Below are 129064 nucleotides of genomic sequence, written 5' to 3' on the forward strand. Positions count from 1 at the left end.
TTTGCCCAAACATAAAATGGCGCCCTCATGCAAATAAAGCAAAAACACTGTACGTCGTGCATATCTATGCATTGGAACCTTCACAGAAACAAACAGAGTAGTCCAATATAAGCAGCATAGTGCTGAATGTTTTCCACTGGGACACCATATGCTATATTTTCTATGTAATCTTACCAATTTTTAAAAATGGCGGGAAATCAAAATAACTGTTAAAATTTTAATTTACTTGTCCAATTTTTCAGTAGTAAAAGACTATATCCTTTAAATTTGTAGAATTTAAAGAAAACCAGAGAAAATAGAAAGCCTTTTTCAGGTCAACAAATTTCAAGAATTACAGCTACTGGGGCTTTAATTATGTGAAGGAGTTGTTTAGCTCTATTTTGATTACCATCTGCACATTTGCATTTCCCATTTTGCCATGGTTATGTGTGGAAACTGAGAATATGTAACACTCAATTCTCAGATTTACTTTTGAAATCTCTTTTGAAATCTCTAACCTGACAACAGTTTTGAAATCAACAATCTGTGTCTGATATTTAACCCAACACAGCATATATTGCTCAAAATCACTTTGTCTGCAAAGATTTTGTTATTTTCATTATTTTGATAACCGTGACTAAAGGGAAACTGTCATCGGAACTGCGCCTGTGTCAATGTATTTCGTGAACAATATCTAGATGCATCTCATTGTCATAGCTGCAACATTTAAATTATACGATATAGATTATGACAGACATGTTTTAACTTTCATCAATCACCATCTACCTTACAAAGAGAGTTTACATTGGTCATGTGGGCCCCATACAACCTTTGAGCGCACTTCCGACGACTGTATCCCTTTCAAACATTGGTTTGGTTCACCTTTTAGCATGACAAGCTGTTGTAAGGTGACGCAGACGTGTAAATTTATGGAAGTTACCCAAGTTCCTGGCTATTTATAAAATGTTACTTCACTCCAGCCGGATCAAATTTCGTGGAATTTTCACATTATGTTCTTTAGATACTATATGTATATAAAAAAACAGAACTTTTTGGGCAATAAAGTTCTGACACTTTGAATCAGAGTCATTTCAATCTATTTTATCGTGATTTCAATCACTTTTTAGGATGTCAGACTTTCATGCCCTGCCATTTCCGAATGAGAAGAGAAAATGCTAATCAAAATTGTAGTTTTTTAATCTACATATTCTCCAGTTTCAAATGAGATATTACATTAAGTGGTATCAAGTTTTTATCATACCAAAACATGTTTTATACTGCTAATATGTACCCTCTTAATCCTTCAATTAAACTATTGAACTATAGAGTCTCTGCTTTTTTAAAATATATAGTATGAGGGGCTTTTCATGTCATCTTTGATACAACAAAATATATTGCTTTGAATAAACGTGTGCTGGTTAAAGGGGCAATCCTCAATCTCTGGTTCTCGCACTACTTATAGTTAATATTGACTGTTATCCGATTTTAGTCCTTTGTTGTCCTTTGAAAGTTATGCACAGTACAGTTTGTTCAGACGAACAGCTGATAGAAACCTTTTATTGCAACGAAACCATAAGTTATAATACTTTTTTGTGGCGGAGTTTGAGGGTAAAAGCAATGTTTAATCAACTACCTTCATGATTTACTTACAGGATGAACATGGCCAACCAATACAAAGACTACAAACAAGATTATGTACTTAAAAAGCCAAAACAATTTTTATTTCAGTTTTAACTTTGACGTGATTCTACTTGATAAGAACGAAGTCAGAAAAAAAACAAAAAACAAAACTGAAATTCTGAGTGCGATTAACATGCTGCATGCACTCACAATGAACAGAATGAATACATTTAGTGTCTATTTACAATAGGAAAAAAAAATGTTGGGATATACAAGAAAACAATAGATTAAAATAAAACAAGGTCTTACATCTATAAGAAAGGGTCATCACAGGAGAAAAGTTTCTCACTGGAGCAATGATAGAATCTCCTGACAGACCTTGTTAATAGCGACAACATGAAGAGATTCGCTGTAAATTTGGGGAATTTTGAATGAAAACAGCAATGCGTGTGTGATTTTGTCCAAGTCTGAATATTGTGGAACACCAAATCTCTGCTGTGGCTTGTTTTTCAGTTTTTACCGCAAAGGCAAAAAAAAAAGTTTTTCAAAATGACAACTGCAAAAGAAGAGGACTTTAAAATTGAATCTTCCATTATAGAGCAGTCTTTAAAGGTATACAGTCACCTGTAATCTAAATATGCCCATATATGGTCAAAGGGGCGTTCCTTGGTATTCAAAATGCCCATGTGAGGGCACTGTTTTTAAACAGCGGCCACCGGCTTAAAATCTGTGATTTGTTAGATTTTCTCTTTCGATGGTAACTGTGGCAAAATTAGAACAGGTGACAGTATACCTTTAATAGCGACGTGTGTCCATGGATAGATAAAGCAAATCTGTGTCTACACCATTATATCATTGATATCTGATGAAATACTGAAAGAAAGGCCAGAATGGATTTTACATAACAAACGAGCTTGACCGCTGGCTCTTACAAACACCTTATTATCATCTATCAGCACATGTCACTGTCTAAAAACAAACTAAATGCAGGGGAAAACTTCTCATAGCTTGTTCTTCTGAAAATACATGATTGCACTGGTACCAAACTTTACAACTATGGCAAGAGAGTAATTTTCTGTGATGACACTGTACAAAGATGATCCCACATGTGGCTGCAATGATATGATTTTTTTCAGGAAAACATAAGTGATAAGGAGAGTTTGTTACAATCCACTCTTAAGGTAGAATGTGCCTCAGCAAAGATATTTGAGCTCTCAAATTTTCACAATTCTTTTCTGATCAACCACTTGTTGGGGCGCATTTTAACCCTTTCACCACCATGTTTGTCCCAAATCCATTGTTTTCTATGGTAAAGTTGGACCTGTATACAGGGAACTGGGGGTGAACGGGTTAATGCTCTTGGTGTACAAAACGTTTTCACTGTCTTAGTAAATCCAAAATCGAAAAAGTTATTTTCTCCACAGAGTTAACACAGGGATAGCGGCCATTTTGAATTTCAAATCTGGGCAAATCTTGGGTAATTTGTTTCTCTACTACCAAAATTTTAACGTTGATCCCTGATTTTTATCCTTAATTTTGGAAAAGAATGGCTGAAAGATTCCTTGAGGAAAATTTGAGCAAAAATTCAAGGCTTTCACTTTCTAGGCCCATACCGCCTTAAATAGATTTGCCTCCCTTTCTCATGACATGTTATTTGCAGCTACGAACAGCGATGACGGTAACATGGTTATTTGCAAACGACCGCTGGCCTGGAGTGCGTACATACTATCGTGATGATATTTTTATGTAACCAGACAATAATGATTTACAAGTAACAAGTGGATACTATCAAATTTGACCCAGAATTATTGCTGTCTAATTATGAGTGTGAACTCGATCAATCAGTTAAAACAAATGTGACCATCAGACAGGAGGTCTGCATAATAACAGTGATAGGACATTATTTTTAGTTTGATCGACCAATTTTAGTCTTGGTATGATACATGTATGATATGATGTGTGTGAAGGGAGACGGGGAATGCGACACCTGCTCAAGATGTGAAAGTTGGTGCAATTGGTTATTGCTGGGTTTGCGTGACAGTCAACCTAATGATCACCACCTTGCTGACTTGTTTTTGTGATGTTTGGGTCCCTGCATCAACATGGGAACTACTTCCAAACGCATAACTGACGCATTCTGTGTTCAACAATACACAAAGTATTAGACCCCATGATGTTCTGGAAAGGATATACCATAGCCAGGCCATAAAGATATTTTCTGTGAGCTTTCACTATGTTAAGTTGGGCAGTAAATGCATGCCATGTAATGGGACTTTTGTCAAAGACTGTTCTAATGTAAAGGTATAAGACAGCCTTCCTTTAAGCCTGCATCATGTGAGAGAAATAATTGAACAAAATTTCATTCAAGGGTTTTTGCTCAGCCAATTAACTCTCGTGTGCAGGATATCTTTCATGAGATTTCTTGTTTGAGCAATTGCGAAAAATAGCCAGTATTTCTGATCTTTTTCTTTGCGAGCAAAAAATCCTCACTGTGTGCGCCAGAGACAGAAATATTCCTGATGTCTTTTTCACTAAAGTGCATTCCTAGAAATCACAGACTAGTACGAATTGAAGCCCCATATATTGAAAACAACAATTCCTCAACAAGTTGTACACTGGCTGAGTAAAAGTATTTGAAGTTAATGAAGGGAGGGTGTTCTTTCTTGTGCTGTGTTACAATGGGGCAGATAGAAGGTATAAAACAACTTACTTTTAATAACTGAATTTTTTTTTCAAAATGATAATTAGGCCCTCTGTATTTGTCTCCATCTCACTTGTTACAGCAAGCATAAAAAAAAACTTCATCGCTTACCCCTAATTGGCTGAACGACACCATTTTACAAAATATCGGTACTTTACAATTGCGTCCACAGTACAACGATCCGTACTGCTGTGCTGATGCGAACAACATAGCGAAATGAATGTGTCAAAAATAACCAACAGAATTTAGTGATAAATGTTATAATACAAAACGTTCAGCATTGTGACTCTATTTCAACGATGATAACATGTTAAATAAGTCCCTGCCTGCATCTTTATCAAAGTTATCCCTATCCCTATATAATCAAGTTCTCCGTAAGTATTGAATTGTTCCCCACAATCCCATCATACAGGATGTCTGCCACTGCTACGATGTAGACGGCTTTCCATTTGGGTTGTACACACCACTCTGAAGAACCACCTCCATGACCTCGGCGTATCTCTCCCCGAGGTCGTGCGACTTCCGCAATCGGGACATTGTCGGCGTCTTCAGAGTGCAGGCGTCGGCCGAGACGTCGATGAGTTTGGGTAAGAAGTCCTGGAACTTCTCCTGGAGGGATGCTGTGATCAAGAAATAAACAGAATTTGTCTTATAGGATGGAGACATTTCTTTCTTATCAATACCGACAACTGGGTAGATGAGTGAGGACTGCTGATGATTGGTTGGACTCAGTGATGTCACAATAATATGACAAACATGTTGTCTTCTGATATTTAACATTGACATAACTTCACGATCAAAAGTTTCTTGTGATATCAGAAAATGGGAATGTTTGTCGTTGAGAAGCAAAACCTTTGCCTAAACCCTACACATCGCTTACGGCCTCCGACCCAACAGAGGGGTCGGAGGCATGGAGGCCGTTAGCGATGTATAGGGGCTAGGCAAGCAAAACCTATGATCAGCTTCTTCATCACGGGTATGATCAAACTGCTGAACAAATGTAAGTATAATAATAGTGTTAATAAGTTATTCATGACACAAGTCCATCTGTCAGTCATTAAAATACAACCAAATACATTTTAGTGTATCGAAAAACTGATAAAAACAACAGTAAAATCGATGTGGTCAATTGCACCGTCAGGTACAATTATCGGCTAGGTAGTTATAGACGAATCAACTTTGTCTGCAAAAGTTGAAACATTGTCTGGCAGGAGGTCAGGCGCTGGTGCCAGTGTTTGTGGATTTGGTGATATCGTTTGGACTACGTCTGACCTCCTGCTTGACAATGTTTCAACTTTTGCAGACTGAGTTGATTTTCCTACTACCGCCTAGCGGATAATAACACCTGACAGTGTGATAAAGTCTTTCCTCATAAAATAAAATTAAAAAATTGTTGACCACAACGATTTTAGTGTTGTGCGACATCAATTTTACTGTTGCTCTTATCAGTTTTTCTACACACAAAAATGCATATGGTTGTACATCTGTATATCTTACCATTGATTTCTTGTCCTAGAAAGCTATACCATCTATCTCTAATGTCTTCAGCAGCACTATTGTCTTCAGCGTACTTAGAGCTAGACAAGATCCCTAAACACGGCACTACGTATTCTTCTACAGTCTTCAATGCTTCATCGGCTTCTCTTTCATCATCCGATTCAAACGATGACGCACACTGATCATTCAGTTGCTGCGGAATAAACAGTTGTACACTGTACTGTACACTGTGACAAACTTTGCAAATAAATGATAAGTGATCTTTACTAGCCATATGTAGCATGCCAAGAGATGCAGTTATATATTTTGTATGGAGAACCTGCAGTGAAGAGGTTCATTAGTTGAAACCTATTATTATCTTGGTTGAGGTCTGCCCTCCCCCCCCCCCCCCCCCCCCCCCATACAAAAAGAAAAGAGAAAAGAAAACCACACACACAAACAAGACGAATCCCCTACTCCCCACATAAACAAAAATCAATAACAGTTTACCCTCAGAGAAGATCAGAAATCTAATGAAAGCTTTTCTCTGGGCTCTTTGAAAACTTTAAAACAAAGTCACCACCACTTGTCAAATATTTGATATCACCATGACAAATTTGAGTGCATAGAGAGATGTAACTACCTACAATGTTTAACATGTCATCCACAAATTATTAGTCACATATCCATCATGCTGACAGAAGATGTGTATGGGGAACGCATCAAGTGGGAGAGACGTAATCAATATTGTATACTTACCAGTAGACACTCTCTCCTGTACACTGATATGAGTCTGTCATCTACTGAATAATACTTCTCCTCCAGTCTGAGACTTGCATTAAATTTATGTGCATAAACAAAGTACGGCAGTGCTTCCAGGTAACTGTAAGACACAAATTAAGTAGAAAGATTGTTTTTGAGGAAATATGAAGAGTTGAAAAATCCTCACTGAAGTGATATTCCATAAACAAAAGCTCTTCTGCTTCTTGTCACATATCTATCACTAAAAGGGGATATTTACCTTGAAAATTAATTTGCAATATTAAAATGATATGATCATTGAAAGGCTTTCGAGTCGATTTCATTCACTTTCACTCACTGGCTGATAAACAGCCGGAGACCAAAATACTGGAAGTGACGTAGCAAACTTGGTCATTGAAGCAGTCGACGCATGCAAGCTTTTTCACTGGCTGAAAACGGCTACAGAACATAGGAGCCAAGCACTTAGTCTCGCATGCCAGACCTCGAACCTGCACGCGGCGCGAACGGTGAAGCCGCGAGCTGCGAGTAACCGCAGGTTACGAGGTCTGGCTAGAACCAACTGCTCAGGAATGTAAAGACGTCAAAAGTGGGCTGTTTTTCCTATGCTAATAAATATAACTTTGGACCACCGCATACATACTGCCATTACGCAGACACTGTATTTTCACTGTATTTGTCCACTATGTTTCACATATCTGCGCCGAAAAAACACTTCAGCAAAAATTTACGGCGAGAATTTATTTGTGAGGCCATTTAAGCTTACCACCATCTTATCGGCAGTCGAATGGGGCCCAAAGTCTGAGCTTAGTTTGAACGGAGCAAAATGAAAAAGCAAACTCCATAGAGGTAGAGGATGTCGACGATCAACAATCATATGCATTGAAGCTACGCCTGGAGCAATCTTAAAATTAGAGATTGGCCATATCTTGTCGGCAAATTCACGGAAACGTCGTCTCCTTCCAAATAACCTGTCATGGCTACCTCCTGCTTCGGTTTCAGGCTGTCCATCACAACTGTCTTCAACGGCATAGATCATTTTAACAGATTTTTTTCATCATGGATACTGGGAACTGCGTAACCGTGATTTCATGAAGCAGTACTTCTGTCTGAGGTCAATGTAAGGCGGTTTACTTTCAATGTTCCAATGAAAAATTACTATTCCGGATGAATGACACAATCATTCAGTCGAGTTCAAAAGGCTATTTTAGACGCTCCACCTACATTATAGAATAAACAATAGATGTACTCTTTCATCCAGCCGATTTTCGAAGCATTCTATTGGACAGTATATATAGCACGTCGGTTCTAGCCAGACCTCGTAACCTACGGTTACTCGCTGCCCGCGGCTTCGCCGCTCGTGCATGCAGGTTTCGAGGTCTGGCATGCGAGACTACCAAGCATTTGGCGTCGATGTTCAAGTTTAGCTGAAATAAAGTTGTCTGCGAAGACCACTTTGAGAAGGGCAACTTTGAGCGAAATTTACAAGCCGAAATACTGAACCACAGACCTAAAAGAAACTGTCTGGGGCATAGCCAGCCCCAGAGCGTCGCTTGTATATGCATATGGAACTGTACGTGTGTATGTATGCTCATGCACTAGAAACAGAACGCTGAAGATTGGACAGCCAATTCGAGACAAATCATCCCTACATCAGGATGTTCTGTAAGGCATTCTTATCGGCAGTCGAATGGGGCCCAAAGTCTGAGCTTAGTTTGAACGGAGCAAAATGAAAAAGCAAACTCCATAGAGGTAGAGGATGTCGACGATCAACAATCATATGCATTGAAGCTACGCCCGGAGCAATCTTAAAATTAGAGATTGGCCATATCTTGTCGGCAAATTCACGGAAACGTCGTCTCCTTCCAAATAACCTGTCATGGCTACCTCCTGCTTCGGTTTCAGGCTGTCCATCACAACTGTCTTCAACGGCATAGATCATTTTAACAGATTTTTTCATCATGGATACTGGGAACTGCGTAACCGTGATTTCATGAAGCAGTACTTCTGTCTGAGGTCAATGTAAGGCGGTTTACTTTCAATGTTCCAATGAAAAATTACTATTCGGATGAATGACACAATCATTCAGTCGAGTTCAAAAGGCTATTTTAGACGCTCCACCTACATCATAAATAAACAATAGATGTACTCTTTCATCCAGCCGATTTTCGAAGCATTCTATTGGACAGTATATATAGCACGTCGGTTCTAGCCAGACCTCGTAACCTGCGGTTACTCGCTGCCCGCGGCTTTGCCGCTCGTGCATGCAGGTTTCGAGGTCTGGCATGCGAGACTACCAAGCATTTGGCGTCGATGTTCAAGTTTAGCTGAAATAAAGTTGTCTGCGAAGACCACTTTGAGAAGGGCAACTTTGAGCGAAATTTACAAGCCGAAATACTGAACCACAGGCCTAAAAGAAACTGTCTGTGGCATAGCCAGCCCCAGAGCGTCGCTTGTATATGCATATGGAACTGTACGTGTGTATGTATGCTCATGCACTAGAAACAGAACGCTGAAGATTGGACAGCCAATTCGAGACAAATCATCCCTACATCAGGATGTTCTGTAAGGCATTCTTATCGGCAGTCGAATGGGGCCCAAAGTCTGAGCTTAGTTTGAACGGAGCAAAATGAAAAAGCAAACTCCATAGAGGTAGAGGATGTCGACGATCAACAATCATATGCATTGAAGCTACGCCCGGAGCAATCTTAAAATTAGAGATTGGCCATATCTTGTCGGCAAATTCACGGAAACGTCGTCTCCTTCCAAATAACCTGTCATGGCTACCTCCTGCTTCGGTTTCAGGCTGTCCATCACAACTGTCTTCAACGGCATAGATCATTTTAACAGATTTTTTTCATCATGGATACTGGGAACTGCGTAACCGTGATTTCATGAAGCAGTACTTCTGTCTGAGGTCAATGTAAGGCGGTTTACTTTCAATGTTCCAATGAAAAATTACTATTCCGGATGAATGACACAATCATTCAGTCGAGTTCAAAAGGCTATTTTTAGACGCTCCACCTACATTCATGAATAAACAATAGATGTACTCTTTCATCCAGCCGATTTTCGAAGCATTCTATTGGACAGTATATATAGCACGTCGGTTCTAGCCAGACCTCGTAACCTGCGGTTACTCGCTGCCCGCGGCTTCGCCGCTCGTGCATGCAGGTTTCGAGGTCTGGCATGCGAGACTACCAAGCATTTGGCGTCGATGTTCAAGTTTAGCTGAAATAAAGTTGTCTGCGAAGACCACTTTAAGAAGGGCAACTTTGAGCGAAATTTACAAGCCGAAATACTGACCCACAGGCCTAAAAGAAACTGTCTGTGGCATAGCCAGCCCCAGAGCGTCGCTTGTATATGCATATGGAACTGTACGTGTGTATGTATGCTCATGCACTAGAAACAGAACGCTGAAGATTGGACAGCCAATTCGAGACAAATCATCCCTACATCAGGATGTTCTGTAAGGCATTCAATATGCTTGCACTTTTCGGAAATAATATCAATCTCTTTACAACAGTGGCATTACCTCCGCGTTGGCATGATTTCACCATGACTGCAGACGCACCATGCAAATGCATGGGTTGACGGGCATGATCGCTTGAATTTGAACTTCGTCATCAGAGCTAGAATAGTCACTTTCCAAACTCGAGTCACTGTCACTTTCTGACGATGTCAGCCTGGATCGTCGATTGCTCCTTTGGGTTCTAAGTTATTGCCAATATTGTTCACCATTAGGATTTTCAGTCAAGCACTGAGGCTTGCGTACCGCGCCCTTGACATAGCAGGGCTTGAAGTAACTTCGCTTTGAACTCGCTGTGTACAAGACGACTAGCAAGTCTGACACGTCACTTCCGGTTCCCATGCATTCTACTTGTGGCCACTGGGCTAATATGTGCCAGTGAGAGTGAATGAAACCAACGCTATTTTGTTTATTTTTCACTAAATAACGACTCGATTTCCCTTTAACCATGGAAAAACTTCACGTTTAGATGGTACATAAAGATCACAGTCACCCACTTGGAAACTTTCATACAAGGTGACAAAAGACAAAGAAGATGAGCACTTTATTCCTCTTTAGGCTATCTGCTGTCTCCTATGATGAGTGGATTGAAATGATGAGAACATAAAAAATTTTTATGTTGTTTATCTCTACGGAAAGATTTATGAGATCGGAGAAAATCTCAATGTATCCCAGTAATAATGTTGCAGTTATTGTGATTGTTTTAGACTTAACAAGTCATCGTTGATGACACAGTCCCCACTCGTTAATGGGTACTTTGATTACAGGTCCTCAGAGAGGATAGAGTCCTCTTCATTAACTTAGTCTGTGATAAAAATACTTTGATACAGATGGCGCTCAATGGCTAAGAATGAGTTCCATGGTGATGAAAACATAAAACCAATGAAAAATCGGTTGAGATACGCCTCGAGTTATAGCTCTGTACATGAAAAAATCATAACAAAATGGCCGCATAGCAGCCATATTGGATCGTATCACAAAACAAATTGACGTGCATATCTATAACATTGGTCAATCTCCTTGTACCAACTTTGAATACAATTGGTTGAAACATGTCTGAGTTATGGCTCTGTACATGCAAAAATGGTAATAAAATGGCCGCCTGGCGGCAATATTGGATCGTATCACAAAACAAATCGACGTGCATATGTATGACATAGGTCAATGTCCTTGTACCAACTTTGAATAAAATTGGTTGAGATATGCCTGAGTTATGGCTCTGTACATGAAAAAATTGTAACAAAATGGCCGCCTGGCAACCATATTGGATCGTATCACAAAACAAATCGACGTGTATCTGTATGACATAAGAAGTAATCCTTGTACCAAGTTTGAATGAAATTGCTCCAGGCATCTCTGAGATATCTGCGTGAACGAACGGACCCAAGCACGCACCGACACGACCAAACCTATAAGTCCCCCCAGACGGTGTCCGTGGGGACTAAATATGCATTCAGTGTATAAATTAGGACTTACTTTTCTTTGTTATGATAGGATTCTAACCCTAAAACAAGTAATGATACGGCTTTCCTAAATGACAAATAGTCTTCGTGCCATCTCTTATATTTCTCCATGTCTTCAGGTGATAACACCATGGAGTCCATCTTCTTCATGGCTGCCTTCTTGATCGACTTGCAGCTGAAAGTGAATGTTCCAGTACGTGTCAAAGTGGTTTGAAGGTATGACAGATGTGTCTGTGAATGGTAATTTCATTTGTGATGTCAATGGCAGTTGATAATATAATGAGAGTCGTTATGGTGAATGACTGTCAAGTCACTTTATTGACCTCACCGAGGGTTTTAAACCAGTTCGTGCCTCAAAAATGAAAGACTAAAATTACTGCTCAAACTTCCTCAAGCTAAATTTCCACCATTCTCTTTCAAAATCAAGAATAAAGATAGGGCTAATGTCCCTGAAGCTACTATAGACATGGATACAAAACTAAGTATAAACAAAGATTTTGACCAAAAAATGGCAAAAATTGACCCAAAAATACAAAAATTGAAGATTTAATCAAATTTAAATATATCACAGTAAGACAACCCCTAGGAATCTGTATACAAAATATAAAAGTATCAGACAAGTAGTTTTTGAGAAACAAATTTTTTTACCAAAAATGGGCAAAAATTGTGCCAAAAATACAAAATTGCAGATTTCATCATAATTTCAATGTATCACATTTAGTTTATCTGTAGGAACCTGTATACCAAATATCAAAGCCTTCAGACAAGCACTTTTTGAGAAATAATCTTTTTGACCATAAATGGCCAAAATTGCCCCTAAATACAAAATTGTAGATTTCATCATAATTTGAATATATCACATTTTGATCATCCCTATGAACCTGTATATCAAATATCAAAGCTGTCAGACAAGCGGTTTTGATGAAATAAATTTTTGACAAAACTTGACAAAACATTACCTTAAAAATACGAATTTGCATATTTCATCACAATTTGAATAAATTTAAGTTAGGTCATCCCTAGGGACCTGAATACTAAATATCGAAGCTGCCTGACCAGCTGTTATGAAGAAGAGGATTTTTTACCAAAAACTCCTTTTTTGCACTAATTTGCATATTTTTGACAATATCAAACAATAAAAACAATTCTCAAAATCATATTTTGCATCTACACAACAAATATCAAATCTGTAAGTACTGCGGTTCTCAAGATATTAGAGTTGGCGGACATACGGTACATACATACATACATACCGGTACATACATACATACAGACTGACGACGGACGCATACCAATCCCAATAGCTTCTATAGACTGTAGTCTATAGTAGCTAAAAACTGGGGTCTTCATGTAGAATTTAGTACTGGGAAAAACAAAAAACCAGATGTTTCCCAATACGTGTATCTGAAATTCAAAATGGCTGCCATCCCTGTGTTATCTCTATGGGGTGAAATGAAATTCCTAGTTTTCACAAACCTAAGCTGATAAAAGCCTTATTTTTTCAATAAGCTTTAAAATGAGCCCCAACAAGTGGCTAGACCAAGAGAATGAAAATGAAATTCATGAGTACATATCAATAAATGATAAGCATACTATTGATGGTCGGTGATAGTGAATTACAAAGCAACTACTGATTGAATTCTATTGTAATAACTGAACATCAATTGCTGAATAATGAAGACAGCCCAATAGAAATGCCAGCATGTCGTAATATAGACCAACTCTCTCACCTGTTGTCAAACGTCAATCCTTTGAAAGCAAACTGTTCATATATTGTCCGTTCTATAACAAACGATGGGGCATTGTTTTTGAGGAAAAAGATGACCCCACTCTTGAGGCGGAAGTCCTGCTTAGGGTAGGACTGGTCAAACTGCCCGGCTATGGACTGCAGTCTTCTCAACTCATCTTGGTATGCCTGGAAATTTGACAGAGAAGCATTTCAATGGAAGGAAGGTGGTACCTTTGGGCGTCTATGAAACTGCCTGGCAGTCAGTGATCTCTGAAGATCATTATAAAACTTAACCTTGTGGTCCTGTAATAAATATTTATCAACAGAGTCCATATACTCTAAATGACTTGAATTCAAAGACTTTCAAGGCTTTAAATTTTCAAGGACTTTTAAAGTTTCAAAATACCATTTTCCAGAGCAGATATCATTTTTACGAATATCACGTTTTTTCCACATTTTACTTATCATTTTTACGATACGACTGATCAATCTTGTCATTTTTGAAAATTGCGGGTGGATTATCAGATTTTCCAAAACTTCTCAAGACCAAATTTTCATTGTCAAAGACATTCAAGGACTTTCCCATGAGAGCACAGACCCCGTAATCCACCACTAGCTGTATCTTTGTGTCATTCAATTTGAGGAAAATGCTTCATCTGTGGTTCTGAACAAACAACAACATGCTCAGAATCCTTAAAATCACTGGATTTCCACAGAACATTGTTTTTATTGCATCAAGATCAAATAACACTGAGAGGCCTGAGCTGGTTGCTACAGAAGGGAAAGTAAGTTAATCATTATCACACATGCACATGTTGAGGTCCTGTGTCTATCACACTTATCCATTCTGCTCAGTAAGTAAATTTCACTCTATTTGCTATTTGGATCATTCTCATTGATTTGTGAAGTGTAATTCTCGCTGCTTTAAATAGCTTTTGTCTTGTGCTGTGGGGCAAACTACATGATACTGCAATGCATTGTGGTTAAAAAGTTGACTTCTCACCACATAAAGAGTTTGAGATTGTGATCTACTTTTAACACTGGTGTAATATCTGTAATGGCAAAAAGTTCTATTTATTCAAGTGAAACTAGCTAAACTCATGCATCTTTTCATCATTTTACGCATTTCTGGTATGAAATTCCTGTGTAACCTGAAATTTCACTTTGGCTTGTGTAAGTTTTATGTGCTTTTCCAGTAGAAATCTGCTGTATTGAAAATATGGTAGACTGCCCTAGACTTTTATGACTCACTTAGGTGGTAAAATCATAATTCAGGTATTGAGAATTGGAGAGGAATGCATGGAAGAGGGTGAAACCATTACAGCATGGGAAGGTAAGAGGCAAGAAATTACTCTAAAAGTGCTGTCAGCATTACATTTACCTCTGTGAGAGCCTCATCAGCACCAGACTTGAGGTACACCGACTTGACTCGTTCTATCGCCAGCGTGCTTCTCTCGTAAGTGATTCTGTTGTGTTCGGTTTCCAGGCCTACGCACGATGCAGGCGGGCTTGCAGGCGGCGCCTCAGATGCTGCTGCTGGTGATGATGGTGAGCTGGGAACTATCTGGGCTTGTCCGGCTGATGTAGCAGTGTGTGCTGGAAAAAAAGACAGCGAGATATGAAAATAAGTATTGCAATCATCTTCAAGATTTGGTTGGTTGATATTGCTACAATCAGTGAGGATTGAACAATTTAAGAAGTCAGAAATTTATACACTGCCTTGTTTATCATGAAGATTTCATTTTCTCAGAAGAGACATTGAAACTATTCCTCTTGTCCATGGAAAATGAAATCACAAAAAACAATAGCAGATTTCTCTTCAAGATTGATAACAATGGGTATCAGGCATATAAGTACTTGAGAAATTTATTTTTGCTAGAAATACCTGATATACTTTTTAAATGTGATTCAGCTTTTATGACAATTATAAATGGAGTTTTGGATGGTAAACTTGCCTGATAGAAAGTATGCATGTATTGAAGATTTAAACAGGCATTGGTAAAAAAATCTCAAAACTCATTACATATGGTTCATTTATGAATTACAATTGTTATTCATGTACATGCATTGGTTTGGGAGAGGCATTGAGATCTTACAAGTAAACATAAGAAAAGATCTCCAATATTTGTGAGACAATATCAGTGGTATGAGCACTTCAAAGCATGAACACTGCAAGGGAAATTTGGGTTAGTTCATGGCTAGCTGGGACATGCAGAAGTGAAACTTGACAAACATGTCCATGCATAGAAGCAGCACAACTATAAATTACAACACAACAATACAGCAGGAAGTTTGAGTTTCACTTCTAGCTGGCATTGTGTGAAAACGGACCTTGAGCAGGATTACACTTGATGACCCCCTCCCCTTCTTTGTACCTCTTGACACAATGGCTCAGTGTTTCATCCAGAGAAGGGGGATGTGGGATTCTCCCTCTATTGACATGTTGGCACCCCCCAGTAATTTATCAAGGGGGGACCAGCCCCCTCCCTCCCCCATGAAATGTTGCCAGTCACACCCTAGAGATACAAGTACCGGTAGAACACATGAACTGGTGAAATTCCCCCTAAATTTTCTGGTAAAGGGGGGAATCCCCCCTGTTGATGCCATCCTGGATGAAACACTGATGGCTAAACTACAGGCATCTTGTGACAGGCATTTACGTGACAGATTTTCTTCAGCAATACACAAAATATTTCACAGTTACAATCCGTTTTGGTTTACTTTCTTCATCTAACCTGAACGTGATACTATGATTACATATGATTCTCAGAGCATCCTGTATCCTATGACAACATACAACATACACGGCTCTACCAGCCACTGTGAACTGCAGAAAATTCACACGACATGCATCATCATCACAGAGTGAACATCGCTGACAGCCATAAATGTATGTTCTACCAAATGGCTATTTCACCTCTATATCAACATGCCTGCCATACACTATCAATTACTGGCCATGCTGCGTGTCCTGTGAATGACTAATGCCTTACTTGTCTGACGTACAACTTGTACTCGGGGTAAACTATTGTGAGAGAAAAAGGATTGTTTGATGTTTCTATGATTAATACAGACATGCGTAGTGTCTATGGACACATTCAGACTCTATCTACCCAAGCTGAATGTACCTCTATAGTTTGCAGGGTATTTCAGAGGATCTCTGTCTCTCTCCCTTTGTCTCACTCTCACTGACAGCCTGTCTGGCACAGGGTCTCTCTCTCTGTCTCTGTCTCGTCTATCAATGATATAATCTCTCTCCCTTTCCCTCCTGATGGGCACAAACTCTCTGTCTCTGTCTCTGTCTCTCTCCGACTCCAGATCTTTCTCCAGACCCTGGCTCTGTCTCGGCTGTTTCAGGGAAACTGAAGGAGCAATGCAATAGGTATTACAGCCATTGGAGTTGTTGTCCCGCTTTCCTGCAACAAAACTTGCTGGTCTTCACGAAAGACGCTGGATAGATGGTTGAATTCTAATCAGACAAAATTTTTGTGTTTTTCCCATAACTTTGGGATAGCATATGACATTGACCCTTTATATTTCAGTACAATGCTCATATCAACTTTCGAGCGCACTGATCACTCTTGAAAACTGTTCAATGGCATGCACCCGAACAGCTGGATGAAACACCCTCCTTCATGATTGAAACTTTCTCACTTACACTGCACATCGAGAACCAGCTATAACACTTAGTTCCTGCATTTCACTTTACTAAAAGCATTTGATAGGATGGGGATGACACAAATAACATGAGAACTCACGTACAATTTCTGTTATCTTCCCATAAATTTGCCTTGATATCCCTTTGGGAACCGTGGGAAAATTTACCGAGGTAATGGCCTTAACAACAAGCAACCAAGCAGCTGATCTGGCTGCACTGTGGTATTATTTTTTAACCCCCCCAAAAAGCCAAATTTGGAAATTTCACCACAATATGAACAAACTACAATGAGATTAATCCCAGGAACCTCTATACCAAGTTTCAGGTCAATTAGACACATGGTTTCAGAGAGTAAAAGACTGGCTAAAAAGAGTCAAAATTGCCCCAAAAATACACATACAAACAAATCTGACTATGATCACACTAATGAACCTGTATACCAAATTTACAAGCAATCGGACAAGCAGTTTCAGAGAAGATTCATGACCAAAAAATGGAAAAATTACCCCAATAATACAAATATGCAAATTTTGACACAATTTTAATAAATATCACAAAAGTCAACCTATGGAGCCTGCCTATTAAATTGCAACGCAGTTACATCATCTGTTTTGGAGAACAAGCTTGGAATGTGAAAAGTTGACGTGTGCTGCTGCTGCTTCAATGACGATGGACACCCATCTACATGTATATGACAAGCTCTGCCTCACTGACAGCAGAGCTAAAAACACTGATACTGATTACATCAACCTTCAAGACCTAGCATTCACATTTGCGCGATGAAGCAGAAATTGCTGAGACTCTTTAAAAATTATTGAATGGAATAAAGTCTGCAATGTTTCTCAATTTGGTGTATCTAATTTAATTAAATTGAATATCATAAAGCTGTGATGTTGCTCAACAGGATTAAAAACCAGACGTTTGGAAACTGAAGTGACAACTTTAACTAGAATTCTTTCGTCATGAAGAGGGGTAGTGTAACAACTCTGTTGATTTAAAACCTTATTTTCCCCCAACTCAAAAATACATGCATTATCAAAACACAAAGCAACTTCAGAAATATTTGAATCCCATAAACAAAACCAAATCACCACCTATCATAGATACAGAAGTAGGACAGTCAGTAAAGCAGGGTTTATCAAAGCCTAGCAATTCAACAATTTCGTGTCTTACTTGATGTTGTTGATGATCTCTGCTCGCTGACAATGGTGACTTCATCCATGGTTGCCGCTTTCCTAATCTGTTCGGCATCCCAGTCTGCCATCTCTTTCTCAAACCTTGTGTTGTCTTCTATCACCAGCTGTCTGAGGTCCTCGGCCAGTGAGTCCAGGCTGAGTTTCATGTGGCCTGTTTCACCATCCATGTGTTCTGTTGGAAGAACGTGAATGTTAACACACCTTGTACAAGTAAACTTGTGACATATACTTTGGAGCGAGTGTTTGTGAGTTAGCGTGTATTTGACAACAGATATTTGGAGGAATTTTTTTTTTCATTTCAGAGCGTTGGTTTTCATGGAAATCAAAAAACTTAGCTTGAAGAAAAAATCGAGGCATGAAATCTTTCTTTCGAAATTTCTGATTACAGTATTTGGCTAATGCATGGTAAATTTTCAATCATCCAAAAACCATCACAATTATCGTCATTCTAGTGCTGACTTACTAGTCTAAACAAATGTACTTAAGTTTCCCTTACCTGCAAATAGCTCACTTTTATTCTCATCAACGTACATGAGGCAGTATGCGCTAGCGTTTCCGGAACCGCCAACCGACTCCCTCTGCAGTTCCTCCCAGGACACTTCCATGACTGAGATGTCGTTGAACTTCAACCATTTGTTATGCCTGTGATCACGGATGTACGCCCAGTAATGACCGGCTGAAGCCTGGCCTTCGTGAACCAAAACTGCGTGCAGCAAATAAGGAAACTGCAAGAAAAAATTTGGACACAAAATCGGCATTATGAAGATTCTACTCAAGCAAACAATGGGTTAAGATACAAACTGAGGTACCTAAGATATTTTTGTGTATTTCTTGACTTCATTCTACCAGTAGAACAGTGGATAGTGAATTCTCAAAAGTTATGTAACAGACATTATTGATTTGTCACTTCTCAGAGAAATATAGCTATTCACCCAAAAATTAACAATTCACTCGTGAAAATGGTGGTATTTCTTTGTAAATACACACCGTAATAATAATCCTTTCAATATGTTAGCTATAGAGGACAAAACTTGTTAATGAACAGGACCACAACATCAGTCTTTGGACTGAGGAACCAAAGTGTTATAAGATTAACATATAATTATGAAGTATCATATCTACCTTTTTCAGCTCATCTTCATCATACATGACATCTATTTGTTGATTTAGCTGACGTATATTATCCTGCAGATCTGTTGAACAGGAAAAGATGGCATATTAATCTAATAAATAAGAGATTCATTGTCAAGAAGAGATTGCCTTGTGTCAAGGCAACCTGTCAAAGTTACTTGTAGACTGTTGAAAAATTGACAATGGTATGTTTTCATAGAGAAAATCTTAAGACCAACGGCAGGAATAAATTATTAAGTCACGGTAGACCTGTTGGAAATGGTTTCAGCTGTAACTACAAGTTATGAATAGAACAGCTTCTGATTCAAAGGTTCAAGTTTTTAGTACGAGGATTAAAAGGGCGTTATAAAGTAGTGTTTGCCACTGAAACTGAAATTTCTTGTGCAAATTTGCAAGCAGATAATGCTATCTCGCTTTTCCCTGTGATTTGTTAACATTTCCCATGTCCAGAGCACCCATTCCCTGTTTTTCTTTCCCTTAGTCTTCTCTCCCAGCTCTCTTCCCGCCTCCCCCTTCCGCCCCCAACCAGCTAACTCAGAAACACACCTCGAACATCACTTTCCACTTCTGTCCTCCATCGTCTAAGACACCCCTGTAGGACTTTCAGCTCGCCGTCCGTTACATGTTTTGGGGATGGAGTACCCTCCCCTGTTCTTCCGTCGCCTCCAGCGGGTGACATTGGCACGGTTGGCAAAGCTATGTCAGGGAGCGGTATTTTGCTTGGTGATGAACCGGGTGAAATGCTGCAACACAGAGGAAAAGAAAACAACGATGAATTCATCGAATGAATCTGTTTCATGACTGCGGGGGAAATGTCAGACAAAATTAGTATACATGTAATTTCACTCACAGTCACTGATTTAATAAATTTAATTTGGGAAATTCCGTACACTCTAAATTTCAAAGCTACTGGAAAAGTTATGGTCAGGAAGAATGTTTGACACAAAATGTAGAAATCGGCAGCTAAAACTGGTGTAAACAAATTTCATGCTTACTTCAACAAATCTGAATGAAGTGTAATCGGAAAACAATGGCAGCAAGTGGAAAAAGCTGAAGAAAACCTTTGACTAAATCACAGCAATATGACATCCAGACAAACTCAATAATTCAAATGATACAAGGTAATAAAAGTATGAGGTCGCATAAACAAAAGTATTTACTATTTCAGGAAAGACCTTGCATAAACTACGAAATGCAATTTTTTCATCCTCTGATCTGTCAAAGAAATAACGGTTAATTCAAATTTACCTGTTCATTGACACATCCAATGATGCCCTTGGTGGCGTACTCATTTCTACATCTTCTGTGTTGCCGGGTGAAGCTTTGATGGGAGTTGATGGGTTGCTATGGCACTGAGACTCAGGCGAGAGGACTGGGGAACGACTGCTGGCAAATTCTAGGGCATACTGTAACACATCCATCAGTGGGAATCTCTTGGCACCTGACCCATAGTTGAGGAACCTGTCAACCAAAACACAGTCATGTGATCATGGTAGCGGAGTAGGCATATTAGTAGGTCAAAGACTAGATGTGAAATAGTCGGATATTTGATTATACAAACTAAAAAAATTGATTCTCTTTTTCCAAAATTGTATTTATTTCTATGGTTTGTCTATGGAGCCTGGTAGAAAGAGGATTAATTCACAAACCACTGTTCAACACGACTGTAATTTTCTTGACTCACCTTTCTAGTCTTCCGCGGAGTCCTTGAAGTTGTTCTCTTAATTTTTTAATCTGCTCTCTTCTCATCCTTGTTATGTTTTTATTGCACTCCATATACCTACACAAGTCCATATATTCAATAATTACACAAAGTCAATAAAACTCTACAAAATTCACCAGGAGAATGTACCATTGGAACAGATATTTGGACCCTCAAAGATTTCACAATACTTATTGGAATGATTCTTGTATCAACTCATTTTGAAGCTTCTGAAGCGCAAAAGTTTTTCACAATATCAATTTTGCAACCATCAAATACTTACAAAAGAGGATTTCCTCTGGCAATTAGACCAAAATTTTGTTTTGTGGCATATTAGCTTTAAAGACAATGAATATTGTTCTCATAAGTTGACAGACAAAATGGTGCTGAGCACGATGTGGTGTTGTTTTTATAACAAAGATAAAATTTTTCCACAGACTGATTTTTTTCCCCACACCCTGTAAGTGGTGGCGCCCTCAGGTGGTGACAAATTGAATTTAATTGTAAGCAGTGATCAGGTCTAACAACACAGAATCAAGTCAATATGTCATGGCTCCATCGTACGTCAAGTTCAATTCAGTGAAACACAGGCATTAATCTGATTTAAGTTACATATTTGTTGTAAGTGACAAATTCTTAAGACAGACAAATCAATTTTTGCTGTAAGCAGTCTTTCCAAGATGTTAGCTTCTGTGCTGAAAGTACAGCATGTATGCACAGCCTTTTTAAACAAGCTGTGCATCATCAGTTCATGTGAGTTTATTTTCATGATTTTCTTAAATCTTACTGAATCAAAAGAGTAGTTATGTGGTTCAAATGATATTCTGGATGTCTATTGTACACAAAACACAATTTGAGAATGTTGATTTTCAGCTCACCAGGCCCTAAAGGGTAATAAATTTGTATCTCCTTCCTACAAGCGCATGCCGAATAGAGTTACAAACAATAAATAACAGACATTTAGGAGGCAGCTTTATATTTAAGCCAAAAATAATATCATTCCGATAATGTAGTGAGAACAAGACTGAATTTTTCACTTACCTATCCATATAGATCATTTGTGGAAACGTCAGTTTGTTGTGAATTTTTTCGGGCCGTCCAATTTGTTGGTTGAACTGAAACCTGGACAGCTCAAAAGTAAGGACCGGAGGCAGGCGTGTAAACCAATGCTGAACAATAAAATACGAATATTTAGTATGCTTAAAATCTCATCTACCTTGCTCTGGTAGACTTTGTCACCATTTGAATGGGCCTAGAAGCTGTCAAAAGTCTAGCTGTGTGCTTCAAAGTTCCATGACACAGATAAATTCTTACTTACGTGCTACATGAAGATGTTCTTTAACACCTTATTTTCATTGAAAAAGACAGAAATATATGTAATACAAACACATAAAACCATGCAGATGCCACATGATTTACATAAAACTCATGTTGACATGGATAAGTACATCAAATTGAAGATCAGCCCTGCAAAATTGTGAGATATTGGGTTTGTATATTCAAACCGAAGATCATGTATTTCTTGCAATAGTATGCCAAGTTCATGAACATTATACAAATCTTTATCCTACATGCAAATAGGGAATCTGATTCACTCATGTACAAGTACATAGCATTCTCATTGGTCAATTCAAACTCACCCCTTGCCGTGATTGGCCCAGGTGACATGACTGAAACTCACCTCTTGTCCTGATTGGGTGGCAGAGTCTGAGTTGACAGTTTCTATCTCTACTTTAGCTGTGGCAGCCTCTAAACTTTCATGTAAATCATTGAAACCATTGACCTGGAGTGGGTACTGACCGAATGTCTCCTGGTTTGAAAAAACTTTACCTGCATCGGAGAAAGGAGATACAGTTAGCATGAAGGTACCTTGACGGGAAACAAAACTAGATGGAAAACGGAGGATACTTAGCATTATTTTACAACCTAGGTATTCTGTTCTCATGGGATCTTTCCCTCTGATGTAAATGGCTCATATAAAAATATAAACTGAAATACAGCTAACATCCCTCACAGAAAGCTATAACATACACAAACAGATGTGAACTGAAAATACTCCTGTTTCAGTATATATTGCTGTTCTACGTTAATTGAAACTTTTGCTGCAACTTTTGAACTTCATTGAAATTGTTATGACCAACATCATGACAGATATTCAGCATTGATTATATACAAAAATCATAAAGTACACAAATATGTAATTAGCTAAAATGAAAATGCAATTACCATGTTTCAAATGTATCTGGCCGGTGGTGAAAGAACTTATGCAATTTGTAGGATATCACCTTTTTAAATCTCATTTGCATATTTTTGACACGAACACATTCACTTGAACAAATTTGTACCTCTATCCATAGGTGCACCTATACATCAAATACTAGGATGGTAGGTGTTGCGGTTTTTCGAGTTTTTGATGTGGCTGGACATACACACACATATATGCAGACGCCACCAACCTATCTTGTAAGCTCTCTTTGACATACACCAAATGCGAGCTAAAAATGAATATTTGCTGTAATTCTTACCTTCATTAATTCCCTCTGCTCTGAACTGACCATAGAACAATTCTAACATGGGATTACTCTGCTCTGTATCACTATCTGAACTACATCCATTACTGAAAATAAACACATCAAGATTTGTAGCATATTACATCACTTGCCCACCACTATAGAGATATATATTTATTGGCCTAGATTTCTTGCCTTAAGTGTACTACAGCTGTAACTTTTGGTGACCTTTTTACAGTTTAATTTTTAATGTCAACCATAGTATCTGCATAATGGTTCAAAACGAACAATAAACTAACTATTCACAATGACATCACTTCTAAATTGAAATACCTATCACTTGCATGAGTCGTCAGAGATTTTACAGATATCAGGTCCATATTTCAAACGCTGTGATACTGAATTGCATGTACAACTTAGTATCAATGGAATTCCAGGACACAACTCACCTTGTCTTGTTGTGTCGCGAGGTGTCTAACTTGAAAGCATCTTCTAACCATTCTAATAACTTATGTGTGAATTCACTCACGTCCTAGAGGAACAGACCACAGGCAGAAGGGTAAAGTGCCATTAAAACAGAACATCACCTGAGTAACAATAACTTACACTGTCAAAATGCTTGATATACTGGTACAACAAAATATACACTCTGTACATGTGTCAAATACATTAAGTATACACGTATGTATACTAGTAAAATGCATAAGTAGTGTACACTTAATTCGCAAAGATCTGCGTTACATATACTCTTGTCTTGCATAAATACACATTACATGATCTGTTTCATATACAAAGATATGCGATACGTATAGCACTAATGTGGTGTTTCATACATGTAAATATACTGAACCTATATCAAGCATTTTCCAAAGTGAATTAAATTGTCACTTTCCAAAAGAGCATAGCTTCCAAGAACTTCCTCCTTTAACAATGAATAATGGAAAATCTTACTACTGGTAACATTTCACAGAAAAAGGGTGATATTGCCTTATCGGTTACTTATCAAATCCTTTTAAGATGTACAAACTCTTACCGAGTGCAAAAAATTAAACTTTTTACAAATCATCTGTACTCAAAATCACTGTTGTTAACCCTTTGCACCCTGACCCCCTGGTACTCTATGATGTCATGTTCAAAGGGTTAAAGGACCTTGCAAATGTACGGTGGATAGAATGACATTGCTTTTAAACATATTAATGTTCCTTTGCTATATCAAATAGCTCAGTGCACACTTTGTGTAAATGTGAACACTATCTCTAATTTTTCATCATTAAAGTGTTATGGTACACTCAATAATTCAAGGCAGCCAATCAAATTGAGTGATCCTTGACCTGTCTGCACCTTTGTTAGCTTGATTTTAATTGGATGCCGTGTCCGATGACAAATTTATATCCCTATAGGGAATGACTGTTGCATACCACTGGGGTAGCATTACCTACAGTATGATGCCGAATGTCTGTGAGTTCCAGAACGAAAAAGTGCAAATGTATTGTCATAAATTCTTTTTGTTTGCTCATTTGGCTATCAACATTGCTTAAGTAATGTCTTCAAGAGCCAATGGTACAAACATTTATGGTATGTACATTTGTAACCAACATAACATTTTGTTGTATCAGTGACGTTGCTATCAAATCATTTGAATATACTCTAAGGTCATAGGTCACTCTGACCCACACACAAATATCTTGGATTTTTACTCAATTTGTCCCTTGCTTTTCATTGAAAACATCTACCCTTGCAAAACGCCCATTGTGAATGAATACGGAATTAATTATTTTCTACTATATCCCACTTCAGTATCTTGATCTGATGAATACATTTCTTCACTAAAGTGTTTCTAGGCTGCTAGAGAAGATACCTTTTGGCTTTTTTCGTTAAATTCTGATGAAACCTGAACAACCTACCTGCTGCTCACTGGAATTTGAACTGAAAGCTGCTTTCAGTATCTCCACCGAGCGTATCGGATCTACGTATTTCCGCTTTGTGCCCACCATCAGAGCAAACAGGGCCCTCAACTCGTTCATGAAAATCAAGTTGCGAGATTCCTGAAGAACAAACAAAATACAAAACAAAATAAAAATGATTCCATTAGGTTAAAGGGATAGCCAATCTTCATATCGATTATACATTTAGCTATTGTTTCAAACTAAGTTTAAATGAGGACCAAAATTCAGCAGATCACAATAGCTAACAAAAGACGTCACACACTTACATGCGATGTTGACCAGCTAAAATCTTGTTGTTTCTACATGACTTGGGGAGTACAACGAGCAATTGCATTTCAACAGCACAACAAAACTACTGGAAACTTGAAGGCAAACAGTCTGTTTCTCTTGATATTGTGCATACTGGCAGTATTACTGCAATACCCTCATATAAATGCAACCTGGCTGACCCCCCACCCCCTCCAGTGACAGATGATCCTCACAGGAAAAAGCTTACTCTAGCATCTCATGATTTGCAAGATTAGACTAGACAGAGTATGAGCAAAAGGCCGAAAGACAACATCGAGATCACTGACTAGAAAAAGGTAGAAAAACAGATTGTACAGTACATGGCATTCCTCTGTCCCACTGAATTTTATGTCTTTACGAATAACAAATTTCTGAAGTAAAACAATACAATAAGACACCGATGGGTCCTTTAAATGTTTAATGCTGCTACTCACAATGGTGTTTTCTGCTGTGCTGGCATTCTTCACATCGGGCTGAGGTGCTCTGAACATCAACACCAGCTGACGAAACACAGGTAAATGAAACAACGACTGAAAAATAATCAAGGTTGTCACATATTTAAAGTGCTGAAAAGGTGACACCGGCCTTATCATCTAACTAAATCAGGAAAATGACAAAATCTTTGGTTCCTTAAAATCCTTGATAAATTCAAACTATGAAAAATCTGTAAAACAACATTGAAGAAAACTTGGATGTAAAGTACTAAAAGCTAACGAATCTGAGAAGAAAATTGCATCACATGCTAGCATTCTGTTCAGATCACATTTAAATAGTATTGGCAGAGGACACGGCGGAATAGATGAACCAGGTATCAACTTTAATCTAAACCTCAAAGTCTAACACAGCATCATGTATAGTGAACATTCATTTTTCACAGTCTCTTATCTGTGTCTTTAACTTTAGCGCCCTCTACAGTAGAGCCAGGGGAAGCCTGCAGGCATTTGCATGGGGAAGAAAGGTCAGCTACTTTATGCAGTACGCCATCTGCGCCTATTTGGCATGCCATGACTCATGAATATTCTCTGTGACTTAAGAAAATTTCATAATTTTTTCAACTGTTAGAGGGCACACTGACTGTATGTAAGTTCGATGAGCTTAGTAACACCAAGCTGAAATCGTCAGAGGATAGGACAGTAGCACAATCATAGGGTACAGAATCTCCTGTAACCTTCTTGCCAACCTTCGTAAATGATCTTACCTGAATCACGGCACTAAACCAGCATGTGTTACCCACATTCTTAAGCCCCACAGGCCAGCCATTGTCTCGTCTCCTCTCATGTGGATTCAGCGGGTCGGTGAACCAGCCTTCTCCACGTTTCCTCTTGGCCCCATGCTTTGTCTCTGCTAAACTCTCTTCTAAAGCTCTGGTTGCAACAGAATGGACAGAGAGCAACACGTCACATTGCTTGTTAATGAATATCAATCATTAATGAATATCAATCATCAATCTTATTCAAAAATTGAAAATTTTATTTTTTTCCCCATAAAGTTATCGCAGAGATGGCAGCCATTTTGAATTTCATATATTGGTAAATGTTTGGTCATTTTTTCCCCTCTGTTACCAAACTTTGCATAGCGCCCCCTGGTTCTCATTCTTAATTTGGTCAGAGAATGGTTGATGGTTTCATCAATGGAAAAGTTGGAGCGAAAGTCTGTCTTTCACTTTCACGGCACATACCACCTTAACGGTAACTCACCTGCTGATGTCCTGCTCTTCCGCTGAAACACCAATGTGGCTGGGTCCACTCTCTTGCAGACTGAGTGCGATGGCTCTCTGCAAGTCTGACTTGTCATCACCTTCATTTGTCAAGTCTATCACACCGGTGGCTATAAAGTGAAGATTGACAGGGTTGAGTTGGTTAAACTTCTTTATTTCAAAACAAGGCACCCTTGCAACTGAAATAATTATGAAGAATTGGGCCAGTATTTTAACCTTTTTGCCTCGTTATCATTGGAGATGACACTACATTTTTATAAACATGTGTCAATAATATGTACAATTGTCCCGAAATCATTTTTCATAATAATTTTAATGTTTGTCAGAGAATTACAAGAATTCGCACTGTTGTCTCACTCACAATGTTTTTAAGTACTCAACTCTTCAAATGTATGGCTACTTTAGATGAATTGTGCATTTCCAACCTCTTCATTGATATCATCACTTCATCTTATGGAAGTTTCAGATGCCTGGTAAGAATGTGCTGTAATTTTTTTCCCATCAAAATTGTAGTACAACATTTTACCAATTTTTATAAAGTTTTCTGTACTTATTATATTGATAATTTTGGACTGAATGGACATTACGTTTCACTGGCTACAGTTTCTTATCAAAATTGTGGCAAAAATCTGAAAAAAATTTGACAGGGATAAATTTTATAAAGGTGACAAAAATTTACTTTTGCCTTCAAAGGATTGAATTTGTACAGATTTTTAGTGGTTTAATATAGTTTGTTGACTGTGTGTTGCTTGTTGTTTTATCAAATGTTCTGCATTTACATTTATCACATATTTTATGGATTCTATAAATATTTGTTCTTGTTGGTCTTCTTTGAAATAAAAAATAGATAAATACATAAATAATGAATCTCAGTAACTATTAGTGTCTGTTTAATGTCCAACATTCAGAACTACAGACAGTTTTTATGCTTTGTATGGTGGCATTGCATTATACTCATGATCTTTGACAATTTTACTCTTTTGCAAATATTGATGTGTCTATAAGTAACCTACTAAATGGTGGCAAACATGAGATGATGAAAAGTGCTTGCTCATCAGAGTATCTTTATTATCGATCAAGATGGCTGCCACTAGACGTGAGCTACCTGAAGTAGCAAAGTGCCAGTGAAGCGCTGAGAAAAAGAAGCAAAGACCATGATCAACAGACGACAGAGGAGCTGAATCCACGACTGATATCAGATGGCCAGTCCGATTCAAACGAGCCATCACTTGAATGCAACACTGTACCTTGACTTTTAGTCTTTGGCCCATAGGGCTCTGCAGTGGTTGGAGTTGCTGTTGCCACCGTGGTGGTTGTGCTGGGTTGACTGGTTGGCACCACCTGGGGATTGGCGCCCTCTGCAGACCCGGCATCCTGCGTCAGCATGGAGACGGCTTCGTTGACATCCCCCTGGCTGGCAGTCACCGCATTCTGCAGGGCCTGTACATCACTGATGCCAGTGATCTCTTTCAGTTGGTTGATTATTTGTTCTTGATTCTGAAATTATCAAAATATTGGTAATCGCTGAGTGAACTATTCAAATTCATAAAGTACAGGGTTCTCCATGAGGGGATTACCAATTTACATAACATATATAGTTTGCATATTATTGTATTGTGAAAATATATTTTATATATTTATTAATATATGAATGGATCTCTCCAAAGATAGAGGGTTGCCCATTGCTAAGAATCCCTTGGTGGAGAACTCTGACCATCATTAGCACTTTTTCCTTTTTGTATTACTGTATCTCGGGTCACAACTCCATGAGATGGTTCTATGGTGATGACCTATGACCTGAGTGTGATCGATACACCACAGCGCCGCTGTGTTTCACGGCTAACACTTCCCATAATAGTACCCATTCATAATGCAATTCATAATAATCAGATTTAAGCATGAATCAAGTACATATCACTGTACGTTGACATTCCCATCACCTTTGGATTGAAAAAAGTGACAGCTTAACCCTTTTCCTGCCAAGTCGGTGAAAATCCGCTTGAAATTCGGTGTAGCCAGAATCTAAGCACTGGTGACCGTTATTCTCCCAACCCGGTGGAAATCGGGCCCTTTTTGGGTACCCCCTTTCCTGCCAAGTCGACGGCACTACGTTTTGCTATCCCCTGTGCGTTTAGGGGTCATCCGAGGAGAGGTTTTCTGACAAGGAACACCTTTTCCCCTCGAAATGGGTTCGCAGGGAGTCGATAGACAGGGAAAAGTGCAGAAACCTGTCCGCCAGTCCTCCACACCCGAGGGGGGCTGGTTTTTTTTTACCGCTTTTTAGCAGACTTGGCAGGATAGCATGGTGACGTTTTCTGGCGGAGTTGGACGTACTTGGCTGCCTGGCACTATAGAGATTGCTGCCGAACTTGACCAACTCGGCAATGCTAATCTAGAAGGCTACCTCTTGCAAACGACTTGGCAGATATGCCGATGGTGCGAGACGAAAGTCACTTCTTCAGTTGTGCGTGACTGAAAATGAGAACGTATTTTTGACGGGACGGCTCGACTTGTTCCTCCGATGGAACGGATATGAACGACTCGGAAATACCATTACAAACTGGTGTCCGACGTACTAAGCTGGGCTTCAGCTCTGCAAGTTCAAGCCAGGTAACGTCCTTCACTGCCATGGCCGTGCCATTCAATGGACGTAGCTTTGGATTTTTTATTTATTCCATCGTCCGAAGTATTGGCTCTGGTTTGCAGGCAAACGTATCCTCTTGCCGACGCATTGGTAACTACGTACGCTGTTTGCGTTCAGAGAATTCAAAAGGTGACATAAGGTCAATATGCTACGGGGATACCGTCTGCATTTAGCAGGGACTGCTTTTGTTATGCAAACCAGCTAGCAGTACAATATGGCTGCCAGGCATGTGGACACGTCGATGGCTAGAACAATGGAAGCATATTGCGTTGTACCCATGCATCGCAAAAGTGAGACTGACGACTTGGGTGTAGTGACTGGTTATCACTGGTTAGCCGCAGCCCAAGCCATGTCGGTACAAACCCGTACCTGACTGAGGACCACTCGATTAAGTCAGTAATGAACGGTAACACTCGTAAACCAACTCCAAACTGAGCTGGCTAAACTAAGTGGAGCTGTGCTTCAATGGCTCAGCCATGTCGTTAATACAACGGCAAAAACGTAGTTTTTGTGCTACACAGCCAAGTCGTTGAAGGTACGTATTCAATTGACCCTACCCTGGGGAAACAGGACAGGTTTGCCGGTGCTGCTGCACCCCTAGCACGACCCTCAGGGTCTCTGACTAACAGACGAGTGAGGTGATGTTTGTGCCTAGCGGACGTGCGTAATACTGAAGGAGTTTATTTCCGAAAAAATAAACATGAAACGGCAATAAAATGACGCACTCCCAGGGGCAAACAAAGCCTGTGACCTCAATTTTTTTCTGCAGTAACCCTTGAGCTCCTTCCCCTGTCTACGGGCATGTAGAAATTATCGAAGTCTAACACGTATAAGTACGGCTAAAACAACCCTGAAAATGGGCGATTTCTGCCAAAATGCCTGGCAGGATAACATGCAGGAGAGCCAATCTTTTGCAGGCACATATTATGGGGCGTTTTTCTACTGACTTGGCAGGAAAACGGACAAGGGCGCTTGGCAGGAAAAGGGTTAACCCTTTTCCTGCCGAGCGCCCTTGTCCGTTATTCTCCCAAGTCAGTAGAAAACCGCCCCATAATATGTGCCTGCAAAAGATTGGCTCTCCTGCATGTTATCCTGCCAGCCATTTTGGCAGAAATCGCCCATTTTCAGGGTAGTTTTAGCCGTACTTATACGTGTTAGACTTCGATAATTTCTACATGCCCGTAGACAGGGGAAGGAGCTCAAGGGTTGCTGCAGAAAAAAATTGAGGTCACCGGCTTTGTTTGCCCCTGGGAGTGCGTCATTTTATTGCCGTTTCATGTTTATTTTTTCGGAAATAAACTCCTTCAGTATTACGTACGTCCGCTAGCACAAACATCACCTCACTCGTCTGTTAGTCAGAGACCCTGAGGGTCGTGCTAGGGGTGCAGCAGCACCGTCAAACCTGTCCTGTTTCCCCAGGGTAGGGTCAATTGAATACGTACCTCCAACGACTTGGCAGTGTAGCACAAAAACTACGTTTTTGCCGTTGTATTAACGACATGGCTGAGCCATTGAAGCACAGCTTTACGTAGTTTTGCCAGCTCAGTTGGGAGTTGGCTTACGAGTGTTACCGTTCATTACTGACTTAACCCTTTTCCTGCCAAGTCAGTGAAAATCCGCTTGAAATTCGGTGTAGCTAGAATCTGAGCAGCCACGGCCGTTATCCTGCCAAGGCGGTGGAAATCGGGCTACTTTTTGGTACCCCCTTTCCTGCCTAGTCGACGGAACTACGTGTAGCAAACCCTTGCTCGCGCTAGGGGTCGTTCGAGGACAGGTTTTGGGCGAGGAACGGCGTTTGCTCTCGAAATGGGTTCACAGAGAGTCCAACGACAGGGAAAGGTGCGGAAGCTACCCAGCCAGTCCCCCACCCCGGTGGGGGACTGGTTTTTTTGGGGGGACGAGTAGCGTACTTGGCAGGTTAGCACGTTGACGTATTCTAGCGGAGTTTGGGTTAACTTGGCTCTGAGGCACTACATAGATTGCGGCCGAAATTGACCGTCTCGGCAACGCTAATCTGTAAGGCAACCGCCTAAGACCGCCTCAGCTGGCGGTGCAATTTTTTGCCAATGGTGCGAGACGAAAATCACGGACTTGGTCCTGATTGACGGGAAGTGCGGACGGATTTGACGGACTCGGCTTTCTCTAAGGCAACCGCCTAAGACCGCCTCAGCTGGCGGTGCAATTTTTTGCCAATGGTGCGAGACGAAAATCACGGACTTGGTCCTGATTGACGGGAAGTGCGGACGGATTTGACGGACTCGGCTTGATTAGTCCCTGACATGGAACTGATCCGAACGGACTTGAGCGACATTTGTGAAGGGTAACCACCGCTTTTAACCGACTTGTTACCTTCTCGAAAAGACTACCCACTCAGATGTCGGACGTTGTTGGCTGCACTTGGCTCTAGACGTTCAAGCCGTGCAACGAAACACACCGCCTCAGCCTTGCCATTCAGGAACATGGCCTCAAAATTTGATACCATTGTTCACCGACTTGGCGGCTGCGGTTAGGTGCATGAACCGTTGTTCACCGACTTGTTACGCCTATGTTGTCCCTGTGAAGTTCGGCTAACGGCCGAGTCTAACGGGAGTTGGCAGACCTGTGTTTGGTTTATACCGTAGTATGACCGACTCAGGTAGAGGTACCTGTCGGTATATTCCGAGTTTTACGCACTCGGGCGTCAATGACGGGTCGTCATCACCGCTGATGACGTAGACGTGCTGGCCACGTTATTTGAAGGAGCCATGTTTGCCCAACGGACGAGGCCGAGACAGCCGTTGACAATTTGGCATCCTTCATCTTTGACCGCCTTAGTTGGGTAAGCCGCCTCGGCAGGCGACGGTTATGACCTAAACAAGCCGCTGAAGCACTGTTCGTTGCCGTACAAGAACGAGATGGCCAGTCCATTATTGCTTAATGGGCGATCTGTCGGGTTGGCTTGTCACCGACTTGGATGACAATACGCCCTGCGCAGGCGTACTTAGAAGGGACATGAGGTTAAAGATACGGGTTTCCCACCCGTACTAAACATGGGCTTGGGCCAACGTCCTTGGGTGGCAGGTGCGCATGCCACGTACCCAGCTGGACGGAATGTCAAGTTGAGATGCTAATGACATTGACTATGTTATGCTAAGTGCTCGAGGGATTTGCATCGCAAATGAGTATTATTAGCATATCAAATGGTGCGGACAGGCAATTTACATGACGGGTAGGAATGTCAGCGCCGGTTGGTGGACTGATTGCCGTAGGTCCATTATAATAACAGGTGGCTGCATATATTAACACCCCTGCGTCCAATCATGTCAAGGGCTTTGTTTCCCGTGGCTTTAAAAGGGAGGGACCTGCTAGTCTGTCGACACTGTTCCAGACATGAGCTTGACGGACCGCAAAAGTTTTCTGAAGGCGAGCAGACGACTGAAGCTCAAAGATGCAGTCTCCGGGCGGTAGTGGTAGCGATCGTTGTGATGTCCCTAGTAAACGTTCTAAGAAGTCGGGCAAGAAACGCTCCCGTAAGGCGAAGCCATCTCCGGCTGAAAAACCCAGTGGTAAGCGTAAACGTAAGACCGATCGTTCTGCCGATGAGGATGATGACGGGTCACCGGTTGCCAGTGGTTCTCACCCGGCTGCTCCGGGAGAGACTACTTCACCTGCAGAGACTACATCTGCTCTTGTGGGAGATACTTCACCTGCACAGACTACGTCTGCTGCTGCTAGTGAGACAGTGAGTAGGTATACCACACGAACATGCTACGGCTTCTGAAAACGCTCAGTGTGTAAACGTGTGGGAATTTTCGAAGCATTTTTTCTCGTTTAATTTGGCAAATTATCAGCAAATACTTCAATACTTCAAGTTACCCCTTTCTTCTCAATCATTTCCTGGAGTGTCAAAGTCATACGAACGAAAATGAGTGAAAAATTTTGATGCAAAAATCGTGCATCGGCGAGAGCGGCAGCCATGTTTTCAACGCGCTATTTTTAGACCACTGAGCCTGTGTATACACAGCGTACTATCGCATTTGAGCCCAAGCGTAAAGAGACTGAAAGTATTCATAGATAGATAGCCCATGATTCGACCTTTATTTTCATGTTTTCGTTTGAATTTGGCCAAATAGTCGCTTTTTTAGCGAGTTTTGAATTTTTTTAAAGCCTCTAAAAACATTAAAATGACTTTTAATTAACAAACGAAATAAAAAAATAAGAAATTTAATTAATTATCCACAAAATAAAAATATTTTTGACAAGCTGAATCATGCAGCTCAAAAGCGAACAATCATCATTTTGGAGGAGTGTGAGCGATTTTCGCGGGGATTCCCCAGATCTGCCATTCATAGCTGCGGTGCTCGAAAACGCAGTCAGTTTCTGTGAAACGGGATGAAATTTTCTCTCAGCTAGGCGTTTCTAGTTACTCTTTAGAAACGTTACTTATTTATCAGTTGTTGTCTTACCGTTTCCTGACATTTTTTTTTTATTCAATCACTTGTTGACCTGAAAAACAACGATATTTAGTACTCTTTTTCCACAGACTTTACAGTAGCTGCCGGTACGGCTGTCAAAATACAATCGTTTTCAAAGAACATTTTGAGTGAACTTTGTAAATGAACATTCTGAACCATAGTGTAATGTTATGCTTGGAATTTTGTTGCTTTTGAGATTAATTCGTAAATATTTTTATAATGATTGTTTAAGTTATAGTTATTTTTTGTGTTCCTTTCCATTATCAAACATCGACAAGAATGAAACTACATGTAGCCCCAATCACTTAAATGAGAATTATGAGTTACTTTCCGGTTTTGTAATAGGTAAAGAAAAAAATAAGTTGATTTCTTTTGATCCTTTCTACATATTGGTATTTTTTCCTGGTTGAAAGTTACTAATATCCTCGATCCTTAGTCTCTACAATCTTAGGAAAAAATGAAACGATTGATTTAATAAAAGAAACTTTATTGTGACACAGTTCAGTCATTTTCATTACTCTGAAGTTTAAAATTCAGTGTGCTATACTCCTATCTTGGCAGTGCTGAACTCTATTGTTGTAGTATCTGCAATTGAAGATTACTTCACAACAGTTTCAAATTCCATTTACTTTCAATTTGATTTTTTCCAACAACCAAAAAATATTGTGGATCATGGTAAGATTAAAACCTCACATATTCAAATGGTACAGTAATATCAAATTATATAATTGAGGCATTAATAAAAAAACAAAAAATGCATGTTTAGGAAATTATGAAAATGTAAATCAGAGCTGTTGAAGATCATTTAATTTTCAGGGTGTTGCAAAATCATTTGTGTATATAAGTAGGTCCAGTGGCAGTTCTGAGATGAGCTGTCTTGGCACACAAAAGGAATTTGTTGATAACTGATTAATTAAAAGAATGGTTGCCATGGCAACATTTGGTGTAGGTTATTTTTGCGAAAGTAGATATTCCTTCATCAAAATTTTGATATGAACTTCATAAACATTTCAAAACTTTAAATTTTCATAGCCAGTGATTAACTAAACATGCCATGGCGTGCAGGTTCTCAGCATATATACATATGTATACGCCACCAGCACTCATTCAAAGGAAGAAATTTGCATAAATGGATTTTTCTGTCACATTTTTTCATCATTTAGAGTAGTTTTGTTGCTGAATGTTCATTGGTACTCATAACAAAGGGTTTTCTACAGATAAAAACCCAGAAAAGATGGTCTGACACTATGAAATATTCGCTCAGACTTTGCGTATATACATACATTTGTACATGGTATCTTTTCATATTTTATCACCCAATGTGAATGTCATTTTTTGTACAAAAGTGACATTTTTGGTCAAAATTACAATGATCTGGGAAGAAAGTTTACCATATATCTATTTGAAACTTGTTGAAAAATTGTTTTTCTTTGGTGATAGGCTTTGTTTGTACTTTTTAAATGTCAGTGTTATTGACTAGATTTTGACAAACATGGCTAATTTTCATATTTTACCCTATTTTTGGTTGTCCGGCAAAGGCACATTTTGCAGTTAAGTCAAACTTCATTCTACATTTCTGACTATCTAATTACATTTCCTGCATGAACTTTCCTTTTTTTTAATTACACTACAGTAGTAGTGCATAAAGATTAACAATGCTTTGTAAGTTCACCAATAATTTTGCATCAGAATGACTGTAAATCTGCCAAAATTTGTATTTTTCAGTCATTTTGTAATTTTTCCGCGATGCAGAATCAGACAAACTGTCATATTTGGATGCGTTTACGTCAAAGAGTAAATTTCCTTTGGTCAAAGATTTAATTATTTTGTAAAAAGAAGTTACTTTTAAATACTTTTAGCAACATATTTGTTACAGAGTCATGTATTTCAGGGAAAACAAGCCTATTAAAATCTATAATTTTAGCAATTTTAACTTTTTTTCAATACTGTGACCTTCGGCCGCGAGGTTTTACATACACAAAAATCTTCATAACTTTTGAATGACTGAACCGATTTTGACCAGATAAAAAGCATTTTTCATCATTTTCCAAGCACTCTTTGGAAATTGCATTAAAAAAGCAATTTAGTGATTTTAAAATTTTCACTTGGAATACCTACAGTGAGTAATGAGACGGCTGATGCCATTGGTTCTCCCCCGGCTGCTCCGGGAGAGACACCACCTGTTGCTACTATGAGCCCTCATCCTGCGTCAGGAGAGGTTCCTGTGCCCAGTGCGAAAGAGCTTGAGTCCTCGTCATCAGCAGAGGCTGCCGAGCCCGCTCCTGCCATAGTTTCGTGTGCTGCGATGTCCCCGCCGAAAAAGATAGTGCGGAGGGTTCGTTATCAGGATAGCCCACCTTATTTTGAGCCAGATATGATCCTTGATGCCGCTACGGGCGAGTTCAGGCCCAGACGCCCAGACGACGGTGATATCACCGCTGAGTCCGACTCGGAGGTTGACGATGACTTTTATGACAGGCAGTATGTAGGTGAGGCAAGCTCTGACGACGATGATGACGTTGCTGCTGTGTTGGCGGAGGACGACACCCCTCCTGTCTGGCGTATGTCGGAGACTACCGATGCTAATATATTTGAGGAGACCGATTTTGACCATGAGAGAGGACCGACTTTCACCTTGCCCAGCCACGCCCGTGAGCTCGATTACTTTTTTAAGTTTATTCCAGCTACACTGATCAGATTGGCCAAGGACGAGACTAATAAATACGCCAAATTCCACCAGCGACATATCGCTAGGAAAATAGATAAATACTGGCGTAACGCTGACTACCGAGAGGTGCAGGCGTTCATTGGCGTCTTAGTCTGTATGGGTATCGACCGTAAATCATCAGTGGAGGATTATTGGTCTAGCGATCCCTTTCTGAGAAACCAGGGTATTTCTACTGTGATTACCCGCAGTCGCTTTCAGCAGCTTATGCGATACTTTCATCTGGCAGACCCAGAGAACGATCCACGTCGTGATCCTGATGAGGCACGCCGCCGACGTCGGTGTCAGGAGGATCCCCTGTATAAAATCAATCCATGGATGGAGCCCATAGTTGACCGGTGCGTAAATAATTATAAGATGGGTAGAGAGATCTCCATCGACGAGGGCATGGTGCGATTTAAGGGCCGTTCTAAATTTAAGCAGAGATTACCGCATAAGCCTGATCGAGACGGTTTCAAGATATGGCAGCTGTGCGACTCCACCACTGCATACATAGCTAACTTTGCACCGTACCTAGGTGTGAAATATCGGGATCGGACTGATGGGAGACGGCAGGAGCGAGGTGTGGTGAAAAGAATTACGATGGAGCTGGTCCAGCATTCTGTGGATATAATCACAGCCTATTCTGTGATAGCCTGTTTAGCACGGTCGTTACTGCTAGAGAGCTGATGGAGACCGGGATCTACATGGTCGGGAGTTTTAACCGCCGTAATCGTCGCACCATGCCCCCTCAATTAATTCCGCCGGGTAAGAGGAAGCGCCTTCCTCTGTCTGTTGGGGATATGAAAGCCACGACCAGAACGGACTCTCGTCTTAACATCACTGCTTATCAGGATAGTAACGCTCAGGTGCTGATCTTGAATACGGTCTATCCACCCTTGGAGTGCGTGCCAGTGGGGGAGGGAGACGAGCGGCGACAAGTGCCTCTGTCGCTGTATAATTATCGCCGGTACATGGGAGGCGTCGACCGAGCCAACCAGAAGCGCAAGTACTTTCACACTGGGCGCAAGAACCACAGATGGTGGACATATCTGGCATGTTACCTGATTGATGTTGCCCTGGTAAATGCATATATATGCTTCAAGCATGTACACCCTGATAGTAAGCTGACCCATAAGATGTTTCATCTGCGTGTCGGGAAACAACTCATTGGCGGTTATTGTGGGCGATCGCAGCCCAGTGTGAGAGAGGTCGAGGCCACTGTTTCTCTTGCCTCGTACATCAATCCACAAAATCAGCCGATGCATGTTGTCAGCCGTTTGGAGGGGCGGCAGAAATGCTGTAAAGTATGTAGCAGAGAGGGTAAGACCACTGCGAGGCGGACGACTGTCTGAGACGTCCAAAGGATGTAGTCTGTGCGGGGTTCATCTTCACGAGGGCGAGTGTTTTGCGGCTTTTCATCATCGCATGATGCTACGAGGTAAGAGGAGCATTGGCGTGCAGACCTCTACTCACACAGCCCCGACGACACCCATCAACAAGAGAACCCGACGTAAATAACGGACAGGGGACAGCTTCGCCTAACAGTGGCTTGACTGTATTCTTAACACGGACCATGATCACATTTTGAGCACGGTTGTGCCGTTTGTTTGTGCTTTACGATCCCGCTGATTGTAAATTGAAACACGGATTATTTTGTACAATCCCCCGATTGTAATCTTTGTAACACGGACCATGCACTCGGACGTCGAGACAGACTCTGAGATTTATTATTCGGCATAATGTAAATTATTCCCGAATAAAATACTATCTATGGATCGCATATTTTCGTTTGTTTTGTTTAGACGGATTATTTTGTACAATTCCCCCTATTATAATTTTTGAAACACGGATCTGCCACCCCGATTGTAATTTTTGAAACACGGACCATGCACTCGGACGTCGAGACAGACTCCAAGATTTATTGTTCGGCATCATGTAAATTATTCCCGAATAAAATACTATCTATGATCGCATATTTTCGTTTGTTTTGTTTTTACCCCCACTTTAGTTTTTGGCAGATCCGTAAGGACGCTATAGTAATGGATGAACGTGCGTTGTATCACGTGGGAGGGGCACAGCCCAACGGAGGCTGTGCTCGTGCGACGTAGACGTTGTACCAACCATCTGTCGTTGGGGTTAGTGCATAGAGCAGTTGCACTGTCCAGAGCTAAGGTGGTACAAAACTGCACCTTAGTAACAACTGCACAACTAACGTGTTAGGAAACGGTAACACTAACGAGCTAAGTGTTCACTGAACTGGCCAAACTACGTACACGCCTTCCTTCAATGGCGGAACTATGTCGTTGACACTACGTCAAAGCAGACTGCAATGTGCGACTCTTCCAAGTCGTTCAAAGTACGTGGCCAAGTGACACAACCCTGGGGAAACAGGACAGGTTTGAGGGTGCCCCGCACCCATAGCACTAACCCCTGGGTCTTCTACTAACCCACGAGAGAGGTGACGTTTCCCCGGTGTGGCCGTGCGTGCCGGCGAACGAGCTTTACTTCCGCGAAAGTAAGCTAGAAAAGGGCATAAAAGTGCACGTCCCCCGGGGCAAACAACGCCCGTGACCTCGTCATTTTCTGGACACAACCTCATCAGCGGTTGCCCCTCTATACGGGCATGCAAAAATTTTTGAAGTCTAACACGTATATGGTCGGTAATCGTACCCCGAAAATGCGGTATTTTCCCGCCAAATGCCTGGCAGGAAAGCGTGCAGGAGAGCCTATCTTCTGTAGACACGGAAAAGGGGGCCGGTTTTGACCGACTTGGCAGGATAACGGACAGGGGCGCTCGGCAGGAAAAGGGTTAATCGAGTGGTCCTCAGTCAGGTACGGGTTTGTACCGACATGGCTTGGGCTGCAGCTAACCAGTGATAACCAGTCACTACCCCAAGTCTTCAGTTCACTTTTGCGATGCACGGGTGCAACGCAATATGCTTCCATTGTTCTAGCCATCGACGTGTCCACATGCTGGCAGCCATATTGTACTGCTAGCTGGTTTGCATAACAAAAGCAGTCCCTGCTAAATGCAGACGGTATCCCCGTACATGTAGCATATTGACCTCATGTGCCCTTTTGAATTCTCTGTACGCAAACAGCGTACGTAGTTACCAATGCATCGGCAAGAGGATACGTTTGCCTGCAAACCAGAGCCAGTACTTCGGACGGTGGAATAAATAAAAAATCCAAAGCTACGTCCATTGAATGGCACGGCCAAGGCAGTGAAGGACGTTGCCTGGCTTGAACTTGCAGAGCTGAAGCCCAGCTTAGTACGTCGGACACCAGTTTGTAATGGTATTTCCGAGTCGTTCATATCCGTTCCATGGGAGGAACAAGTCGAGCCGTCCCTCAAAAATACGTTCTCATTTTTAGTCACGCACAACTGAATAAGTGACTTTTCTCGCACCATCGGCATATCTGCCAAGTCGTTTGCAAGAGGTAGCCTTCTAGATTAGCATTGCCGAGTTGGTCAAGTTCGGCAGCAATCTCTATAGTGCCAGGCAGCCAAGTACGTCCAACTCCGCCAGAAAACGTCACCATGCTATCCTGCCAAGTCCGCTAAAAAGCGGTAAAAAAAAACCAGCCCCCTCGGGTGTGGGGGACTGGCGGACAGGTTTCTGCATCTTTCCCTGTCCTTGGACTCCCTGTGAACCCATTTCGAGAGCAAACGCCGTTCCTCGCCCAAAACCTGTCCTCGAACGACCCCTAGCGTGAGCAAGGGTTTGCTACACGTAGTTCCGTCGACTAGGCAGGAAAGGGGGTACCAAAAAGGAGCCCGATTTCCACCGCCTTAGGAGGATAACGGCCGTGGCTGCTCAGCTTCTAGCTACACCGAATTTCAAGCGGATTTTCACCGACTTGGCAGGAAAAGGGTTAAAGGGACAAAGTCGGTCATTTTTCATGAATTTTGTTTGATGCAAGATACTACTATATTGTTTGATATGTTGAAAGATACTGATTTGGGGTGACAATGCATATATTCAATCCCGGTTTTAGACAAATTAAATGCAACCATCTCGAAAATGAATTAATTCATTTTCGTGATGGTTTCATGTATCATGTTTAAAACCAGGGTAGAATATATGCATGGTCACCCATTCATTCAGTATCTTTCAAGATCTCAAACAATATAGTAGTATCTTGCATCGAACAAAATTCATGAAAAATGGCCGACTTTGCACTATGGGTTTTTTGCCAGCCAATTTGTTTCACGCGTAGTCGTCCTACTGAATTATTCATGAGCCCACAACGGCAGCGACACGCTGTCTCATTGACAATGACGCCCGTCAGAAATATATAACGCTATTGCCGCCGTTTCACGCTAGCATTGTCCTAAAGATTCTCTAAATATATAGTATACATTATACATATACATGAAAACGTATATGTAAGTATTTTACTTACACATAAAATAAATTACGAAAATTCTGCCAAAATTATGCTGACACAGACAAGCGGTTATGTCCGAATCGCGTACAGCACCACTGCTAATTAAGCCCTGAAACCAATTCGTACCAGAAAAGTAGGGCGTAATTTTAAAATCGAAAACGATACGATTTTTGTTACGATGAACATCCGAACGACTGTGTCTTTTCTTCCATTTCGTGCGAAAAATGAAAAAATTGAACCGGCGAGTTTTAGGTATTGCAAGTGTGGATGAATGATATGAAAAATTCCCATAGTAAACAATGGTTTTTGCGCAGTCGTCGGTACCTTGTAGATCGCTTGCTTCAATTTTTTTAGTGTTTCATTCATAAATACAAAAATTCACACCTTAGACCTTGAGATGCCGTACTACAATCGTATCGTTTTCGATTTTTAAATATATGCTTATATTCTTGTGATTTTACACTTGAACCGCCGTCTGTAGTTTGACAAAAAACACATTGCCCGCGCCCCATAGGAAAACAATGACTACAAATTCATGGCCGCTATCGTGCCGATCACTTGCTTCAATATATTTATTTCATCGGCTATGAATGTAAAAATCTAAATCCGTAATCTTTAGATGTCGTTCTACAATCGTATCGTTTTCGATTTTTAAATATTGGCTCAAATTATTGTATTTTTACATTTTTACAGCCTTCTGTTTTTCGGCAACACACATACTCGCGCCCCATAGAAAACAATGGGCGCTGATGATCTACCAGCTTCGCCGCTATCGTACGCGTGCCGATTGCTTGTTTCAAAATATTTATTTCACCCACTTTGAATGTAAAAATCGAAATCTATAATCTTGAGATACTGTACTACAAGGGTGTTATTTTCGATGTTTGGATATTCCGTTAGTTTCGTGTAAATTTACATTTTACTCTCGTGATTTGGCGACGAACGCGTATACGTTACTCCCTCCCGCACCCAGTATATTACCGGCTGTAAATTCTTCGCCGCTACCGTGCCGATCGCTTGCCTCAAGATACTTATTTCTTCAGCTATGAATGTAAAAATCTAAATCTATAATCTTAAGATACTGTCCTACAAGGGTATTATTTTTGATGTTTTGCTGTTGCGTTGGTTTTATTTAAATTTACATTTTACTGTCGTGATTCGGCGACGTAATTTACTACTCCCAAGCCCATACAAATACAATGGCATATTTACCGGCTGTGATTATTCACCTGTCCCGAATCAATCGCTCGCTTGGAGATTATTATTCCTTCAGCTATTGACTTTAAAAAAATACACAAATAATCTTGATGTTGTGCACTTCAATTGTATGGTTTAAGATTTTTGAAGTTTTGTTTTAATTTTTTAAAGTTTACATTGTTACAGACGCAAGTAATGCAGCGCCTTACATGCAGAATACCCTATAGATAACAACGGCGTTTTCACCGGCTGCAATGCTTTACCGACCCCATTTACATCGCTCGCCTCTTTATGCTTATTGCTGCCACTATGTAAATAAAAAATTACACATATTATCTGGAGAAAATATGCTTCCATTGTGTGGTTTTCGATTTTTGAATGCATACATAATTTGTTCATTTTTTTGCATTTGTATTGCTGGTGTTCGGCGACATCAACATGCGTTGCGCGATATTGTAAACATTGACTGTATAATCAGTCTGCAGGTGTATTTCAATAATCCGACATATCTTGGGAAGTATATCTGGCAAAAAGAAATACAGCAGTATCATTTTCTATTTTTCGTCTCCTGTATTTACTGCTGTTTTTAGATATATAAGTACTATAACTCGATAATTGCAGCTTCTCTTTCTGGGCGCCGCCATCTTGAAAAATCTGTTGCTATTGACAATAGCAATGGCAGAGCTTAAACGATGGCGGCGCTGCACTGAACAATTAGAAGGCCTTTTTCCCCGTAGTGTTGTCCTTTTCATTCTAAGGGACAAGGTAAGTTTTGCATGAGTGAGCCAAAAGGGAAGTCTTGCCTGTACAGTTACCAGTAGTAAATTATAGTTTCAAAGATGTGGTGACAGATATCACTGCAACTATCAGGGGTTTCGTTAAAAGCCGGCCACCGGCCATATGGCCGGCTGTAAGGCGATCACGGCCGCCTGTTATTACCTGAAAATCATGTAATTGTTGTGCCGCTTACAGGAATGAATAGCTGGTAACAAATACAGCATATCGGTAAAAGTTTACAATGATCTGTATCCTTCATGCTGAATTACTTGTTTTCAACGCTTTTGCGAGGTTTTCAGTGAAAAGTTTGTGGTCGTTGGTTCGCATTCGTGTATCGTGCTATACTGGTACAGCTATACAGCACGGAACCCATCTGTACAACGTACACAGGGTGGTTGGAGGTTAGGGGTCATTGAGCATGTGCAGTAACGCAACATAATGTCGGCCATACGTAGTTGAAGTTACTCAGTTCGGTCGAAATGGAAACAGTTAGACGGGTTGGTTGATTAAGAAGGGTACAGTCGATGGCAATTTCTCAGATCATTTTGATACTTATGCGGCGTTTTATGAATATCTCTCAGGAAAAGTTTCTTCTGAATGCATCAGCAATCGCCCACAGCTATCCGTGGCCGCAGATTGTGTAAACAACGGCTTGCTTGTCAATGTAGTCAACGTTCGCGTTCGTTCTTGGATTTTAATGACTGAGAGCCAAACGTTTGACTTGCTTCAACTCTGTGGGCATATAAATATCAAAACAGAATAAATTGAAGGTGTAAACTTTAGCAGACTGTGACGTTGAGTGGTAGGCTGTAGCCACGGTCCGGAGAGACCGTGCTGTAGCACAGTTGTTTGTGATTTCATACACCGTACACGGCAATGCAGGAAGTAGGGAAATTGATACCAGCCACTGTACACATGTATCGCCAAGTTCAAGACGGATTTGGCGCACCAAAAGCCACAATAATTCTTCCAAAAAACCAACATCGATGGCTCCAAATACATCTCTGAATTCATATTTTCTATGCTCTTTGCGTCAAAGATGATCTCCAATGCATTTTGAGTGTGGTTTCCGAAGGGACCCATGCTTTCAACATAAAATGAACACTTTTTTACAACAGTCATTCATGATTTGAAAGTAGCGGCACCTTGATTCAGGCTATCTATACTGTTGTCTCTGATCGTTTGAAAAATGCAAATACTTTTTTTACTAAAGTTATCATGTGTGATTGATGTACCGTTTTGTCGAGTTATTACAGCTAATTTGGAACCGTGTCGGGGGGGGGGGGGGGGGGGGGGGCTGCCATATCCAAACATCCTCATGCTTGGACGTTGGTATGGCTTGGCCCCCTGTAATTTTCATTTGGCCCCCTGTTTCAAAACTTAGTGAAACCCCTGAACTATAGGGCTGTTCACATTCACGTCACTGTTCTCTCATTAATATGCAAAAATAAATATCTGTCCGCATTTTTAGATTAAGCTTTTGAAAATTTCCATGCAAGAACGACGAAAATACATCTCAGTGGGCGACTGCTCGTGTAACAATGGATACTAAAAATCATATTCACAACTCAGAGTACAAGCTGCAAAAATAGCCATGCACACAATATTTATAAAATTTGTCCGCATTTCAAGCTGGGTGTCCGATGTCGCGCGCGTACAGCTATATTTAGTAACAAACCTGTAACTGTGAACAGCGCTATTGTCAGGCCTTTCATTAAGTTTGAAGGAAGTGGTTTGGAATAAAGTGACCCTGAACCCTAGTCAATGGTCATTACATATGTTACATGACTTACAAGTTCAACTTATTTATTATCTATTTGATCAACAAAATCACAGCTGAAATTTGAATACAGGCTTAATCAAAACATCTTGACCTCAAACTCAAAGGGATAATTGTTGCAATCACGATGACACACTTCCTTCCTTTTTGTAAATGAATCATGCAAGTAGGTTAGTCAGAACGCATATCGAATTTGTATTTCTTTTACAGTAGATTCCAACAGTTACATTTCATAATAATATACACACTTACTACACAAAGTGGAAGAGATACTTATTTTGTATGCAAGTTATCAGTGCACCTGAGTGCACTGCTCTGGTAAAGCAAAGATGAGTTCCGACATGACGAAGGGGGACCTCTACGGTCACATTGGTGTAATATTATTATATAGACAGGCGACGCATCGGTGCCTTCGAGTGGATAATAGAAATTCGAAACTAGGAACACTGTTAGAAGTAGTTCGTCCTTGAGATACCCGCTAACCACGCTGCGACTGAACTGAGATTTGCGGCGATGCACTGCGAACGTGATTATGACTGCGAGCCGGAGTCTAAGAATAGACTAGTGGCTGCCGCATCTTTCACGATGGCGTGTTCCAGACGACACGAACACGTTGAAAACAACGCGGTTGAAGTCTGTTGTGTGCAACATGGACATGAAAGTGGAAGGGTTTTCCATTTTCATGCCTTTTCCGCGCCATGAAGTCTCAACAAAACGAATAATTTGTGCGACACCCACATGGAATGCTAGCACAACATGGCCGAAGTTCCCCTACTAGACGGCAGTCAGAATCGGCCATTTTCTCCTAATTTTAATACTGTAAATTACAATGGACAGTACCTAAGATTGTCACTTGGTTTTAAAAAGATGGCTGTCTACAATTATTTCCGAAATAATCATATGCTCATTATTTTCTTACCTGTATCGCATGTTGTTGTAGTATGTTCTGCTCCACAGTCATGGCCGACATTTGAAAGGGTCTGCTGTTCCGGGCTAGAAACACACCCTTAATTGAAAACAATCCTTGCCTTTACAACTGAAATGTGGGATCAAGCGAGATAAAAATTCACGTGAGTAATTTTGACATTAAGCTATCACTCTTAGATTGGTGAGAAATGTCTAAATGTGGTCGGCAACTCCACAAAGTTAGGGAATTCCCGGGCATTCCTGTGAGCATCGATAGTAAAAAGAACAGCGGGGATTCCTGGAATGGGAATAAGAAAGCTCGACTCTGGTTGGCTATTTCACATGACTGAAATGTTTTTGCTGAAATGATGTTTTCAACATTCACGGGTTTCCTATGAACTTAAGGGCAATTGCGTCTACAGTTACAATTGAAAATAACACTGCAATACTTTTTACTGAAAAACATTCTCTATACGTTAGTGCTGGTTCTCTGCTTCACTGTATAATGAATGATTTTCTAGCCAATCAAAAACCGTTTTAAGAACTCTATGTATACTTATAATATGTATTTCAACATGGCGGCGCCCTAGAGGTGGTGTGGTAGTTTCGTCCGAAAACAAGCAGCCACGCTTCCAAATTTGGAATTGTTGAACTTACCTCGCTATTGCCAAAGGTTACGGCGACTGAACCCATCAGTGAACTCCAAGATGTCGTTCTTCTTGGATGCCGTGGTCATGTTTTCTTCTCAGGTCGGTATAAATGTATTCGCCCCCGTGTTATTGTCGTTTGACATCGGACCGAGACTTTACACGACAGCGCTGCTGGAGACAGCTGCTCTCCGCTCGGGAGTATTGACCGAACCCGACTGGGATACAGTTGCCTACGTCAGCATACCATGCGTGTTTTTAGTGTGTGTCAGTGTCCAATGTCAGACGCGTCATAGTACTCAATAATCAACGCAATGGCCATCCGATGCTTTTCGCCGGAGATGCTAGCGCATTTGCGAAGATCCGCTTGACCCGGGTCCTTTCTGCGATTCGTTGTCCCTCCAATGGGTAGTGGAGGGAGAGTGGTTGTTTCACACCGCAGACGCTCTAGCTAGTACCTCTCCGCCGATGCTAATCATTTGACAGCTACTACGTGTACACTGTACACATGAACGGACTTCCCTGTGCAACTACGGGGCCTTCGCATACATTGAACCGAGGTCTCGTTGATTGCTCCACGGTCAATGGCGTGCTCGATGCCCTTGCCGATTTGGCAACACTGATGAATAGTGGGCCCACCCCGAATAATATTACAAATGGAAACAATGCTAGGGAGTCTCTGAGTCAGCTGAACATTATACTCTGGAGTCAGATTTATCTCAAGCTATGGGGAGACCCCCTCCTTACCCCCATGAAAAGCCAATTGTTTTTTTTTTTGCATAGAAGATATGACCTACCAGTGTTCTGCAAGTGTACTCTTCCTCTAGAATATTTTTTTTTCTTCACCAATGTTTGTGAATTCACGCCATTTTGCCGATTTGCATGAATGATGGAGGTAGAAGCAAGACTTTCACCCCATAATCAATTACAAATTTCAATCTCTTATAGACTTTGATTTATTGCCAGTTCATTACTGGGCATGTCCTATATACATGATGCCGATATTCACGCGCGCACACAGTGACATACACATGTATATACACTAGCTGCAAAATTGTAGCGCTACGGTTAGGCGGTCAGTGAATATTGGTTTTTGCGACTTCGCTCACCACTAGCGCTACAATGCAGATGGCCCTGTAGAGGTGAAAATAAGCGCAGAAACATTTCTGGGAGCCGTCATTACCAACTTCCGGTAATGGCGGCTCCCACAAACACCGACGCCCCACGCTCGATGTTTTCAGAATGCGATCGTCGTGTTTGAACAAATTCCAAACCCCATAAACGACAAAGTTAGTGCAGTATACTGTTTAGTCTTCAGTAGTGATAAATCGGTACGACCAAATGCAGTAAATATGTAGCATTTCACATCAACGCGCCTGGTTCAGTGGGGTGCATTATTTTCACCTCTACAGGGCTATCGGCATTGTAGCGCTACTGGTGAGTGCAGTCGCAAAAACCACAAATCACCGACCGCCTCACCGTAACGCTACAATTTTGCAGCTAGTATATACACCACAAATGACCATACTTGTCCAAGAATACCCCCCTAGTTTGACAAAACAAAACTGGCTGTTCGAGTAGGGGAAGGGGTCATACTAACAGCAACCTAATGTTTTCTGCAATATGCCCAATTTCAATGATTTGTGTAGGATTATTGAATACTGGTACCATTTGAACTTTCAATCAATTTCAAAAATCTATTTCATCCAAAGAAATTGTTAAAGAGGAAAAACATACCGACAAGATTTGATGGAGTATTATCAACAATCTGATGAACTGGCATGCCACGATCACATTGATACTGATAGACATCCATAGGCAAAAGACAGCAATACTCAGCAACAATGTCCCAGCTTGACTGACACAGTATTTTACAACGCTGTCATGGGTGACCGTGTTTACAATACATGTATATCGCTGTTTCAAATCAACCTGATTACACTATCCTTGGATAAAGTGACAATTTGGTGTACCCTGCTAACTTATCATTGGTTATCTCATGACAGTAGAAAAAGGTGAAACCAACAAAATGAAATTCAAAGTCACAAGAAAATGTAGTGTAAAAGCTCACACTATAACCAGTATCCAGCCATATTGTATTGTTTACTTTGAATGGTTATCATGACATGGTTTTCACTAAGATATCTGACAGGGCAGAATTTGAAAGTACGGGGGGAGAAAACGTGGGAGGCTGAGGGGGGAAGTGTCAGAGGAGGTTATACCCTCTCGTGTGGAAAAATTTGAGAAATTGATGTGTGTAATGTACAGTCTGATACATTATGAGAGGTGTTTCCAATTAAAGTAAAACTCTTAGAACACCCCAACACGAAAGGGGGTGTCCCCCCTCTTGCATCGACAATTTTGAGAAATTGACATGTGAAATGGTCTAATCTGAGAGGTTGAATTCATTTTGCACCGAAAATTGAGTAACCCCCCTCTTCTTTCTCTCCATATTGTGAGCAACCCCATTGTAGCTTTCAATTTTTGAGTGAACCCCCCCACCCCCCTGCAGGCTGTAAATAATGAGGGCTCCTATGGGCTTATTATGCATGGATGTATGTAACATTTTCAAAAACCCTCTAAAAGCAGAGGATGGGTGTGTACACAAGCATGTGGTTATACTCAGATGTGTACTGTGACGTCCCAGCACTCGCTAATTGCCCATTTTGAAAAATACTCAAAAAGTTGAGATGGGGCTTTTATATAAGCAGTGGGTATACTTGGTCGACAATGTTGAGTTTGTTGATTCTCACTTTCCCTGATTCTGTATAAAGTTATATTCTCATATAACTAAACTAGTAAAATTGAACTCTGCTTTGATCACTAATTGTAGAGCAGGTGTTGGCATTCAAATGCCCTTGATAACGTTTGCTTGTAGCGATTAAAAGGAACATCACTATTATATGACGTGATTGTAAAGAGCAAAGGAAATATAGTGTGTATTTGAAATGAATAAAATAATTCTTTGATAACTGCATTTGATAACTGTTTGTTTTATCACAGATTCTCTTCTTCATGGGTGGATGGATTTTCTTCATCAGAAAGTTGTACAAAGACTATGAGGTAAGAAATACGCCTGCATGTTAAAGAAATACAGATATTTTTTGTTTTGACACTTGACATTTCAGTTTTTTCCTGTATTGAATATTTCATGATGTTGAAAAAGAAAAATGATACATCAGAAATGTCAAACACACCCACACCGATTATTTCATTCACTTGATATCACAGGGGACAAGGTAAAAATAGCCAGGAATTATTCTTCATTTGATTCTGTGATATTCTCAACCCTTTGAGCACCAAAGTCTATTTTTGTCTCCTTTATAAAATAAACCCCAGTCAATTTTTCTCGGATTTTTGCCAAAATTTTGAGAAAAAACTGTAGCTAATGAAATGTGAGGTCCAGTTGGTCCAAAATTATCAAAAAATTACAGAAAAATTCATGAAAATTGGTAAAATTTTGCTCTAAAATTTTGGCGGGAGAAAATTACAGCGCTCAAATGGTTAATAAAAACTACACTTGCTGCCATGGTGGAAGGACAGTTACTACCCATGGTTTTCATGCTGTCCACTATTGCAACCACTTTCACATTGCTATTATCTGCTTTTCGATAAAACCACTTTCATATTGCTATAATCTGCCGGCCAACACTGCCTAAAACTTATCCAAGGATGACGTCAATCTGTCAGCATCACGTGAGATGCCAACACATTAAAGAGTGAAGAAAAAATCACATCCCATTTCCCACGGTACATCATCCTGTCCCCTGTGCTTATATCAGCAAAATGTTAGCGTACCGGTACAGTAATGATAGCATGCGTCTGTGTGTTCACTAGTGCTAATGTATTTAAAAAACCTACGCAACAAACAGAGTTCAACAGAATAACAAAGTATTTGTGTCTTCGAGTATGGCATTAGTGGCTTGTACATGTAGTAATTTGGATCTTATCTTATTAGATTTTTCTGGACTGGTTGGTAAAGGCAGAGAAGTTTCTTTGTTCAACTCCATAGCAATCTCCATATAAAATTCATCGTCTTGAGTTCATATTCACCGATGAGAGCACATGTACTGGCTGCAGACTTGTCTAGCATGAATGACAGCAGTTTGTCTTAGTGTATGTCTGTATCATGTGTGTATAAATGTGTGTGGAGGGGGCTCTTTGCAATAATTTTCTGGCATCAGCCAGGATCCCATGGAAACAGTCAGTTCTTTTGAAGAACTTGCTCATGACTTCAAGTAACCATAGCAATGTGACGATGAACCTGTCAGTCAAAATCATGTCAAAGCCGACCTAGGGGACCCTACAGCATGACAATAATGAATTTGGTTTTGAATGTTAATATCGGACTCTCATTGATTGCAGCTGATATTTGTAAAACTCTCTATGCTGTCACTTTGTGATCACACAAATAAGAATTACAAACACAGGTGTTTCCAAATCATGAAATTCCTTGGTGGGAAAAACTTTATTGTCTAATGAATCAAAAATTATATGTAAAAATTACAAATAAATGATTATTTAAATAATAAATGATAAATAGAAATATAAATAATTTTGGTTTGTAAGCTGAGTTGCCATAATGAAGGAATACATTGTACCGGTACATGATGTATGCCCGCTCCAGAAAAATGATTCAAATCAAATTCCTTCCTGTATTTTTACATGGGAAAGAGCTCATCAAGCTCATCTTATTATGGCAATCTATCCATTTATCGATTGATTGATTGATTTACTGATTTGGTTTACCACATTATTGTTCTGCAGGTACATCATACAATAGTACAGCTGATTTTTTCTCTGACCTTTGCCCTGTCCTGTACAATGTTTGAACTCATCATCTTTGAAATCTTAGGAATCCTGAATTCAAAGTAAGTACAAGGATATGTATGTATAGATATGTACATTTGATATATGAAAAGAAATATAATATTGAACATGAACAGTATAGTACAGCAGTATATTTGAAAATGCACAGAAATATGTATAAAATGTGTATACATGTAAAGGAAATTTCATTTTCCAGGTCCAGACATTGTACTTGTATATTAGGTGAATGTCTTTTGCGTGACGACAAAGTTATCATAACCTACCTTTTTTCCTCTGGGAAGCATTGTTTTAAAATTGATTTCATTGCAATAGTCACGGTTACAAGTCATTACTGTCAGTGGATGTGGTTCATGCTATTCCACAGGGCATGGCAAGAATTATTAGTGTAGAAGTTATGAATATGATCAATAAATGTCTTGTATTAGACTTCTTTTCATTATACACTAGACACAGGTAAGGCTTGTATAATGAAAAGAAGTTTAATACAAGACATTTATTGATCATATTCATAACTTCTACACGAATAATTCTTGCCACGCCCTGTGGCTATACCTTTGATTTGCATTTTCTTGTACAAGAGGCTGGCTTTACTTCCCTTAAAAAAAGAATGATTGAGTCAGGCTGTACCATTTTGACAAATGAATTTGGATGTAGGAGAGTGCCTGAGAACTTGAACTTTTTCAAAAAAAACAAACAAGCGGTGATAGGTTTCAAACTGGTCTGCCCCACCCCATATAACCCGTGAAACTCCATCTATCATACTGTTACTGTAAAAAAAAACGTTGTAGTCCCAAAGTGCCACATCACAATTTTGCGGAGTGTTAATTGTAAATTATGGCTGTTAGCGTTGAATTATCATGGCAACATAGTGGTCACACCTCGTCTATTTAATCACATTACATTGAGCTGTGAAAAAGAGAGAAATACAAACATTGGATTCCACAGCACAGGTTGGGTAGTCCAACACAGGTACATGTAGACATGCAGCAATTTATGTTCTCGTGTATACAGTGTTACAAGTATATTGTGTGTATTTTATTGATTGAGTGAATGTAGAAAATCTTCACATCATCTGTGGCAGTGTGTCATAAATGTACATGGGGATTAGTGGAGTGGAATTTTCATGACAAACTACATGGTGCGGTCACAGCTGGGGTAGGTATTGTTCGACTTCAATATGTTTGAGCCAATCTACATGTAGCTACATATGCTAAGGTCATCCGAGGACGCTAATATGATAAACCCTGTAACAATATACAGCCTTGTCAACCTGCATATCAATCAAGAAGGCCTGCCTCACTCCCTCACCATATCCATGCAACTTTTCTGTCATTTTCAGACCTGCATCAAGTTTTTCTCCGCTTCGTAACTATCAAAGTCCCTTGTTCTCCTCCAACAACTAATTTTGACGTTGCAATTTTTGTTTGTAACACACACTGAAAAATGGTGGCTCATGTAGCGCCAGTGTTATGAAAAAAAGTTGATGCTGAAAATAATTGTTATGTCTGTCATCATTAGAATAAACCCTGTTTCATCATAAGTAATAGAAGCTTGGAAAAAAAACCACATAATCTTGCACTAATGTACAGCAGCACAGGCAAACGAATGAACAAATACAGAAATAGTAACACAAACAATTTTAATGAAGTTTATCCCTCAAGTCAGTGTTAGAGAAAATTTCAACACAGAAATTGTCAAATAGAAATGGATAATATTATTAATAGCGTTTGTGTTATTGATAGTTGAGCAGCCTTTGTGTTGAAATTCATCTGAGTTTAATGAGTTTGTAGTTGTCGCTGACAAAAGAGATACTGTGAAATCATGAATTTTCACTAGAATTAACCCTTTTCCTGCCAAGTCTATTTTTCACCACCAGGTCAAGATGGTTAAAATTAATGAAACACAACATATTCCATATGGTGTATTTTAACATAATACTGTACATTTGAAAGCTGTGGAAAACATAAATACTGTAAACTTGATTTATTTTGGACTAAAGATGCTATGACAGACCAAGCCAAGTGGGTGAAAATACGTCATGTTTTTGGCTCAATACCGCTTTTTACTGACTTGGCTGATGGGGAAGTGATACTGTCTGGCAGGAAAAGGGTTAAATTTAAACATGTTGACGTATTCATTGGGATTTAAATTCACTGGACTTTTTTCAAGTAAAACAATAGATTCTAAATTTATTTAACAATTTAACTTGTATTTACTTTACTATTATTTGCTTTTGCGGTTTTATGTTTCCACAAAAAATATTGAAATGAAGTCCCAGTGGATTTAATGCTTCTGCAATAGCAGACAGAGAATGTAGATGCAGCATTGGAATGATTGAATACATCCTCTCTTGTATATCGAGTGTCAGAAAAACAGTGTCCCTCAGATCTGGCACATTACTCAACATTGTCTGTGTGTACCAACGTTCTTCTCTTTGTTTTCTTTTCAGTTCCAGATACTTTCACTGGAGGCTAGACTTAGTCGCTATTCTATTCACTGTCATATTTGTTTTGCCATTCTACATCGCATACTTTACCCTCAGCAATATCAGATTTGGTAAGTGTTTTTACGGTATATTGGCAAGCGAGTTCTCCAGCAGCTTCAAATTCATTTTCAATCACAGATAAGATCATTAAAAGCAGCACCATTTTCTTTTAGTATCGTGTGGTTTAAGACCACCCCTGTTTCTCTGTGCTCTGGTCCACAGTCACTAGTGTTAACATTATTCTCACAGGCCAAACCATGCCAGTAAAGGGCTGGAACAGCCATATGACAAAGTACATCTTTCTGTAAGGGGACAGCATGTGCGCATATCTGCTGTGGTCCGTATAAAACGATAAGTAATACACTTAATCGTCTCACAACAGTCTGCCGGACAACATGGCGTTCTATTTAATGTTTGTGTGGCAGCGATTTTATGCCGTTAACTCACCAACATTAAAATGAACTGTTTCCATGGCTACCACCAGCTGTGGTCATGAGAGAGCAACCAGAGATTACACTGCTGTTACATGTAAGGGTAAACATGACAGTTCTCATCCAAATCCTGTAGTTTGTAAAGGAGTTCGTACAATTAGTTTCATATACTGTCTTTTCTAAATCGACAGTAATCTTCTGCTGTTGTGCTTCTACTTCTGATAAAATAGCTTGAGCATCCCAAATGACTTCCAGCCGATCAGAAAGCATCTCACAAAAGTTAATTCCTCTATTAGTACTGTTTCAAACCTAAAATGTTATTGGCAGCCATGAAGTGCGATATTTGGGTTGAGTTTATGACAGTTTGTTAGATGTAGAGAGATTACAATGGCAGTGCAAGCAGCCAAGAACAAGCCTTGCTGAAGATGAAACCAGTTCTCTCATGTCACTGTAGTCAGAATTGTCTTTGACCTTCATGTGTGTTGGTACAATGCTGATACCATCATGATATGCTGTGACAACGGTAGCCTTTTCACAGCAAAAGCTTTGAAAACACTGACTTGACATGTCGAATTTTGCAATGAAGTAAAGTCTGACAAGTTTACGCAGGTCTGTGCTACTGAAAATACTAAAAGTATTTTGTCATATGCTGATGGGATTTTTCTATCACAGAAAGCGAGGATGTGAATTAAAAAATACTTGTACTCTAATGTGTTAGTTCTCTGTTGAAAACTGTAAAGTGCAATGTTCAAGTGGCAAACCATGGGCACAGTGTAAACCTTTCACTGCCATGGTATAGTCCAATCCAATATAATTGAATAGTTTTTTTTTAATGGTTCAGTCCAATGGTATAGCTCTGAATGGTTCAGTCCAATCATGTAGCATTGAATGGTTCAATCCATTCCTATAGCATTGAATAGTTCAGTCCAATCCCATAACTTTGAATGGTTCAGTCCAATCCTATGTGGTGTTGAATTAATTGAAAAGAAAATAGGGCTGGAAGTTCGAAGATATTAGACGGCAGTCCTGACTCTTTTTTTTTTACAGAATCATTTGAAACTTTTCATATGAAACAAAACTCCAAGGATGAGATCTTCGCTTAATTTTCTACTCCAGTATGCCAAATAGTGATTATATCCAGCTTCTGCACTATATGTTGCATCTTAATCTCAAGACTTTTTTTAAAGCTTACATTTTTCTTTCTTTATCTTTACAGTACAAAAGAACCATATGGTAACTGTGTTAACCATAGTAGCCTGGTTGATATTCATGTATTTTTTCTGGAAACTCGGCGACCCATTTCCTATACTTAGCCCAAAGCATGGTGAGTACGACAAGGGTATTTTGCTTCAGGTATTTCTTCCTGTTTTGGTTTCACATGCATTGAAATTAAAGCACTTCTGAAAAAGATGAACAAACCAGTTTCTGTGTATGGCAGCTATGCATCCTTCTGAATATGTAGCGCCACCAACTGTTGAAAATATAGATTCTCTTGTTTGCATGATTTGTTTGTTTGTTTTTTCTTTCACCACTAGGCATCTTCACTATAGAACAGGGTATTAGTCGTGTAGGTGTGATTGGAGTGACACTGATGGCACTACTGTCTGGCTTTGGTGCTGTCAACTGTCCCTATACTTACATGTCATATTTTATGAGGTAAGGACTTAAACAAGTTGATGTTTCCAATTCCACAACTAATCGTGTGACCTATCATGATACTTTTCAGTGACAAAGCATTATTTCTACAATGGGCAGTGGGATGATAAGATAAATGTCAAACTTCCTTGTGGAAAAATTGTTTTAATTCTTTATCAGGATTTCAGTATACTGCAAGTTCAACCAGTATTGAAGTGTTTACGCTGAAAACTAGAAAGGTACTTACAGATATAGCTTGCTTGAAATGCTGCTTTGGAGATTGAACCTATAAGAATGTCTGACCCATTGGCTTAAAACATCTCAATGCCAATGTCACATGAGTGAAAACCTGTGGGAAGGAATGGTGTTCTCTAACTGTTACATCGATAAAGCAAGTATGCACATTTGCTCTGTGTTTACTGTCTGCATGTAATAATGTTTTGTAAAGCTGAAATTTACTGAATTATACAAAGACTCACTGATAACAATGAACACATGTGACTTACCTGCTTGATCACACTGGTTTTTCTCAGGCACGTCAATGATTCTGACATCCAGGCACATGAAAGGAAGTTCATGCAAATCATGGACATGATCTTGACCAAGAAGAAGAGGTAAGAATAATGTCTACCGTATAACCATGGTGTGTGAATTGTGTGTGAATGTGATTGGTATAATTCATGCTTCCATATATTAACCCTTTTCCTGCCAGACAGTATCACTTCCCCATCTGCCGAGTCAGTAAAAAGTGGTATTGACCCAAAACCATATGCATTTTCACCCACTTGGCTGGGTATGTTATAGCAGCTTTCGTCTGTAAAAATCATGTGTACAGTATCTCTGTCTTCAGGGACCTTCAAATCTTCAAGTCTTTGTTAATATGTACCATATGGAACATGTTTTGCTTTACTAGTTTTAACCAGCTTGACCTGATGGTGAAATAATAACTTGGCAGGAAAAGGGTTAACAAAGTGAATTGTCATATGCTATTCTTTTTACCAGACTGTTTAAATCGGTTTGAAAAAGTTTTGGAGATAATGATGTTCAAATTCAAGAATACAACTACACTGTGTATCATCATTATGCGTTTCAGGATTGCATTGGCGGAGAGGGAGAGTTTACAGCGAGCTGCCAGTGGTGCTCCAAAACAGACTGGTATCTGGGGAATGCTGAAAAATGTCACCGGATCCAGTGGTAAAGAAAGTATCCCATTGAATTGAATCCTGCAAATCCTGTTTCCCTAGTAACTTCACTGTACAATATTTCTATGAATTGTTTAAAATTGAGAATGAAAATTAAAATACACTTTGGCAACATTGTGCTCCATCGGCTGAGATGATCAGCGAGAGAAAGTCGAAATTTTAATAAATCAGACTTTTGCACAACATTCGTGCAATACTTTTCAAATAATATCAAACTTCAACATGGCATTTCTACCATATTTTATAGGAAATTAAGAAAGTTTACGAATTTACAGTGAAACCTACTGCTCATGGTAATATGCATACACACAAGTGTGAACAAGTTTGCCAGAGCATGGCCAATAGTAAGTTTCTTATCAATGGCAGAATACACCCTGAGGATGAATATTCAAACTCTCAAATATTTACACTAGCTTGTTTGTATTCTGTGTTATGGACTCTTTAAGAAGCCTGTGTAGGAGCTGAAGTTTTATCTGTCTATCTTTTGTGAAAATGGAAACTTTAATTTGTACAATTTGTGCTATAGTGTTAATACAGCTGCAATGGCCAGTTTAAAACGAATATTGGAACATTTTAGGTTATTTGTTATCTTGCACCAAAATTGTGCTTGGCAACCCCTGATATTTATTGTTGAGTTTGAAAGAGAATGGTTTTAGAGCGCCATGGAGGAAAGTCTGAGAAAAAGTTCAGATTTACCGGTTTCTTTGGCACATATACCTTAACTACGTTTGTCAGATATAAGTCAGTTACAGCAAGAAGTCAATGCGTATGAAGAGTTGAGTAGACAGCTGTTTCTCGAAGTCGTTGACCTTCACAACACCAAGGTAAAGATGTCACATATCTGCATTCTAGAATTAAACTGTCAGTACACATTGTTTTATCAAGTATTACATTCAGACTACATTACCTGTAAAAGTCCTTGTTATTTTGATATTGTTGAAGCAAATTCTATTTGTAGCTGTTGTTGTGGTTAGACTGGGTATACTGGTAGCTATAAATCGGGAATGCCCTATGTTACAATGTTGATAAACATTGAGAATTTTCCTAAAGCTGAGGGTATTTTAGTGTTCATCAGAAGAGATATTCATTGCTGTAGTTCCTGACAATCTTCAATCTTCAGTCTTGCTGACTATAATAAATTGTGCACATTATGCAAGTGAAGTTTTTTCTTAGTACATGCACATGTATAAGAAAATTAAGGAGTTAGCATTAGTCAAATACCAAATAAAAGACACTGTTCCTTTCTTTTGTTCATCGAGTAAATGTTGTATAAAAAATGTGAAATTTTTTTTTAAAGTCGAACTGAAGAAAAGTTGACATGCTGTGCGTTACCGCATGCATGAATAGGTTAAAACTAAAAAGTCGGTAGTTAGAAGTATAGCGCCCTCTATGGTCGTATGTCTTTCTTGATTCCTGATACTCTAGCATGACTCAGTGAGAAGACAGTGAAAACAACAATGGCTGCCTCCTTGCCCATCAATCGATCGTTGGCAAAATAAGTTTACTGTCTGCACGTAGCATCAATGCGGAGACTTACAGATATGACGTTTTCGTTTTTTTTTTAACCCAAAACTACAGGAAAACATGTTATCTGTGTAAATTATGAATGTGCTAAACATTTCTAGTCATTGGCAGGCTTTTTACAGCTGCAACAGTGACCTGTCAGATTACTTGTAATTTTGATAGCGTGAGTCAGGTTTGCCCTGCGTCATGAAACATCAAATTGGCTTAGAGGGCACACTGTGAATAAATTTAAGTGCACACACATCATTTACACTTCATTTCAGTTCAAACACAATTTTATGATCTGGAGGCAAACTCTAGTTGATATGCTTTCAGCTATACTACATCCTACAGACAAGAAGCTTGTATCACTTTGCTGTGGCTGCTGATCGTGGAATACATCAACTGTATGATGTGACATGTTACATTATAGATAGTAATCATGAAGTGGAATGCCACTATAAATACTCTGCGTAAATCTTCATCTTAAACCTCAATGGAGAAAGGTGACATGTGGTAGCTTTGTGATTATTTAAATGGGGATTTGATTAGATAGAGGGGATTAACGCTATCAGATATCCTGGAGAAATGCTGTCAAGGTAACTTAATGATTTACTGGGTCCAAGTCACAAATAGGAAAAGACACCAAAGGTTGTATTAATCTATTCGGTCATATTGGTCAAAAGACTTACTTAGAGCACAGTTTTCAATTGCAGTATTGGCAGTGTCATCAATAGCAGTGCCTCAACGACTACATGTACGTTCTCCATGTTTCATCTAACGGCAAATTTATGTGTTCTTGTCTTCCAATGCAGGAGAGGATAATCTACTCTAGGACCCTTCAAGGCAAATACTTCAATTTCATGGGATACATATTTTCCATGTATTGCATGTGGAAGATCTTCATATCAACTGTGAATATTGTGTTTGATAGAGTCGGCAAGACAGATCCTGTCACCAAAGGTGTAGAGATTGCCGTCAATTATTTTGGAATTCAATTTGATGTGAGTCTAAAGCTTTTGAAGTTTTTATGCCACTTCCCACAGGTGCTGATGTGACTAGACCTGTTCACCCCCAGTGCCATGTGAATAGGTCCAGACTCACCATTAATAACAATGGGTTTGGGCTAAGCCATGGTAGTGAAAGGGTTAATAAAAAGAAATGAATCAAATTAGTGACTCAGTTACTTTTCATATGTACAATCCTATTTGCGAAGGTAAACTGTGCCATTATGACAGATATTCATACTCAAAACTTTTGCAAAACTAGTATGTTGCTTGTACAGCCTGTGGAGTAAAGGTAGTTTTGCCCCTCTTTTTTTTTTAAATCAATGTTTTTCTACTGTTGAGAGAACATTTGGGTAGCAGCCATTTTTAATGTCAAATATCAAATATTGATAACTTCAGGTAACTTCAGGCCCTCAAGTAACAAAGTTTTCATGATGTAAAAAGCCAAATTCAGCTTTTAAAACACCACAAGCAAACACAAACAGTAAGCATGGTCGTGATTAATGGTATTCATGTTTTCCCTTTCCTCACCACAGGTAAAGTTCTGGTCACAACAGATATCTTTTCTTTTAGTCGGTATTATTATTGTAACTTCAATCAGGGGGCTGCTAATTAACTTGACAAAGGTAAGCTTAACTATTGTGTATGCACTGTATCATCAACCATATCAATGTTATGTAGGTCATTTTCCCCCACACTCATCATGACCTGAGTTCAATTAGTCTAGAACATTCTCAAGGTCACTGCCCTTGATGACCTCACAACCTTGAATTCAATTAGTCATGTTTGGAATGTTCTGGAAAGTTGATTAGTTGTGTAAGGGAGATAATTTTAGAACAGTAATTAGCATGTCAATAAAAGTTCTAGATTGTTCTTATATGCCTTTATAAAAGGGACGTGCTCAGCTTCCAGTCAGACTTTTGGGATCGTGTCTCTTGTGTGTTACTAAACTCCAGCAGTAGTCATTCTCAAGACTTTTCAAGACCTTCACTGTCAACGCTGGATTTATACTGTGGACTTTGTGCAGCTTCAAGCCTGCAAGCCAAAGGACTGTTCATTCATCCGACTGACTGTTACAACTCTGAGACTGGAGCTTTGCCGTCCCAGCTGAGATAAGTAGTCTGTACACTTTTAAAGCTTGTACTCTATCCCTGACTTAGCAATTAGTTTTTTTTCGTAATAAATTTTGTTTAAAACGTTAACTGCTGAGTTCACCTTTTGTTCGTTTCTCTGCACGTAACAAATTGGGGGCTTGTCCGGGAGTACGAATATTTTGAGCCGTTTGACAACATTTTGACAGCTTTTCAAAACTACTGTATACTGTGAACTCAGCGAAATTTAATCATGGCGGAATTTAAACCAGAGGAAATGGATGACCTTGATCAGGACACATTTGATTCCCTCAGAAAAGACGACCTCATAACACTGGCCATTTCCTTAAAGTAGAAGTCAAAGATCTATGCGCAAGAGGGAAATACAGTACCGTATTGCCAAACATCTAGTTGATTTAGGCCAATTTGAGGAATCCACCCTGAAAGATTATGAGCCCGAGTCTACCTCTGAACTCAGAAAATTAGAATTAGAAATGCAGACAAATTTGGAGATCAAGAAACTAGAATTACAAATAGAAAAAGAAAAAATACAAATGCAGTTAGAAATGGAAGAAAGACAGAGAGAGAAAGATAGGCAGGAAAGATTAGAAATGAAACGTTTAGAGCTTGGACAGTCAGGAAAATCCTTCCCTTCACACGGTTTGACATCACTAAGCATTTCAGGTTAGTCCCCCTTTCCAAGAAAAGGATGTTGATAAATATTTCCTCATTTTGAGAAAATTGCTCAGAGTCTGAATTGGCCTAAGGAGTCCTGGTCTATGCTTTTGCAGAGTGCTTTGGTGGGTAAAGCCAGAGAAATTTACATTCAGTTGTCAGTAGAGCAGGCTTCAAATTATGATTCTGTGAAGGAATTAATTCTCAAGGGCTATGAGTTGGTGCCTGAAGCTTACCGTCAGAAATTTAGGGATTGTGAGAAGGTGAAAGATCAAACTTATGTTGAATTTGCTCGAACAAAAGAACAACTGTTTGATCGTTGGTGTTCTTCGGAAAGGTCAGTCAGAATTATGACAAATTACGACAGCTTGTTTTGATTGAGGAATTTAAAAGGTGCATCCGGAGTGACATCAAGACATTTATCAATGAACAAAAGGCAGATACATTAGAGGTGGCTGCACGTTTGGCCGATGATTACTCATTGACTCACAAATCTTCATTTCTCAGCAAACCATCCCAGTCCTTTTCCTACAGAAACAATGCAGGCAAATTTAACTCCTCCTTTCATCCAAGAATTTTTCAAAGGAGAGTAGGAAATCAAATGACAACAGTTCACAGAGTTCAAGTAACACTCCCACATCATCAGATCCCAAGTCTCAATCTCCTCTGACAAACAGTTCGGTACACTTTCTTGTAATTATTGTAAGAAAGACGGCCATTTAATGTCAGATTGTTTCAAATTGAAAAGAAAACGTGAAGGTCAAAGTGGTCAAAGTGGATCTAAGCCAACCGGCTTTATTTCTTCTCATCAACTCAATTAGAGTCTAATAATGTGTGCAACACATTTTCTGAGGTTAAACCCCTCTCATCCCCAATTAATGAGGTCAAGGTCAATTCTTCTCAAGATAGCATTATGGGTATTTTCGAACCATTTATTCACGATGGTTTTATATCACTTTCTAGTGATTTTTCTTCCGCTACCCCTGTCAAAATTTTAAGAGATACCGGGGCTTCCCAGTCTCTTTTGTTGGCAGATACCCTGCCGTTTTCTGAAAAGTCATTTTCAGGTTCTAAAGTTCTTATTAAGGGGGTAGATTGTAATGACTACATTCCTGTTCCTCTCCATAATGTCTATTTGTCTTCGGACTTGTTTCTGGACCTGTGACTTTAGGTATTAGGCCTTTTTTGCCTTTTGAAGGGATTCACCTTCTTCTTGGAAACGACCTTGCTGGGGACAAGGTCATTACTAATCCACTTGTGACTGATAATCCTAGTTTAGATCAGGATCCAGAGCCAATTGAACAAGAGATACCCGATTTATTTCCCTCATGTGCCATTACTCGAGCCATGTCAAAGAAAACTTCCGAGAATCAAAATACTCTCAAAAATAATGTCACAGATGTTGACTTAAATGACACCTTTCTCAGTCAGGTGTTTGACACGGATCATTCCGTTATCCCTCGTGGATTTGAAACTTCCAGTAAAACTTCTGCGGACCAAAGTCAGACATTTTCTAGATCAAATCTCATTGCAGAACAACACAAAGACCCAGATATTTTGTCTTTGTTTGACAGGGTAGATGATGAAGGTAAAACTTCAGATAGCTCTGTTTCTATTATACAAAGTCTGGTATTCTCATGCGTAAATGGAGACCTCCAGATGTTTTGGTTGATGACGATTGGGCTATAAAACATCAAATTGTGGTTCCAAAGCCCTACCGTGCTGAAATATTGCGCCTGGCCCATGAAACGCCCTGGGCTGGTCACTTAGGAGTCAGGAAAACTTATCATAAAATTCTCAGTCACTTTATTGGCCTAATCTCAGGCAGGATGTAGCACATTTCTGTAAAACTTGTCACACATGTCAAATGGTAGGAAAGCCAAATCAGACTATTCCAAAGGCCCCTTACAGCCAATTCCTGCATTTCAAGAACCATTTAGTAGGATACTAATAGACTGTGTTGGGCCCCTACCAAAAACAAGATCAGGAAAGAGTACATGCTGACAATAATGTGTACATCAACTCGGTTCCCCGAAGCCATACCACTGAGAAATATAAGACAAAGACTATAGTGAGAGCTTTAGTCAAATTTTTCACTTTATTTGGCCTCCCTAAATGTGTCCAGTCCGATCAAGGCTCCAACTTTATGTCTGGTATTTTCAACAAGTAATGGATCAGCTAGGCATTAAAAGTATAGGTCATCCGCCTATCATCCAGAAAGTCAGGGTGCTCTTGAGCGATTTCATCAAACTTTGAAAAACATGATTAGGACCTACTGTTTTGACACAGAGAAGCAGTGGGATGAAGGAATTCATTTTCTGCTCTTGCTGTTAGAGAGTCAATTCAAGAGTCTCTTGGTTTTAGCCCATTTGAGCTTGTATTTGGACATACAGTCCGTGGCCCACTTAAGCTCGTTAAAGAGAAATTCCTGTCTGACGACGATGATTGTCTGAATATTTTGCAATATGTGTCAGATTTTCGTACAAAACTCTCTAAAGCATGTGAATTAGCCAGAGAAAATCTTGAGTCATCTCAGCAGTCAATGAAAACCAGATATGATAAAAGCACCTCAAAACGGAAGTTTGAACCAGGTCAAAAAGTTCTTGTTCTACTTCCAATTCCTGGCAAACCACTCCATGCTCGTTACTTTGGGCCATACCTAATTGATAAGAAATTGAGTGATTTAAATTACATCATAATAACACCTGACAGGCGAAAACAAAAACAGCTATGTCACATAAATATGCTTAAGCCATATTTGGATAGGGATAATCCTACTAAAACAAAGCCTGTCAGTGCAGTCAGTTCAAACCATTATGAAGATAGTGATACTGAAACTGACTTGAGTGAAAATACTCTAAACTCAAAGCTGGGCTCGGTCAAGCTTCAGAACTCAGAAATCCTGGAGAAGCTGGAGTCTACAAAGTTGGCACACCTCCAGCCAGAACAACAACAACAGGTGAAAGAACTGCTCCATGAATATAAACACCTGTTTCAAGATGTTCCAACGAGGACAAACATCATCCACCACAACGAAGATGTCTGCGACAGTAATCCAGTGGAACAACATCCAGACGGACTGAATCCTGCGAAAGCGGAATATCTCCAGGAGGAAGCCAAGAATTTGCCGAACAATGACTTTATAGAACTCAATACAAATAACCGGACTTTGCCATGCATACTTTATGCCAAATTCAGTGCCATTTCAAGTTTTCCAACAACAAATTGCAGGAAGATAGTCATGGGACATCCTGTTTGCTACTTTTCACACAAATTTAACAAATCCCAGAGAAACTACTCTACAATTGAAAAAGAGTGTTTATCTTTGATATTAGCTTTACAGCATTTTGAAGTTTATGTTACTTCTTCAAATCAGCCAATAGTGGTTTATATTGATCACAACCCTCTTGTTTTTCTGCAGAAATTTAAAGACAAAATCAGAGATTGCTAAGATGGAGTTTAATGTTACAGGAGTTTAATCTTGATATTAGACATATCAAAGGCAGAGACAATTTAATTGCAGACTGTCTCTCTCGTATTTAGAGTTTATTGTTGTTCACTTTCAAGAAATTTTACTTTAGAGTAAAACAAAATTTGAGTACTTAAATCCTTTTCAAGATTACATTTGCAAAAGAAAGATTTTTCTTTGAAAAATTTTCTTTTTTGAAGAGGGGGTGTGTTATGTAGGTCATTTTCCCCCACACTCATCATGACCTGAGTTCAATTAGTCTAGAACATTCTCAAGGTCACTGCCCTTGATGACCTCACAACCTTGAATTCAATTAGTCATGTTTGGAATGTTCTGGAAAGTCGATTAGTTGTGTAAGGGAGATAATTTTAGAACAGTAATTAGCATGTCAATAAAGTTCTAGATTGTTCTTATATGCCTTTATAAAAGGGACGTGCTCAGCTTCCAGTCAGACTTTTGGGATCGTGTCTCTTGTGTGTTACTAAACTCCAGCAGTAGTCATTCTCAAGACTTTTCAAGACCTTCACTGTCAACGCTGGATTTATACTGTGGACTTTGTGCAGCTTCAAGCCTGCAAGCCAAAGGACTGTTCATTCATCCGACTGACTGTTACAACTCTGAGACTGGAGCTTTGCCGTCCCAGCTGAGATAAGTAGTCTGTACACTTTTAAAGCTTGTACTCTATCCCTGACTTAGCAATTAGTTTTTTTTCGTAATAAATTTTGTTTAAACGTTAACTGCTGAGTTCACCCTTTTGTTCGTTTTCTCTGCACGTATCATCAACAATATCAATGAAACGGACCGTTCATGCTGCGACAAAATCAAATAAATGTCCAGTTTGTGGCTCCCTCAAGACGTGCAAGGAACATCAACATTTTTAGTTGGAAATGGTGAATTTTAGAAATTTGCATCATCAGCTGATAATAGAATCTAAAAGTCATTTAATTGATAGTTTATTAGAAGCAGTGACTTACAAAAGAATAAAGTAAGTATTGAGGTTGAAGGCAACTCCCTGATTTCTATATCTTTAAGTTGTATCGTTTGACTTGTGCATCTGTATAAAACATCCACATATTACACTTGTTTAAGTCAGAGTGCACCTCGTGGATAGATATTCAAACTCTTAAACTTTAACAATTCTTTCCTGATCTACCACTTTTAGGGGCTCAATTTAAAGGTCTTAGAGTACAACAAATTTTCAGTCTCAGTTTTCCAAAAACTGACAATTGTATTATTCTCATAGACTTAACACAGGGATGGCGGCCATTTTGATTTTTAGATATCAGTAAATGCTAGGTAATTTGTTCCTTAGTAACAAACTGTGCATGGCGACCCCTGATTTTGATGCTTGATTTTGTAAGAGAATGTTTGAAAGTTTCATTGAGTAAAGTTTGAACAAAAGTTTTAGTCTTTCACTTTTGAGGTGCATATTACCCTAAAAAACCAGGTTAAAATATTTCTGAATTGTTGGTTTTGTGTTTTATTTGTTTTATAGTTTTTTTATGCTATCTCAAGCAGTAAGTCTTCCAGTGTTATTGTGCTGGCATTAGCACAGATTATGGTGAGTACCCAGCATCTGTCAATCCAAGACAGTTTTCTGTTGTGATTCCAGAATATTTTATACAGAGTCTTGTACAGAAAGCGGTATGAGAGTACAATTTCCTTCAAATTTTCATCAGATGTTAAAGGTGTGTGTGTTCTCAGAACATGTGCAAAATTCAAATATGAAAGTCAGTGATTGTTTTTATTGCTATAATTATTTTTTTATTGAAGTTTATTTTCAAACTGTGTCTATAGTAGTATTACAAAAAAAATATTCAAAAGTAATACTAAGATTATCACAAAAGGGAAATTAAGATAATTAAGTTTGTAAATTGATGTATTTTTCAGTATTTTTGTTATGTCTGTACAATACCTTTTACTTGTTTTCTACTGCAATATATCAAAATGTCTAATGCTCATCATAGTAATGTTCAATGTCCATTGTTATTCTTAACATTGAAATTTAGTCCTGTCAAGAATTTGTTTGTCAACAATGACATTGGAGAGTGTGCAAATGAGCAAAGTTGTCAAGGGTGATACTTTACCTTGTATATCAACATTCTTCAGGGAAAACAACAACTAAATGTACTTGTTGCAGAATAAGAACATCGTATAGAGCAGCAAACATTGTGGCAGTTCGCCATTTTTATGACAAAGTCAAGTATAAGTCTGGCTGTGCATAAAATTGTGGTCGATTCTCTACACGGCTTGATCAATATCTTTACTTATATAAGTATTGTCTTCTCAACACTTCATCTCAGGAATGTACAATAATTACTGCGGCGGTTGTCTATCGTTTGAGCGCTGCCATTAATCTCCAATGAGTAATCACATGCAGGGGCATGGTATTCGTAAATCTGTAGAGTATTATTTTTGACAGTTACTTTCAAAAAATAATTATAATCATTTAGATGTCCACTTCCCGACTTTACGATGTATCTGTTGTTTGCATATCTCACAATGACAGCTTTTCTATTCCTTTCTTCACAACAGGGTATGTACTTCGTGTCGTCAGTACTTCTCATCCGGATGAACATGCCGCTTGAGTACCGCAGGATAATAACGGAAGTCCTCGGTGATCTGCAATTCAACTTTTACCATCGTTGGTTCGATGTGATCTTTCTCGTCAGTGCTCTGTCCAGTATAGGATTCCTCTATCTTGCCCATCAGCAGACGCCTGAGAAACATATGACTCCCTGACAGCCAATGAGCAGTCATTCAGTGGATCACATGACTATGCTTTAATTGCTACATAAAATGGGCAGAACCAGAGACACATTAATTAGCCATTTGGTGTCGGAGAAGATGAATCGCATTGCAAAGATTGAGATTTGATAGAGGGGTGCTAATGTTTGGAGTCTTTAGCAGCTAGAATTCTTGTGGTACATCAGATCAATGCAAAGAACGATAACAAATATGTGGTATACTTCTTAAGGAATGTAAGAAAGTATGTGCGGATAGAATTGTCACAATGACTTTATCAGGATATCAAACAATTCAAAGCTTCTGATAATGATATCTTACATAAATCAGATGTAATCAAATTGGAAAAAATCTTAGATATACTCACATTTGAAGCAGTCTTAGAAAGAAAAGGATACACTTAAGGTAGGTCATGCCTCAAATATGAAAGAGGTCAACTTTTGCTGAAACTTTCCTCAAGCAAACTGTCAACCATTCTCTTTAAAATTCAATAATTAAAATCGGGGGTCACTGTGCTAATTTTGATGCCAGAGAAACAAATTACTAAATATTGAGAATTCCCTTTCTTCACAAAACTAAACCAATGAAAACTTTATTCACTTGTAAAGCTTCAAAATGAGCCCCTACAAGTGGTGTGCTGAAATAATGTGATAGAAGTTTGAGAGTCCAAATATCTGTCCCAAGACGTATGTTACCTCATTCAGAAACTGCTTAGTACTGTCTGCTCTTATCTCGGTGCATAAGGTAACCAGTAAGTGTTACATAATACCCATAGAGAACTCATCTCATCTACTAGACACTACTGTAGCCAGTGGGAAACCTTGCCATGCTTTTGGCTGATAATCATCAGGGTTCTCCACAAGCGTATTCCAGGGAATTGGCCATCCCACAGTTTTTGAGCAGTCTGTTCACAAAAGAATAGGTTGTCACAACAAAAGAATAAGTTAATTATGTATTTCTATGTAAATCTGTACGCCCTCTGTTTTTCCAAGCTATGGAGAACACTAACAATTGTGTCTTGCCATTGAGCAACCGATCTATCATTTCAGTGTCTTGTAGAAAACAGAAATGGTAAAGCCATGGGAATAGCAGCATATATATAGCTGATTGAATAATAACAGTAATGGTTGATTAGAGAATAATTATTTATTATCCTTTCTCAAATCAATTCTGTCAGGCCACAGCAAAATCCAATGTCATTGTATGTATATGATTATCCAAATTAGTTAAAATTATGTAAAGGCACAAAAAGCCCCTCCCCATAAGGTACCTCATCAAATTGTAAGACTTTAAGGGACAACTCATCGGTAGGCATTGTGCCCTCTGGCCGAGGCGATTTTTGAACTCTCAGAGTCCATTTTGGGAATTGTGCCAAGTGTAATTGCATCAGTGGCACACTAGTTCATGAAGAGTGAAATTTAATTTCATCAAAGAGACTCCTAGAGTCAATGGCATGTCAAGTTAGCTTTGAGGGCATGCATGGTTTAGGCAAGGTAAATCTACTGTGACTTTAATTTCCAAACGTTTTAAAATTTAATGATGACAATGCTATTTAACTGCACAGGCAAGATGAAACCACAAACAAACAAAATGCGGCTCTATAATGTCAACAGCAAATAATGAACTTTCTGGTCTGATGACCTTCACTCATAACCTAAGTTGATTCTCAAGGGACTTTCAACTTTCCTGCCACTTTGTACTTTCTCAATTCTCTTTTATTTCTTCGAAGCATGGAAACAGTTCAATTGGCAAATAAATGTCAAGGTGGTCGCATGTGAATTATTTGGCTATTGTCTTTTGTCTTTCCATTTCAACAAAGCAGCTTTAGGTATTTTTTCATAGCCAAGAGTGTATTCTCTTCATGCTTATACACAGAGTGCACAGTCACATTCATTTACACTTGGGATATTATGTAGCTAACTGTTTACTATTTCAGGTAGAATGTACATAAAAAGTGAAAACCTGAAACTTTTGTCTAAACTCTCCCAAATTTCAACATTCTCTCACCAAATCAAGAATAAAAACCAGGTGTCATTTGGCAAATTTTGTACCACAGAAACAAATTAGCTAACATTTACCAATATTCGAAATTCAAAATGCCCACTCCCCGTGTTAGCTCTAATGGGAAAAATGAAATTTTCGATTTTGTAAAAAATAAGACGATGACAATTGTTACACAAGTGGTAGATCAGAAAAGAATTGTAAAAGTTTCAAAGACAAAGGAACGTGAGAATTTCAGATGAAGGGTTTGCAACGTGTAACAGTGACTTATTTCTAAAGCTGTATTGATGTTTATGATTGGATGTATTGTTTTGTCCTCAATTCATATCTCTCGTATGATCGAAACCGCGCCTTTTGATAATATCAGGGGGAGCGGGAAGAGGAGCACGAGCACTAACATGGGGTTTGGGGAGAGAGACTGGGCTCCACTACTTCCACGATGACGACATTTAACTTCTACAAGTTTGAAATAAACGAGTGTTAACTTTGAAGATTATTCATGTATCCCAAAGACCTCTCGCATGGCAATATCCCGATAGAAGACAATTATATGAACTGCAATATATGGGGGAGAATCCGGGCATAAATAGCAAGCTGTCAGTTGGAAAAGGCAACATAGCGGTAGAACATGCCGAAAGAATTAATCCAGTCAGTGAACGAAAGGTCAACAACGACTGTTTTGGACCGGGCAGAGTTTGTGAGAATCTGACAGAAAAAAAGCACACTGCACGAAGATGAAAAGCCGGTATTTAACCGACGACGGTGATGACAAGAAGTACTGACTACGAAGAAACGACCCAAGGAATTCGACTGAGAGAGTAACATTGCAATACACCGAACAAAGAAGACCAATGCTGCGAGGCGCGCAATTCATCGACCTGTTCAGGGAAGCAGAGTGTGAGTATCGTAATGAAGTTTGAAGCATTAATGACTTTGCGATCTCTAATTACCAGTGAATTCTCTGATGAACTAGTAAATATGATCTCTCTTCTGAGGTTAATATGGCATAGAGATTAATGACATGTAAGTTAAGAATTATCATATTGGATGTTTATATCGGAATAGTTAGAATTCGATGAAGAATTGTCTTTTTCTTCTTATAAAATTTTCGCATAAACTTACATCAATCAATGGAGTGATTGTTTGACAGTTCATAATTTAAACAGTCATTTGTTTATTGGAAACATTGACAAGAAGGTGATAATTACAGTCCTCGACAAACATCATTTGATGGCGCCAAAAATGCAAAGTCGATAAATAAGTGGTCATGGACCTTATCTTATGCACATCAGCGGCTGAATGCGACTAGATCTGTAAGACTGCAGTATGCGTAGCCTTGCGCAGCAGGGCTATATGTTAATGGAAGTGTAACACACAACCCAACCATGCAGAGCTACACTTGGCGAAACCCTTCAGTGGCACCATCATAATAAATGCATGACGTTTTGCATTGGCCATTATCATAGATATTGGACTGGACGACTTTGTGTCCTCCACTGAAAACTATTAGGGTCTAATCCATTCCCAAAAGGGCAATCAATCACACTCAGCGACGGTATACTACGACATTTTGACCAGTTCACGATATATGTGCAATAGCGAGTGCATATGTGGAGTGAACTGGTCAAAATCGAGTGGTTTATTCCTATTATATGATAAAGTTAAATTGACATTCTTGCGTGAAACATCAAATAGAGAATTTTCCCTCTAGCTGAGAGCTCGCGCATGTTCCAACCGTCAAGCTCAGACGCAGATGTTCGTTTGTGTTAGGATAAGCAGACACATGTCATGTACATAGCAATCCTGAATAGTTTTTACCTCCCATCGGAAATTTGCAAGTACTCAACATTCGTGTATCATAATTATTACTACCTGCATAGATGATTTTACTCAGGAAGTGAAGTGAAAAATTAGTTCTCTTAGACTAACTGAACGGCAAAGGTATATATCTGTTTCGCGCTGTTAATAGGATCATAGCCTATGGCGGGGATAGGGTGGGGTGGGGAGGGCATTTTCCACACTGTTAATCTGTATATTCACGTACATTTACCAGATGCAGCTAAGCAAGGTTCTGTCCCCCTCCCTGGCAGTTTCGTTAAGCTACAGCCCTGGTCCCGGGTGTGTCGTGACAAGTTACAGATTATGTTTCGTTTCTCTTTAGCTGTCGACGTCAGACAGTCGCTAAGGTTAGTAGCGCGTAGCATTTCATGAATTTGCAGGTAACTATATCCTCTTGAACTTGACTATTAGGTACAGACGTATTTACAAAAAAGAGACCACTTTCTTCGACATCTCTTTCCTATTATTTGAAAACAGAGTAATTTAAATTATTACTTTCGTTTTGTCGACAGGCACAGCGTCGTCTGTACAGGTTACCAGCGACAAGGCTATTTTGTGGAGCCCATTAATGACTCGAAACGTTGAACTATCTTCACCGACTGACCTTCCTTGATATAAGTCGTAAAGTTTTGTTTTGTCACCGGTTGACGACTTTGACATTGAACAAATCGGTACGTATGCTCGAATTTTGTTCGATAAATATATCAACCACAAACATCAGCCATGGCTGACAGGCTAATTGGCAATACTTCTCTTCCCTAGCAACCCTGCAATGAAGGATACTTGTTGTTTACGTTGCTATAGATAGCTAGTATGATTTTGAAAATCGTAATTTCAGGTCATTTGACTACTGTGCGACAATTTTTCACTCGTTGTGTTGCATTAGGCCAAAGTAATTAAATTCTTTGTTTTGCGTCCCCACCCGCTTAGGTTTTTAAGGTTTTCATGAAGAACACACACAGTGTATCTGAGTAGGAAATTTTAGGACATGACCGCTTAGCTTTTCTGAACCAAAATTTTTGTTACCATTTTCTATTTGCTGCAATCAAATTACATTAATTTTTTTTAATTTTCTTGTGTGTGGTTTTCAGCCGCTTAGACGCGTACCTTTTCCCATTTAGAGTGGACGCAAAACAAAGAATTTAATTACTTTGGCCTTATCAGTTTTTTTACACCCACGACGAGAAAACTCAGGCCCTGTCGAACAAAATTCAGAACCTTGCTTAGCTGTATCTGGTAAATGTACGTAAATTTACAGATTAACAGTGTGGCCCTGTCGAACTTCCGCTCTAGTTAATGCATATTAGTCCTCCAATCCCTATGAACAGGAGTCCATTACAAAGTGATTAAAAACAGTAAAAAGAATGTAACAATAGGATTCCGCAATGGCAGGACCACGCGATGCTATCTAATCTACGATGATTAATCACTTCGATGGTTACAAGGGCTACAAGAAGCAAACAACAATGATATCACATGAGTGTGCCATTATATTCTCTCGACCTGCAAGCTATAGGTTCAGGTTAAGCATCTACCATACCAGCATTTTCAACCTTGTCTGCCTCAGCTGGAAATTCTAATGAGTTAGAGTTAAAAAGCAAACAAAGGCCGTTTATTGCGTCATTATTTTGATATGGATGTGAGCTACTTGTTACGATCATTTCATAAGAGGCCTGCGGTGCACACGCAATTCCTCAATATCAATAACTAAATTTTCAATCGGGCAAGCTATGAAAGTTACGTTATTCTTGGTTTATCCAACTGTAAACGTAGTGATACGGGAACCTACGATTTCACTCCATATCAATGCCAAATGCACTCACCTGTCCCGGCTATCTATCTGTAAATCAGTTGACGGTGACCAAAGTCCTCGCTCTTGCAGCGTGATGAACGGTTTGCAGACCTATAACTTGCACTTTGAAACATGAGGTACGAGTCTTCGATTGTAACTGGAGCTAGCACACCAAGTTGTCGGTTGTAAGCACCATTTAAATAGTTTCTAAATATACATATCACAATGGATGATGTAGCATACAGCTTTAATTAGATACAGATTCGTCCAAAAGCTATGAATCGGGCAAGCTATGAAAGTTACGTTATTCTTGGTTCAAAAACAAGATCAGATGAGATGATCTTTCAACTTGAAGCTCAGTGGAGTCAATGTCAACGTCAACGTACGGTAATTACTGATAACTTTAGCATCAGTTAAAAACAATACTTCAGGCAACGCAAAGCAGATGGTTACTTCAATATTTGACGTGTAAACAGGCTTAATGAATCACATGGAAGCTACGGGTGCTGACAATCTTTACTTTCGGGTCAGTTGATATAGGGCAGCGTTTAAAATCCAAAATCATCGGGAGACGGGAGGTGTTACACTTGGGAGAATAAGGAAGGCTTTTTACACTACATTTGGTTTAAAAATTAACATAGCAGCTACGGCTTGCGATCGCCATACGTAACTTTTATGCTTAGAGTCAAGAAAAGTTCTGGCACTCTCACTTTACCTCGGCCATTCCCTATGTATAATTGTCTTTTGCCGACCCATATTAATATACCGACCCTTTATCTCATGAACAAACGTCATGGCAGCAACTTCTGTAGTCATATCGAGGTAAAATTTTATTTGGCTTGTGTTCAGATTACTCAATGCTTTTAAATAAGATGTATAATATAATATTTAAAGCCTCGTAGCCTCACTCAATAACATTGCCTCTTGTATAAGGATTGGGATGCGAGATATCTTTAGCGGCTATGTTATTCAGCTAAGGTTGTCACCGGGTGGTTGTGAGGGTAAGCTCAAACCTGGTTATTTCAAATCTAAAATCCTATCTTCACCTTCAAGGGTTCACATTCGTGTTTTTCTTCTCGGACGTTATCAAATGAGACAGAGAACTATAGTCTTGAGATATTTTATATCTATCTCATGAATATGCATTATGTTTCAATGCCCGAGTGCGGCCTTTTGTTAAACCCTTAAAGTGACGTCATGCGAAATTCCAGGAAATTATAAAATGAACCGTATCGTTATAATGTTTTTCTCCCGGTGCCCATCCAGAGACAGCACCAAAAAGAATAAAGGGTATAGCTGTAATGCATAATTTGTTGAAAACAACTTCCATCTGACCTTGTCTTTCATGAACAAGCCTTCACAAAACGGAACGGTCCACTTCAATTTTCGCTTTTTATGCCTAATGTGGGATGAAATAATATTAGTGTTACACTTTCGTTTTGTTAACATGCGCGGCTAGGTGTAAGGGTTACCACCAGCAAAGCTAATTAGTGTGGCTGGCAGTTTTCGGCTGTCTCATATACTGTGTCATTCATTCATAGTCATCCTAGATTAAATGTTCAGAAAAGTGCACCATTTTATTCCGTCAACTTGTATTGTTTAGGGAAATCAATGGTTGGTTTCTTATGACACGGCCATATTTTTGACTCAGCTGGAAACTATGTCAAACATAAAATACTATTCGCCATTACTGCCTTGCATTGCTGAATGTGTTGCCAGCAACTTCAAAATGAGATTTTTGTAAGTGCTCTACTTAAAGGCTTTGCTTTTTAAACGACGTGCTCGATTTCACTGCACAATACGGACTGGTGCTGTAAGAGAAAATTACCCCATTCACCAGACATCTTCCTGCAACTGCATTTCAATTTTATTTTCTAGAAGTTCAATCGAAATGACCTTTCTGCAGGGGTGTTATATAATGTGTATACGTTTTATCACATTTAAGGTTGTTATAATACAAAAAGTAAAATTAATTTTCGTACGTGGTTCTTTAATATCAAACAAAATGTAATGAAGACGGAAGAAGCAATTTGCCATGAAATTTAATAAGGCTGTCATTACATTGATGAATGAAAATGTTGCGTTAATGCATTTATGCATTAATGAGTTTTGAACAGCTCAAGCACAGACATGTTTCAAAAACAGACAACGAACTATCTAAAAGTTGGTCATTGAGGGTGTGCAAATCTAGCTAGAATTAAGGCAGGTAAACACTAGGTAAGAGAACAATGCTTGAGGCAAAGACAATTAATCCAAAGACATGGAGACACACGGATATAAACAGACCACGAAGAAATGCTCTGTTACAAATAGTTAAATTAAAAATTTTCTTATTATTCAATCCTTTTTTGCTATTTTGACATTCGTTAAAATCTATTTGATTCTGGTCGATAATGGTAACATTGTTTGAAAATGCCCTGCATATAACTAAATGTTATATAGCGTTAACTGTGAAGAGACATGTGATAAAAATATTATTGCCTGAATACATGGGTTTACGTGCCCCCGCAGCAGGAGACAATTTGCCCTCCTGGCGTCGGGCAAATTGTCACCTGCTCTCGGGCACATAAACCAGGCAAAATATATATAATATTGCACCATTTAAAGTGATCATCGTTGAGAAGGATCAGCACTCTTCGAGTTTGCCCGACAACCAGGATATTGCTGGGCATACAACTTAATCAAAAACTTACCCCTTTCCAAAAGATACTTTAACATACAACACCTCTGCCCAATTTTTACTCAATATGCGGATATCCTTACCATATCCTATGTGGAGAAGCTTTTGCCATTCGAATCCACGAATCCACAAAAATTATCGTTATGAAATGTGAAACTGAAATACAGATGTCTGTTTGTGTCACAACACGCAGACACAGGAACGTGGTTTTTATGCGCAGTTTTTAACATTCGTGCATATCAATTATTACTGCCTCATAGGTGGTTTTACTCACGAAATAGTACCGAGTTAGTTTCCCTGGACTAATTGAACGTCCAAGGAAAATGGTTCGCACGGTCAACGGGCCCGTAACCTGCTGTGGGGAAGGAGGAGGAGCATTTTGCACACTGTCAGTATGCAAATTTATGCACATTTCCCAAATTTAGCTCAACAGAGTTCTGCCACCTCTCCCTAGCAGTTTCGTAATTGACACGTGATTATGTTCCGATGGTCTCTTTCATTTTAGCTTTCGACGTCAGACAGGCACCACGGTGAGTAGTGTGTGGAATTTAAAGAAGACATTTGAAGATAACCATTTCCTCTTAAACTTGACAATTACGTACAGCCGTATTCAAAATAAGTACCTTTCTCGATTCCGACTCTCTCTTTCCCTTTATTTGAAAACAAAATGATTTTATTTATTACTTTCATTTTGTCGACAGGGAGAGCGTCGTTTAATATACAGGTTACCAACGGCAGGGCTACTTGTGGAGCTTATATGTAACTCAAAACGTTAAACTGTCTTGACCGGCTGAGCTTCCTCGTTTTGTTTTGTCCTAAGGCGACAACTTTGATATTAAGAAAATTGCTACCTATGCTTGATTTTTATTCGCTAAATATATCAACTACCAACATCGGCCATGGCTGACAGGCTTACTGGCCATACATCTCTTCCTCAGCAACCCTTTCAATATTGCTTATTTGCTGTTTACATTTCTATAGCTGGTTACTATGCTTGTTAAGAATCGAACTTGGTGTGGCATTTCTTCACTCGTTGTTTTTCTTACTAGTTTATTTTGCCTTTTAATTTTACACATACGACAAGAAATACGTTCTCGCCCTGCGGAAATTCCGCTCTATTTATATTTGCATATTTGTTCTCCGATCCATTTGCAAAGGAGTTCATTACAAAGTGATTATCAAAGACTGTAACCATAGAAACCCCGAAATTACAGGATCACGTGATACTGTTTAATCTACGATGATTAAATATTTCCATGGTGCCGTGGCAAAAAGCCAACAACAATGATATCACATGGGTGAGCCATTGTATTTTCACGACCTGCGTGCCGAAGGTACAGATTGAGCATAGCCCACTCTAGACTTTTACACCTTGTCTGACGCAGCTGGAAATTTTAATGACTCGGAGTTGAAAAGCAAACGAAGACCACCTATCTTGTCATTATTTTTGATAAAGATTCGAGCTTATTTTGAGAGTCATCTCATTGAAGGCCATAGGGGACATACACAATCCCTCAATATCCATGAATAAATTAATCGAGAAAGTTATGAAGATCACATTATTTCGTGGATCTGAGACCTACGGTTCCGCAACATACAATGCCAAATGTACTTGAGCTAAAATAGAACACACATAGATAAAGTTAGGGCGAGTCGTCTTCTCTGTTCTGACTACATGTGTTTGTAAAATCATTTGGCGGTGACCAAGATCCTTGCCTATACGGTTTATTAAAGGCTTAGCAGACCTATAGCTTGGTTTTAATACAATTTAAAGTGGATTTTACACACCCGCAGATCAAGTTGATCGATTAGCCTCAGCATGAAAGGTAACATCATTTGACCAATGATAGACCATCTTGCTAGAGAGCTCTGGGACGCCTTAAACGTGTGGCTTACTTTATAAAATATAACTTAAATCTATGTTATGATATGAACTTCGATATGCTTCTCAAAATTTTGAAATGTTGCTTTTATATCATAGTTACGTCCGAAGATCAAGTTTATGACATGTCTTGGTGTCAACGGTGATTTGTGGAAAAACATATTCAAGGTTTACGGAAGTTATAATTTCATGTTCAAAAATTCTGTCATGGGTCGATACTCATCGTATCGATATGTAGATTAGACCTATTCCAGCTACATACATATTTTAGAGTGGAAGAGAAGAACTCAGAATTATAACAACTATTTGTTTTGTCAAAGATCCCTATAAAAACGGGAAATCATGCTATTCTATGCAATTGGTTTGTTTACTTCCGCACACTCTATAGTAAAATAGCAAGCTGCTGAAAATATGTCCAGGCTTGTAAAACTGCCATTCGTCCTAGAATGTGCGAATATTAATTCTCTGGAGGGAGGCAAATTGTCTCCTGCTGAGAGGAAACTGAAAATTTCTTCGTTTTATCAAATTCACAAAGATGTACTGTAAAACAAGAGGAGGTACCGCCAGCTATGTTGACTTGAATCACATAATAAAAAATCAGGAAATTCTGAATTGAATAATGTTGAAATTCGTATCGAATAGGGTCTGCCATATTATTTAAAGAGTGGCAACACACGAGCTTTCTTTTCATTTCAAGTCTGTCGGAATTTGTGAATGACGAAGTGCAACCTACGAAATGGAACTCGGAATCCAAATAAATGATCAGTTTCTTTTCAATTCATGACTCTTTAGACCTGTCTAAAACGATCTGACCTGCTGATGCCAAGGATAGTACCAGTATATTAGAAAAAAATCCGTTATTCGGAAGGATTTTCCTACAATGGCTTCATGACCGAAGAGAAAAACTATTTGTAAACTTTTGAGTAGACTATTATGAACAAGAGAAGTACGTTGGACAAAGAGTTCTTTGTTCTCTTTGTTAGAGTAACGATTCCCTACTTTTACTACAAGAATAACAGGTTGACCCCAACACAGCTCTTCTGATGTTATCATTATAAGCCGCACAAAAACAAACTTTGCCTGTGTGTGATGACCACAACTATTCGCTGCTCAGTGACATGAAACCAAAATGAAAGTAACAATTTTAACCAGGTTTTGTTAGAAAATAAAGCACAAAGAGGCAAGGATAACTGAAATTGCTTTCTGTTCATCTACTTTTCACAGATAATTTAAATTTACATGAACGTCATTTTTCAAATTGGTCAATTTAAATCTTTCATTATACAAACTATCGTGTCTGTGTCACGTCTACAGAGGAAAAAGGGACCCTAACGTGACATGCCCATAATAAAGTCAGAAAGCCCGTGTCCGTGAGCTTTATAGTTAGGGTTTCTCCTCCTATTTGAAATGTTGTTGCAAAAGGCGTGTGTAACTTGAATATTAACATAACAGCTTTTGATTGCAGTTGCATTACCAAATACGAAACTTTTTCTCGGCATAACGAGGGGTACTGTTCATGGATATATGAAACATAATTTTTACGCTTATTGTACAGAAAAGCACCGGCACTTTCATTCTTTCATCGACTATTGTCTTCAATTGTGTCTGGCCGAACCATTGTAATCTACTGACCCTCGAACTCAAGACTTATTTTATAAAAGCAACTTGTTTAGTCATATCGAGCTAATTATATTTGGCTAGTTAAGTGTTCAGGTTACTCTGTGTCTGTCAATGGGATGTTTACGACCTTTCCTAACATATGCAATTGACCGGGATCGGCCTTTTGTTGAACTGTGAAAGTGATGTCATACGACAGAAAGTTACGGAATGGAACGTCTCATTCTATTCGTTGTTTTCTTCGAACCCCGGGTCAGTAGAAGGTGAGTAGTGGGTATTACTGCAATTAATTATTAGGTACCAAACATTTCCATGTGAACTTCTCTTCCACGATTCAAGTTGACTTGACCAAAAGGAACGGTCCTTTTCGCTTCTTGCATTTTATGCCTAAATGTGGGACGACGAAAGATTCATAATTACTCCTTTGATATCTAAACATTGTCTTACAGTACGAGTTACCACCAGCAAAGCTTATTATTATGACTGACAATTAGGTATTGTTTCGTGCGCAGTATTGCTTTAACAGTCGAACTGAAAAACTGCACCAGGGAAATTCTTTCAGGAAAAATAACAGCAAACCCTTTAAATGCACAACTGCTATGTCCCTTATAATTTACGGTCTATGAGTTGAGGTACCGCTCTTTGACAGCAAATTCTCTTAGTAGCTGAAGCTGACACGCCAAGTTACAACGATCGATAGCCAATTCTCCACCAGTTTGTTACATTAGGTACCAGTCTTGGATCGTATAATTCTTCAGTAATGAAGCTGGCACACAAAGTTGTCGTTGTAAGCGCCACTTTGGATCTCCATCACAAAACAGTATTAGTGATGACTCAACTTTCAAATCAACAACTTAAATAGTTTCTAAATTTACATATTACAATAGGTGATTTAGCATGCAGCTTGAATTACATACAGATTCGCCCGAAAATATTAAAAAGGGGATATTTTCGAAACAGGATGAGATAATCTTTCAACTTGAAGCTGGCGTCAACGTCAATGTACAGTGATTTCTAAGAACTTTGGCATCTGTTAAAACAATACATCAGGCAACGCAGTATTGTGTGTATTCTGAAGGCTTTTCCTACAACGGTTTCATGACCGCACAACGAAACTATTTATAAAGGTATGAGTACACAATGACAAAGTCCATTTTAGATAACAAAAGAAGTCCGTCGGACAAGGAGTTCTTTGTTCACTAAGCCAACGTAATGATACCCTACTTTTACTGCAAGAACAATAGCATGACCCAACACAGAATTTCTGACGTAATTATTATAAGCTGCACAAAAACGTCGCTTGTTATCACTGTTACTGTACGAAGCACCAAAACCAAAGAGAAAGTAACATTTTTAAGCAGGTTTGTTAGAAATAAGGCATTCAGAGGCAAGGATTAATTACTTAAAAATGATTTCTACATTTATATCGTTCAGGCCGTCCTATTGTCAATAGTCGGATAGGTTGTGTATGTTGGCTCATGGGGCTATGTCAAATATCACCAGAATTTCGCCAACCGTACCAGTATCGTGCCAAAACGATTAACATGAACGTGCATGTACCAGATCAGTACCTGAACTGTACCTATCCTTACCCGTACAGTGCAGTACCTGTACCGTCCCGTACAGTACTGTACTAGTGTCTGTGTCGTACATACGTTTCCCTCTTTTTGACACGTACTGTATGCATCTTCAAGCCACAGATAATGTAAATTTACGTGGACGATATTTTTCAAATTGATCAATTTTAACCTTACATTATACCCACTATTGTGTCTGTAATGGTTGCGGGGAAAAAGAAGGACCCTAACAGTATGCATGCATGCATGCAAAGATCTGGGATCAGATTTCTCACACGAGGTGGGGATATTTTGTCTCACACGAGCAACAGGTGAGTAAGGGACAAAATATTTCAAGCTCATGTCAGAAATATGATTCCCTGTCCTTGGTGTGTGAGGTTCCTTTTCTCACATCATCACAAAATGCGTTAAATTCACACTGGAAGCATCGAATGTTTTAACTGCATCTCCGACTATTCTACTCAGTGGCCATGTAGTATTCCGTGGCACTAACAGAAACTCCGTGGCGAGTTCCATTGCCGATATTTCAACTACTGCTACGGACGAGAAGTCCAACAAAAAGGAAATAGGCTATGTTCCAAGTTGCCTTTGTTCACCAGTTATTTAGAAAATTCTGCTCCCTTTTGTGTTTGTCACCAAAGACGTGCAACATTATCCAAAATTGTGACAACGTTATCGTTTTCCACTGTACTCTGACCTGCTTGCTTTGTAGTTTAACGTTTCGGTCCGTGTGCTACTCATCGTGGTTATTACCACACGAAATCTTTAGAAATCTTTAGATTTTCCATTTCACCAGTACGGTTGTTGCAGGCCTATATGTGATCTTCAAAGCTGATTACATACACTCCATGATTATACCTAACTTTAGCAAATATTATTATACCAAACTACTTACATGTGAAAGGGTCTGAACATGTTGACTCCTATCGCAAGCCTATCAACTAACAAAAAGCCTAGTTAACTTGGTGCAGTTTATATCAATGTTTTCCTTTCATAACCATCCGCTTATATCCTCTTTGCTGGATTTAACATGTTTATTTCTTTTCTCTGCTTAGGTGAAACCTCTCTCTGTCTCAGTTGCAGTATGATGACAATATTCTGTACTTGCTACAACTATATAAAGACATGCACAGGAGAAAATTACTCGAACTGAGCAACCTATCATCATATTGTGTGCGGATCCCTTTTCATATCCTCAAACGATGATCACAATATATTGAAACGCTTATTCCGCAACAAAATCACATGTGTTACACTTTTAGTATCATACTATTACTCTAAGAGTATAAACTGCAACTGTTACAACACTTATACCACTCCAGGTCATGTGACCTATTGTTCTTGCCATCCATTTATCCCTGAAAACACGACTGACACCTATTGTTCTTGCAAAATAAGTAATCAGTCATACTTTTATTCATATGTAAATAAGTAATCACCACACTTTAATGAAAGAAAATCATTATCATATCAATAAAAGTGTAGTGATTACTTATTTAAATATGAAGACAGTATGACTGATTACCAATTTGCAAGAGAACAATAGGTCAAGTCGAGATTTCTAAAGCATTCACACACATTCAATAACAAAATGAAGACAATTTGTTCAACTGATATGTTATAGCATCACATTTTATAATTCAATTTTAACTTTCTTCGGACCATGCTCAATGTAAGCAACATGATTTGTTGATGCAGACTGTCCATCTTTAGATTCGGCGTCTTCTTGGGTTGGACCAATCTTGTCTGTTTTGTTACATTGTCTTGTCGTAACTTGAGAAACTTACAGATTCCTCTGATTTAACACTAGATGGAGCTGGTAGTAATATATTCTACACATGCTCTCGTTGTGCAGTAGACATACATTTGAGGCGCGTAAACCGTCATCTGATCTGTGACCTGTTTGTTCTTTGATAAGCTGTTCATCGAATCCCTGATGATACAGAGATGTTGCCGCATTCACCTGAAATTATCAAACACAAGACATATGTGACAAATATCATGGAAATAAGTACAGCCTTTTTGTAACGTTTGTGGAATAGTCGAAAGAAATTCTGTGATACTGCCGCACACACAACAAATTGTTTTGGTCAATGAATTTAATTTTATAACTTTACAGAATTCGTTTTGGGATAAATATTTTAGTAAAGAATAAATTACCTTGCCAGAATATCCAGTGTGCTGGCAGTCTGGCCAAGCCATCTTGCACATTTGCTTTGTGTAAAGACGTATATTTTCTGGCAGGAGAACTTGATTATCCTTTGCAAGGGTCATCGATAGTACAATCCCGTCCGGTGTTATCATCGCCAAGTACTTTTTTTTTATAAGTTGAAGTACACATCGTGGATTTTATGCGCTCCGTAGTAGCGGCTGCTCTTATAGGGCAGTTTGCCCGTGTAAAATCCACTTTGGTTGGTTTTAAGGATGTACGATCGGAAAAAGTAAAAGTAATGTCAATTTTTTCACATGGGGTTTTTTGAATACCTACATATGAGAGTAGTCCAAAACTGGGAAAAAAAGATGGGATCACCGCGCTTGTTTTTTCACAAAATGACATTAAAAATTCACGGTTTTTCACAAAATCACTAAAAATCAATAACACAGGTCATCATTTTCACATTTACATCATGATTGCATTTTTCACGTTTACACTGTAAAAGAATAAAGAAATTATAAATTTAAGCTACTTTGAAGATTTAACTTACATTAAAATTGAGCTAAAAAGTCACGATATTTATTTTTTAACCAAAATTGCAACAAATATGCACAAAATTTTAGGAATGGGAGAGGGTAATTTATCAATTATTGATAGTTTCTACTAATGTCAATTTCTCAAACTTTGCTAAGTTATAGCTCTTTTTGTGAATTTTTCAAAATCACATTTTGTTTAGTAGGTCACCGAGCTCGATTTTTCACAATTTTGCAAAATGTAACTAGGATTTATAGGTTCTGGCGATAAACCATGCTCTCCCTGATTCGTTGTGCGAAGGCGCTCTTCAAATGCTGCTGACCTGCAGTGGCCTTGTCCAGGCATGGTCATGATTCAAGCCTAATAATACAGTAAACTTTAATGAGAGGGAAATGACAGAACAAAGCAAAGACTTTCAGGTTCTTCTACTTTTTAGCGTCTATATATTAAACTTATTGCCGTGACGCTTATCGGTGGGGATCAGGTTAGCTTCGCTGCAGGCTTAGTTGTCACACACTACTAGGAGCCAGGAGCCGAGGCCATGAATCGTTTCCCCAATACACGATGACAATCGTAAGGCAAGCTCACAACTGACACAAGTGACAAGATTTTCGGCTAGTACACTCAAATCGACAATGCGACGGCCATTCTTCCATTCTCCGGTAGGTCTACTAGCGACACTATCATTGGGACTATAATACTCGTCTTTCTCATTGTCCACTACCTCAGGCTCCTCGACCTCGTGAGTAGCGAATCGGACGGACGTCACACTTCTGAATTACGCTGTACAGCTGCATTTGTTTTCATCTCTTCGCTGAATTCTCGTACCTTCCAGCGTGTTTTGAGGGCACGCTGAACATTTTCTCGTCGCGATTTTTCTCCGCAAATAGAAATTTTCCTTTACCTGCAGTATGGAAATCCGGTCACGACATGCGATATGCGACCTGCGACTTCAAAACTGCGATGCGACCTGCGTCCTACGAGTTTGAAACATGCGACCTGCGACTTCGGCCATTTAGACCTAGGTGTAACCTGCGACTTCACAACAGCGACCTGCGTCCTGCCTGTTTGTCAAACTGCGACCTGCGACTTCACAACTGCGGGTTTAACAACGGGGTATCTGAATTGTTTTTAATTTGTCCACAGTCCCTCGTGGGCTATTCAGCTCTGGGACTATTCGCCCCATAGACGAGTGTACATAAGCGAGGGTTCTTTCTCGCTTATGTACACTCGTCTATGGGGCGAATAGTCCCAGAGCTGAATAGCCCACGAGGGACTGTGATTTGTCTCCATTTTATGCCGCAACTTATCGTATAAAACCAAGATGCAATCAGTCATCGAATTGGTACTAAAATCAACCAAACTCAAAAGATTGCTGAGCAATACAGAACACATCATCTGGCAAAGAAAATCAAAAACTGAGAGAGCTGCCATATAAGTAATCAAAGTTGGCGGCATGAATTAAATAAACAAATACTCTCCTCAGACCAAACCGATTTCAAAGACCGTTTACAGCAAATATTGTTAACGAAACCATGAAACCTGAGAATGGCTAAACATAGAGAAATAAGATTTATTTCTTGAAACAGCCTTTCACAACATGCTTTTCAAACACCGGAAAGCAGGCATCAATATCGACCCGAAATCTATTACAAAGTCCATGAAAAATTGACACAAAACCAAAAGTTCGGATAATTGCTTTCAATGTCCAAAACATACTTATCGTTGTCAAATTAGTACAACATTTACAGTTAACATAACAAGCACTAGCAACGCTCAAAATATGCAGTAAAACAAAAATCCTTATAAGCGTCCAGAAACTCCGGTCGATGCTGGGTCATGTTGACACCACACACCGGATCGCTCCTATAGAGTCAGCCAAAAGTGACTAATTCTCTCAATAACGAATCTGGTTTTCCTCTTCGAGGACGAAGATGACTTCATCACACAACCAAGCGGAGGGGATACAAAACAAGAGAGCGACTGATGAAGGAACCCCATTTTAGTTCCGAACGGTTAAGACGAATCACTCAATCAACAAACCGGTTTACCGGGGACACAGATCACATGACTAGGGTCAAAGCACTATCGATTCACATGTATTCCACACAAAATAAATGCAATGATCCTTTTATTCACCATTTCGTAATATTAAACATATTGCTAGAGCCGATGTGTGGAGTTGCCCTATGCCCTCAAAGATATTCATAATGTCTAGGGCTTGGTGGGGTGCATGGTTGTATTACCCCTATTTGTAACAATCAACCTATTTGTAACAAAATTTCATTTTCAAAAACACTTTGCCGTATATGTTGAAATATTAATAAAATATGCATATTTGTATGTTTGAGGGCAATTTTCTTTTTTTTCCTTGTCAAAACTCATTTTTCCGAAACTGCTTTTGTTACAAATTGGGTTGATTGTTACAAATAGGGGTGACATGTGTCAACCCTATTTGTAACAATCAACCCTATTTGTAACAAAACCTAAATTTCAAAGAAACTTGGCCGTATTTGATGAAATCTTGATGAAATATACATATTAGTATGTTCGGGGGCAATTTTCTTTGTTTTCCTTGTTGAAAATCATTTTTCCGAAAATGCTGGTAAGATTAAATTTCGTTGTGCAGGTTCCTAGGGATAAGAGCCCTACTCGTAAGATATAATCAAGTCGTGCAGATACATGCCAAAGGTTTGTTTTGGGGCAATTTTTACCATTTTCGGTCAAAAATGTTAAAAATCTTGTTTTCTGACCAAAATCATACTAAACCTATATGGGGTTAACTTTTGTTACAAATTGGGTTGATTGTTACAAATAGGGTTGATGTGTCAACCCTATTTGTAACAATCAACCCTATTTGTAACAAAATTTAACCAACTTGAAACAAAACCTAATTTTCTACAAAACTTGGCCGTATTTGATGAAATCCTGATGAAATGTACATATTAGTATGTTTTGGGGCAATTTTTATCTTTTCCTTGTCGAAACTCATTTTTTCCGAAAATGCTCGTTAGATTAACTTTCGTTGTGCAGGTTGCCTAGTATAAGAGGCCTACTCGTAAGATATAATCGAGTTGTGCAGATAGGTTTGTTTCGGGGCAATTTTCCCCATTTTCGGTCGAAAATGTTAAAAATCTTGTTTTCTGACCGAAATCATACTAAACCTATATGGGGTTAACTTTTGTTACAAATTGGGTTGATTGTTACAAATAGGGTTGACGTGTCAACCCTATTTGTAACAATCAACCCTATTTGTAACAAAATTTAACCAACTTGAAACAAAACCTAATTTTCAAAAAAACTTGGCCGTATTTGATGAAATCTTGATGAAATATACATATTAGTATGTTTTGGGGCAATTTTTATTTTTTCCTTGTCAAAACTTATTTTTTCCGAAAATGCTCGTTAGATTAACTTTCGTTGTGCAGGTTGCCTAGTATAAGAGGCCTACTCGTAAGATATAATCGAGTTGTGCAGATACATGCCAAAGGTTTGTTTTGGGGCAATTTTCACCATTGTCGGTCAAAAATGTTAAAAATCTTGTTTTCTGACCGAAGTCATACTAAACCTATATGGGGTTAACTTTTGTTACAAATTGGGTTGATTGTTACAAATAGGGTTGACGTGTCAACCCCAATTGTAACAATCAACCCTATTTGTAACAAAATCTAATTTTCAAAGAAACTTGGCCGTCTTTGATGAAATCTTGATGGAATATACATATCTATATCTTTAGGGCAATTTTCTTTTTTTTCCTTGTCGAAACTCATTTTTTTCCGAAAATGCTCGTTAGATTAAATTTCGTTGTGCAGGTTGCCTGGGATAAGAGGCCTACTCGTAAGATATAATTAAGTCGTGCAGATACATGCAAAAAGTTTGTTTCGGGCAATTTTGACCAATTTCGGTGAAAAATATTAAAAATCTTGTTTTCTGACCGAAATCATACAAAATCTTTATGGGGTTAACTTTTGTTACAAATTGGGTTGATTGTTACAAATAGGGTTGACGTGTCAACCCTATTTGTAACAACCAACCCTATTTGTAACAATCAACCCTATTTGTAACAAAATTTAACCAATTTGTAACAAAACCTAATTTTCAAAGAAACTTGGCCGTATTGATGATATCTTGATGAAATATACCTATTAGTATGTTTGGGGGCAATTTTCCTTTTATCCTTGTTGTAACTCATTTTTTCCAAAATTGCTCGTTAGATTAAATATCTTTGTGCAGGTTGCTAGGGATAAGAGGCCTACTCGTAAGATATAATCAAGTCGTACAGATACATGCCAAAAGTTTTGTTTCGGGGCAATTTTTTACCAATTTCGGTCAAAAATGTTTAAAATCTTGTTTTCTGACCGAAATCTTACCAAACGTATATGGGCTTAACTTTTGTTACAAATAGGGTTAATTGTTACAAATAAGGTTGACGTGTCAACCCTATTTGTAACAATCAACCCTATTTGTAACAAAATTTAACCAACTTGAAACAAAACCTAATTTTCAAAAAAACTTGGCCGTATTTGATGAAATCTTGATGAAATATACATATTAGTATGTTTTGGGGCAATTTTTACTTTTTCCTTGTCAAAACTTATTTTTTCCGAAAATGCTCGTTAGATTAACTTTCGTTGTGCAGGTTGCCTAGTATAAGAGGCCTACTCGTAAGATATAATCGAGTTGTGCAGATACATGCCAAAGGTTTGTTTTGGGGCAATTTTCACCATTGTCGGTCAAAAATGTTAAAAATCTTGTTTTCTGACCGAAGTCATACTAAACCTATATGGGGTTAACTTTTGTTACAAATTGGTTGATTGTTACAAATAGGGTTGACGTGTCAACCCTAATTGTAACAATCAACCCTATTTGTAACAAAATCTAATTTTCAAAGAAACTTGGCCGTCTTTGATGAAATCTTGATGGAATATACATATCTATATCTTTAGGGCAATTTTCTTTTTTTTCCTTGTCGAAACTCATTTTTTTCCGAAAATGCTCGTTAGATTAAATTTCGTTGTGCAGGTTGCCTGGGATAAGAGGCCTACTCGTAAGATATAATCAAGTCGTGCAGATACATGCCAAAAGTTTTGTTTCGGGGCAATTTTTTACCAATTTCGGTCAAAAATGTTTAAAATCTTGTTTTCTGACCGAAATCTTACCAAACGTATATGGGCTTAACTTTTGTTACAAATAGGGTTAATTGTTACAAATAAGGTTGGCGTGTCAACCCTATTTGTAACAATCAACCGTATTTGTAACAAAATTTAACCAATTTGTAACAAAACCTAATTTTCAAAAAAACTTGGCCTATTTGATGAAATCTTGAAGAATTATACCTATAAGTATGTTTTGGGGCAATGTTTATCTTTTTCTTGTCGTAACTCATTTTTTCCGAAAATGCTCGTTAGATTAACTTTCGTTGTGCAGGTTGCCTGGGATAAGAGGCCTACTCGTAAGATATAATCAAGTCGTGCAGATACATGCCAAAAGTTTTGTTTTGGGGCAATTTTCACCATTTTTGGTCTAAAATGTTAAAAATCTTGTTTTCTGACCGAAATCATACTAAACCTCTGTGGGCTTAACTTTTGTTACAAATAGGGTTGATTGTTACAAATAGGGTTGACGATTCAACCCTATTTGTAACAACCAACCCTATTTGTAACAATCAACCCTATCTATAACAAAAGTTAAGCCCATATAGGTTTAGTAAGATTTCGGTCAGAAAACAAGATTTTAAACATTTTTGACCAAAATTGGTGAAAATTGCCCCGAAACAAAGTTTTTGCATGTATCTGCACGACTTGATTATATCTTACGACTAGGCCTCTTCTCTCAGGCAACCTGCACAACGAAAGTTAATCTAACGAGCATTTTCGGAAAAAATGAGTTTCGACGCGGAAAAACTAAAAATTGCCCCAAAACATACTAATAGGTATAATTCATCAAGATTTCATAAAATACGGCCAAGTTTCTTTGAAAATTAGGTTTTATTACAAATTGGTTAAATTTTGTTACAAATAGGGTTGATTGTTACAAATAGGTATGACACGTCAACCCTATTTGTAACAATCAACCCTATTTGTAACAAAAGTTAAGCCCATATACGTTTAGTAAGATTTTGGTCAGAAAACTAGATTTTAAACATTTTTGACCGAAATTGGTGAAAATTGCCCCGAAACAAACTTTTGGCATGTATCTGCACGACCTTATTATATCTTACGAGTAGGCTTCTTATCCCAGGCAACCTGCACAACGAAAGTTAATCTAACGAGCATTTTCGAAAAAAAATGAGTTTCGACAAGGAAAAAAAAGAAAATTGCCCAAAAGATATAAATATGTATATTTCATCAAGATATCATCAAATACGGCCAAGTTTCTTTGAAAATTAGGTTTTGTTACAAATTGGTTAAATTTTGTTACAAATAGGGTTGATTGTTACAAATAGGGTTGGTTGTTACAAATAGGGTTGACACATCAACCCTATTTGTAACAATCAACCCAATTTGTAACAAAAGTTAAGCCCATATACGTTTAGTAAGATTTCGGTCAGAAAACAAGATTTTAAACATTTTTGACCTAAATTGGTGAAAATTGCCCCAAAACAAACTTTTGACATGTATCTGCACGACTTGATTATATCTTACGAGTAGGCCTCTTATCCCAGGCAACCAGCACAACGAGAGTTAATCTAACGAGCATTTTCGGAAAAAAATGAGTTTCGACAAGGAAAAAAAAGAAAATTGCCCCAAAGATATAAATATGTAATTTCATCAAGATTTCATCAAATACGGACAAGTTTCTTTGAAAATTAGGTTTTGTTACAAATAGGGTTGATTGTTACAAATAGGGTTGACATGATCACCCCTATTTGTAACAATCAACCCAATTTGTAACAAAAGCAGTTTCGGAAAAATGAGTTTTGACAAGGGGAAAAGAAGAAAATTGCCCCCAAACATACAAATATGCATATTTTATTAATATATCAATAAATACGGCAAAGTTTTTTTGAAAATTAAGTTTTGTTTCAAATAGGGTTGATTGTTACAAATAGGGGTGATACACATGGTCACCGAATCGAAGTACAACAACCAAAGAATACTTCTTTAGGCCTAAACTAGGTAATTTCGATCTGTGAAATAGCCACCACTTTAGGAAACAACATATATAACAACATGCTTGTTGAAGTAAGCTTATCAAATCAAATTTTTATTCATGAAAATCGGTGATCAGTTAAGCATTGTCCCTTTGAAACCGGACTTTGATAGCAACCCGAACAACAAGTAGGCCAACACAGCTGTACGTGTCTTTGAAGCTCATCTCTTTCCTAAATGACACCACCTATCACTGATATTACTTGTGACTGCTTTTCATACTCTCAATAAACACCAAATACCTAAAACCATGGATCAGGTCGTGATCTCGCAGATCGCAGTTTCAAACTCGCAGGTGGCAGCTAGGCCAGAACACCCGGAAGTCGCAGGTTGCAGTTTGACAAGCACGCAGGACGCAGGTCGCAGTTTTGAAGTCGCAGGTCGCATGTCGCATGTCGTGACCGGATTTCCATAGCAGACGACATTTTGTACAACGCAAAAACGTTCGGAACGTCACTATGCGCGCGTGGTTACTATGGATACATTTCTGCGCGGAAATCGCCGCAGTACGCTAATATTTTTCCGATTGTACATCCTTAAATGGCCGTCCATGGAACTCTAGGTAGTCTCTTGGGTCATCAGATCAGACAAGCTGACAAGGTCCATCTTAGGGAGCGTTCAGTTTTTACGGCTGGGGGGGGGGGCCGGCAAAATCTTGTCGCCGGTGTTCAAAAAAATATAGAACCCCCCTGCATTTTTCGTGAAAAAAAGATGATCCCCCCCCCCCTTTGTCAGACTAAAAAAATTGATGACCCCCCCCCCCCCGCTTAAAAATAACTAAAACCCATATGTCAAATTTACCCGCATGGTTTGGATTTGAACTCCGGTACGCCGCGCACTTTATTCATGTAGCAGAGATGCCAGTGCACAAACTTCTCAGCCACATCCATTGAAACGTCTGTTAATTAGGACGACTGTAAGGCAATTTTTAACTTCATTTCCATAGACAACTCATGTCCATGGACATTGTATAAAGTGAATTTTATTGGAGTGGTTCGCCAAAGGCAGCCCTCCGGTTAAGAGGGTCATGGGCCATTACGTAAGTCAACTTTATTCTAGTGGGCCACCAAAGGTGGCCCGCCGGTAAAGAGGGTCGATCATGGCTATTGCATAAAGTAGACTTTACTGGACAGGGCCGCTGAAGGCGCACGGCCATTAAGATTGCCGTGGGGTATTACATAAAGTCAATTTATTGGAGTGGGCCGCCGCAGGCGGCCCGCCGGTAAAGAGGGTCGATCATGGTCATTGCATGAAGTAAACCTTATTGGAGTAGGCCGCCAAAGGCGTCTGCCCGTTAAGAGGGTCATGGGTAATACATAATGTATATTTATTGTAGTGGCCGCCGAAGGCGGCCCGCCGGTAAAGAGGGTCGATCATGGCAATGGCATAAAGTGAACTTTATTGTTGGTATTATGTTTTTGAAAATGTGGTGACCCCCCCTTTCCTACCAGTGAAAAAGCGATGACCCCCCCTTTGCGGATTCCAAAATTTTGATGACCCCCCCCCCTGGATTTTGCCGGCCCCCCCCGGCCGTAAAAACTGAACTGTACCTTAACCAGTCGAAAACACGAAAATGGTCTTGAAAGCCTGATGCATCCACGAGGCAATCACATGCATCTACAGATTGAATTCCTTCTCGCTATAGCCAATAGCCAACAAGATAGTGTAAGGCAAGCCATTTTATTTAACCAATCAGACTAAAGTAGTTTCCTTCTACACAGGTGCATTATACCACTCTGTAGCCCTTATTCAAATGTAGATTTGCAGTTGACTAGAGCCCTTGTCCTACTTGTCTGGGATAGGTCATTCTCCAAAACTCGCATGTCAGGTGCATAATGACCTCTGTGAACCTTTCGACTTACAAAGGGTCACTCCATTCCATTGTGGTATTCAAATCAAAAGTAGACGATTTATTGACAGTAATTTTCAAATTTTAGAGAAGATTGGCCTGTTTTTCGTGGTATAAGTCGTTAATCGCAGGTGAGCTGTTACAGTTGTAATCACCACACTTATAGTCAGGAACTTGTAACTTGCCTTCGGCCTCGTGACGTTTTACAAGTTCCTGACCATAAGTGTGGTGATTGCAACTGTAACAGCACACCGACTCGTGCAATTAACTATATATACTAAGCACTGTTTATTTTACAGAAGTCGGCAGTGAACTCTTACCAGGTGGACATACAGATTCTGACGATATGGCATCTGAAAGCAATACAGGTGAGTTATATTCTCAAAGATATGGATGTCTTTCTGCGGAGTTTGACTTCTTGTCTAATAGAAAGATAAAGGTAATAGATAAATAATGATTATAAAACTTTAATTTGTCGTGGCAATGACTACAAATGCTGATTCCCAAAGTCGGGACTATACGGGGAGAACATTTACATAAGCCTCAGATATATCATATATAATATATATATATATATATATATATATATATATATATATATATATACATATATATATATATATATATATATATACATATATACATATATATATATATATATATTATATATATATATATAATGTGTGTATATGTTTGTGTGTGTTGGTGTGGTCTGTGTGGGTGTCTGTGCGTGTGTTTGTCTGTGTCTGTGTGTGAAATTCAGTACTTGTCACAAAAAGCAAAGCCAAGACTTAGGGAGGTGAATTAATGAAATTGAGCAATATTTTCTTCATAATATTGGTATATTTGTTCGTTTTCATTCTAACGCTGTGGGCTTCTTCATCACATAACAACGCGTGAAAATTATTATTTTGCAACAGGATTTTATGTGTTACACTTATAATGTCATACTAGTACAGCATAAAGATCACAAATTACTTTATTTTACAGAAGTCAGCAGTGAACGCTTGCCAAGTGGGCATACAGATTCTGACGATACGGAATTTGATAGCAAGGGTGAGTTAGATTTAAAATAACATGGATATCTTTTCATTGAGTTGACCTCTTGTTTTGCTACAAGAAAATAGAAAAACAGTTCATAAATACAGTTGATAGAGTTTTGCCAACAATAAACTATATTACGGGCATACAACTTCCATATTGAATGTTATTCTAACGACATTTATAGGGAAAATTAAATGCTATCAGCAACTTTTATCGATGTATAGGCTGACCATCTTTCTCATTAATGGCTTTGAGGTTAGATAAATCTATTGCACTTAAGCTGTACAAAATGCTTACTCACCGATATACTGAGACTATATCTTTTCCTGAGTACTATGCGGTTTTACATTACTTTTTCCAGTCTCTGCGATAAGCAAAGGCCATAACAGTGACATCAAATCAATGATACATGGTTCTAATAATGTCCATTTTACAATTTCATGCCGTTCACATAGTTGCCGTACCAATACCAGAGAGCCCTACTGAAGATAAAACTTTGAAAGAAGAAGATACATCTGGTGCAAGCAGACTAAGTAAGATACATGGAAGTTGAACCTTTTAAACTTATATAAGGGCGTAAACGGATACTCTTGACGCAAAAAGCTATTTTACTGCGATTTTAGCACAGGGATTGAGAGAAAACCATAGAAATTCACCCATGAACGATTTTGAACGGATATTAAAAGTTCTCCAGTATGCATGCAATTCACAAGTAGAACACCTATACCAAGTGACCAGTACAGTCACATATAGTCTTTTATGGCATAATCTGAATAACCCATAGGCCTATAGCACGTACCGTACAATCACTCAGTCAAGCTACAATATATTTCAAAAAATGTTATTATTGTTTCTTCCAACGAACGTAGGAAATGGAAAGGAATTTGAACAGAGAAATATCACTGACAGTTCGACAAAGACTGAGCAGGAGCTACTGATGGAAAAAACCAAAGAGGATCTGGTCAGTGAAATCGAAAATCTGAGGGCTAGTCTTGAAAACTGCGAAAAACAGAAGGAGCAGCTAAAAAGAGAGGTCGACAACCTGAAGTTGATGGTGCCATCTATGGAAGGTAATGAATGGGTATATGATTCTCTGTATAAAAACAAACTATGGAAAATGCACTTTTGCACAGGCTATGTTTGTATTGCCATTCTCGTATAGCTCAGTTAGTACTGATATAAACCCGTAACAATATTTCATGCTTCAACATGATATTTCTGTCTACTCGGATCTAGGTAAACGCGTTGGTATAGTAGCCACCGTGACAATCCAACATGTCATTTGTCTTAAAATTTTATTGTCTTTCCTCGATTGTTTGGCTATAACACTTAGGCCTATGTACGTGCAAGTTTTACTGAATTAAAACAAGTGAGACTTTTCAGTCTTCACGATCGACGTTATCGTCCGTGTCATCAAGGCCGATGAACAGTCAATTCGACAGTGAATCATGGCAGAATGTCGAGTCTCCAAATAACGACTTTTAATGTGCCAACAGAAAAATGCAATTCTGTTTAGTGACCACAGAAAGTACACGTGTACTGTTAATTTTTTATGAAACTCTCTACTTTTGAAAATATTCCGTCCTAAGAAAGTTTATCGCTAGGTTGGAAAATGCCGTGAATACTCAAAGGTGGGAAATGCCCTTTTCAGATAATTGCGTTATACACAAAACAAGATGATATAAAATTTGGGAAAATATTATAAAATCAACCCTATGATAACTGCATTGTTCTGTACCGATTGCTGAATTCACCGAAAGCTCAAAGCTGAAACGTATGGAACGCCGTTGCTGCCTTCTGAGGTTTATTTGCTGTATTTGATGAGATGACATCAATATATAATTTAGTAATGCCTTTATATAATTAGGTCGTGTCAATATATGATTAGGTGACGCCTTTATTATATAAATGGTATCAATATATCAAAAGGTGCCCTAAATATATAATTAGATGACATCAATACATGATTTAGTAATGCCTTTATATGATAAGGTAGTGCCAATATATGATTAGGTGACGCCTTTATATTATAAGGTGGTATCAATATATCATAAGGTGCTGTTATTATATAATTAAATGACATCAATATATGATTTAGTAATGCCTTTATATGATAAGGTCGTGTTAATATATAATTAGGTGACGCCTTTATATTATAAGGTGGTATCAATATATCATAAGGTGCTGTTATTATATAATTAGATGACATGATCACATCAATATATGATTTAGTAATGCCTTTATATGATAAGGTCGTGTTAATATATAATTAGATGACGCCTTTATATTATAAGGTGGTATCAATATATCATAAGGTGCTGTTATTATATAATTAGATGACATCAATATATGTTTTAGTAATGCCTTTATATGATAAGGTAGTGTCAATACATGATAAGGTGACACCTTTATATTATGAGGATGAGTCAATATGTCATAAGGTGCCCTTGATATATAATTAGGTGATATCAATATATGATTTAGTAATGCCTTTATATGATTTGGTAGTGTCAATATATGATTAGGTGACGCCTTTATATTATAGGGTGGTATCAATATATCATAAGGTGCCCTCAATATATAATTAGGTGACAGAAATATATTATTTAGTAATGCCTTTATATGATTAGGTCGTGTCAATATATGATTAGGTGACGCCTTTTTATTATGAAGTGGTGTCAATATATCATAAGGTGCCCTTAATATATAATTAGGTGACGTTAATATATGATTTAGTAATGCCTTTATATGATTAGGTAGTGTCATATAAGGTGGTTTCAATATATCATAAGGTGCTGTTATTATATAATTAGGTGACATCACCGTCTATGAATTTCCGCAAGAGATTTCCAAGTCCTAACTCCCGTAAAATCCGTTCCATCCATTGAGATTTGAGTGATGTACCTTGCAAGAACTTATGCGTCGGGCAAAGCGAATGAAAATTTGCACGCTTAAAGAAAGTGTCCGAAGGCGTGCGCCCTCTATATAATCATATAATGACTTTAAACATAACAATAAAGACGTTACACATAATAATGGCGTGCACACATAATATATTGACCCTTCTAATTAATATATTTACATTACGTTATAATATAATGGCCTTTTCAATTCATATAATGTTGTGCTCTAACAATATATAAGCACTGCTTAATCATAAACTGTTATTGACTCGAAATATAAAGGCATTGCCTATTCACATGTAGATGTCACCTAATTATGTATTTACGGACCCTTATGATATATTGACACAACCCCATAATATAAAGGCGTCACCTAACCATATATTGACACGACATAATCATATAAAGGCATTACTAAATCATATATTGATGTCACCTAATTATATAATAACAGCACCTTATGTTATATTGATACCACCTTATAATATAAAGGCGTCACCTAATCACATATTCACACGACCTAATCATATAAAGGCATTACTAAATCATATGTTGATGTCATCTAATTATATAATAACAGCACCTTATGTTATATTGATACCACCGTATAATATAAAGGCGTCACCTAATCATATATTGACACTACCTTATCATATAAAGGCATTACTAAATCTTATATTGATGTCATCTCATCAAATACAGCAAATAAATCTCAGAAGGCAACTACGGCGTTCCATAGAAACGTGCTCGTAACCTCTTATTCTATGCTTTTGATATTGTTGTCGAGTCGGATTTTTCTCTACTGACAAAAAATCATTTTAATCATGTTATAATTCAAATACCCGAACCATTGATGACTGTATTACTCAGTTTTATATCGCATGATCTATTCAAGTACATGGAACATACGCCACATAGTAATTCTGCAACAGAGTATTGTTTCATTATGATTGCTTCTAGGTTACTTTGTAAGCTTATTCGAACATGACAGGTTTGCAAAAGTGACTCTTGCGTCCCGGTGGTGCAGAAGAACTGACATAATTCTAAATTCGTTTAACATTCAGAGCTGTTAAGAATGCTTTGAAACTACATGAAATTAAATACCACCTTGAAACTTTTGCGAAGTAAGAGTCGGGATTGGCGGTCTTGTCTGTGGCAGCTTCGCAAGGTAATCGGGTGCCGTACATTTTTAGTTGAAGCCCATTAAAGATTTACTGTATTCTTTCACAATCAGACACGATTGGTGGTCCCGGGAAAGACGACGGCCAATTTGAACATCCAAGCGGAATAGCAATTGATGAAAACGGTGACTTGATAATTGCTGACAAGAGCAATCGAAGGGTGCAAGTAATGGGTTGGGACAACGAATGCAAACGTAAAAATGTTTTTGACAAGTACGACGAGTGGTTCAGACCACGTGACGTTGCTATGTCTTCTGATGGTACTTACTTATCGACTGATCATGGGAAAATGCAAGTTGTGGCTTTTGATAAGAATAATGAGGTTATAACCTCATTTGGTGGAGACATAAACCCCTATGGCATTACGATGTCTAAGGATGGTTATGTACTCGTTAACGATCGCAGTAATGACACTGTGAAAAAATACACTAAAGACGGCAAATTTTTGACAAGTTTTGGATCTCATGGTAAAGATGAAGGCCAATTTGATTTCCCATGGTCAGTCGTCGTCAATAGTAAGAATGAAATATTAGTATCTGATCAAAACAACCATCGCGTACAAATACTCAACTCTGATGGAGAATATATTGCGTCACTAGGGTCGAAAGGGTCTGGGCCAGGTCACTTAAATACTCCCTATGGTATTGACGTTGATGAGGATGATAACGTCTATGTCTGTGATAATGGGAATAGAAGAATTGTTCAGTTTTCATCAGACGGAAAATTCCTTTGCAATATCGGTGAAGGAAGGGTTTCCCCGAGGTATGTTGCCGTAAGAACGGATGTAAATCCGATGAGAGTGGCCGTCACTGACTGGGGTCAAAATTGTGTCAAAGTATTCTATGTAATGAAGCAAACGCCACCAACACCAGGCGAGGGGTTACCGTAACAGGGACAGAATTAAGTATGTGGATCTCTGTATGCATTGCAATTTGGTAAATGAGCCATTTTGTACTATTGCTATGTTTTAAGTGCACATGTGTTCAGATGTGTTCTTAGGATGAATGCATGCGAATGACGTGTATTTTTCTGACAGAAATGAAAAGAAACTCGTTAATAATGATTCATGTTCAGCAGTGACAATAATTGATATCAGCTTTCCATTGAATTTTTCTGTACACAAAATGAATCCAAAGTATTATCTTTTTGAGATAGCTATTGCAACAAGTTTTCGTACAATTGTACTCTTAGAATATTATGTTTTTAATTGTTGTTGTGGTCGTGGTTGTTGAATTCAATACTCAGAATACGTTTGTTGCTGCGTGTATATTTAGAACAAAGTCAACTCTTTTTTAAATGATCTTTATTGAGAAATGTCAACAAGTTTGTGGTAAAACATAAGTTTGAGTCTGTTTTTGACTGAGTGTTGTATTTATGTGATGGAGTTATACATTTTTGAAGTAGTGTTTACACAAATCTAAAATTGTAAGTAATATAAGCACTGTAACTTGCTCGAATTAATATTTCATTTGAAATGACGAAAGGCATTGTTGTTGTTACTTGTACCTTTGGCTCCAAATGCTTGAATAAACAACTGTCTTGATATAGAAACGCACCGGCTTTATGCTTTACTTATTGAAATATCGGTGCTAACCAATTGACTCATTTTACGATGATGGTACTCAACTTATTTCTGTTATATACACTTTCCCATTCATGCCTTTCACGCCTGAAATATTGAGTGGCAGCGATCATTGGAGCGCCTCTCATCGCTCTTTGTTTTAAAGCGGGTGTGTTATTTCACAAAATATTGTTATAACCCACAAAAAGAGATTTGACAACATATTTTCAAGATCAAATGCTATGAGAAAAATTCCTGCGCATTAAATGTTGTTATAAGCCTGGATCAATACTCAAATGTTATCAAGAAGAGGGTATCTGCTTATGCGTAGAGGCGCCTTTTAAGTCGGTAATAAGCTAAAAAAACTCATCGTGGGATGTTGATCAGAACCAGGGATGCATCTTCACTGTTAAGACCCTGTAACATCGTAATTTTAAAAAAATCCCAAAATCCCATACAGTAAGATTATATTACTACAATTCACCGTGTGGGACAAGTATGTTTTGTGTTCATAATAAACCATAAATCTCATTATCACTTTATATATTGTAGCTATCAATACATTGCTTGATTGCTGTTAAACCACTAAAAGTTAGATCTGTCTGGACTAATTTTTACTTGCACCAAGTTAAGTTATATGATTTTTGTTGTCGGCTAAGAATGCTTTAAATGCAACACATTTTATTTCACTTTATATCCCAAAGCTTCGAAAGTAAAAGACTCCAACTTTTGCTCAAGCTAAAAACAAATTCAATGTTAGGTCATCTTTTTCTCTTCAAATTTACCAAATGTTTTTATCTAGTACCAATTTTACCGATATTCGAAATTCGAAATGGCCGTCATCTCTGTGTTAATTCTATGGGGAAATAAATTTTCCGTTTTGCGAAGAACTAAAACAGTGATAAGTTTTCTCGCACCAAAAGCTTTAATATCAGCCAAGATTTAATATAAGCTCCGCGAGTGGTGTATCAGTATACACATATTGACTGGCTATGAGGGCAACAGCATACGTCTGTACCCCGAGGGACTGTGAGTCACCCCCAAAAACAGACTGTTTTCCGAGGCCGTAGGCCGAGGGAAACAGTCCGTTTTTGGGGGTGACTCACAGGCCCGAGGGGTTAAAGACGTATGCTGTTGCCCTCATATGCCAGTCAATATGTGTTTTGTAACACACCTCATCCGTAGCCATGCATAAGAACGTACTATACACAAAACTTGTCGCATGTAGGTCTATGATGTAATATGTTGGAGTGGTTCAGTAAGAAAAAGTTTTTCCTAAAAAGACCGCAATACTTCTGCAAAACGTTCAATTCACCTTTGATTATAGTTTTTGTCCGTATCGAGTCCTTGTTGGAAACCAAAGCATTCAATTCTTCTTCAGAAAGTAGGATAAACCAAGAAATTTCTGGATTATCGTTTCGATCGGCCGCAGACGACATCTTTGTTTACATTCCGGTCCGCGTTCGCGTCAAATATCGTTTTTGACGTCAGCGGGCATCATTTTTCAGAACTGATGCCTTGCAGGCAACAGTTCAAACGAATGCTGCCTGATGACGGCGTTTACGTGGATCAGCACAAAAAGAACGCATCCCACGTGACTATCAATTGGCGAATTAGAATACAGACTGCGGATGAGGTGTGTTACAATAAAGTGTTGAAAAAGGATGAACGTCCGAACACGTGTTCCGAAGCACATTCTACCTTATCGTCACACCTACAACTAAATTCTTTCAGTTATTGTTTACACTAAATAAAAACTCTAAAATTAACGGGTCAGTTTATACGGCTAAATAGATTTGCCAAATGAAATGCAATGTGACATCCAAGCACATAGTTTATATTTTGTATGCAACGTGTGTGCGTCACACAGTGGGTTGTGGAGTTAAGATGAAATGCACTGTAATTGTTTTTTCAAAACTTGTCCTTGAACTTTCAAAATATTAACTTGACTGTGAAGAATGTGAAGAAAAAATTTTGCACATTGCAGTGATTGTTAACTGATTTGTAACGTTTAGGCAAACATATATCTACTTCTAGCGCCCTCTGACAGATTTCTGCACGTAAAATGAGAATGGAAAGGAGATATTTTATATGTCCTAGTTAAATCTACTAAGACCGTGTTTACCTACCGGAACACTCACGAAAGTGTTAGTTCGTGAGGAATGTAGATATAAGTAGTAACTGGTCAGCTATCTGGGAGGATGGAAGTGGTGATAGTAAGGTGGGTACCAAAACTTACGTGTAACCTTTTGCACGGACGAGAATTACTTTCTATGCGTGCGTAAAACTGCAAAGGAAGGCCTCACTCGCACTTCGCATTTTACGTGAGTAACAGTAGTCTTCTGAATCCCCTTCATTTGAAAAACACAAGTCACGATATGGTCAGAGAGACAAATGACATTGTGTCATGTCCTTCAGTGTATTCAGTCATTTGTCCGGCAACGAACAGGGTAGGTATACCTCTTTGCAAAACGTCAAAGCTAGGGAAAATACAAAATGGTGTGCTTACCCTGACAACACAAAAAGACACATTTCAACGAAAGGGAAGCAATTCTTCGATAAAAAACAACTTTCCGATTGGAAGTCCACTCAATCATCTTTCGTGAAATTTCATACAGTTGTTTCGACTGCGATTTTCTTTTTAAAAACGAGTTTCCTCGATCTTGAGAGTTTGCCATAGATGTATAGTTGTATGAAAAATAATTTTATGCTCTAGCTCCTCAACTTGACCATGACACAACAATACAGATAAATATAATCCATTCTGAAAAAATTCAGACTTCGACATGTTTTTACACCTCATCTCCGATCTCCACAGAAGCTATCACCATTCCCTGAATGAATTTAGAAGTATGCAAAGAGGGAAATGTTGACCTTTATAATAACAATTGAGCGATTTCAATCTAGCTAAAATGCCAGTAAACTTTTCCAATTTGCGTGAATATTAATTAAATAGCAGGACACTGTCAAGATAAAAGTAAGTTTGCGTGTAAAGAAAAGTTTCGTAATCGAGGGTGTTATTTTGATCTGTCCAGGCATGGCGATCAACAGCTGAATAACTTCAGCACACAAAAATTTCAGAAATATTGATCAGTAGTGCATAAACTAAACGGCAATCACTCTTTCGAAATAATTTTTTATAACAATATATATATATATATATATATATATATATATATATATATATATATATATATATATATATATATAATTATCATGCCCTGCATTGTGTCTGTACTGAGTTCAGTGACATGATTTATCATGTTGATTTGCATGTCAATAAAGTGATACGCCTTGTTGATTTTCATATGAAAGAATGATCAGCGCGTCTTTCTTTCATTCAATTGAATATTTGCTTATGAAAAAGTGATACGACCTGTTGATTTACATAACAAAGCCTGATACGGCCTGTTGATTTGCATACCGGACTACTTACATGGTGGCGCCCAAATCAAAACAAACCATGGCGCCCGTCTATGATTTTGACTTTGACAACGATATCATGTCCGATCTCCAAAAGTAGCAGGGTTTTGAGCACAGGCGCTCCTGAGCTGGGTAGTCTGCAAAGTAGATCGATTTTCGGATCGATCTATTGATCCCGTAGTCGATATGCCCGCCACTGCAACATAAATACTCACAAGGTGTGCAACACAATCACTCAAAGAACACACCACCCGATTTGTCAACTGGCCGTGCGCTCGCACAAAACATTCAGAACTACACTCCCATATACCTAGTTGGAACACAAATTTAACCATCTCCTCAAAAATCACGCCGATGAATGTATTACTCGCGTCATCTTGAAGAAATCGGCCGTGTTTTGAGTGAAATGTGGCCTGCAGAACGATTCTACCATATGATGTAATTTATTCCACTACTGATTGGCTAATCAACGGCCAAAACAAAGGTCATGACAAGAAGTCACTAGTGTAGTATAGTTGAACCAATCAGCAGTGGAAAAAATGACGTCATATTGTAGAATCGTTCTGCAGGCCACATTTCACCGCCCTTGGTCTCAAAACACGGCCGATTTCTTCAAGATGACGCGAGTAACACATTCATCGGCGTGAATTTTGAGGAGATGGTTAAATTTGTGTTCCAACTAGGTATATGGGAGTGTAGTTCTGAATGTTTTGTGCGAGCGCACGGCCAGTTGACAAATCGGGTGGTGTGTTTTTTGAGTGATTGTGTTGCACACCTTGTGAGTATTTAGGTTGCAGTGGCGGGCATATCGACTACGGGATCAATAGATAGATCCGAAAATCGATCTACTTAGCAGACTACCCAGCTAAGGAGCGCCTGTGGTTTTTAAGCATAGGAAAATGCGGGGTAACTAAATAAAACACATGTGTCGATATCGGATTAACCTGCTAGTAGTGCTACCAATTTGAACAAATTAAAGAGCAGAGCATCACACCGTACGGGCACTGACAGATCGATGACAGACCAGCTGTTCCGTCCGTGCATAAGCACAGACGCGCAGACGACAGGCAAAAGTGCTATCGGGCATGTATTCATGGTAAATGCGTTCTGGAAAATAATACGAAACACAACATTTGCATGTACCGTACCGATTCGGTAGATATCCTTCATGTTTGATGACAGAGTTCACGCAATTCTCTGCTCAACAGTAAAATAATTGTCAATGAGCCAGCTGATAGATTACGTCAGACGCTGGTATATAACCCGCCTTAGCAAGATGACGCAAACTAATGTAGTCCATCAAGAAAAACCACAGTGAAACGTATCATATTTTAATATACGAGATTTATTCATTCAATAACGTGGGCATAGGTATATGATAAAGAGGTTATCCCTCGATATCACCTCTTGGTAGGGTCGTATTGCTGCTCTTGCGGTTATGGGCCGCATCACATTCGTCTTCGACTCGTGTGATGCGGCCCACAACCGCACTCGCAGCAATACGACCCCACCAAGAGGTGATATCGAGGGATAACCTCATAGTATCACCCTGCAGCAAATATTCATTTAATGGGTATTTTTTGTAAAAAACTGTCTTTGGAATCATTCTTGTTAATAGAGGTCTTAAATTTTTTCATTTATTCCGTGTGAAATGTAAGGCAAGAAAATGGCTTTCTTATATTTCCATTTCTGGCGTAAAAACAGAAAAGCACAGTAAAGTGAATTACTTCTAGGCAGCGCTATACATTGTTCCTATAATATGAGTCAGACTCTTTCACACTGATTTGGATTTTTTTGACGGGTTATTTAAAGTAAATCAGAACAAATAGTAATTCAATTTACTGTGTCTTCATGCCGGAAAATGCCGAGAGAGTTTGACCGGTTGAGAAGGGCTTGACTACGCAGTTTCTGCGTAGTGAAGCTTCATTACGTATTCATGGTGACCCCTGGCCAGCTGTCAATAACTTTGGGGGCTTTTGTCTTTTGGCCTGCTTTGCATATGCGTCGTTGGACACGACCTGCCAATCACCCAGGTAGTCAATTAAACTATTAATTGACTGTTTACCGACCCAATTAACACTATCCAGCAGTATCAGTCATATTTTAATCGCGTGGCCCGGGTGGGCACAACGTAGGAACGCGCGTATTTCTGTGTGTACGTTTCACTTGTGGTGTTGTTTGTACCATCGTGTGTCCTTGTTTCACCTACAGCATTACCTTCAAGGTGACAGGCTTACTATTAATGTTCAGTATCATTGCACCGAGTTCTGCCCACGGTGAAAACCACCTGTTTTGCCTACTAATTACTGCCCGTCGCTGCCCGTCCTGAATGTAGCCTATCTATAGCTACAGTAATCACATAAATCATTTATCAGTTTTGATATATACTCCTAAATGTAAGTTTGATCAAATCGAGACCACATTCAAGGGCTATGCAGACTGTTCATGTAAGCACACACAGTGACAAGAAGGCGGCAAACACCTACTCACCAAGCACATCGAATCGGCGAAAAGAAGCATAAAAAGCTAGGCTTATCGCCAAAACAAACGCGCCAAGGGCTAACAAAAACCCGTACCAAGCGGCCCTTTTCGGGGCCACCAAATACTCCAAAAGGGAACTACCAAAAAATACGATAAGATGACATAGAACACACAAACACTTAAAAGAAATAACAAAAATCGTACACATAACAAACAACTGAAACACAACATTAAATACAAAATAAACAATCACAGTAACGTAACAGAAAACATGGCCGTGGAAATAAATCAGCTATTTCCAAAGAAAAGCCGACAACAACATGAAATTCAACAACAACCTATCATCGCTCAAACTATGAAACTCCGAAAAATAGTACTAGGCAAAAACCTTAAAATTCATTCGGACACAACAAAACCAAACAGAATAAAACCACCTCAGGATTTCAACAAATAAAGTCGTACAATGTGACTACGCTACATCGTGAGACACAAACAATCGCAACAACACCAATTCAAAGAAAAGTCAAATTGGACTCCACGAACAACAAAAAAACAAAAACTTGAAAGCTATCTGAAGCTTCTAAACTCGCACTTCTAGAGATACCCTTTCAAACAAGGAAACAAAACATGTCGCGTGCCAAAAGAATCGCGATAAACCAGCTTGCAAACATTGGACAAATTTTGGGAAAATAACCCTTCGACAAGGGTCGGTTTTTCGTTATTGTCAACACAAACGATTACGTACTCGAATGCGAAAGGCAATTACGTAACACTCAGTATTATACACAACAAGCCAGAACAAACAGTAAACAAAGTAAATGAACTATTAATTAAAATGTACGAGAACAAGCACATCAGCCAGGATACTTGTAAGTATCTTGATCCAATAAACATAAAATCCGTACCCCGCAGTGGTACTTATTGCCTACAAATTCACAAACCTCCGCAAAAATCTAAAAGACACACCAGTCAAAACAAAATTTACCGAAGTAAAGAAATATAGAACAAACAAACCGAACCACCAAACGGACTCACAACGTGACCAAAATTAATATACTTGCCTCGCTAATCGGAAAGCAAGACCACTAAAATGCATTAAAATAAATTTTCACAAACACAAACTAAGGAAAGAATCTACACTGCGACTGATGAGAAACCACACTCGGGTTTCGAAACGCAAGCGTCAAAGGGCGACTCTATCAACTTTTGTAACAACATAGGTCCGGCTGCGTCTCGCCATAAGCTTTCCCCACACAAACAAAACATTACCGTACACACTAATCCAAACTTCTCTACAAATATCCAAAGCGAAACAAACATTTCATTAACACAAACAATCGGATAAGAATGTAGGAACACATTTTCGAAACGAATCAAACACGAACTCGACACAAAAACATTTAGGATAGTTAGGTGGGGAGCCTGTTTCACATTTTTTACATCTCGCTATACTGTCTATGATTCTAAAAATAAAGTCATCTGCCACTTTTTCTGTATACGCGGTTTGGCAAAACTCATCTCTTCAATCGAAAGTCGGGCGATTTCATGGTTCTTTGGGGCACTTAAGTGTACGTCGAGCTTAAGGAATGTAGTTACATTCGCGATGTTATATTCGAAAATTATTTATTCCTTCAAGGGCAAATGCACATAATTTATGCTGTTGGAAATACTGGCCGCTCATAAACAAGACAATAAACTCAATATATGTGCATTTTACTTATATTGTCAAAGTACCACCGACACCCACAAAAAACCAAATGGTTCAGTCCAGGTATTTGCAACTCTGCCATCCGACTGGTCAACAGGAAATCAACCATAGGTGTCTTTTGGCACGCGTATACGCCAGTCACCTAGGCGACGGTAATCTGCACCACTTATCACCATCGGGAAGGTACTCCTCCCCATATACCACTGGTGATCCCACCCTCAAGGCACTGCGTCATTCGACCAAGCATTGTTATTGTAATTTCCTGCATAAAATTAACAGCGAGGTCAACCGGTCAAACTCTCTCGGCATTTTCTCTCATGTTACTATTATTAATTGTGAGCACTAAAATGACTAGCCAGAGGCGGTGGCCACACAACCCTATAACCTTATATGCTGTCACCTGATGATAGCCTTGGGAGGGACATAGTTCTATTGTTGACAAGTGGCCATACCTGACTGATTCTGAAAGTGTGTTGAAACTGTTTAAAAGAAAAAGCATTGCACAATCATTGTGATAAATTGCAGAAGCCAGAAGTAATAAGCTCTTGGCAAAGTCAGACTGTCATACTAGTGGGAATAGTTGACATTGTTAACGTAGGATTACATGAATACACTAATTACAGAATGAATTTATTGACGCTGCTCAAAATTTCGGAATTTCATCGTGTATAAATCCGTAGTATCAATTTGCGCTCTAACAAAAGCTTCCTTCCATTTCCCGCGTCCCCTAAAATAACACAATTCAACCCGAATTAGCAGTGAAGAGCGTGATTACCAAAGTAAAATACTTGTGATTGAAACAATCGGTGACAGAATTTTAGCCACTCTGCGTGATATCCGCCACTTAGTATCGATAGTGCAATGATGCATGTAGCGTATACGGTAGCCGTCATTATTTACTGCCCGGGGGGTCACAGGAATCGGTAGGGCGTGTCAAGGGAATTTGGTCGGAAACTCCGAAATTTTGAGTAGCCCCAGCTAGCCATAATTAATTTGAATAAATCCCCTGTGTAACACAGAAATGTTACCCTACCCCCTAACTTGGAAAAGTTATATACATAATACATGTATTTCCAAAATTTACACATAAACACAGCAAAAAATATTGAACGGGCTTGTCTGCCTCATGGCCGACCATCTTAGAAGACAGTTGGTTGTTATCACAATTTGATAAATCTCTTCTTAAAATTGTCATACAATATTGTGAACATCTTACTTAATCCATGGAAATCCATTTATGGATGTCTATATTAAAAAAAAATCAATGAAATGAAATGAAATTTGTTTTTTCGTGTACTCCATGACAAGCAACACCGAGCTATTCTTCACCTATAATCTACACCGCCATGCTGTATTTCGCCAATCATAAGAGAAGAAGGTTTTAAGTGAATACCCAGTATCAAATTTGATCTTAAAATTTGCCGATGGACAGGGAACGGATACGAGCTCATTTCTAGCAGCTTTGCTTTACAGGATGGTACTGCATGGAAGGTTGACTGAACTGCGTTTTGACTGAATATTGGTAGTGCATATTGTGTGTCACATTGTTTATGGAGTGCTCTGCAGGTCGTTGCTAGTGAAACAACCCTTTCATAAAGCATACAATTTCTCATAAAAGCTCTATTTAAGATGGGAAACAAGCATATTGTACTGGGACAGGGTGAACTCTGTTTCTCATTCCGATAAAGTAAGACAACTACAATAAGAAGAGAGAAGTCATATTACTATTAATGCGTTTGTATGGGAAAGCTTTGGTCAATTCCCAATGTTTGTACTTCCCTTCTTAGTAATTCCTAGTATAGGTGTGTCGTGACACGTTGTGCATTATGTTCCGTTTTCTCTCTCTTTTTAGCGGTTGACGTTAGACAGGCACCACGGTTAGTAGCGTGTAGGATTTCATAAAGCTATTTGCAGTGAAATATACCCTCTTGAACTTGACTATTACGTACAGACGTATTTACTATAGAGAGTGCCTTTTTTGACTTTCTCTTTTTCTATTATTTGAAAATAGAATAATATAAATTATTACTTTCATTTTCTCTTAACAGACACAGCGTCGTATATCTAGGTTACCAACGGCAAGGCTACTTGTGGAGCTCATATGTGACTCGAAACGTAAAACTATCTTTACCAACTGAACTTCCTTGATATTGATCGAAACTTTTTGTTTTGTCCTCGGCCGACTACTTTGATATAAAACATTGGCACCTATTCTTAATTTTTATTCGATACATAATCAACTACCAAACATCGCCCATTGCTGACAGGCTTTTTGGCCATACATCTTCTCCCCAGCAACACTTGCTATAAAGGCTATTTGCTGTTCATTTTGCTATAGCTACTTAGTATGCTTTTACGAATCGAAATTTCAGGTCATTTCCATACTGTGCGACATTTGCCTCACCAGCAGTTTTACAGCTACGATGAAAAATAAAGTCCAGCCGCATGGAAATTCCGCTCTAGTTATTTAATATTTGTCCTCCGATCCCCGTGAACAGGAGTCTGTTTCAAAGTCATTAAAAAGACTGCAGCGATAGGAATTCAAAATGACGGGCCACATTATTCGGTTTAATCTGCGATGATTGATCACTTCAGTTGTACCATGGCCAAAAGAAGCAAACAACAGTGACATAACTCAGGTGTGCCATAGTATTCTATCGACCTGCGTGCTATAGGTTCAGGTTTTATCATTCTAGAATTTTCCACTTTGTCTGACGCAACTGTAAATTTTAATGACTCAGAGTTGAAAGGCAAAGGAAGACCACCTATCACGTCATTTTTATACATATTCGAGCTTATTTTGACAGTCATCTTATTGTGCAATCCCTCGATATCCATGAAGTAACGTCAATCGAGAAAGATATGAAGGTCACTTTATTCGTGCCATTTGTAGATTTGTTGGATAAGAATTCTGAGATTCCTCTACACTACATATCAACGCCAAATATACTTGAGCTTGAATAGAACAAATGTTGAGAAAGTTGAGGCCAGTCGACTTCTCTGTTCTGACTATCTATCTGTAGATCAGTTGGCGTGACCAATATCTTTGCTAATACGGTGCGTTAAATGATTAGCAGACCTGTAGCCTGGATATAAAACCATTCGAAACAGTGTTTGCATACCTGAAGACCACGTTTATAGGTTGGTCTAAGCCATTAATTGACTGATGAGTGAGAGGGCCGTTGGAAACCCTAAAAGTGTGGCTTACTTTAAGAAACATAATTTAAATCTATGTTATGATATTAACTTCGGTATTCTTCTCAAATTTTGAAATTTCGCGTTTAGATCACGGTTACGCCCGAAGGTCAACTTTTTAACGTGTCTCGGTGTCAAAAATGATTTGTGGAAAAAACATATTCATAGTGTACGGAAGTTATAGTTTCATGGTCAAAATACCGTCATGGGTCGATACTCATGGTATCGATATGTAGATTAGACCTATTCCAGCTACATGCATAGTTTTGGAGTGGAAGAGAAGAACTCAGAATTACGTCAACTATTCTTTTTGTCAAACACCCGTATGAAAACGGGAATTATATTATATCATGCTACCATGCGCCATTCTGATTGGACGAGAGCTCATTCCACCGATGCTAAAATACTGTTTTAGCACTGATAGCAGTGGTAAAACGGGCCCCTAAACCAGAATTTTCGAAAATTTCCCACTCGCTGCATTTTGAACGTACCCATCTAAACCATAGACCCTCGCGAAAAACCGAAACAGTCCGCTTTGTTTCAAAGAAAGAATACAGAATTTTGATACACAGATAGAGTGTGGGTCTGTAACTCACCTCTTGGTGAAAATAAGTTGGGATTGATGATAAACTACATCTCTGAACCAGCACACTTGAGTTTGATGTAGACGAATTATTGCATTTAGGCGACAGCGCACCGTGCACTTTTCTTGATATTGCGGGAATCGAGACGTGATATATCCTACCGCTCTTTAAAATGAAGCTAGTATTCGTTCACACACTGATAAATTGACACTTCCTCACAGTAACGGTATGTCAGATATTCTTTACCAAAGTTTGGGCTGCAACAGACCAGGGTGTCCTAACGATGTAGACCAAGAAGTTCAAAATAACAATGGGACGACTCCTGGCGACTGCGACAAAATTTGACATCAAATGCTACGAACAATATCAGCGTCCAGCTCTCGCTGCATCGGTCTACACACACTGTACAACTGTTCATCACAATTGCAGTCATCGTACATCTGGATTATTTCAAAACTGCATGTTTTCTGGTACGTCCGAATTATCCATCAAATACATCCTGTAACTTCACTGTACCACCTCTGAATGTCGCGACGGTCGAGGTATACCGTATACGCGTAGCGGTACAGAATGAGACAAATCTTTTTTTATTAGGCCTATGCCAAAAAAACCCGGACTATTGTTCATATGTAAATTTACGAAAAAATTGTTATTTTCTTTTGATTTGAACTCTTGACCTGTTTTCTGTGTCTGCAGCAGGTATTTTTATGATAGTCTTCGCGTTGCATGCGAATAAAATGCAATGTTGATGAACGTATGCGTATTTATCGTACGATACTGTGTGCGTGTACGTAATCCCAACATAAAAATGCTCGGTCCTGGGCGCAGAATTTCCGATGATCGATCTCTCACACGTCCATTTTCTGTATTTGGGGCTTAATGTGACGAAAATAGTCAAACAAGACAACAAAGACACATAAGTTGATATAATATAATAGCAATAACCCCCTTCGCAGTCGGGTATACACTCGATTTTGGTACAATACGCTCCATATAGCACTCGCCTATCGGCTCGTGCTATATGTCGCGCAATTGTACCAAAATCTCGTGTATACCCTCCTGCGGCGTGGGTTATTGCTTAAATCATGCTATTCTCTGATGTTGGTCATTGTAATCTCGAATTTCTTTAATTTTGAATCGTTTATTGAGAGAGTTGGTCGTCAAGTCGAAAAAACAGTTTGTCACGTATTTACTCAAATTTGGATGGCCCATCACAAGCTGACAAACATGATGTCTATGATAGTAAGGGTGCTGCATTCGACATAGACCATGCAACTGAACTGGGTGGCGATCGTAATGATTTTGCGGTTGTTCTAAGGGACCGTCTCAGATTGTCGCAGAAGTTCAAAAAGCGAAATTCATTCGTTTAGGGGGGGAGGGGGTTTGACCTCCATTCAATTAGTGAACTTCACTTTCGCACTTTTATTTTGTTATCACAAGTTTTCGTGTGTATATTTTAAATTAAACAAAAACTGCACACTCGTGCCAACAAATTTGTAACTGTTACCATCTCGTTTGTGCCCCAAACACAATTTACCGATAGTAACATTGTATCCTAAACATTTCATTCATCAAATTATACAAAGACAAAAAGTATCATCTTTTTAAAAATGTGCTATTTATAAGCGTCTGCTCTAACCACTAGATGTCTTTATTCTCACTTGTTATGCACCTTGTCATAGCCGTTTTAATATGATTGAACATGCCTGGGCCCCCTTGGCAAAGTTTCTCGCTTATTTACCGCCCCTACCAAGTACAAATTGCGTGTTCACAAAGACAAAGAACAGCACAAGAGATGCAAAAAGGAAAAGTAAAATAAAATGAAATTTTTATGCGGTAAAATACCCTGTTAGTACTCAAATCTGATGGATTACTTTAATTGTAATGAGGCAATGGGAATACGTCTTTAGTAGCTATAGCAAAATGCAACATTGCACTCTCAGGTAGACATGAACATTTCACACTTTTGAAGTTTCGTTTAGGGGGAGGGGGGAGGGGGTTTTGATCTTAACAAAGGAATTTCGTTTCTTGAAATTCTGCGACAATCTGAGACGGTCCCTAAATGACCTAAGATTTTAGCAGATGTGTTTTGCATCCGAGACAATTCAACTCTAATTGCACAATGTTTTGATATGTTAGCTGTTGAGACAGGCCCTCCTCAACCTTCATGTTGTTAAGTTTTATCTTCTCGCATGACTATGGATCGTTTGCGCTCCCATGAGAGAGAGAGAGAGAGAGAGAGAGAGAGAGAGAGAGAGAGAGAGAGAGAGAGAGAGAGAGAGAGAGAGAGAGAGAGAGAGATGTTTGCAGTTACCTTTTAGTTTCATGTCATGTGATATGCACCGAATGTTTGATGCTTTTTGTACTGTCACTGGAATCATGTTTGGCAATTGAAACTTCAATCATTTCATTTATTCCGTCTTTAAATTTTAAGGAAAAGAAAGTGGCTTCCTTTAATTTCCTTTTTGTGGTGTAAAAACAGCGAAGCACACAGTATTAAAGTGAATTACTTCTAGGCAGCACTCTGCATTGTCGCATGATATGAGTCGGGCTATTCGACACCGATTAGTTTTTTGAAGAGTTATGCAAAGTTATACTGAACAGATAGTTATTATATTTACCATGTTTTACTATTGTTGATGGTGAGCACTAAAATTACTGGCCAGGTGCAGAGGCGTATAGCCTTTCAAACCTATGACCTTATATGACGCCAACTAATGTTTGCTGTGCACATGGGGGCATTGTTGTATTGTTGTGAAGTGACCACGCCTGACTGATCCCGAAACTGTGTTCACACTGCTGAAAAAAAAAACCTTGCACAATCATTCTGATTAATTGCAGAAGCCAGGAACGTTTATGGGCAACGTCGGACTGTTGTACTAGTACTTGTTGAAACTGTTGCCATATGATTATACAAGTACACAAATTTCAGAATAATTTGAGTGACTGAGCTCAATAATTCGTAATTTTATGACTACGACTAAATCGGTACCATCAATTTTAAGTCTAATGAAAGATTCCTCGGATTTCCCCTACCCCCGTAAATTAATACAACTCAACCACAAATACCAGTGAAGCCTCAAATACACGATATATTGCATATCTATAAAAACTTCATTGGTAACGACATATCATAATTTACCGAGATAGTCCTCGCAGTATTGCCGCATTCAGCACGTTTGCTACTTAACATTTCCCAACCCGTCTTTTTAGGAGAATTTATTTGTTTATCCAAAAAAAATCTCGAGTAAACTGTAAAGCTGCCTAACATATGTTCAGGCTTGTTATATTGCAGTTTGTCTTAGGGTGTGCCAGTAGGACTTCTGTCGGCAACTTATTATCTCTTCCTCAATCATATTGTTTTGCCCGGCCTAAAAATCACAGATTCATATTTTTATAGAATAAGCATAGCTAATTGGCTTGACTGACACATTGATAATCATAGATAATCACTATCTTCGTTCTAAATTGAATAACAGTCAAAGATGTAGAGCACAGGTATGTCATATTCCTTAAAAAGTGACAGGATGCCTATCTGAATCTCTAAATAAAGGAGGGGAACCTACAAATTGAATTTAGAATCCAAAGAATGTTCCTCGTTTTTTTAATTAAAGACTATCGAGATCTCTGTGAAATTATCTACTCTGCTGACGCCAAGAATAGAACCAACACATCAGGGAGTATTCCATCGGCAAAAGAACACCCACTTTGTCGTTCAACATTTCATGACCGAGGAAAGAAGCTATTTATAAAGCTCTAAATACACTTTAATATAGTAATTTTTGAAATAAAATGGGAAGTCCTTCGGAATAAGAGTTCTTTGATCTCTATGGCCATTCAATAACACCTTGCTGTTACTATAAGAATAAAAGTGTGACCCCTCACGTGACCCCACGCGGGAATACGTGACGTTAGTACAGATCATGTTATGTCAGGCTCCTTCTTTTCCCCTGACGACGCGAGATAGACACAATGGTGAGTACAATCAAATATTTAAACTCAACAATGTGAATAACAATGTCTAAATTAATTTAAAATATCTGTGAAAACAAGATGTAGACGAAGAAATTTCTATATTTTCCCGTCCTTGTACCATGTATGTAACACAGTCCGGTTAAAATCGTTATTTTCATTTTGTTTTTAGGTGCTGTGTATAGTAAGGCTACGTTTCCTCAAAGGTTTTGTTGTTCAGTTTCGTTCGCTGTGTGTCTTTAAGCAGTCGCTCAGTTCAAGAAAGTTTGAAATACTAAAAGGTTTATACGGTATATTCCCGTTCGTCAAATCTCTCAGCAATAGCATTAACTTCTCGTCCGATCCGCACGATAAGCAAATGGCTCATACAGTCTGCCAAATCAGGCCTTGCTTGAAATTCAACCTGTTTCATGTGCCTCCTTTGTATTAAAGCGCATGTTTGAAATAGAGCTTATTGCGTTCCTCAAGGCAGTTTACCGGCCAAGCAGGTAGTCGTTATATGTGAGTATTACAATAAACGGAATCAAATTAATGGATTTCTACGAAAACCTATTGAGTTGAGGGTATCATTACTAAACTGAAACATTTGTGATTAAAAATAATCTGTGAAAGACTTATAGCCACCATACGCCATATTGGCCAGTCAGTACCGTAAGGGAGCCGCCATTATTTATTGCCAGTGGGGGGGGGGGGGTCTGAGGAATGTGAGGCGGGTCACTAAAAAATTGAAAACTTAGAGGAAGGTTGCTCAAAATGTTGAGAGGAAGAAGGGTACTCAATTTTCTGTTTAAAATAAATTGAAACACCTCTCAGATTGCACCATTCCACACATCAATTTCTCAAAATTTTCCACGCAAGATAGGGAACAGCCCGATCTGACACTTTTCCTATCAGCCTCTCACGTATTCTCCCAGGTACTTTCAAATTCTGCCCAGTCAGACATCCTAGTGAAAACCATGTCATGATACCCATCCAAGTTAAACAATACTTAGTCTATATGGTTGGATACGGTTTATAGTGTGAGCTTTTATATCTGTTTTTTAGCTGTGACTTTGAATTTCATTTTGTTTGTTTCATCTTATTCGACCGTCAGGAGATGACCGATGATAATGTAGCAGGGTAAGCTTACATCAGGATTTGAAAGGTCTTTACTATTGCTGTATTTATGTAAATTTTACAAATACATGTATCGGTATTAACTTTTCTGAGTGAAGGGGTCAGTAATAATTTCTGATTTAGAGAGGGGGTTACTCAAATTCATCATGGTTGAAGGGGTTACTCAAAATTTCGGAGTTTCCGATGAAATTCCTTCGACAACCCCCCCCCCCCCCAGCTGCAGACCGTAAATAATGACGGCTCCCCACGAAAAATCTTCCTTTATTCAAGTGGCTACTTTGCCTCAACACCGGTCATCTTAAGCGACAATTGGCCTGATATCACAATTGGATATGTTTCTTTTCGAACTCGTCATACGACATAGTGAACATCTTACTATGGAATGAAATAAAATCTCTTTCGTATACTCCACGCAGAGCAACCCCGCGTTATTCTTCACCTATAATGTACATTTCTTTCATGAAGACGTTGCCATACTGTTTTTTTTTTCGCCAAACTATAGAACAGAAGGGATTGATTGAATACCCTATCTGGACATCCTTAAAATCGCCCTATTATGCTTGACCTTAAAATTTGCCAATGAACAGGAAACGGATACGGGCTACTAGTGGCTTTTCTTAACACGATTGTACTGTATGGCTGGTGGATTGAACTGTGTTTTGACTCAATATTGATGGTGCATATTGTGCGTCACATTTTTATGGAGTACACTGCAGGTCGCTGCTCGTGAAAGCTCCCTTTCATAAAACAGACAAGCAATCACAAATGCTCTATTGGAGATGTCCTGTTGGACTGGGTGTATTATTTCTCATTCCAATAATGTAAGATAAAACCCATAAGAATAGTGTGAATTCATGCAACTATTCGTGCGTATTGGGAAACTTTGGTTAATTCCCAATGTGTGTACTTCCAAATATGCACTCACAAAATTGTACATGAAGCGACAGCTGTCATGGGACTTGAAAAGCACTAAGGAGTTGCTCAGTGATTTTTTGTTCTCAACATTCAAATTCAGTGCATAACGTACTTAGAGTATATGCGACTATTCTGACTGCAGTTCTCAATGGAGGAAAGCGACCATTTCTGAAGCATACACAAATGCATCAAGGAATTTCTTGGACTATTAACAATGAAACAAATGACATCCATCTATTACAGCGAACCTTGTACTTGGCACGACACAATGTACACAGTGATGTCGGAAACACATTGTCCTATTATAAGTTCATTTTTACTCCTTAAAACTTGTATGTTTTTTACAGTTTCAAAAAATATGACTCAGCTGGAATTACTGTCTAGCTAAAACCGGCAAAAAAGACCCCAAGGACAAAAACAACAAAAAAACCACATAGACACAATAGAACCATAACGACACCATAAAATGATCGATACACGATAATACAGAAACATGCGTCGGACTTGGACGTCGTAGTCAGCATTACAATGCGATGACTCACCACTTCTACCTGGAGGATAAAGCGAGACAATGTAAGATTCCTCAGCGTTAAAACATGTCATGTCATATCAGTCTCTTTCGCAGTCCATTGAAGATGCCAGACAGAAACAATAGTGAATATAATTAGGGATTTAAATAGCATAGCATAGTATACCTGGATTCATCACCCATTTATCACATCTGGTCTTTCACGATCTCTGAGTTGAGATACCGGTTGCGGATCTTAATCCTCTCAGTTATGGAAACTGACACACAAAGTTGTCGGTTGTAAGCCATTTTAGATCTGTTTTCGAAAATAGAAAAGGTGAGGAGTAAACATTCTAATCTCCACCCGACACTCAGCTCTACTCTCCCTCTTTCTAGATAGCATACAATTTAAATAGCTTCCAAATTGTATATACTATAATGAATGATTTGAGCGTAGGACTCTATTTAAATACAGATTCGTCCGAAAAAATTACTGAAAAGGCATATTATCAAATCTTTGAAGTTATAGTGAATGTACGCCTATGGTAATTTTTAATAAATTTAACTTCTGTTAAACAGTACAATCGCTCAACGCAAGGCAGACGGTTACTCCGGCCAAAGGAAGTTATATCTGCTGGCAATCAGTTAAGTTGATTACTATGGGGCAGTGTTAGACATCGGGAATCATCGGAAGAGGGAAGAGCAAAGCATTACACAACATTTTGTTTTAAAATTAACATATTATGATAGATATGTCTTGCAATAACATCAATTAAATGACCAACTTTTCTCTCAGCATACTTAGGAATATAGTAGGTGGATATTTGTAGTATAACGGTTATGCTTAGAGTTCAGAGCTGGGGTTTTAAATGTCTTTGTTAGATATTTTATCTGTGTTTTTTAGAGAGAGACAATCAGATTGGTCTGACGGATATGACAAAGCAGGCGACAGAATAAGTTACTCTATATGAAAGGCCAAGTATTTATCAAGGATTTTAATAGCATACGGAGACATTTCTGTTCCATTGAAAGAGAAAGTATGGTTACGACGTTAACAATAGAACCAGCTCAAGAGGTATCTGACCAGCGAGATGAAAAGAGAAATCATGAATAAAGAATGTACTATTGTTTTGCTTCTCCACATTTTTAAGTCACCGTAATGAAATGCTTTATGCGTGATACAGACGGAAATTCAAACGGTTAAAAATGTGACAATTGGAAATCTACTATCTTTTGGAACAACAAATACATATCTCTCTCTCTCTCTCTCTCTCTCTCTCTCTCTCTCTCTCTCTCTCTCTCTCTCTCTCTCTCTCTCCCCCAACATGTGATTGCCTGTCTGTCTGTCTGTCTGTCTGTCTGTCTGTCTGTCTGTCTGTCTGTCTGTCTGTCTGTCTGTCTATCGCTGTCTCTCTCCTTCTCTCTCTCTCTCTCTCTCTCTCCTCTCTCTCTCTCTCTCTCTCTCTCTCTCTCTCTCTCTCTCTCTCTCTCTCTCTCTCTCTCTCTCTCTCTCTCTCTCTCTCTCTCAAATGTTATTGATATATACTTTTAGGCATGCTGGGAGCTTGATCTACTTTTCAATTATTTACTCTACATTCTAATGTATGTTTGACCTTAACTCACTACTGTAAAATGATTTTCAATGTGTTCTGTTGCGTCCTTCTATTGTTTGTTGTGAACAGGGGCAGTAGCTACACAAAGGAATGGGTAACCCCATAACCTTATATGCTGTCAACCAGTTTATGCTGTGGGAGGGCATTGTTCTATTGTTGTGAAAAGACCATGCTTGACTAACCTTGAAACTCTGTTCACACTGTTGAAAAGAGTTAAACATTGCACAATCATTGTAATAAATTGCAGAAGCTATATAAGCTCTAAGGTGTTTGTACTGGGGAGAATTACGAAAGTTTGACACCACATTTGGTTTCAATATTAACATAATAAATGCTTGCAATTGCATTACATACATGGCCAACTTTTCCTCGGCATACATAGGGATGCTGTCAGCGGGTGTATGAAGTATAGCGTCTTTGCTTTAAGTCAAGACAAGCTCTGCCTCTTTGAGTTTTATGGCCGACGGCCATTCCCTTCGTACAATTGTCTTTTGCCGAAACGTTGCAATATGCCAACCCTTAAGAATAAACTGTACGTCAGCAACTTGTTTAGACATATCGAGATCAAAACTTCATTTGACCTGTGTGTCAGGTAATTCTATACTTTTCAATAAAGTGTATACGTACTTACCTAACTTATGTCAATGAACGGGTGCGGCCTTTTGTTAAACCGCTAAAGATACGTCATGTGACTCGCCAGACAATTATAGAATGAAACGTCTCGTTCTGGTCTTTCTTTTCTACCGGAGCCCAGAGACGGCACCACAGTGAGTAGTGGGTATGACTTCAATGAATGATTTGTGGATAAAAAATCCCATTTGAACTTGTCTTTGATGAACACACATCACAAAAGAAACGAGCCTCTTCAATTCTTGCTTTGTATGCCTAAATATTGGACGAAATGATATTAATTTTGCACTTTCGCTTTGTGAACAGGTAGCGTATTGTGAGGGTCACCATCAGCTGAGGAAAGGTAATAAGTTGGTTGACCATTTGGTGCTGTCTCAAAGTTTGAAATTGAACTTCAAGTGTCTGTTTGGTTCGCAACAACTTCAACGGTAAGTATGCTAAATTTATGTATTCACATGTCTGCACCTCTGTAATCGACCTTAGCTTTAAGGGCTGTTATTTGTTGCCAGGCAACCCTTGTAAACATAACACGGACGCTGACTTTACTATATCATTGGCTGTGACTTGAATAAAGATTATATACTAAGACCACACTGTCCCGTATACCCTTGAACCTTTACCGACTGACAGAATAAAATCGATCAGCTAGGTATCCGTTACTTGATACGAGTCTAGCACAGTCGAATATTGCTGACAAAAGTCATTGTTTGACCTCAGGCGGGGCAACAAAGCAATCAGACGTTCTGTGAGCCTCTCTTTCCTTTAACATATAAAGTTCCAATGTTGACTTGTCCAATGTTGACAATGTAAACTTGACACGAGTCTGAAACTGCTCAGGGTTATTCCAGGCAATCTTATCCTGTCATACCAGGGAGCATACCCTTGAATGACTATTCATGAAGATGCGTTTTTGTTTTCCGTCAATCTTTGTTGTTCCGGCAAAGCATTGTTCTATTATGACGTGGCCTTATTTCTGACTCAGCTGGAAAATATGTCTGGCCGGAAAATCAATCAGGTCTCACAAAAAAAAAATTGAGGCACCAATCAAGTTTCTTGCAAATTCCCAGGAGATTTGTTATGAAAAGTGTCTCATTATGAAGAATACGGTTGATAGTAATGGCAGAGTTGTACGTTTAGGCACAGTCCAATTTATTTAATAAGGATATGACTCTGCAAAGGACGTCAGTTTTTCAACAGTAGGTGTCAGCAACTGTAGGGTTGTAGGGATTGTGTATTTTTCAGGGGGGTGAAATCATTTCACTCTTACTGAGGAAATATCTTTGAAGTTACTGATACGTTTTAGGAGCTGTACCCAAAGCCTTTTTTTATGAAGGTGTGTTCAATTTCACTGTAGGATACGGACTGTTATATCCGGAGAAAAATAACACCTTTTGAAGTACATGTACCGGGAACTACATGTCTCAAATTCATGTGGCTGTTGCTTTGTTTGAATGTGTAACTATGACGAAGAGTGACGTTTCTCAACGGCTGACATATAATTTGTTGAAATTTTATTACATTGGAGCTTGTTAAAAGGTAAACTAGATGTAGTCAAAAATGTAGAAGTTACTTTCATGACATTTAATTGTTGAATACGCCTTCTATCACATTAACATTTGACGATTGTAAATGTTGCGCATGCACTAAATAGTTTTTACAGCATGTGTACAGCCACACTTGACACATACGGCAGAAATGGCACTGACGGTTGAACAGACAAAGAAATTATATGATTGGCCGCTAAGGGCGTGCAAATCTAGTTTATCATACCAGGTCACTGGTACAGAGCTTGACATGTCCATAGACATTAAGACACACGGACAAATCAAAACAAGATGTGAACTGAATGTGCTCACGTGTTTTACATGAGGTTAATTAAAAGTAATAGCTTCACAGAACTATCAGATATCTGTTATATCATTATATGTAGCAGGTTTCATCAACTTTCGCACAGTTCTCTCAGAGTTAGATCACAAATTACAAAACTTCATTTAATATGCAAATTAGCGGTTTATTAACTTGACACAGCCGAATGATTCATGGGACAATTAGATATCTATCAGGTCAGCATTGTAGCTCAATGACGAGGCGGACAATAATCTTTGGCTAATGGTAGCGATATACATTAAATTTATGTTTGTTAGTAGGGGCACATCGTGTTATGTCACTAGTTCTGAGTTAAATTGCTATCTTTGACGATACGTTAGGGTGACCCTATTACTCCTAGACCTTCCAAAACTTTGCCGTTCAGTTTTTGGTTCGGCCTTCAGCAACGACTAAGTTAGAGGTTGAACAATTCAGGGCTATTCTTTGACCAGGTGTCTGTTCTTTAATTGTAAATTGAAGTAGAAAATATAGGTTGCACTAAGTCCGGGCGTATTGGCTATTACATGCTGATTAGATTGGCAACCTGTGAAAACAAACCAAGCAGGGAAAGATTACACAGTAGAAAATATATTTTAAAGTTAGACGACCGTTTGATATTGAATGTACATGTGTCACACCGTGTCTCTTCATACAATACTGTGAGGCATTTAACTGAAAAGCATTTTAAATAGACACATTCAAAGGCTTGGACATTCGAGCGCCTGTCATATTTATTCATTCGCCATTAAAATAGACCTGCTAAACTAAACAGCGACATTTGTACCAACTATAACATGTTTCTCACAGTCACAAAACCTAAAAATCTACCTAAATTGTTTATTGCAACTATTTCTAGAATTTCCCATTTTAGAGATGCTGGATTTATTTCGATTTGTTTTCAATTGATTTTTCCTACTCCTATGACGGGTTCAGACCTTGTCGAAATAGCTTGATCGGAGGTTGAAGTATAAATTTGTTCTCGGGTCGGCATTAGGGGCATTAAGAAACTGACTCTGAAATTTTATTAGAAGCTTTGAGTTTTTAGCCGATAGATATTAAGGTATACTGTCACCTGTTCCAATTTTGCCACAATTACCATGGAAAGAGAAAATCTAACCAATAACAGATTTTAAGCGGGTGGCCGCTTTTAAAAACAGCGCCCTCAAATGGAAATTTGAATACCAAGGAACGCCTCTTTGACCATATATGGGTATATTTAGATTACAGGTGACTGTATACCTTTAAACAAAGGCTATCTAGCCGATGCACCATTGCATATTAATGATCTTGGATTTTAGATCGTAAACTTCTTCTGAAAATTGTGTCCTTTAATGTATAGTCTGTTATTAAGAATGTACATGTTATGCGTACATCGTGTTTTACTCGCAATGAAAGTTAGACTTATGTAACGTTTCTTAATATTGCCACCATTATACATTTGGTCTTGTGAATAAGACCTTTGGATTAACAGGCATAGACGCGGTTTTGCCTTTGCGCCTGGTGACATTGGATTTAAACTTTGACCATGTAAGTTTTACTTTTCTTGCAACTTAGGAAGAATGCTTCAATTAAAACGCTAGAAATATAAAAATACTTTGTTTATTTCTTTTCATTGGTTGTTCATTTCATCTCTTATTCCCTCTCTTTTAACCCAGGAACAAGAATATTTCAAATCTATAAAGATGCAACGTCCGAACAAGGTAATACCGTTTGTGAATATTTAAAATTTCTAAACTTTCTATACCTCTAACCACCTACCTACTTGCTAACCTGCCGACCTATTTTATAACCTACCTAGTACATAACTACCTAACTACCTACCTTCCTACATACCTACCTACTTACGTATCTACCTACATACCTAGCTACTTACGTATCTACCTACATACCTACCTAATGCCTACTTGCCTACCTACACACCTATCTGCCTGCCTGCCTGCCTGCTACCTACCTACCTACCTACCTACTTACCTACCTACCTACCTACCTACCTACCTACCTACCTGCCTGCCTACCTATCCATGCACTGACCCATTCATCCACTCAACTAACTACCCACTCATCCATCTACCCACACATCCACAAACCCACCCACCCGTCCATCCATCAATCCATCCGTCTGTCCGTCAATCCATCAATGCATCCGTCTGTCTGTCTTCTGTCTGTCTGTCCGTCTGTCTGTCTGTCTGTCTGAATTACAGTCCGTCCGTCCATCTATCGATCTATCGATCGATCGATCGATCGATCTATCTATCTATCTATCTATCTATCTATCTATCTATCTATCTATCTATCTATCTATCTATCTATCTATCTATCTACCTATCTATCTATCTATCTATCTATCTATCTATCTATCTATCTATCTATCTATCTATCTATCTATCTATCTATCTATCTGTCTGTCTGTCTGTCTGTCTGTCTGTCTGTCTGTCTATCTGTCTGTTTCTTTGTCTATCTGTCCGTTTGTTTGGCTGCCTGTTTACCTATCCTTGTATTTATCTATTACTCTTTTTCTTGATCTACTGTGTACTTTGTATCTCTTAAAGGTTTTCGGTCACCTGTTTTTTAATTACAAATCACATAAAATCTCTTTTGTAATTCGATTTAAATTATCACTCTTATAGGTTTCAGCATTAATCGTAAACGAAGGATGGGGTTCGGCATGTAGTGATGGAATTCCGTCAATCAATCGCATGATTGCCAGCGTCCTCAGTGACATTGAGATCGATAACATCTATTCCACGGTGGTACAATGTGGCGAGAGGGAAGAGGAAGAAGCTGAACGATTCAAAGTTCTATTTAAATACCCAGTACCAGAAGAGCGGAAATTAAAACAGTTACTACCTAATCATTCAATTCCGGGCACCGTTTACCTTTACTTGCACGATCACTTTTATCCAAATCTGCGGAAACTCTCAAGAGACGTCAAATTCGTGTTTGGTTACTCATTAACAACAGCTGCGGAAGCTCGAAAGCTTAAGCGAGATATCTTTCATGATGCAGAGCTGTATCTCATTAACGTGTGGGATCCAGATTCGATCAACCCTGAAATTATCTCGTGCGATAAGAAGGAACTATCAACGAGAACTGACGAACTTTCGGAGTTGCATACAGGGTCGCACGCACACGTACTATCTGTGGGTAAAAGCGCCCACGAGTACTTCCAACCTAAACATCGAGGATCTCAATCTAACCGACACCACTATGTTCAACCAAACCTCGGCAATGTCTCCAAAGCTTACGAAGAACTAGAAATCGACTCAACATTTGAAGTAGTTTCGCTTCTACAACCAACAAACTTGCAAAATCTCAAACCATTAGTTGAGATATTGGGATATATCGCAAATGCCCGCAAGGGCAAATTAAAGATCAAGTTGAAAGTTATCGGTGATGTCAGCGAATCAGAAGGAAACATAAAGATAGAACTTTCGCATTCCGAAATCAGACTTGTTTCTAAACACTGCGAAACTCAACGTCAACTTGAGGACGCGCTACTCGGCTGCCATTTGGTACTTGCAAACCCAAATGCTCACATTTCCGATCCGTCGATCTCGTCAGCGCTATCACTTGGAGTTCCACTTTTGCTACCGGACAGTGATGACTTCGAATATATGATTAAGAAATATCTTGAATCATATCGACATAATTTATTAGTAGATATGAATGATAAGAACATGCTTAGCATAAAGTTGGAGGAAAAAATTGATTCCTATCATCACGCCGTTTCAACCGCTAAAAAGATCAAGGAAAGTCTTACCTTTGACACTTGTGTCGAACTTCGCGAAGATTTGAAAAAGCAGCTTCTTCGTATTACCCGTGTCGGTCGACCAAAACAAGGTAATTAATAAGCCTTCCTTAAATACGTTGCAAAAAATGATGATTTAAGCATGGCGACTAACAATATTATAACACATACACATAGACGTATGTGCGCATAGAAACAGAATAAAAACATATAGACATTCAGTTACCTAAATAGACACATCCATGTCTTCACGTGACAAAAATTGATATTTTTCACCATCGTACAGTCGAACATGGGCAGCCAAATGAAAACAACATTGTCCGTAAAAACAAGATAAATCTAAATCGAGAGATTTTTAAAGTGCCAACAATTATCATAACCACAAAACATTTCTTACGGCAATAATACACTCTAAGATAAATATGAAATACGAAAGACTGGTCATTATTTATAATAATCGAATAACAGCTGCATGGCAGTACAAATGCAAGAAATCGTATGTTGTTGGGCAGCCATGACCTTACCATGTGTTCATAGAAAGGGAGCTCACCATTTGCTGTTTGCATATTAGATCGGCATGGCTGAGGTATTTCTGCTGGGCTAATCATACACGTTCACACTTCGGAGGAGGTTGCCTCTGAGCTGAGGCGTCTCTGGCTAAAATTGTGAGCACTAAGGTCGGCCATTGGCTAATGTACTGCATATCTTGCTGGAGAGATGACTTCAGAGAAAAATCAAATTTTTAAGAGCACACCCAAACTCTTGTGTTAACGGTTAAGAACGGCCCTGCACCCATTGTACTAGAACGATGTGGACAATTGACTTGGAGGATTACATTCAAATATCGTGTGAAAGCGGACCAATTTCTCTTATGTTATCACATCTAGCAAAAGTTGCAGAGACGGCCTATGGGCTGAAGTTGAACGTGACATGAGGATACTTACGTTTTGCGGGAAAAAAATGGATTTTATATGCTCTAAAATATCTTCACAGAAAACGGCTAGGACAAACAAATACCTAAACATTTAAAAGGTTGAAATTTCGATATCACACCTTCACTGTGTTGAATTTATTAACTCCTTCTGGCAATACTCTGGCAAAACATAAGACCAAGAAATTTCGCTGGTGTAGTAACTTCTAGATATTGCCAAATGAAGTGTGGAGTATCAACTGCGAACACAACACAAGACAGATGAAAAGGTTGGTTATTCTTATCCTACGATACCAGGCGTGCTTTAGATGTAATCCCTACGACAACTCATGATCCGAGTTACCTATCTGCATAATGTATTCTTTGGTGTATTCGGCTTTTCAGAATCGACGTCCGAAGATGATGATTTAAACAGTAGTCAGGCTGAAGGTTAGTTCAATAATTTATCGTCAGTTCAGATAAAATTGAAAATGTGATAGTGTTGTTCCCGTTGTAGCAATGCAATGAATTACTTTTAAAATTTTACTGGAGTTTCATTTTGTCTCCAAGGTTTATCATATTCTCATGCCCATATCGCCCCATGTAGGCGACATATCAGCCGTGATATTTTGTGGTAAACGTCGAGATATACACGATAAACGTCATCGGTTTTGGAGTGTTCCCGAACAACATTTCCAATATTATAGTAAACCAAGTAAACAAACAAGATGGGTGCCACTCTCAGACAACGATTAGATGTTGTCGACATAAATACTTGAACGGCTTTGAGGAAAAGTATACTTTGGTAGCTACAAATGTGAATTATATATTGAATCTTGTAATATTATTCCATGGTTATTCACTTAAAGTTCTTGTATTTCTAGACAAGCACTAGCATATTATTAAATACCTTTATCAAAGTATTATTTGTACCAGTGTACGGAAAGTGCTATCTCTAGCTGGATAGCTCCTATCAAAATCTGAGATGTCCGCCACGTTTATTGAGCGAGTTGGGCGGGGTGGGGTGCGGCGCAGGACTGAAAGAAGTTCCAGTTTGGAATATTAAAGTTTGCCTGCAGCAGAGATATGAGGGGCCTAGCGATCAACGAGTCGGGGACCGTCAAGGTTTGTTAGAATTATCCAAGCCGCACCCGCTGACACACCGCGCTCCGATCTCTGTGTGGAGATTGCCTCCGAAGAGTTGTGTGCATGTGAAGTGACAACGATATCGCGCGCGCAACATCTGTTGACAAGGCAACTCGCAGAGTAGAACAAAATGACTACCACTTTCCGCTCCGTACGACGATGGAAAGCGATCCAAATCAGAAGAGATTTAACGGAGAGAAACGTTTACGATAACATATTGCATCATAAAAAGGTCTTCCCGTAAACTATTTTTGAATGTCGGTGTCTTTTCTATTTGTTATCATCTAGGAGGGTTTGTCGTGCATGATTTATAAAGAAAGCCTGGCGTAGTGCTTATTTCCAGTCCCTCATTGCTTAAGCAATAAATCTTAACAATATTTTCAAACAACAGTTACATGATTAAAAGCAACAGCATGACACATACAACACTTATCGTGTCCTCCTAGAAAGGTATAAAGTGCGATAACACGAAATATTATTTGTTTAACAACAGTTGGCAATGAACACTCGCCCAGCGGGAGTAAAGATTTTGAAGACATGGAATTTGATAGCAAGTCAGGTGAGTTGAATTTTTAATAATATCGATGTCTGTTGGTGGAGTTTGACTTCTAATCTGATAGTGATGAAATAAAAACATAATGAATTTGCATTGTAAACTTTTCCATAGGTAATTGCCATTTTAATAATTTTACGGGCAGGAAATTTGCTTTCATGTATTTAGAACAAATTTGAACGGACGACTTCGCTTATGGTATGTTTTTATAATCTAACTAGCGATTAAGTTAGACAAACCTACGTACCGTGAGTAGGGATACATTTCATGCGTCAGATGTTCTACATTACATGCTTCATTCACTGTCATCGCAATAAGCAATCGCCATGAAATTTTCTTCAATTCAATAATACTGTGTTCTTGTAAGTTCAATGTACAATTCCATTCTGTTAAATTCTGTCTACACAGTTGCCGTAGCAGTACAGGAGACCACGACTGACGATATCGATGGAACTAAAAAGCGGGGAGATGTATCGGTAGCAAGCACACCAAGTAAGATACATTGATTTCGCACTCTACTACCATTATAAGGGTGTACACAGACATACCTTTCATGATCTTTGTGTTGATTTCTTGATGAGGAATGAGCTTCAGAATGTAATTAAAAATTCCAGCATAGACAACGACTGACGATGAAACAAAAAAAGGGGGAAGTTGCATCGGTGGCAAGCAGATCAAGTAAGATACATGGAGTTTGTATTCTCCTATTTTCATGAGGTTGGAAACAGACATACCTTTCATGATCTTTGTGTTGATTTCCTGATGAGGAATGAGCTTCAGAATTTATTTCAATATTTAGCTTCGCATTTCGGGAAAACAGGTGCACCACATGACCAGTGCTTGTTACCCAAGTACTTCATTCATACTTGAATGAGACCAATACCATATCGCCGCATGGGACTCTATGGCAATTGACATCAATTCAATGCCAGACGAGCTATACACATTT

The 129064-nt window shown here is 38.8% G+C and overlaps 4 protein-coding genes across 6 annotated transcripts in view; 3 read left to right on the top strand and 1 right to left on the bottom strand.

Moving 5' to 3' along the window:
* Nucleotides 1-1670: 1670 nt before the first annotated feature.
* On the bottom strand, nucleotides 1671-46384 carry LOC139130094 (ubiquitin carboxyl-terminal hydrolase 25-like). 2 transcript variants are annotated; one of them, XM_070695814.1, is made up of 23 exons: nucleotides 46275-46384; nucleotides 28652-28901; nucleotides 27385-27514; nucleotides 26886-27051; nucleotides 26122-26217; nucleotides 25358-25498; nucleotides 23903-23985; nucleotides 23469-23560; nucleotides 22625-22773; nucleotides 21985-22112; nucleotides 20926-21021; nucleotides 20490-20702; nucleotides 19788-19984; nucleotides 19233-19303; nucleotides 18607-18835; nucleotides 18088-18282; nucleotides 16385-16618; nucleotides 14638-14852; nucleotides 13258-13442; nucleotides 11541-11702; nucleotides 6536-6659; nucleotides 5798-5990; nucleotides 1671-4920 (listed from the first exon to the last, which is right to left on the bottom strand). In XM_070695814.1, the coding sequence occupies exons 1-23, from the start codon at nucleotides 46323-46325 to the stop codon at nucleotides 4727-4729; spliced, it is 3594 nt and encodes a 1197-aa protein (XP_070551915.1). In that variant the 5' UTR covers nucleotides 46326-46384; the 3' UTR covers nucleotides 1671-4726. The 2 variants fall into 2 exon arrangements, with proteins under 2 accessions (XP_070551915.1, XP_070551916.1); XM_070695815.1 differs by lacking the exon at nucleotides 16385-16618.
* LOC139130097 (Golgi pH regulator-like) lies at nucleotides 46289-69760 on the top strand. 2 transcript variants are annotated; one of them, XM_070695817.1, is made up of 13 exons: nucleotides 46289-46425; nucleotides 49912-49971; nucleotides 51676-51779; nucleotides 54188-54294; nucleotides 55871-55978; nucleotides 56190-56310; nucleotides 56823-56903; nucleotides 57383-57492; nucleotides 58227-58315; nucleotides 59810-59998; nucleotides 60538-60627; nucleotides 66732-66797; nucleotides 67772-69760. In XM_070695817.1, the coding sequence occupies exons 2-13, from the start codon at nucleotides 49924-49926 to the stop codon at nucleotides 67976-67978; spliced, it is 1320 nt and encodes a 439-aa protein (XP_070551918.1). In that variant the 5' UTR covers nucleotides 46289-46425; nucleotides 49912-49923; the 3' UTR covers nucleotides 67979-69760. The 2 variants fall into 2 exon arrangements, with proteins under 2 accessions (XP_070551918.1, XP_070551917.1); XM_070695816.1 differs by lacking the exon at nucleotides 46289-46425 and adding an exon at nucleotides 46840-47010.
* A 23539-nt stretch (nucleotides 69761-93299) lies between these two features.
* LOC139130086 (tripartite motif-containing protein 2-like) lies at nucleotides 93300-99234 on the top strand. Its single transcript, XM_070695807.1, has 5 exons — nucleotides 93300-93426; nucleotides 94049-94114; nucleotides 94558-94635; nucleotides 94972-95172; nucleotides 98240-99234. The coding sequence occupies exons 1-5, from the start codon at nucleotides 93405-93407 to the stop codon at nucleotides 99073-99075; spliced, it is 1203 nt and encodes a 400-aa protein (XP_070551908.1). The 5' UTR covers nucleotides 93300-93404; the 3' UTR covers nucleotides 99076-99234.
* Nucleotides 99235-120005: 20771 nt separating this feature from the next.
* LOC139129327 (uncharacterized) overlaps nucleotides 120006-129064 on the top strand; it is a 9439-nt gene continuing 380 nt past the window's right edge. Inside the window, exons 1-7 of the mRNA XM_070694961.1 lie at nucleotides 120006-120029; nucleotides 120199-120320; nucleotides 123414-123458; nucleotides 124386-125598; nucleotides 126822-126866; nucleotides 128056-128121; nucleotides 128524-128607. Coding sequence (XP_070551062.1) covers nucleotides 123441-123458; nucleotides 124386-125598; nucleotides 126822-126866; nucleotides 128056-128121; nucleotides 128524-128607 — 1426 coding nt within the window. The 5' untranslated portion in view covers nucleotides 120006-120029; nucleotides 120199-120320; nucleotides 123414-123440. The remainder of the gene's footprint in view (nucleotides 120030-120198; nucleotides 120321-123413; nucleotides 123459-124385; nucleotides 125599-126821; nucleotides 126867-128055; nucleotides 128122-128523; nucleotides 128608-129064) is intronic.

This window comes from Ptychodera flava, chromosome 3 (assembly GCF_041260155.1).
Source record: "Ptychodera flava strain L36383 chromosome 3, AS_Pfla_20210202, whole genome shotgun sequence".
In the NCBI taxonomy this organism is placed as follows: domain Eukaryota; kingdom Metazoa; phylum Hemichordata; class Enteropneusta; family Ptychoderidae; genus Ptychodera; species Ptychodera flava.

Coding starts and splice junctions, on each gene's coding strand:
- LOC139130094 (XM_070695814.1), bottom strand. CDS start 46,325: ATGTCGGCCATGACTGTGGAGCAGAACATACTACAACAACATGCGATA. Junction 23,561..23,902: donor TCGCGACACAACAAGACAAG/GTGAGTTGTGTC, acceptor GTTTATTTTCAG/TAATGGATGTAGTTCAGATA. Junction 19,985..20,489: donor TTGGATGTGTCAATGAACAG/GTAAATTTGAAT, acceptor TCTGTGTTGCAG/CATTTCACCCGGTTCATCAC.
- LOC139130097 (XM_070695816.1), top strand. CDS start 46,969: ATGTCGTTCTTCTTGGATGCCGTGGTCATGTTTTCTTCTCAG. Junction 51,780..54,187: donor TTAGGAATCCTGAATTCAAA/GTAAGTACAAGG, acceptor TTTTCTTTTCAG/TTCCAGATACTTTCACTGGA. Junction 57,493..58,226: donor CGGATCCAGTGGTAAAGAAA/GTATCCCATTGA, acceptor TACGTTTGTCAG/ATATAAGTCAGTTACAGCAA.
- LOC139130086 (XM_070695807.1), top strand. CDS start 93,405: ATGGCATCTGAAAGCAATACAG. Junction 93,427..94,048: donor GGCATCTGAAAGCAATACAG/GTGAGTTATATT, acceptor TTTATTTTACAG/AAGTCAGCAGTGAACGCTTG. Junction 94,636..94,971: donor ATCTGGTGCAAGCAGACTAA/GTAAGATACATG, acceptor CAACGAACGTAG/GAAATGGAAAGGAATTTGAA.